This window comes from Haliotis asinina, chromosome 9 (genome assembly GCF_037392515.1).
Source record: "Haliotis asinina isolate JCU_RB_2024 chromosome 9, JCU_Hal_asi_v2, whole genome shotgun sequence".
NCBI classification, from domain to species: domain Eukaryota; kingdom Metazoa; phylum Mollusca; class Gastropoda; order Lepetellida; family Haliotidae; genus Haliotis; species Haliotis asinina.
This window is the reverse complement of record NC_090288.1, coordinates 43,845,535-43,950,977: the sequence shown is the minus strand read 5'-3', so window position 1 is coordinate 43,950,977 and position 105,443 is coordinate 43,845,535. Positions and strand designations below refer to the sequence as shown.

The 105,443-nt window shown below is 39.8% G+C and overlaps 5 protein-coding genes across 5 annotated transcripts; 4 read left to right on the top strand and 1 right to left on the bottom strand.

Annotated features, from left to right (window-relative positions):
- Window positions 1–2,504: 2,504 nt before the first annotated feature.
- Window positions 2,505–9,291, top strand: LOC137296828 (epidermal growth factor receptor-like). The gene is made up of 5 exons (XM_067828694.1): window positions 2,505–2,632; window positions 3,807–4,151; window positions 5,228–5,380; window positions 6,770–6,876; window positions 7,355–9,291. Exons 1-5 carry the CDS (start codon window positions 2,524–2,526, stop codon window positions 7,505–7,507), a joined length of 867 nt encoding a protein of 288 aa, XP_067684795.1. The 5' UTR covers window positions 2,505–2,523; the 3' UTR covers window positions 7,508–9,291.
- A 1,900-nt stretch (window positions 9,292–11,191) lies between these two features.
- LOC137296573 (epidermal growth factor receptor-like) lies at window positions 11,192–20,005 on the top strand. The gene is made up of 5 exons (XM_067828378.1): window positions 11,192–11,360; window positions 14,294–14,638; window positions 16,845–16,997; window positions 18,392–18,498; window positions 19,326–20,005. The coding sequence occupies exons 1-5, from the start codon at window positions 11,249–11,251 to the stop codon at window positions 19,440–19,442; spliced, it is 834 nt and encodes a 277-aa protein (XP_067684479.1). The 5' UTR covers window positions 11,192–11,248; the 3' UTR covers window positions 19,443–20,005.
- A 5,104-nt stretch (window positions 20,006–25,109) lies between these two features.
- Window positions 25,110–29,750, bottom strand: LOC137297032 (orexin receptor type 2-like). The gene has a single exon (XM_067828982.1). It carries the CDS (start codon window positions 29,707–29,709, stop codon window positions 28,456–28,458), a length of 1,254 nt encoding a protein of 417 aa, XP_067685083.1. The 5' UTR covers window positions 29,710–29,750; the 3' UTR covers window positions 25,110–28,455.
- Window positions 29,751–38,548: 8,798 nt separating this feature from the next.
- On the top strand, window positions 38,549–58,132 carry LOC137297033 (aminoacylase-1-like). Its single transcript, XM_067828983.1, has 16 exons — window positions 38,549–38,699; window positions 41,576–41,640; window positions 41,961–42,065; window positions 44,284–44,355; window positions 46,720–46,742; window positions 47,474–47,550; window positions 48,868–48,957; window positions 49,564–49,620; window positions 50,553–50,626; window positions 51,049–51,098; window positions 51,851–51,914; window positions 53,363–53,405; window positions 53,643–53,749; window positions 54,742–54,821; window positions 55,910–55,970; window positions 56,239–58,132. The coding sequence occupies exons 1-16, from the start codon at window positions 38,618–38,620 to the stop codon at window positions 56,404–56,406; spliced, it is 1,218 nt and encodes a 405-aa protein (XP_067685084.1). The 5' UTR covers window positions 38,549–38,617; the 3' UTR covers window positions 56,407–58,132.
- Window positions 58,133–70,774: 12,642 nt separating this feature from the next.
- Window positions 70,775–101,461, top strand: LOC137297034 (aminoacylase-1A-like). The gene is made up of 16 exons (XM_067828984.1): window positions 70,775–70,850; window positions 77,780–77,844; window positions 79,537–79,641; window positions 80,686–80,757; window positions 81,060–81,082; window positions 82,159–82,235; window positions 82,882–82,968; window positions 84,994–85,050; window positions 86,642–86,715; window positions 87,799–87,848; window positions 90,261–90,324; window positions 93,001–93,043; window positions 93,791–93,897; window positions 95,218–95,297; window positions 97,982–98,042; window positions 100,994–101,461. Exons 1-16 carry the CDS (start codon window positions 70,778–70,780, stop codon window positions 101,141–101,143), a joined length of 1,188 nt encoding a protein of 395 aa, XP_067685085.1. The 5' UTR covers window positions 70,775–70,777; the 3' UTR covers window positions 101,144–101,461.
- The last annotated feature ends 3,982 nt before the right edge of the window (window positions 101,462–105,443 follow it).

Below are 105,443 nucleotides of genomic sequence, written 5' to 3'. Positions count from 1 at the left end.
GGTTGGTTTGCAACCTGAAAACTGTAAGGATGGGTAGGATAGGGCATGTTGTATAGTGAATGTTGGTATGTTAACGAACCGTGGAGAAAACTGACCATGCAGTTTGAATGTATGACTGAGGGCAACATATCCCTTCCAATGTATTTCCATTTTTTTATTTTGGGGCCAATTTTTATTCACATCGTTTGATTTTTTTTTAAATTTAGTTTATTTATTGTATTTTATTTCTTTATTGGAACCACTTATATAGTTAGCACCTAAGCATGTACTTTCTATTTTGTTCTGCCGTACATACGTGAAGATGTGTGTTTGTGTATTTATATATGTCTGTACACGCACACATACGCGTATGTGAATATGCGTGTATCCATATGCATAGACACAAGAGTAGCACACTTGTGAGTGGGAGGTGAATACAACTTAAAGAAAAACAAGGTACCAAACAAACAAGCCCGAAACACTTTATTCGGAAGAGTGTGTTTCCGGAGTGACTGCGTCGAAATTGGCCAGGCTTCCAGTTCACTGCTTTAAATGTTCAGTTACGCATTCAGTCGAAGTTGATATGTCCTATGTTAACAGTTTGTCTCGTCCTAATTTGATATTTAAAGGCCGTCGTGATATACATCTGACAATTGTGACTGCGAAGTAAGATAACTAGCGAGCAAAAGTTAACTGTTGGCACAAACTAGAATTAGTTTATTCGTATGTGCGTGGGATTTATGTGTGAGGTTACGCCAATCATTGTGGGCGGTATATTGCTGGGCATTGTGATTTATGCAAAACAATACCCGGCCTTGACCTTCCTCAGAAACAGATTCAATCAATGAAGGGCAAAGTAGCTGTAAAACTGTAAAAGTTTCAATGGGGCACTGAAAATCAGACCATTGCGTAAATCTTTAAAGGGCTTTAAGAAGTGGAATACATATTAAGTAAAGCAAAATCTATGAATGCCAGCTTCTCTATTGTGAATAACACGACATTTCGGAGCGTATGCTTGCTCCTTCATCACCTGATTGTGTTATTCACAATGAAGAAGTTGACATCTATAAATCCATGATCAAGTGTTGTGGACGCAATCAACAATGTGGATAGACATTGTAACTGGGACACAATTAGAACTGAGCGTACAAGTGTTATTTTGATATGAAGAAAGAAGAATTGACGGATAAAGTGTCAAAACAAATTCAAAACGTAAACACTTAAAAGTCAAAACATTTCATAAACTATCGGTTAATGTTTTCAGTGCCGTGTTATAGTTCAAGGAAACATTCATGAGTGTAACGTACTAAATAAGCATTACTTGACCAACTATCGCCATTTGTTTCAACTATTAGGCAACTGGGACTGTTATATTACCATAACTGTCAGTGACCAAATCACGTACATATGCACGAGTCATGAATATGCATACTAAAGCACATGACACGCACATCCACCCCGAGATTTCATAAAACTTAAGACTCCGCATGATCTTGCATGTCCTGCCTAGACACTCTACATAAGTAGTTCTACGCTCGTCATCGTCTCACTCATCCCCAGGTGTTGGTACAGGTAGGTAGAACTGTTTCACAGTATGGAAGATGTTTTGACCCGTGAAGTTCTGGGTTAGAACAGGCCTTCAGCAAGCCGTGCTTGCCATAACAGGCGACTATGCTTGTCATAAGAGGCGACTAACGTCATCTCCAGCAGAAGCGTCATGAACATCGATTTAAGCGATTGGGTTAGAGTGTCAGAGAGTCTAATGACACGATCCCGTTAGTTGTCTTTTACGACAAGCATGGGTTGCTGAAGATCAATTCTAACTCGGATCTTCGAGGTTAAAATGGATTACGTTGTCTCAGCAAATTACATATTATACTACAAGTTTGGGATGACTCACATCTGGGATTCGAACCCATAGGAAGACACTGTGACAAAACCTTTTTCGCATCAGTTATACCAGTGAGGGAGCAACCATGTTGATACTAAGGGACTCAATAGTATTTTCAAAATGGTTAGGTTTTTCTGAAGAAAATAGTCTGTGGCCAGGTGTCAGCAACAGACTGAGGCTCAGTTTGTTTTCTGCAAAGCAGGGGCTTGATTATATCACATAAACACCCTCCCCTCTACCCCCTCCAGTTAAACATTAAATAGTTACTTTAGATAGCTCTCAACAGGTTCCGAAAGTGACCTTATTACTCCCAGTATCAAACAGCGTACACTTGGTCCGGTCTTGTGAAGTCATGTATGGCGGTCGCGCTATTTCGAACCAGAATTGGTCTTTAAAATATGCTTGTCAACGGAAATCTGGTACCGGAAGTAGGCTGGGCCCAGTCTTGCATGTCGCAAGTTGATGCGCGCATTGTCTGATTTGTATATGGCCTGATGTTGCTATTTCTGAACAGATGTTCTTTATAGGATAATTGCGAAACTAGAAACGATATTATAGTAAATAAAACGGTTGCTGTCTCCGTCGATAATACGTATATAGAGTGTGCTCATATTCTTCGTCATTACAGTGTACGTGGGGTTGACTACGTCGCGATGATGCTTCTTACATTCGTGGTGTTGGCGTTGATTACGACGACGGGTGACGCTGTGGTGGTGATATCGAACGACATCCCCGACACGGGCATTACGGAGAATGACACCGGTATGTACATCTAGTGAGTGAGTGAGTTTTGTTTTACGCCGCGTTTAGCAATGTCCCAGTGATATGGCGGTAGGGGACATCAGAAATGGACTTCACACATTGTAGTTGTACCCATGAAGGGAATCGAAGCAGGGTCTTCGGAGTGTCGAGCGAACACTGTAACTACTGGCCTACCACACCGCCATGTCTGTCCAAATGCGATAGTGCCATTAAGAGCCCACTAACACGATTGGGTGGTCGCTGTCCCTGGTGTTTGCATCTATACGTGCATGATGGGACGAGGTGGTAGTGTAAATAGAGTCCTGTTTAACAAAGGGATCTGAAGTTAGGAGAATCGGTAGCCTGTGTTGAAGCATTGAATTACCGAGTCGTTGAAACGCCAGGATCGCTTTGTGCAAGTGGTATTGCACGAGGTACAAAACCATCTGACACTTGTCCTTTGCTGTACTGTCACGGTGTGGTAGCCAAGTGGTTAAACCATTCGCACGACACCCCGAAGACCATGGTTCCATTCCCCACATGGGCACAGTGTGCGAGGCCCAGTTCTGGAGTCTCCCGCCGTGATATTGCTGCAGCATTTCTACATGAGATGTGTGGTCATGTGCATAGAGTCCTGGAATCAAATCAGTTGAAGTACCATTGGTCAGGGACAGTCATTGGGTGGGTAATCGTGTTTTGCAGCTTAACTTCGGAAAGGACTCGTGGGACGTGTTGTCTCACCCAAGACAAGTGAGTTTGATCACAAAAGTCGCTGTTCATCCAGCAGAAATGTGTAACTGGTAGTTTAGGACTTGTGATGCAGACGCAACTTGGGTCATATCTACTATGCTGCATACAGCGGGTAACAATCCCCATCACGTGTGTGCGGTATAGTTTAGCGCTGTATAACTAACCTTCTCATCATGTTTTACAGATTAGCATAACATGCAGCAGAAGGGGTTTGGGTGATCCGGGCACAATCAGGCTTGTACGGCTGCCTAGTCGAACCCACCAAGAACTTTCCGTAGAATATGTGTATTCCCCAACACTGCAGCCTTCTGCATTACCCACTTTCTCAGAAAGACTGTGCCCCTGTTGGAGAACCCGGGTACTCTCCTCATCAGGAAGTTCCATCATTACTCACTCTTTTTCTTACATAAAACACACTTACCCTTTACTATACTACTCCTTGCAGTTTGTTCTGGCAGACGATCATCCATGGGTCTGTCTTCATCCGGCTCTCCAAGCTTTTGGTACAGAGACATGATGCAGACATACACCAACTGTACCTACGTGGACGGCAACCTCATCATCACGATGCTTACAGACAACAACATCACCTACGATCTAAACTTCCTGCGTAACATACGGTACGTCCGAGGTTACGTCCTGATCGCGGTTGCGGATCCACACATTGAGGTAAACCTGCCCAGACTTGAAGTGATCAGAGGCAACTGGACATTCACGTATCTTGGCCACGACTATGGGCTGGCTGTGCTGCTCACCAACTTCACGGCAGTACGACTTCCTCGGTTGAAAGGTAAGTCGAAGCATCCTGAAGAGTTCTTGAGACAGTGATAATGTGTGACGTTCACGCTACGTTTCGCCCTATGATATGACACGTAAATATGACGCGCAGTATTCTCGACGCAGTCGCGTTGTATGGGTAATTGAGAGAATGGCTTTAACCTGTGCCGCTTTTAGCAATATTCCAACAATATCACAGCGAGGGACACCAGAAATGGGTTTTTACTTTTTAACCACAAGGCTACCCGAGGACCAAGATTCGATTCCCAACGTGTACAATGAGTGAAGCCCATTTTCGGTGTTCCTGGCGTGATACTGCTGGCATACTGCTGAAAGGGGCGTAAAATTAAACTGGGCCCTTTCATTCACTCACTTTTACGGCACGCGCGTGGAGCGTCTGAGTGTTTCATGTGCGCATGTTAGCTGTACATTAAGCGTACATTTTATAAACTCTTTTGTTCATTGTGTAACGCTCCACTTAATATTATTCTAGTTATATGAAGGCGATCGGGGAATAATCGAGTCATGACCAAACCATTACAGACCTCCAAGGTGTAAATAGAGGGGGCGGTAAGGCCTAATGGTCGTCACGCTCAAGACCCGGATGTGAAGTCTATTTCTGGTGTACGGCCCCCGTGATATTGCTTGAATATTATTGAAAGCGGAGTGATACCATACTCACTGACTGCAATGATAATGATATAATGTGCTGAGAGTGAGTGAGTTTAGTTTTACGTGTGCAAGTACATCGTTTTAGTTTTACGTGTGTTATCTCATTCCATTACATTGTTATTTGGCCCCTGAAGGTCCCGGGGTAGAGTAGGCCTTCACCAACCCATGCTTTCCATGTAAGGCGACTATGTTTGTCGTAAGCGACAACTAATGGGATCGGGTGGTCAGGCTTGCAGACTTGGTTGACACATGTCATTCGTTCCCAGTTCCCTCATTACATTGTCTTTGAGGGTTGACCACGTTCTCCAAATACCGGTAGCTGAAAGTCCTCAACCGATTTGGTTTTACTGTTACTTAACGTCGCATTCAGCAGCTTCATGATGATCACGTCTAACCTTCTAACGTCCTACTTCACAGAGATCACAAACGGAAAGGTTATCTTTCTTCAAAACCTGCCGAACATTCGGATAGAGATAACAAGAGACTGGGACCAGATTGTACGGGGCAGGGAAAGCAGGTATCCCGGGACTGTCACCATTCAGCATGAACACCCCGTCGCCCGTTATTATGGTAAGGGTTGGAATGGATTGTGACATACGGAATCTTTAATGTACGACTTTGGGTTTATAACCAATATTTTCAGGGTTACATCTTGTTTTTACTATTCTTTTTGTCGTTCGTTTATTTTCCCGAAACTTCGATTTTTTTATCTCGTTATTCGGATTTTACTTTTGGTAGTTTCAGTTATTGATTGATTTGTTATTATTGATTTGTTGTATCGCTAAGGCTCGATAATGATGGAAGTGAATTTGGATGTATGAGATGTTGCAATATAATATCTAAAGCGTACATTCACGGGATGTATGTATGACACATAACACATCATTTATGTGTATTTTGAAATCTGTCACAACATCAACCTTTGACATTTACATAATTATGCATCCCTGTACTGTCATCATGATGTTACGAGGGATCATGTACATGTACTAGTGATCTTTTGATGACATACCTACACCATTAGGGTTATAATTGTTCTTCAGCAAGCCGTGCTTGTCTTAAAACCCGAGTAACGGGATCGGTGTTCAGGCTCTCTGACTTGGTTGACACATGTCATCGTATCCAACATGCGTAGATCGATGCTCATGTCATTGATCACTTGATTGTCTGATCCAGACTCGACTATTTACAGACCGTTGACATATAGCTGGTATGATACTGAGTGCGTCATTAAACAAAATAAAATAACAAAAACAACCTTCACGATTGTGCAGTGTGTGATGATCATGATCTGTCTGTGAAGATGTCTCCTTTGTCTCCTCCTATTTTAAAACTCTTTATCTGTTTTAGTTTTCATCTTTTTACCTCAGTCTTACTGGATCTGATATATTATTCACGCAAATGCAACATCGTCCAATACATTTAGGGAAACTATCGGTATTCTGTTGTCAGCCACTTACCGTAAAACATGCAGTAAGTACCTGAGTCCTTGTGCTGCATGAATATTATGCGGGAAATGACTTAGTCTACAAAACACAAAAATGACCAAATATTGACTGAAGTTTATAAAGGTTTGCAAAATAAGCTCTGTAAATGCCACTATTTGATGTCAAGAATTATTATGCTTTTGGATTTTTTAATCAATGTTGCCTGTATTCCAGAGGATGTTTTGTAGTTACAAATATACTTGACGTGTAGGAATAGTGAATGTACAATAGTGTATATAATATTTTGCATACCCTCACCACACACGGACACACACTCACGCGCACACTCGCAAATGCACACGCCGGCATTCACATAAACACGCACGCGTACACCTGTCCTGTCGTGACCAACAAATTCATTAAGATTAAAAATTCAGGGGACGTAAATACACGGCAACGTTCAAACTCTATCCTATAGAATTGGATCTTGTAACACGATAGGTTGACGTTCACGAAATTGTCTTGTTCGTAGATGTGTGTCCCTCCCGGTGCCCTCGGAGATGTTACTGGTACGGAGCGGGATGTTGTCACCATCAGTGTGCCGGGGGGTGCTGGGGACCATCCCCCTCCCAGTGTGAGGTAAGACCCTGGGGACGTCACTAATGACAGGACCAATAAATAGAGGCATTTTCATTGTCACAGAACCAGTTGATAAAGCCATTTTCATTGTCACAGAACCAATATTTAGGGGCATTTAATTGCCACAGAACCACTATTTAGCAGCGTTTTCATTGCCACAGAACCAATGCAAAGATGCATTTTCATTAGCACAAAACCAATATATGGGGCATTTTCATAGTCACAGAACCAAGATATAGGGCATTTCATCGTCACAGAACCAGTATATAGGGGCATTGTCATTATCACAGAACCAATATGTAGAGGCATTTTCATTGTCAAGGAACCAATATATAGTGGCATTTCATTACCACAGAACCAAGATATAGATTCATTTTCAATGTCACTTAACCAACAGGCCGCCGTCACATAACTGGAATATTTCTGAGTGCGGCGTAAAATTATACTCACTCACTAGTCTTCCTCTTGTTTCTCCCAGACGTGCAAGGATTTCGAACTGAACGGCTGGTGTCTGAGTCACTGTCCTAATGACGCATACTATCCACACGGAAGAAGATGTCTGCGGAATCCCCGGTACAGGCAACCCAGACATCACAGACGTCACAGATATCACAGGCATCACAGATATTAGCATACTCAGCTACTCGTATGTCAAGCCGTTTCCACATCTACTTCTAAATTAGTGTAATCTGCATTTGTTTTAAAGATCAGCCAAACTCAGTCAAATTAGAAACTTCACATCTGACTGACGGTCGTCTGACTAAGGTGTTATTTAAATCGTGAGCACCGCGATGACGAAGTTCTTTAGATATCAGGTCAAGATCGATAGTGTGACCATTCCGACCAGAACAGTCATCCAAACGGTCCCAAAACAGGATGTCAATTATGCGTTTGGCGTGCACGTGCGTTCGCAACTCCTCTCCTCGTGGAATGACTGATGTGCCGAGACACACCATAGGGGATACAACGGTCTAACCGCACCAACATGGCAGCAAGTTCTTGTAAAGTCTGTGATGGGGTCAGTGCATGACGGAGACGTCTGTCAAACATCCCAGAGGTCTTTGATGGGATTCATTTCGGAAGATCTTGAGGGCCACTCCATGACATCGATGCCTGCGTTCCTGGGAAACTTCCCTGTCAAGTTGGCCGCATGAGGTCTAGCGTTATCGTGTTGAAAGACCAGGCATGAGCCATGAGCTCTCATGTCGGACAGAAGCTCCGGAGATAGAAGCTTGATCACGATGTCCTGCAGCATTAAGGTCTCACGGGATAGCAAGCCCCCAAAGGGACCCCAACCCATAACACTTCCGGCCCACTTCCTGTACACAACGTTCGCGCGTCTCCTCCATACTCTGATCCTGCCATCAGCGAATCGTAGAGAGAATCTGGATTTACCAGTAAACACAACCGTATTCCACAGCCTCTGAGTCCACCTCAAGTGTCGTTGTGCCCACAGCTGCCGTTGACGTCGGTATAAGGGTGTCAAAATGAGCCCAAGATATGGTCGCCGTACATGAAAGTGAGCGTCTCGCAGGAGATTACGTATGGTTTGCGCGGACACACGACCTTGGAACAATTCATATCTGGTGGATGTTGCAGTGACAAATCAATTTCGAAGGTAGCGTGACACGATGTAGCGGTCTTCTGTTTTGTGACCACCCATGGTCTACCATGTCAGCTGTGGAGCCGTGTCCTTAGATTATGGATTGTCTGGCGACTGAATGCCATCACCTTCGCAACGTCAGCTACGGACGTACCCGTGTGCAGCATGCCAACGTCACATTCACGTTGAACATTTGACAGTCGTTCCACTGACATCAGTTTCAATTCTTCTATGAACTCGTTTTCTGGTTTGTCACTCTATCGTGCATACGTGAGAACAAAAACACGTGTCTCACGTGGTCACGTGACAAGTGGCTCGTGAAAAGACAATTTATTCATGACAATTGTCAGGTAACAAATTTCAGTTCATTCTTTACAAATTTATAGGTGTTAAGTTTTTATTTTGACTGAGTATATCTTGAATTAATTAGCGATCTTCTTGTATGAATTTAAGATATCTCGAATAGAGATAATCATAGATATGTGCAGTGAAATTCATGGATGTGATGAAGAATGTTAATTAATTCCTGAAAAGAATTACTGACATCGTAAATTGCATTAATGATGTAAGGACATGATTTACAGATTATTTATATAATTAATGTACTTAACGACATCGTCTAATGACGATGCGGTTCTGTATAATTACCGTATTGACCGGTGAGGAGTTGATTTTTAAGTTCTTGTTCTAACTGTAGATACTTCTCTAAAACTATATGTGAAGCCTTGGTTTTTGAGATTTTCACGAAGCTTGTTTCTGTTATATGAAATGAGTATGATGTTACTTTTTCAAAAATAAATAAGAGATATTTTAATACATGACGTTTGACTTTATTTGATTCAGGACAATCAGACGCCAAATCATATTTTTATGATACACTCTTCAAAAGAAGAAACGCATAAGCAGTTTCTAGGAGGATTTAATGCGTTAGTTTTAAGAAGAATTATTACATGTAATTTCAATGGTAAAAAGGGTGAAGATTCACACGTCTAAAGGCAAATGGTTCGCCAACACAACAGCAGCCTCATACACATATACAACTGACCATCGCATTGTGGGTAGAGAAGGATTCCGCAAGAGCTACTTCCCTCTAGGAAACATTCATCACTGAAACAGATTTAATAAGGATTACTTGACCAGTTATTGATGTTTGTTTCTTTATTGTTTGTTTTGTTTAGCGACCGTGTATATGTGATGATTATTCAATGTATTTCTTGGTTACTAGAAAGTGCTCGTATCCCTCATGTCATCCGCGATTAGGTTGCCGTGATATAGCCGGACCATCGCCGACTGATGAATGAAATAACATGATTCAGTTGATCACTCTGGTAACCTCTGTAGCATGTGAAATTCAGATGAGTTTGGATTAACGTCATTTTGATTTGCTTTCTTAACATCTCAGCAACATTCCAGCTACACGTTGGGGTTCTATAAGTAATCGAGTCTGGGCCAGACAATCCAGTGATAAGCAGCATGGGCATCGATTTACGCAGTTGGGTTACAATGTCAGCGTCAACCAAATCAGCGAGCCTGATCACACGATCCCGCATTTTACGACAATCATAGGTTGCTTAAGACCAGTTGTAACCTGGATCTTCCAGGTTATATCGATTACCCTTTCTCGTAAAGTTCATATTATTATACAGTTTTGAAGTGAGTCCCGTCTGGGATTCGAACAAGTAGTAAGACACAGTGACAAAACCTTTTTGCTCATCCGTTCTACCAGTGAGAGAGCAACCATTCTCTTTTCGGGATGTTGATGCTAAGGGACTCAACAGTGTTTTCAAAATGGTCAGGTATTCAGTAAATACTCTCTTACTGATGAAAATATTATGTGGACAAGTGTCAGCAACAAACGGAAGCCTACCCATGTTTTCCGTGCAGCAGGGGATTGGCTATCATGAAAAGAAATATCATTTCGTCTACTCCTCCAGCTGAACACTGAATAGTTACTCTAAGTAGTTCCAAATAGAACCCGAAACTAGGTCACGGCACTTTGCGAGACCGGTGACAAACAACCTACACTTGGTTCGGTCTAGTAAAGTCATATTTGGCGTTTGGATCCAGAACTGGTTCTTGAAAATACTCTTATCACCGGAAGTTGCCTGGAGCCCAATCTTGGATCAAGTTGTAACTCGCAAAGGGAGCCGTGAACCAGCTTAATACCGGAAGTAGCGCCTCGCGAGACTTACAGGCCCCATGGGTGCATGTTTATAAGGCCCGTACGATGGGATGTAATGATTTCATGAGGTGACAGGATTAGGGAAGGTAGGGTTTTCAATGTAAGTCACGCAACACATAGTAAGCCCTCACTAGACAATGAAAATCCCCTGGTACGTATCGCTGCAGCAAGCTGCCGTTACCTCGATGACATTCAGACAACAGTATGTGTGTTTTCACTCCCAGAACATACCATTTCACTTTTTAAAACATATTTCCTTTGCCAAGAGAATATTCATAACCGAATTACATACGATCTCATTGTGATGAACTCGGTAATTCGTTCAGCGAAGAAATCCACCTAGCGTTTCACATCAAAATATTATCAGTTAACCTTTTAAAAGCATGTAAAACTATTTTCTAATGTTTGTAAGGCCGGATGTTGGTATTTCGGAGCGGATGTTCTTGTCAGTTAATTAGATAATTGCGAACTAGAAACGATAATACAGTAAATAAAAAGGTTACTGTCGCCGTCGATAATACGTATATATTATAGAGTGTGCTTGTATTCTTCGTCATTACAGTGTTCGTTGAGTTGAGTACGTCACGATGATGCTTGGTACATTTGTGGTGTTGGCGTTGGTTACGACGACGGCTGACGGTGTGGACGGTGTGATATCGAACGACATCCCCGACACGGGCATTACGGAGAATGATACCGGTATGTACATCTTGTGAGTGAGTGAGTGAGTTTTGTTTTACGCCGCTTTTAATAATATCACTGTAGGGGACTGGCTTCACCATAAGTGGACCAGGGTTATTCGCCAAAACTAGAATATCAAAGAAAGCACCATCGAATAACTAGTTTGTGTTTGATTCCGTATCGAACAAATGTATTCTCCCTTTCGCCAACGAAACTCAACAAAGACGTGTTATGCAAGAAGATGGTAGTATTACGAAATCAACTATACTCAACAGCAAAATAAACGCAGTTTTCAAAAAAAAAGAAATCGTTCATGGCTATGTCCTTTTAAAAACTTGACAAAACCTTAGTTGCGTGTCTTTTATTCAGTATATGTTTGCAAATCAACATAAAATTGAGATTAAAAAGGCGTTTCACAAATTGGCAAGGCACAATTCAGTGGCAGTAAATATTCAAATTACATATAATTTTATTAGATGTTGTGGTATCACGTTGACCTTTTCCATTCATGTAACAGCAAGCTACACAAAACTGATGGGGCAATGATGACTTAATCGTGTTTGTGTGAGTGAGTGAGTTAGTATGATTTTAGGCCGCTTTTAGCAATACTGCAGCAATGTCAAGGCGGAGAACACCAGAAACAGGCTCCACACATTATATCCCCAGAGTTCTGAGTATTTTCACTTGCACAAAGTGATCGTAATGAATGACGGTAGCGTATGTTTGTATAGGCGTTTGGGACCATCGTAACTCTAATGTCGCAAGTGGACGAGTTCTGATCGACCACGGAGTTGTCGCAAATACAAGACCCCACAATAGATCAGTGATATTGCTGATTGCAGCGCGGTGGAAAACAAGCTGACACGGGTTCATTACTATACTGGGACGGTGTGTTAGCCAAGCGGTTAAAGTGTTTGCTCCACTCGACGAAGACCCGGGTTCGAGTTCCTAAATGGGTGGAATGTGTACATATATACGTCTTTATTTGCTCCAGTAATGACGATTTACAACAAAGAATGAATATCGGATTTGTACAACAAACACAAACATCCGAAGGGAACTAGACAGTTAGGGGATAGTTACATGGTGCAGAGAAGGTAACAAAATGAATTGACATATAGAAACAGACCGAGACAGATACGGGATACAAATTCAAGCATAGGGCTAGGAGATCCATACAGGAAGAGACAGAGTCCTTGGACTGATGATAGTCATGTCGTCTGCTTGCGTTGGACACCCAGCATTTATGTCGAGGAAAACAGATGCTTTCTTAGAAGAAGTTAGGTTGCTCAGTAGTTCGCTTATATAAAGAAGATATAACCTGGCTGAGAGGACACCTCCTTGGCGAACCCCAAGTTGCAAAATGAAGTAACGGTAACTCCCAGAACCAAGTTTTATACACAACATTTCAGTGTAGATAGAGTCAAGTAGTGACCACCTTTCGTTCAGAGGTACCGATATTGAATAGCTTTAGTTTTAATCCATCGTGCCACATGCAGTTAAATGTGTTTGGTGAATCTAGGGAAGCCACATGTAAAGATTCGTTATATTGTTGATAATGATGTATAGTATCATGTAGGTTGAAGGAACTGGATAGTGTCCTTTCTGACAGGCCATTTGTTGTTAGGAACGTTTGATGGAATACTCTGTAGGTATATTGGTCAGAATTGGGCTTTTTGTCCTCCTTTGTGGTACTGCATTGCCAGCTTGGTGGGATTTGTAGTGTAGACATAACCAGGTTGAACAGCTTAGAAAGGTGTTGATGTAAGAATTTTTCGCCATATTTGAGGTGTTCCTAAACAAGTCAATCGTCGCCACCTGCTTTAATTTTCCTGAGGAGCACGCATATCCGCCACACTTCCTCGCGGACTGTCAGTCGCACATCACAGGCTTTCATGGTTTTGTCGCTGCTTGGAGAGACACATGTCGTCTCACCCTGGCCAAGTAAGTTTGATCAAAATTGCCTCTATTTTACCCAGCAGAAAATGATTACCCGGTGGGATAGGTAACTATCATGGGCAGCTTGGGCTACATCCACTGGGTCCATTAGGTTGTATGCGACTGGGAATGATATTCATCATATTGTATGTGGAGTTAGATCTTTCCGGAGAATATGTCTCCAACACTGCAGTCTTCTGCATTACATTCTGACATTCCAGAGTGTCAGAAGGACTGTGCTCCCATTGGAGAACTCGGGCACTCTACTGATCTGCGCCAAGAGATCAGGACATTGCATCATTATTATTATCATACGAATTGGAATATCTTATGAATCGTTGACCAGGCTTTTTCTCATATTTGCTACCTACGTTCACCACAGCATGAGAAAGGCTGCAGGACCTTAACCTTCATTTCAAGGTTACAAACTGACTTTTAACATTTTACCCTTTTCAGTGAGATATCTCAAGAAACCTCTACTGGATTTCCTTTATATTTGACACCAAGCTTCGCCTATCTCAGTGAGATATCTCAAGAAGCGTTCTTTTGATTTTCTTTATATTCAACACCAAGCTTCATCTTGGGAAGTCGAGTTTTGTGACGTAATTTTCAAGGTCTCAGCGACACTTTGAAGATTTTGACTTGTCAGCGAGGTACCTCAAAAACCATTCCCTAGTTTTTTTTTCATATTTGACACCAAGCTTCATCTGTTGAAGGCGCAAGATCCAGTTGAGTTTGATAACCTATATGTTCACCCAATCAGCGAGACATAACATAAACGAGTCGCTGTATTGCCTTCTGACTACGGTATTGTCTATCTGATACAGAGTATCATCTTGGGAAGGGGCAGGTTAACTTGTGATGCTTTTGTTGACATTTAGCTTCATCTTAAACCACAAACTTCACTTTCATTACTTTTTAATACTGAACTGATAATTTACGCGATTAGTGACAATGTTTGCTACTATTACTAAAGCACAGTCACTCACTCATTACTGAATTACTCCTTGCAGTGTGTTCTGGTGGACGATCCTCCATGCAGCTGTCCACATCCGGCTCTCCGAGCTGGTGGTACAGAGATATGATACAGACATACACCAACTGTACCTACGTGGACGGCAACCTCATCATCACGTGGCTTACCGACGACAACATCAACTACGATCTAAACTTCCTGCGTAACATACGGTACGTCCGAGGCTATGTCCTGATCGCGGTTGTAGATGGATACTTTGAGCTGAACCTGCCCAGTCTTGAAGTGATCAGGGGCAACTCGACATTCACGTTTCGTGACGACCACTACGGGCTGGCTGTGCTGCTCACCAACTTTACGGCAGTACGACTTCCCCGGTTGAAAGGTAAATCGAAGGATTCTACGTTTAGCTATGACACTTGGGAGATATACATCATGTGTTGGCTCATTTCCGGATGTTATTGAGTATTTATATGGAATTTATATGGAACCGAAGGCGTTATATTCCCATGCTTTAAAAGGCCCATATGGTTTTACTGTCTACACTCATTTACATCGAGTACAGCTGCAGCAACGAAGTGTCATCGGCTGACCGTTTCAGCTGGTTCCCATGGGAGCATCTGGAACTGCTCGTCTGTGACGTCACTGCGACTTTATGTCATGGTATGATTTGAATGACATCCAAACTGCTGACGAGGCAGCAATACAATTGTGTGCAATATGTGTACGTGTCAATATGCAGCGAGCTGCCTTGCACTTTCGTGGAATCGAATGCAATTCGATCAACCTGGCAGATGAAAGAGCACGGTTACAAGCGAGTGACATATTACTTTATCTTACCTCACACATAAATGTGGCTTTCTGACTGGTTAGAGGTACATTGGTAGTACTTCTTCATCTTGAATAACATTGAATTACATACCGAAACATGAGTTTTATTAATCTATTCAGACAAGGACGTACTTTCCAGCCGATCCGAATTATGTCGTGTGAAAGTGAAAAGAGACACCACAAACAACTCTGGTTACACTGAATTCCAATTCCTTGTTTCATGAGAAAATGGTATCTACACACTTTAATAACACTATATTTCTATATTTAATGTCGAGGTTTAGGCAGCATACCTTAACTAAGAAATCAGAGACTGCGCCGTTTGATGAGGTCGTAAAATGATTCACAATGCATCTAGCTCACTGGTTACACGTGCTACATGCTTTTTGCGCTCAGAACGCCAAAGCTTTCCAGCGGCAGAGCCTGGTATTGAGATTTCCACGATTATCAGGTTTCCGTTCGTCAGAGCTCGCTGTACGGCGTGTTTTGCTAGGATTAGAAGGAGAGTAGTGTTGCAATATACAAGTGCTTAGACGTATCAGATCATACTGATTAATATTTATGTACCCATTTATATGTGTTAGTCTCAAATTCTGGACTGGTTATCGCACTCAGTTGCGCAGTAGGACGGAACCCAGTAAACAGGAAACGAGACTGTTCTGTACTCAATGTTTTGACATGGCATGATGCACGTAAATTACCGATGTTTTGAGAATGCAAATGGATGGAAGTGAAATAAGAAAAGATTTGCCTCGCATTCCAATGAATACATTTTGACAAAACTTTCAGTTTAGTCCCTATAAATATTTAGAAGTGTAACTGCGGCGTCTTTAAGACAATACCTGAACGAAAAAGGTGCAAGATTCGAATCGTTTGATTCAAGCATGTTGGCTGAAGTGTGCGATCCAATATCCATGCTTCAAACAGTTCAAAATTAACATTGAGGTGTTCGGTAAGATAAATACCTTGTTCACTGGTCCCTCGGGGCACATGGGTTGATGTACAGCCCGAAGGGCTCAGGGAACATAAACAAACATCGAGTTTACATGAACCCATGTCCCCCTCGTGACCAAAGAACAACTTATAATGTTACCCCTGGAGATGCCAAAGTGTGGGAATTCCTTTGGTACTTCGTGCTAGTAGTGTTTGGGCTGCTGCCTGACTCCGGTACTCCTTTTTATGATCCAGTAGCCGTGCTTCAAACAGTTTCTAAATTCTGTTACCTGGACCTAAGAACCCATGGGTTGATATACCTGTATCTTTATTTATGTTCCCCTTGCCCTTCGGGAACATATGCAAACATAGATGGTACATCAACCTATGTCCCCGTCACGACCAGTGAACATCTTATAATGACGCGCACTATTCGCGACGTAGTTCGCCCTGTTCAATGAATGAGTGAGATAAGCTTTAGCAGTGTTCCAACAATATGCCAGCGGGGGACACCAGATATGAGTACACCTGTGAACTTGAATATTGGAGGCGGTGGGATGGCCACATGGCACGTCAAAGACCCGTGAAGCCCATTTGTGGTGTCCGTTGATATTGCCACTAAGCGATGTAAAACCATACTCATCCAAGACACTAATTGATCAACAACTGATCACACGCTGGAAAATGGTAATCACCATTGTTACCCTTCCTGGCATTGCGTCAAAGAAAAACGACTCCCTACATGGGTACAATGTGTGAAAACCATACTCACTCACTCGCTGTAATGGTAATGACTGACTGTGCTGAAATTACACCTTACTTTTCAGAGATCACAAATGGAAAGGTTATCGTTCTTCAAAATCTTCCGGACATTTGGATAGAGATAACAAGAGACTGGGACCAGATTGTACGAGGCAGGGAAAGCAGGTATCCCGGGACTGTCACCATTCAGCATGATCACCCCGTCGCCCGTTATTATGGTAAGGACAGAACAGATTGTGACGGAAGTCTTATGATGCCACTTCGGTAAATCGAAATTTCTCGTTTTTTTGGTTTTTTTATCATTATTTTTTGGTTGAAAAATGAATTTAGTAGGGGGTTGAACCAAAACTTCTAGTTACTTATGTTTTTGGGGGGGTTGTTTGTTTTTGTTTCGTTTTTTTTGTTTTGTTTTTTTGTTGTTGTTTTTTGTTTTTGTTTTTGTTTGTTTGTTTGTTTTTTTTGTTTTGTTTTGTTTTTGTTTTTTTTGGGGGGGTGGGGTGTGTGCGTGGTCGGTTTTTTTGTTGGGTTATTTTGTTGTTGCTTTTTTGGGGTTTTTTCTTTAGTTTAAATGTTTTTCGAAACGAGCATGCACGTGGTGAGGTTTTCAAACTGAAATTCATCTCTTTTTTACTATTTATTCTTTCTTTTCGAGTATTTATTAGCCGTGATTGGAAATATTCTGCATGGTAGTCCTTTGCCAAACCGATATTATAGGTTTGTTATATCGTTCGATGATGATTAAATGAAATCGGATCTATGAGATTCGTGCAATGTTGTATCTAACACATACCACCCGTCCTTGCGGGATTCAAATCTGGCACATCACACGGCAATACCATATACGTATAATGCTCCATCCAATTTCGCAATTGCCTTCTGGTGCGTAGTTAGTTTGTGGTATGACAATAGCACCTAATTTATTGCCATTGCTCTGTTTTGTCATATCTGTCACAACTTCAGCCTTTGACATTCACACACGTATCGCTGTACTGTTATTATTCGTGTGTTACCACGGATGGGGAACATGTAATGTCATCACCGTCAGATAGAGGGTTTCATTGGGCAGTGTAACGATCGGGATCTGTGTGTGAGCATCACTCATTCACGGGGTCTTCCGTCTTATTTCAATTTATATGATCTGTTTTTATTAATTCTGTTTCTTTCTCCTTTGTATACCGCTCTACATGCCATTGTACTAAGAAACCTTAACGCCAATAATGTCGTAAGAATTGCGATTACCTTATAATTAGTGCACACACGTACGCGCGCACTCACACGCACACATTCATAGAAACACATTCATGTTCCTTTGTATAGCGCAGATATCCTGTTTAAAGCTCTGAGGCGCTTTGTTTTCCTTCAATCACTGGATGCCCATCACAACAGCACATCTTATTTTCAGTTTCAATTCCCTTGGGAACATACACAACTGTCGTCTAGTCAAGAACAAATAACGTGCATTTATTGAAATGTAACAATTCAGTGGACATACAACGCTCAAAACACAATGCTACAGATTTCTCGCAGAATTTTTCATAGAATTCAACTAAATGTTGCACGGAGAATCACAGTATCTGACAGTTTGACGTTCACGAAACTGTCGTGTTCGTAGATGTGTGTCCCTCCCACTGCCCTCGGAGATGCTACTGGTACGGAGTTGGATGCTGTCACCATCAGTGTGCCGGGGGGTGCTGGGGACCATCCCCCTACCAGTGTGAGGTAAGACCGTGGGGATGTCACTAGTAAGTGTTGCTCGTCGGAACCCGGGGTGTAGGTACTCTCACCTCCAGTATGTCATGGGATGCAGAGGAGCAAAGCATGCAGTGTTTATTGCCCACGATGTGTTTCACGAATCGGTCAAAAAATCATTGAAAAACAATGTTTGATGTGAATTGGTCTCAGAACGAATATAAAGAGACATAGTCAATGAACTAAGACAAAAATGCGTTTGATGAAAATGGCCACTGCGCCAATGTGAATTTGAAGATGAATTTCTCCACTAACCTTGGGAACCAACTACAAACCTTACGCAGATAAACTGCACGCGAATTATGCATCAAACTGTTGGAAAAACATGTGCAAGTATCGAACATGCTTGCGTTTTGGTGTAACGTTTTGTCAATAATTCACCATTTTTACTGAGTTTCATCATTTATCGAACTCATTACACTAATCTTTACAAGATCCCGGTTAGAACTTGTCTTCAGCAACTCGGGATCGGGAGGTCAGGCTTGCTCACTTGGTGGGCACAACTGTATCCCAACTGCGTACTTCGATGCTCATAATGTTGATCACTGGATTGTCTGATCTATCATTTACGCCGCCATATAGCTGGAATATTGCCGAGTAGGGTGTAAGACAACCAACCACCTGAAACTGTAAGAGATTCAATGTAATTTTGGTTCTTGATGGAGCCACAAAACCGTTATAAAACAATTTGATTCTGGAGTCACTGAACCACTGAATTAGAATTTTAAAAAATGAAGGTTTATTGTCCATTGAAACTGATTTACATCCATGTTTCGTCTTCCTCCTGTTTCTCCCAGACGTGCAAGGATTTCGAACTGGACGGCGAGTGTTTGAGTCATTGTCCTAATGACACGTACTATCGGCACGGCAGAAGATGTCTACGGAACCCTTGGTACAGAGGAAGATATCACTGACTTTAGTGCATTCAGCTACCCGTATGGCAAGCCTTTTCCACATTTAGTTCAAAATTACTGATATTTTTAAATGTTTTAACGATATCTGGAATTAAATTAGAGATATCCCGAATTGGAGATATCTTGTATAAATTTCAGATATCTCTAGCAGAGATAATCACAGATATCTGCAATGATATTCACGGATTTGAGGAAGCATATTAATGATATTTTCAAATGCATTGCTGATATCGTAAAACAGGTTGAAGGTGTAACAATATGATTTACAGATATAAATCTCCATGTTCTTAATGGCATCTTGTAATCTTATACAGATATCATGAATAAATACTGATATCTTGAAGGGAGATAACTCCCCCGTCAAAAAGATTTCCAGCTTTCGGTGAGGTTCCCAAGTTCATTGTTCGATGCAAATCGGTATAATTACCGTATTTACCGGTGAGTAGTTGAATTGTTTAGTGGATACTGACCAAAACTATGTGGGCAGGTGAATCTTGAGATTTTCAGGAAAGTGAAATTGATATGGGTTTTGTAAAAAAATAAACAAAGATTTTAATAAATGACGTTTGACTTTTGAATTTGATTGATTCAGGACAGTCAGAAAAACAAATATATTTTCATGATGTATTAAATATGGCTGTAAGCCTAATTACAGAGCGACGATGACCTGATTTCATACATGACTTAATATAGGACGAAAGGTCCTCTTTCATTCTTTTAAAAAAGAAACACACAGGCTCTGGAAAAGATTGCTGAGTTAAAAAATGCATATTTTATGTAATTTTATAAACACAAGGATGACACCTAAGTTGTGAACTAACACATATTATGGACACAAAATGAGGTTCTTGACGAAGGGGCAAGAAATAGCCCAGAAACGTTGTGTAAACAATATAGAGGAAGTTCATATCCATAACATTTTGTCTTATATGGACACAAAATGTTCTGTAGTCTCAGTGCCAGTAATACATCAATGACGCAGATGAAAGACCTTGTGAAAGGACTCTTGGTGTTTCAATTCTCGAGGTAAAACAACTATGCGAAGTGTGTATATCACATTGGCAAATTCGCCCAGAACGTCGTCACACCCATTCCTGAAGATATAAGCAACAGCGGTCTACAAATCTGAATATTTGGAACGGTTTCAGATAGCAGAACTGTCCATTCTTTCAAACAACGATCACAAGGGAGCTTCATCCTGTGAAGATCCTGGTTAGAATTGAACTTAGCAACCAATGTTAAAGGCGACTAACGTGGTCTTGCTCCCAGACTTGATTGACACATGTCATCGGTTCCCAGTTCTGTAGATCGATGCTCATGTTGTTAATCTGTTGTTTTTCTTTCAGTTTTTCAATTATTGAGGTTTCCTCAATCAATACTCCTGGTGGAGGTACTGGAATCTGATTTTCGGAGTGCTTAGTTCACTCTGAGAAAATCTTGGCCAGATCGTGTCATAATGAGTGAGCGGGTAAGTGAATGTTGTTTTGTGCCACTCTGGGGCATAATCCTGCACATAGGTTGCATTCAACATCAGACTTTAACCCACTACCCCTTATTATGTTAGGGGTACGTGTTAGGCGAGAACAATAACTCTTATTCCCCCGCGTCAGTAAGATGTCTTTAGGGGATAACGCACTGCTCATCTAATCATGCTGTAAACAATTCGAGTGATTGAGCTGAAGACCAAGGATGTTCACTGGTAATATTGCTTAGTGAAGCACATGACAAAGTATGATATCACAGATCGTTTAGGTAAGAGATATTAAGGAAAATTAGCATTACATGGTTATCAGCTCGTGTAAAGTGTAAAGATGGAGCTGTATCAGGCTAACTACTGTCCGTTTCATTTCATTTGAGACAGATGACTTGCTCAATAACACAAAATCTGATGATTGCACAAAACCAGATTGTGCACAGCTACCTGATATCGACAGACCAGTTGTAATGATTTGTCTCACAACTGTTGATACCCGACTAAAATTTTTAATTTATTAGAGGGGGTAACTTTCTATTAGAACAGCCATGTAAACGACGAGCATGTCTAGTGAATTTTCAGTTCCCATATTGCTGTTCCCATAAAATGGATATTGACAATACTAACCAAAATGTTTCCATGACAAGGCGTGCAAAATTATACAAACAGGTATTTATGAAACTTGTAATAACTTCTGAAATACTTTGTATATACAAATAAAACCAAATCCAAATTAAAGGGCATTCATTGATCTTTAATTGAACATAGACATAGTTTTAAAGTATATTAATTAAATGTACACCACGCACCAATATATCGATTCGAGTGTTTTCAAAACCGGACAAAAGTATGACTTGAAAAAAACAAGAATAAATTTATGTTTGCTAATATGTAATATAACTGCATACGTAAGACATGTTGAAGATAAGGGCTCGCCCTAGTGTAGCCCTCTACAGCACGGTCATTGGGTGGAGAAAGTTACGTGTGGTTACACAACTTATCGTAACTGGTAACTGAAAAGCCTCGACGCTGATTGGCAGATCAGTGTGATTCACCGCTTGTTGTCATAACGCGAGGATGTGTCGTAACGTTGTAACAGACCTGGTTTTATTAATGAGAATCTGATTCATCTTTCAAGTAAATGCAGCGTTCTAACTTCCGGATCGCGGGCACTTACCTCTAGATCTCTTGTCAAGAAACGAGTACAATCCAAGATGTATACAGGGTTTACACTGTTGTTCCACGCCGCATCAGAGCTTTCCATCGACTTTGATAAGTTGTGACTCGCAGTAAATGTTTTTGCAAGGCATTTTCAAAATTTGTGAGGCATGAACATGTTATATCAATGTACAATTTCTATTATTAATTCTAAAATTAACCCAAAGTTTGTAAAAGCATAATTTGTGACTTTGTGCCATGATGTAGTGCATGATTATTGTATATATATTTTTTGGAGTTATTTAGATTTCCAAAACCAATTGCGACAGCTGTGACTAATATTTTGGGAATATTTTACAAATTGTTGAGTCAAATAGGCAGGAATTGTGCGTCAAGTGAAACCTTGTCGCAGTGTGACATGAACACCCACGGTAGACTGACACCGAGTCGATGTCCTCTCACGTGTGATCAGTTGTTGATCAGTTTAAGTCGTGAGTGAGTGTGGGTTTACGTCGCTTAGCGGCAATATCAACGGACATCACAAATGGGCTTTACGGGTTTTTGGCGTGCCACGTGGCCATCCCACCGCCTCCGATATGGTGGGGTAGCCTAGTGGTTAAAGCGTTCGCTCGTCACGCTGAACACCCGGGTTCAAGTCCCCACAGGTATACAATATGTGAAGCCCATTTCTTGTCTGCCCCTTGATATCGCTGGAATATTGCTAAAAGCTGTGTAAAAGTAAACTCACTTACTCACAAGCGTATCGATGGGTGCAACATTAGGTGGCATGACTGATCGTTCTCATTTGTTATTATATATCAGATTCATAGTCATTTAACCCGCGATTTTTATCATTCGAACTGATGTAACTGTTTTGTAATAAATCCTGAGAAACGTGTATCCGGCTCGCGATGTGCCATGGAAGCCAAATGTGTTAGGCCCGTAGTTGTCATCAAATGTCTAATGAAGTGGATGGCGGGGCTCCATGACTGGACTTTTGTCTGCTTTGCTCTTGATGGTTTGCTCGATGGCCATGATGTCAGCTACTGGCTTAATTGGTCCACATTAGTTTTACGGGTGTCCGTGATATAAATGTGAATACAAACTGCGGCTATAAACAGCATTCCTAAGATTCCTTCATTACAAATAATGATTACTCCATCAATAATGCACAGGTGCATTGTATGAAATTATGTTGTTCGAATGACGCTACGCCCTCTTTGGGTTTTTTTCTCTAACGAATAGTACTATAACAAAGATACCTCCCTCCCTCTTGCGCGGACGTTATGAACTGAAAACTCAGCTGTAACACTTTCAAGCTTCAGCTGTAACACTTTCAGCTGTCGCAGGTAGTCTTATCGCACTGACTTACCCCTGCGGAGGTAACTGTTCAAAAGCAGGAACGTATCCCACCATTCCTGTCAAATCATATTACGTGAATATAAGCATGAGTTTTAACATGTTTTTTTTTAATTTTTATCAGAACATACATATCCACCGTCTGAAAGTCCCACTCAAATAATCTTTTCTCGAGGGAGGTACGGGCGGAAGTCACACTCAAAAAGATGCAGAAACCGAGACAGCAAAACAATCTCCACCTTTACCTGAATTCCATAGTTTCACGTCCAAAACCTGTGCATGTTTCATTTTGAACCGATAGATAATCTCGTTTTTTCTACTGCAGTACAAGCATTTAATATGCCTCTCGCTGAAATAAGGTCACTGCATACTCACTTCTGGGTTAATGACGTTATTTCCGGTTTAAGTGGTGTTCCAGTAGTTTTACAGCGAGTTAATAGGCTTCACACATTTACCGCGAAAGTCACCGCCCCTTACGTTTTAAGGAAAATATAGTAAGTCCAGTTAATCTAGATTTATGAATCAGAACGTTACGCACACAGTTGGTTGTCATCACTTCCGGTTACGGAAATGCATGTCATATGGGAGGAGTTGGTTGTGCTATTCATTGGAAAACACTGTTGAAACTGTATTAACTGTTTCTGTTTAGATTCAGTTGTAGCGGTGATGTGCTGATTGTAATTTTATGACTGGGAATCATGATTGGTTTGTAAGTAGTAGGCTTAGTCTATCAACCCGTAACCTAGTACACTGCATATAGAGGATCAGTGCATTCCTTTTACATCTCATATAACATCACCAACAGCAGTTGCGTGGCGATTATTTTACACCATGAATATGGGGCCGGTAAGTCTCTACTTCTGGTAGTATGGTGGTTTTTGGTTCCATTTGCGCGCCAACTTGTCATATACGAGACGGAGCCCAGCTTACTTCCCGTACCAGATTTCCAGTGACAGGTATATATTCAAGAACCAAGTCTGGTTCCAAATTCAGCGACTGCGAAATATGCCCTTACTAGATCGGAGTAAGTTATCACCGGGAGTACTAAGTACTGTGACCTACTTACGTTGCTGCTAGATGAATACTATCATCACGTTCTTAAATGCTATAATCACAGATTTCATATTCAGCTGCACTGGCATTTGTCTGCTTTTATTCCATTTGAAGTTATATTCAATTGCCAGCGGTATTTCCACTGAAAATGCTTTGCAGCAGTTTTATACATGCTTGTTAATACACAACTTATATTTGTTGTTTTCAAGCCGATGTGGTAACGGGGTATTGGACTTTAACCGAAATTAAAACGGAAAGCTACCTACATCTAACAACTTTGATCAGATATAAACTTGACAGCATATGCACATACTCGGTCTGACGACATCACTTCCAGTTTGGAAACAATTGAACTATTGAAACAGAAAGTGTCATTTCGATACTAAACCTTTTTCAGTGGCGTCAGCAAATGTTCTGGCACCCAGTTACTTTGCGGGAGATTATCATATGACTTATCGTCGTGTCAATAACAGTTCTCCATGGATACGAAGTGGATGTGTAAGATGTGAACTGTCTTGGATATCCAAGTAACACGTGGTCTGATAAACAGTGAGGCATAATTTGAGGCACGTCAAATTCACGTTGAACATTACATGGGGCTGATTCATGATCAATAAACAGGATTGCAACGAAAAAAGTTTATTTATTTCAAAACTTCACAAGACAACGAGATGATGAAAACAATGGCGTTTCTTATTTGATACAGAATCTGAAACTATACATACTAGGGTCACCATTTAAATGAAATCATTCTCAACACTGTTGAAAACAAGACACGCTGTATATGCAATGATATTTCCCGTTATTTTCTGATGAAATCGCACTGGTTTAGAGGTACATCATACAGTAGACGGAAACCCAGTTTCTGTTGAAACAAAATGAGCAGCCAAACTTCAATGGCCGGTGGTAATGGCGATGAAGAAATGAAAAGTCTATAAACACAATACAATACAATACTCTTCCAATGCAAGGTATTAATGGACATCAACAATAGCGCACATATCTACATTGTCCAAAACACGACATAATATTTAACAATACTGATAAACAGTAAACGTAGAACACATGCAAATTCACGATATATTGGTCAGGCTTTCTAAATGTTTCGTCTACTATCTTCGGCTAGTTCCGTACAGGCGAGTGGTAGCAAATACCCTACCGAATACCGAAATTCATATATCTTAACAAAACAGCACTCATATATACATATAAACTTCCACCTTACTGACAAATCCAACTTACGCACAAAATCTATTGCTTCAAAGACTCTTGCTGCTATTTCTTAAAAATAATATGTTTTTATTTTTAAAAAAACACACAAAAAACATGAGAGATGACGGGGAAGAACGTCATAATGAACATTATTTTCAATTCTTTTCAAACATCTAGACTTAAAAAATAGAATTATACCAAAAGCTTTTTGCTTTCAGCGGTTTTCATCAAAGTTTTAATTTTCTTCTGGTTCTCACAGGCACTGTTGGCGTAATATTGAGAGAGTGAATGAATTGAGTTTAACGCCGCTTTAGGAAGTGTTGAAGATGATCGAAGGAAAATGATCAGAAAAACAGGCACATTGATCTAATACCAAACAGATATTGGATTCAGACTGGGTTACACAAAAATACATCTACAGCAGTTGTTACGCTGATACCTCTCGAAAATATCAACTATCGAAACACAATACAAACTGGCAATATACACACTGACAGTACCAGGATGTTGCGGAACCGGAAGAACAAACCATTTCTACAAAGGGAGATAAGTCATTTTAAACAGCGAGTAGGCGCTTCCAAGGTTACTGAGCTGAGGTTAGTGTCCTCACATTAACATACATAACGCACGTGAGATCCGTCGCTAGTTTGGCCCGCAAACAACAATAAACAAGCAACATGGAAACACACAATGCTAGAAATAACACAGATCCAGAAAGCATCAAATATATGGCGACACAAACCATAAAGCACTCTCATAATGTTAGTATGTACACAACACATAAATAACAAGTGAAATCGTATTACACGGACAGATATTTACACTGATAAAACATTAACAAGTGAAATCTTGTTAACGTCATGAAATCTGACAAACGTAACATTTACATCGATATTTCTTCACATCAGACAGAGCTAACTACAGCTGATTAAAAAATACTACAAATGACCACAGCTGATAGATACCAATAGGTACCAATACGTAAGTAGATACTAATTTCTTACGACAGTGACGCATATATTATGTTCAGAATAATCAAAATGTTTAAAATCTGTGTTTGTTTCTTTACTTATTTGTAAAGCTACCATCTCTTTTATTAATTATTAAGTCATTATCAAATATTTTGACACAGATGAACAGTGATTTATTTGTTTTCTCGGAAAGACCATCATTTACTCAACAAAATTAATACAGTTGTTGCCATAAGTCACAAAGTAACTAAATACCAGCAGACTTATTCGGTCACCCTGACTGATGCCTATCCGTGGCTATTAACTTAACTCAACGTGTCCCCCTGATCGTCAAAATCATCCTTCTTCGATCCTGTCAGTAATACTACTACATTTTTTAACTTGTCAAATTACGCATATTTATTCTTTGGTGTACGTCGACGGGATGAGAAAAATATCCATTTCTTTATCTTACATCAAACATTTTTTTTCTGAAATGTAATAGGAATGTTAGAAATGTTTAATGTCACTCGCAGCGTCAGTAAAAAATGAAAGTTATAATACTGATCCGTCGTTAAGATGGTTCTAGTTTTGGATCAATTTGTACTGAATCTGGGTTAAGGATTGCGAAAGGACGAACTGATTACTCCTCCCGAACTCGAAATTACGGCCCATATCCTGATTGATATTAGTTTACTAACACATAGGAGACGGAGTCGAGCTTACACCGACGTCACGACAAGTTCCGACCAGCGGACACATGTGACTAATACTACGTCTAAACTCCATCCACTGTATTGAAGACACTGACGCTTCGCAATGTTTGTCTCCCGGGAAATAAATATATGCAGGATGAGTTTCGTGACTATTTACCTTTATGTTTGAAAATGATTCTTATGAACGGTCCCATTTTTTTCATCTTTCAAACTTATAAGGAAGAAACCCTAAACAATCAGGATCGAAAATGATTATTTTAATGTCTACAACGTGATATAAGAACATGCACATATTTTCAGTGTGGTGTTTCGTATATACTCTACCATAAAGACCACCATCGATACCTCAATCCATGTTAAAATGGGGGCTGGGAGAGAATCCGAAAAAGCGTGAAAATACAGGAGACAGAATTCATGTGAAAAATATCTCTATTAAATCTACGTAATTTTCAGCTGTTTGAATTGACAGATAAACAGTTTCAACGTAGGGTATATGAGTTGGTGGTTGAGTTGGAATCGTATTTCATGTTGTACACCTGGTGAGGGAGTGGACTTGAAGTGATGACTTCACTTTGATGTAACGTCTAGTATGGTGGGTGACAAAACAATAGATCAGGGGTTCGAACCTAGTGTCATGTGTTTCTGGCACAACTAACAGTCCCACCAAGCGAATAGCCTTAAAGGAAAGGGCCATCCGCAGCACAGTATATGGGACGAAAATATTCTTAACAAAAGATGGATGTTTCCTTTGTGGCATACGATATTTTGACACATATCACACAATCGTTAATTTTCATAAAAATACACCCACAAGGTATTCTAAGCAGATACAAGCATATGTACTATAGGAATGAGAGCAGATGGGCCAGCCACCTCCGTCGTGGGTTGTATACAGCGAACCCTCGTTAATAGCAAAACCCCCTTAATCAGAACTACATTGCCCTCCCATGAAATCGTCCGTCTTAGTAGGTGTCCGTTAAAGTCCTCTTATACGTAGAGACATGACCAACAACGATCGCCCAGAAAGTGAGGGGGCCGGTCTAGCGGGGTATGCTATAGTCGGGTTTGATACACTAAAAGCTACATGACAGTCAACAGTCAATAGGGATCATTTCTTTCTTCGTGCTTCTGTCAGAGTCACATTTCTGGGGATATCTCCTTCTCCTTCTTTCACAACACAGAAGCTTCTTGATCGCTATCTTCGCCTGGCGTCTGAAGTTAATGTTCAAGAAACTGTAGATGATTGGATTGATGGCGTTATTGATGAGAAAGAACTTGGAGAAGAGCTTGCTTGTAACGGCGGCAGTGGTGCTCTGAGTCTCTTCAATACTTTTGTCCACAGATCTTATAATCATTATGACAATAGCGGGCAAATAGCTTATAAGGAAGGCTACAGTGACGGCGAAAAGTACGATTGTCGTACGGCTTACGTGGAGTTTGGAGGCGTACGTGGACAAGCTTGCGAAACGGGATCGTACTGTTTGTGTGGCGGAGACGGTGTGGCCGTTGCTGTTGGAGCAAGAGTCCTCGTCACTGACACTTGGAAGATATTTGACCCGCATCTTCTTGCGTTCATGTACTTCTTCCGTCGGTTTGGAGATCTGGTCTCCGATAACCATCTTCTGTCGGCTCCGTATCTCCATCCAGATCCGGATGTAGAGGACCGTCAGGATGAGGAGAAACGCCACGAAGATCAGCATGAGAACTCCATAGTACACGATCTGGAACACCTTGTTCTTGTAGTCCTTGTCGATGGAGCAGTCGTAGCCCAGGATGTTTGTGTTGGGGATAATGGGATGGCTGATGCCGAAGATGACTGCTGCGGGCGCCGAAAGAACAAGTGCCATAACTGCTGCTAGAATACACAACATCTTGATCTTAAACAAGCTGATCACCATTAACGGACGACAGATTTTAAAGTAACGGTCAAAGGCTATTTCAAGCAGGACACACGCCGACCCGTATATTGAAAACGTCTCGGCAAACCGGAAGATCTTGCATCCTGACGAACTGTAGAAAGCATATGGATAACGAAGATCGTAGATCTCGGTCGGCATTCCCACCAGGCAGGCGACAAGGTCAAAAATGGCCATCGTTAGGATGAAGTAATTGGAAGATGTCTTCTTGAAGCGACGTCGATAGACGTAGACAACAAGGCCGTTACCAAAGACGCCGGTGACCATAAGCATGGCAACGTAGATCATTACCGGAATGTACTGAAGTGCATGTCTGTCGTTTTCTTGCATCAGTAGCTCATGGTCCACTTCGGTCATGGACGAATTACATACGGGTTCTGAACAGTTGACTAGAAGAGGTGATGGGGACATCATACTGGCGTTCATCATCTGCAAAATAAGAATAATAATAATATTATTGAGAGTGAGTAAGGGTACCTCAGCTGATGCTAAGTCTTACCAGCCTGACTGTGCCAGGACCACCGACCTTTCTCTGATGAATACATTTTTTAATCTGTAAAACCTGATAACAGTTACAGCTGAATGGGTGCTGTTTTGCGCTGCATTCAGCTATATCCCAGGTATTGAAGACACGTCATATAAAACTAAATCTGTGTTAGGCAAAACGGTGTCTGATGTCATAGGTATTGCGACAAAATCGATCAGGTCACTCACTGCAGTAGCCTAGGCCCCGGGGTCCCGATCCGCAAGGCGTTCGTAACGTTACGATCTGTCGTAACTCTGCACTTAATCATAGGTCTACGAATGTCGTAGGGCTAGGAACGGTATGCGCATCGAGACCGTGCAGTGTTCTGCAGAACTGGCGACATACTCGAATAATGCGGCCGAAAGCGAATCCATATTTATTTTGCATTTCTTTGATTATATCTTACGACCAATGTGAAACAGATGAAAATAAGTTCCTCATCGGGTTACTCATGGATATGATGCATGACACTCGCCTGTGATACCGGTATCAAATTCATCACCATAGAGCATTAAGCCATGCATTATTTTGCCAGAAAGCATAATTCACGGAACGCCGCACCTGCCTTTTATAGCATATTAGTCTCAGTTAAAACCGTTGAACCTAACATATTTCTTTGTCGCCGTTGCTGTATTACTTTCCCTTTCGCTCAGCCCTTTGATGTTACTGGGTGTACGTGAGTATGGTCGTACGCCTCCTTTAGCAATATTCCAGCAACATGACGGGGAGGGACACCAGAAATCTCCCATGTGGAGAATCGAACCTGGGTCTTCAGCGTGACGAACAAACACTTCAGTCACTAATCTACCCAATATCCCCGTAATGTTATAGCAACTTTATCAACTATACATTTTCTACAGGCCCAGTCTCTGAATCTCAAAGGGGCTCCATTTTAATTTAAAGGGAGTGAATTCCAATGGCAATATTACATTCTGAAAGACTACGCATTAACCTACGTTTCTCTATATGTTCAGCGTTCTTCCAATGCATGTGTACCTCAAATAGCTGACAAGTGTCACAAGCATGAATCCTGCTCTAAGCGACAACCTACATATCCCACAAACCAACAACGTATTTCCTTCACTGTGACAAACCGAAGTATGGAATGTAGAGTGCTTTCAAGTCCCTATACCTCCGGTATGCTTTCGAACACAGTACACCGTTTATCTCACAGTCGCCGAACCGCAGTATTTCCCGGTCGATTAGTACTTTTCTCAATGCTGACGCCCTAATTAAAGCACGTCTACTTTTCCTCAGGTTCTGAAATTCCAAATACACTGAGGTTTCTTTAAAACTGAAAACGATTTATTTCTGTTTCCATGAATATTAAACAGGTAAACACTCTTGCTTAGTGATGTTTAATTGCAAATCTAACGTCTTCACTGTCTACAGTGTATGTCGCTTACTCTTCTTTCGCGGCACGACGTAGGGGTTTTTTTATTTTTATTATTTTTTTCTTATTTTTTATTTTATTTATTTATTTTTGTACCACAAGAAAAATAAAGTATAAAGAGAGTGAAACCTGTAGCCGATACCCGTGTACAACCTGCCCTTCCTCGGTCCTCAAAATTCGTATACATATTTTGTCACATACATATATACAAAAGTCGAGCATCATGAACTTTCAATTTGGATAGGAAGTGTAAATGTTAACAAACGTTTCAAGAAGAGACATCTTATGAACGCATCACCAATTCCCTTTATTACCACCCTTAAACACATCACATAATACCTATGTGCACAACGTACATCGGGTCCCATTCTTGAATTTGACGTTTTTTCAAGAAGATCGAGAGATCACTTAGAACATTAATTTTGACACTCATCTTGCATCACACATTTGTTAGTGTTTGTTTCTAGTCGTTTGTTTTAAAATGAAAATCGTATACATGCAAATTATATGCCATACGCCAATAATCTTTCAAAAGCGACTACATTCCAAATAACCACGGTTGTAAGGAAGTGCAAATGGTGATGTACTCTCAAACATTCAATAATATCATATCAACACTGATTGACTCCAACAAATCTCCTAAATATCTTTAATCGTAAATTATAAAAAACGAAAATCCTCTACTTTTTAAGACATATTCAGCGACAAAGACAAAACGTCAGTGTAAGTATACCGTTGTAACCATGCAAATATGACAGCTGTCTACATACCGGTTATAACTAGCTGAGTGCGCGTTCGTCTGTTCCCAGAGCATCTGTCCGAAGGTACGTACTTACTTAGACACGAGAACACATACCCACGACACGAGCTTCCTTACCGTCAACCAGTCGTGGACAAAGTGTCGTGTTTGCCAATCCATTTCGATGAAATATTTACATGACTCATTGTTAACCGAGGGATGTGATTCGTCAGAATTAACTCCGTTGTTATTCGCAGCAGTTTTTAACTTCCCGGTGCTTGGGTGGGAATTGTTTCTCTGCTATCGTTTGTGTCATGAAATTGTTGAAGTTTAATGATTTTACTACAGTGAGTGAGTGAGTGATTTTAGCTTTTCGCCGCACTATTCCAGGTATATGGCGGCGGTCTGTAGATAATCGAGTCTGGACCAGACCATCCAGCGATCAACAACATGAGCATCGATCTGCGTAATTGGGAACCGATGACATGTGTCAACCAAGTCAGCGAGCCTGACCACCCGACCCCGTTAGTCGCCTCTTACGACAAGCTGAGTCGCCTTTTACAGCAAACATGGGTTGCTGAAGACTTATTCTACCCCGGAATCTTCACGGGTCGATTTTACTACAACCGCAATTGATAATTATAAGTTGGTTTGTTGTTTTGAGCAGAACTCACCTCTCTTCTGGCTAAAAGACGTCGGTCGTCATAATCGAGACTCAACCAAACAATCCAGTGATTGACATTATAACCCGACTGTGTCCGATAACAAGAGCATTTGGGGGTCAGTTCTGATGTAGAATCTAGGGAAGGGGGAAGGGAACAATTCAAGATGTCACGTAACAGAAACACGTTCAACAACAAAATTACAGAGGATCCCATGAATTAAACATTCAAATAAATACCATTCTTTACCAAAAAATAACATAAGCGACCTTTTCAAAAATGAGTAAACTGACCAGAACATAATACCTCCCTAAATAACCCATAAACAAGACCGTTCGGCCATCACGAAGTCACAAACTGTATATTTGCGAAAGGCTCGGTTCCCGTCGAATTCACAAACAAGGTTCAAAATAGATAGATTTATTGATATTTGTCACATCTACTCCATAAAGTAGCACCTCTACTATGAATTCTGCATCAAAGTTGACACGTAGATCTGGAGTTCTACTTCTTACGTTTTCCCGTTTACGTTTTACGTTTTAAATTCGATAGTTTAATATGGATCATGACTGCCCTATTTTGACCATGAACGTGATCTGTTCTCAGAGTTCGATAATCCGACATCCCTAATCCGACAATTTGCTGTGCAACTGAGGATGTCTGATTAACGACAGCTGCCTGTATAAATCTATCTCTTGGTGTATCTTACAAACAGGATTTCCCCGTCGTTGCAAGACGGGGTTACTGTCAAACATATGAGTGGAACGACAGACGCTTGAATATCTGACTAATGGTGATGATTCACTCTATAGTTTTATGATGCACATTGCCGGCGATGACTGGTCCCACAATCCCTGAACCATGGCAGTTCCCCTTCCAGCCAATACTGTTTGTAATACAACATCTCTCAATGAACAAAGTCTTCTTTAAGCTTAATCTCCAATCTCATGGGGCTCCTTCACGAATGTAATAGTTACATGAACATTATATATTTTCAGAGACTAGTCTAACGATTTAACAACGGGGTTTTGTCAGCGTATCAACTCATGATCAGTCTGTAGTCATTACGTCTACACTGTATACCGGTATACCGGTATATCGCAATAACCGCAATACACTTTTCAAATTATATGACGTGAAATGTTTTTTTTCTCAGAACTGGTATACTGGGTGTTCATAATATATGACGTTTTGTGGTTTAAGCTAAATTCTACGCCGTCATTCACACGGGCGTTTCCCGTTGTAATAAAATGACAAAACAACGTAATTTTTATGTTATACAACTCCTCGAAATCAATCAAGCATTCGAGATTTCTGTTTTTACGTCAAACATAACATTTATTTTTAGGGCTATGGTATGTGGAAAATAGGCTCTCCATGTGCAATCAGTGTCACTCACTGTGACACAGTGTAGCTCTCAATATATCGCAAAACATATCGGAATACGGGTACCAGAATAACAATATATTGCCATACGACATTTTGCCAACACACAGACCTAGTTATTATGTTGCCAACATGCACGTGCACATCAGTCTGTATATAGACAGAATATTTTATTTATATTTTTTCTTTAACCAATATTCAAATGACGGAGGTTGACCAACAATAGTTCCATGTAGTCTACCCACATACAGTCTAACCGAACCTTCCGTGTTAATATAACAAAAACGTTTAAATACCAGTTTTGTTCATTAAACTTATCTTTATTGATAATTCGACCATTAGAAGGAATCGGGAAACACTCACTTCAAATATTTGATGACCAAATATGAATTCACTGTATGTGACAGACAGTTTCTCCATTTCATTATCCACGTGTTTGTTTATTAAATAATACAGTAAAGCTCAGATATGACCAGTAGCATTTCGGACATTTGTGAAATTAAACATTTCTGACGAAAACCGTTTTAGTAAGACAGCTTTAAGGTGATCTTGTAGCGGATACGTTTTGCTAAACTGATCAAAGACTTAATTCAACAGGTATGTTTGGTAGGGAAAAGTATGCTTAATAATTAATTAAATAAATAAATGAATGAATAAATGAATGAATGAATGAATGAATGAATAAATAAATAAATAAATAAATAAATAAATAAATAAATAAATAAATAAATAAGTAAATAAATAAATAAATAAATAAATAAATATTTTAAACACGTGAAACAGCATACTTACCTTACTGACCTAACGTTAACATTATCCCCACCCACCCCTCTCCCCTAACCCCTACCTCCTATGTTAATAGTAACATATATACATGCATGCCATCTCATGGAAGTCAATACAAACACCAAGCCAATGATAATCCCTAAATTCATTATAGTGAAATCATACTTAAATTCCTGTGCATATATAAAATAAATTAGATTATAGTATTAGGAGAGTTAATGATACTTCCAACAACACAAGAAGAATCCCTGAGAGTTAATACAAGAATATGAACTCTTGATCAAATAAACATAGTAACATCCATAAACATACCTGAGTTGGTCTCTCACACCATGTAAGCTGGCACTACTACTGAGAATACTGTGATCAACGTAGTAAAATGGCCTTTTACCATACACAACAGGAAAATCGTCAACCGCAAAGGGGGGTGGGGAGGTACGGGGGGTCTGACAGCGTCTGTTTCTCACCCTGGCAGGAAAGCCCATCTCTTGTCTGACAAGTAGTGAAATCAGGAGGACGCGCACCTCTTCCTAAACAGCTCGTCTTCCACGCTTAATACGCATTGAATGATTAATAATTCACATGGGTTATTAGGTCAAGGGCGAGCTTCTGGGTGTATTTGTAAAGAAAGAAATATTTTGTTGGTTACGAGTGAAAATTATGCATATTAATGTAAACCATGCCTCTGTGAGGTAGCTGAACAGGTATCGTGTTAGCTGGGCACGACCAGCCTTCGGTTCTATTAGACGTGGTTTCATTGTGTGTAGACTATTTCACGTCTTGGAAGGTGGTAGCTAAGGAGGGCAAAACCGTTATGATTAATTCGGTACTCCGTTATGATCAAAGCAATATGTGTATTAATGTATTCATCACAAAAAGGTTACGCATCAACACTTCTTTAATCTATTTACTTGTTTGTTTGTTTGTTTATCTATCTATCTTTAAATCTCTTCATGCGACACCGATATGAAGACCGATATCACTACTAATATTACTTCGATATTACCGTAATTCGTTACAAGCATTTTGACTAGAGTATATACGATACCGTCGGGACTGATTTGAAAGGTATTTTGGAAGTTGGAAAGTACAATATATACACACTTTATGGATAAGAACTTCTATATTTCACGAGTGCGATGTTTCGGTACAGATTCTGTACCATTGCCATTCCTGCTTCAGAACGGCACAGGAATCTGTATCCGAAAAGTCGCACTAAATAAAGAATTTGTAATGTTTGTCTACATAAAACAAAATAATATACTAAACAGCAAAAGAAACGCAAGTTTCGAAAAAAATGAAACCTCATAAAAGAAAGCGTTCATGTTTATGTCTTCTATTTAAGAACTTGACCATAAAAAACAGTTGAGTTTCTTTTGCTGTTCAGTATAGTATTAATATTCGTCAACTTATTATTAGTTTGGTCGTTACAACTTTGCCTACTGTATGTCCAAGGTTTTACGGATACTTCTTGCTCAGTTGGTGCTACATTAAGAGTGTCCATCCATACTTGGTCGCAGGTACTGGATTACACAACACAAAGTTGATGCCATAATGGAAAGAACAGTCATAACGATTATAACATATATCTCTGCATATATATCGTCATCAAATTAAAATAAGATAAGGATTAACATAGTTCAACACGTAATTTTATGGAAACATAAAGCGTAACGTGGCTTGACATGTTTGCAAGTGACAACATTAATTTTTTCAAAGGAACGGAATCATGTGATAAAATTCTCGTATTGATAGAGATTTCTTATAGTGTTCCTTAAACTGTCTGCATGCCCTGTTATCTCTAATGTCTTGATATATCGAAGTTACATCACAACTCAACCAGGTTCGAGATAACGGGGTTCGACGATTTAATTACAGAACGATTGTATAATTACAAAACAAATAGCGATAGTATAATTATATACAAACACATAGAAACAAATAAGGGAAAGACAAGTGAAGCACTCAATGGCGATGTTTGTGTTTTTAATCCAGAAATGCATTAATCCAGACGAATTGACCGTAATGATTAGGTCCGGATTTAATGGATTCGATGAACAAGACATGACCTACTAAATGATACAAGACTTTACTCCATCACAAAAGAAATCCAGAAATCCATTTCTACAAATCTAAGCACTGCACCAATTTTTGGTTTATGTTTATCATGAGTTAAGAAGACCTTAGCAAGAAGACCTTACGGAGACCTTACGATCTGTCGTTAGAGGTGCCTAAATGGATCGTGATCGGGTGGTCAGGCTCGCTGATTTGGCTCATGCACATGTCATCATGTGCCAATTGCGTAGATCGATGCTCATGCTGTTGATCACTGGGTTGTTTGGGTCCGACTCGATTATTTACAGACTGCCGCCATATAGTTGGTACAATGCGAGTGCGGCGTTAAACAACAAACAAACGCACTACGATAATTTTCTGTAATGGGGGTCCAGACGATTTGACGGAAATGCTAGAGTCCGGATATACGAGGTTTCGGTATGTTGAAGTCGATCTACTTTATGCTGTATGTGCATGAATGACCATGTGTAGTGACGGCGTGAGAATGGCAGGCTAGAGGTATGTATTTCCTCTGTCCAACACGACATGAGCTCTGGCACACTAGGACCATTGACATTGGCGCGGATACCATATCCGCTGACTCAGCAATTAAGGCTTAGATGTGTATACCAGGGCTTATAACCCACGTGGGGACACAGAATTATAAAACGTCCCGAGCTCAAGCCTCGTGACTACGTAATTTGCGTGTTGTCGTGACCCGAAGGCGTGTAGCCTTGCTCACAATGTCAATCACAGGATTTTCTGATCCAGCTATCATGTAATTGGGATATTACTGGGTGTTGCGTCCAGCAATAAACGCATACTTTAATCCTCTCAATGCTACTGTCGAACCCATTCGACATGAAGAGCAGGATAATATGACATCTCCAAATAAAACTTGCAATAGTTATTTAACAAGTCGGATTTACGTGTCATTTGAATAATGTAGAGAATGAATATGCACTAATTCTAAGCTTTCTAAATATATATTCTTAAGGGAGTCTATATACCTTAAAACGAAACGCGTGCGAACGATATGTGATTGCCAGATTTCTTCAACGTGAAAGCAGTAAACTTCGGTTTTAACGAATTCAGGGAAGGTGGGGTAGCCCGGCAGTTAAAGAGTTGGCTCGTCACTACACGTAGAAGACCAGGGTTCGATTTCCCTCATGGTTACAATGTGTAAAGCCCATTTCTGGTGTCCCCTGTCGTGATATCGCTGGCTTAAAGCGGCGTAAAACTAAACTCACTAAAAATCTATAATGGTAACTTAAGGTGAAATGAGTGGAAATTAAATAGACCGGAACAAAAAGCTGGGGTAACATTTAAGGCCAATGAGTGAGTACAGTTTTACGCCGCACTCAGCAATATTCCAGCTATATGGTGGGCGTCTTTAAATAATCGAATCTGGACCAGACAATCCAGTGATCCACAGTATGACGATCGATCTGCGTGATTCATGGGAACCGATGACATGTGTCAACCAAGTCAGCGAGCGTGACCACCCGATCCTGTTAATCGCCTCTTACGACAAGTATAGTCGCCTTTTATGGCAAGCATGGGTTGCTGAAGGCCTATTCTACACCGGACCTTCACGAGTCACATTTATGACGAGCAGCACATAGATACGAACATAGAGCTGGAGAAACTGGTCTTTCTCCAGTTCTATATGATACGAAACAAGTGAAGTTTGGAAAAGATTCAACTCAGGCATTAGAGTTATCTCCCTTTGATGGTCCGACGCAACTGATCATCTTTCCGTCTGCAGGGATTAGCTCGCCGACTGAACAATGTCTGAGAAGGAAGACCCTGCCGTGTCAGTCTTCAGAGAATACCTGAGGATACCAACAGTGCACCCGGATCCAGATTATAGTAATTATGATGTTTACAACTTGACTGGTATTGATGCATGATCATGGTGAAATTATCGCAATGCTAATTTCAACAGCTCTACCGGGAGCCCAATCCGCAATGATGGGACTTTCAATAATGTAGTTATGTACTTCACAAACAGCTCAAAACGACTGTAAGTAAGTAAAATTTAATGTAAGTTCAAAACATTTAAGATAAATATGGTAACTGACAGTGGCTTCGAGATTTGTATTGGTTATTTATTTATGTGTGTGGCAGGTTGTATGTATGTGTATTATTCACTGATTGTGTTGCAACTTAATCAATGCACTGTGTTATGATAGACAGCTCGAATATATCTTTATGCTGTTGGTGATGGATTATATTTTTATTTCTCCATATTCTTTGTCAGAGATTTTTGTATCATGGGACAGTGGCCCCGATTCAATTCATGCTCACTAATATTGACTAATTGATCTATTCATTGTAGAACTGTTGAATTTAGCTGGAAGTGTTCTGTAATGACCTGGTCATTTTGGTATTTTGATTGTCAACCATCAAGCATATCATATTTAGCTACCAGGTCGTCAAGTAACAGCTAGAGAAAATGTTCACGGCAAGACTAGGGGTGGTGGGGTTGACTAGTGGTTAAAACTTTCTCTCATGAAGCTGTAGACCCGGGTTTTATTCCCTACATGTGTACAATGTGTGAAGCCCATTTCTTATGTTCCCCACTGTAAATTGCTGGAATATTGCTAAAGCAGTGGAAAACTGTAGGAGCACCTTTAGACCACAGCACCATAACTTCTCGTGAGGACATTAGGGTTAGTAAGATATGAGTAAAAGGATTGGGTGGTCAGTCTCGCTGACCTGATTCATACATTTCATTGTATCTCAGTTGCATTGATCGATGCTCATGATATTAATCACTAGATTGGGTAGTCCAGGATTGATCTTTTACAGACCCCCACCATATAGCTGGAATATTGCTGAGTGTGTCATTAAACAACCAATCAACCAACAACCAATGATTAAAGAATTTAAAAGTAAAACAGTGTTTGCCCCGGGTATTATAATTTAGGAGCCATCATGACTCCCTTGTGTCATGAGGGAGAGTCATTGACATGTTTTGGGGAGTCAACATCAGCATGGAACTTTCATCAAAACAATAAATGTGATTGTTTGATAACGGTGAAAGACAAGGTGAAGGAGGTCAGGTATTTAATCAGCACTGAGCAGATATCTGGCAAACAATAAACCATGTAGTTTTAAATAACAGCAAATTACAAGCTAGGGTCCAGTAGCATTGCATCAACAGTGACACAAACTTATAAATTCACTGCGTATCTGAGATAATATGTGCGTGAAATACACAGCTTTTGTGTGTCAGGGCAAACACTGGTAAAGAGGGGAATTTAGGGCATCAACATATTCCCAACGCAGCTTAATTTAAATTGGAGGTGATTTATCTGATGTTGAATATTCATCACTGTTCATGGACTGTTTCATTGAGTAAGGAACTCGAGTTCGTCCCTGATGCCATTTCGACCACTGAGATTATATATGATTCTTTCAGGCATGATGATAAATCAAACTTATTGTATACCATGATACAAGGACTCTGATACAATACGTACACAGGGATACAATACAGGGATTGGTGGGGTAGCCTAGTGGTTACAACGTTCATTCGTCGTGCTGAAGACCCAGGTTTGATTAACCCCATAGGTACAATGTGTGAAGCCCAATTCTGGTGTCACCTGCTGTGATATTGCTGGAATATTGCTTAAAGCAGTGTAAAACTAAACTCTACAGAAAACAATCCTGGGTACATATATATGAATTGTGAAACATGACAACAGCAAATAGATGTATTTACTTTCAGAACTTTTTTCAGCACGTCATATACACATACAGCATTTTTTTTAAAAGCCTCTTCCTACAGGGCATTTGACTTTGACAAAATAACTTTAAACCGGATTTTATGACGTAATCATGATAATGTAATTGTGAATGAATAAATCAACATGGGACTTGATGTTAATGTTCAGTGGACTGTTTATTGAAAAGTGATAAATAACAAAGGAAGATACCCCAACTTTATTATCATTGTGAAACTGAATAGCTACATTTTGAGTAGATATGAAATGAAATCCAAGTTTGTTTGTAGTTTGAAATTTGAAATTATCCAGTAGTCCACAGATAAGTAAGATGTCATTTTTATATAATATTGCCATAATATTGCTTGAGCCATACTCACTCACTTGTTTGGCTTGCCAGTTGCTATTATCATCTGCTAAAAATAGTAAACCAGAATGAACAGTCATCATTTTTACACTCATAGGAAATTCATGAGTCTTTCAGTTGATGGCCTTTTGTTATTATCATTACATCAAGATTGATATGAATCGTGACTACTACTAGTCATAGGTAGATTGGCCAGGTAGTATGGGATGGTATGGCCCATGTCTATGTGTGAGGTTGCAGAAAGTTCATCCACAAAACGTACATAGCACCACAATATTTGTCCAGTCTAGGGTATATACCTGGGATGTGTTTCTATGGCATTTCTGCATCAAAATACAAACTGCTGCTAACAGAAATTTGGGTTGCAAATATTTGTAAAGGCTACATCTAAAAAATGCAATAAATGTCTTTATCGTGTTCTGCAATCTCACAGGGGACTATTAATGCAATATTGCATTAATTCATTCAAACGTTTTAATTTCACATTGTAATCTTAGTGCATAATTCTTATTTTAAGTAAATTACATGGTAGATTTGCTGGGGGCTGATAGTAGTAATTGGAGATATGTAATATCGATTCTTAGAGATATGGCATAATAGTGTGCCTATGAGAATGATATTTCATAGAGACTTGATTTTATTTTCTGCAGGTAAAGCTATAGATTTCCTCTCCAGACTTGCTGATGATGTTGGGCTTGAGTTCAAAGCTATTGAGGTGGGTTTGTCAGTTCATTTATCTCTTAACTGTATCTTTATCACAAGTCTGTATGTTGGTAAAGTTGTGTTGTTATAATAATAATGGACTCATATAGTGTCTGTATCTATACATGCTCAAAATACTAAGACATTATTTCCCAAACTAAACCAAGCTGCCTGTGAGGCGCCAGAAGGTTTACAATCATGTGACTTATCCCACTGGGTACCTATCCACTGCAGGGAGAACAGAGTAAATGCTTAACAAATCACTTTCCTTTGGTGAGACCACATGTGGCATATCTTTTTAATGTGTCGGTTTCTTTTTTTGCTGTTCTTCAGACTGCCCCAAAAAATATTTTTGCTGTCATGTCATGGGTTGGAACAAACCCCTCCCTTCCATCCCTGGGTCTCTACTCTCACATAGATGTGGTACCTGTTTTTCCAGTAAGTACAAACCTGGCCTAGTGCAAGGTGCAAAGTAACAAAGAGCTGTAACAATGCATTGCAGTATCAGTGGATGCAGTTGTTGGACAGCAATTAACTGATGGCAGAACCAAAGAAATATTGACACTATATGTGACTATCGATAGTTTTGTAAGTGACTTCCATTGATAAATGTGCAATGCAAAGTGCGGGTACTACTAGAAGACAGCATCCATTGTTGAGTGATGCCATTGCAATAAAAACTGAAATCATGAAAGTTATACAGCTATCTTCGTGAGTTTAGTTTTAGGCATATTTTAGCAATATTCTAGCAATATCATGGCAGGGAAACGCCTGAAATGGACTTCACAGATTATATCCATGGAGGGAATCAAACCCAGGCCTTTGGCTTAACAAGCAAACACTTTAACCACTCAACTACCACACCACCTTAACTGGATAATACTGGTTGCTTTGCGGGCTGTTTTCATGACTGCAGTTGCATTGCAATAGTAGTTCTCATTTTTACAATAGTGCTTTTCACCTTTGACATAGTTTCCTTGACCTTTACAGTTGTATCCCACACAATTGCATTAGCATCTCTCACTATTGCATTAGCATCCCACTTCTGCGTTAGCACACTACCGCACACTATTGCATTAGCATCCCTCACTATGGCATTAGCATCCCACTATTGCATTAGCATCTCTCACTTTTGCATTAGCATCCCACTATTGCATTAGCACACTACCCCACACTATTCCATTAGCATCCCTCACTATTGCATTAGCATCCCACACTATTGCATTAGCATCCCACACTATTACGTTAGCATCTCTCACTACTGCATCAGCGCACTATAAACACACTATTCCACACTATCACATTAGCATCCCTTACTCTTGCAATAGTGTATTACACTTCTGCAAGTGTAGTTCACTCTGTTGCAACAGCGTCCTTCACTATTGCAACAGCACACCACATTGTTGACAAAAGTATTGAGAAAGGAAGTATTGCCAATTTGAAAACCGACTTTCGGGCTTAAAGAAAGTGGCCATGCTCATCACAGCTGCTGCTCGAACCAAAAGGATGTTATTCTGACATGAGTGAGATTTTCTTGTTTAGTACATTTTCTATTGCCAGTTTATTAACTAATTACAACCAATAAAACCATGGATTATTTTGCTGTCAACAGTACTACTGGCATTCCTTAACTGGTACTGATATAGGACTATAACTGGGAAACAATTCCGATCATAGTTCCAGGTATACTTCTGTATATGTTACACTCCAAACAGAATGATACAGGATGATGTAAAATAAAAAAAAACAAACTTTTATTCTTTATAGTGTCAATTTGCATTATGATTTCACGTATACATTTAAATTGATTTGAAGTATGGACATAACAACATCTGGTTCACGCTGCAAATGAAATTTTCAATTAACTACTTAAAACACTCCCAACAGCCTGTGAATACATTATATTCGTCAGCAAATATTGTATTATAATTGTTTTCAGTTCTCACTAATGTGGATACAAATTGCATGGACGTTTGATAACTGTTATGACTAGTTTTTGCTTCTATCTGTAAAACAGTCAGACTATGACTATATATTGGCAAAGAGCTTGAAGCAGATATTGAATATGCTTCTGTCTGTATGTGTGTCCCTGTTGGGAAGAGATATATTTTTATTTCTCAGAGGAGTTTAAGCTTTTTTGATTAGACGGTAGACATAATTTATTTTCAATTTGGAGCTGGGCTGGTAATAAAGGTGGTAAATCTAAATGAATTTTGAACCAGTCCAGATCAATCATTTTAGTACCAGTTGCTTATTGTTATTTGAAATAACTGACTGAGATATCGGAATTGTTTTTTTCCAAAATGTCATCTGTTTTGATCAGAAAAGTGTATTTGTGATTTAAAAAGTCTGATTTAACAAACTGCTATCTGTTTTAATCAGGGGTATTCATTTGTGATTTGAAAATTCTGTCAGAGAAATCAGAATTGATTATTTTCCAGATTACTTGCATTTTTTTCATATTGAATTATTCCCCATAGCAGCTCATATGAACTGGGAGTAGTGAGGTAGCCTGCTCGTCATGGCATGCCCATGGCATGCCCACATGGCATTCCCATTGCTGGAATATATTGCTAAAAGCGGCATAAAGCTCACTTGCTCGCTCACTCACTCCCTCAATCACTCACTCACTCATCTGATGTCACTGATATTTCAGGAACACTGGAAGGTACCACCGTTCAGTGCAGAGAAGATGGAGAATGGGGATATTTATGCCAGAGGAAGTCAGGTGATTGCTTCTTCTAATTTATCTGTAACAAAGGGTATAATAAATATCCTGATGTAAAATAAAAAAAAAATGAAACAGATTTTAATGCATTTATAACACCTCAGTCGTGACAGCTTGATTTCATGGTTGTGAACAAATCATCAGTTTATCATGAGCTTCAAATGAAGTGCTAAGGTTTTAAATTTAACATTATCATCTCATTCAAAATTAGGATCTCTTTAAAGTTAATAGTTCCCAGGTTATTGAAAACTGAATAGTGAAATTGCAGTCATTTTACTAATGTTAATATAGATATAAGGGAGTTTTCCTCTATTATGGCCTGTCACTGAAGTCACCCCTTCAAAGGATTTGTAACACCACTTTCTGCAGGCTTTTGGCCTGAGGTCAAGTCTAGATAAATCCCTGTGGTAACAATAAAATTGTACTGCTAAAAATAATAATAAGTTTGATAGAGATGAGTTTTATTCAAACTAGGATTTTGAAAGGGGATGAATAATTGTAAATAGCCAGAGGAATGGAAATACGTCCATTCCCTGTTGTCTGTTCTCTCCTCCTCCTCCTCCTCCTCCTCCTCCTCAAGCCCATCCTATCCCTGCCATAAACTGAACACTCTTCAATGTTTTTCTGCAAAACTTTGCATAAAACTCTAAATGTATAACAGAGCTCCAGATACACTGCATATTTGCATGTAATATGCCATAGAAAAGATTAAATATAAGAGGAAATATTTATGTCAGCAAACCAAAACAAGACACAAAATATTTATGTTTACAGTAGGTCAAAGTAAGAAAGCATTTTTACTCAAGCCAGTGGAACTTACATTTTTCCATCTCTAAATATTCACAATTAAACAATTCTGAAGGCACTTAAAAGGCATTTATTAAATTTTCTTACAGCACAAGTGGATAAAGCTGTATTGGCTGTGGAGGATTTTGTCTTATTTTATGTTTGAATAAAAATTGTCTCACCTCTTAAATTTCTTTGAAACAAATTTCAAGATTTTGAAAAGATGGTGGGTATCTGAAAGTAGTTTCAAATGTATGGGTATTATACCCACATAGCCAAAAGCTTATCTGGAGCTCTGATGAACATTTGCTAAAAACTTTCATGTTCTGATGTTGTTGGGGTTTTTTTAAAATTTTTCTGTTTCTGTGAAAATTTTGTAGAATCTATCTAGAGAGCATACCTTTCATTATGTGTAAATTTACATGGAAAATACAAAGCATCATGACTGTCATCTAAACTGCTGTTACAAGGAATGGTGTCTTAATTGCCATGAACAGTCGATATTGCATCAGATGTGATTATGTCGGTCACACTAGTACTTATCAGTATGGCAGTGTTTCATATTTGCACACATGGTAATGTTGCCTGAACTGTTTTACAGCAGAACGAGATTAAGAGTTAAAAATAGGCATTGTGGGGACATGTGTCATTGTGTCAGTTTAAAAAATCATGAATATCATATGTAACAGCTTGGCAAGCTGGTGATATAGAGCATGGTGTTTTTAATAAGTATTTAGATGAGATAGCTATATTGAATACTGCACAGTCTTGGTTAGGCATTATTTGTGCTCAGGGCATGACTTAGCTATAAAAACATGCACAAGTGTGACCTGGTTTTGAAGTTTGGAACCTAAAACTGGAATCAGGCAAAAGGCAGTGACAAGGCATTCCAAGTTCGTGTCACTTGCCCGCACAATGCTGATATCTGAACACATCTTTCAGTCTTGTTTTGCCTACAACATCCTCTCTCTCAGTGACCTGTGAAGGTGCGGATTAGAATATTGGCCTTCAGTAACCTATGCTTGTCGTAAGAGGCGACTAGCGGGATCTGGTGGTGAGACTTGCTGACTTGGTTGACATGTCATCGTATCCAAATTGCACAGATCGATGCCCATGCTGTTGATCACTGGATTGTCTGGTTCAGACTCAGTTATTTACAGATCACCACCATATAACTGTAGTAGTCCTGAGTGCAGTGTAAAATTGAACTCACTCACTCACCGTATCTCTGTGCTATACATGTGTAGTTTGTCATACTTTCTTGGGTTTGATGTCATCAAAGTTTGGGTATTTCATGATTACGACCACCTGATGTTGCTGCAGTAACCCAACACTGACAACAAAGTTGCTCATTTTTTAATATTGATATATGGGACAGGGTGCAACCTGTTTCTGTCAGGTGCAACTTTGTGTCGAGTTGCAATTTGTGCAAGTTTAATTAAGGTTCTTAAATCGAGCATAGTCAGCTGAATTCCTGGTGAAATTTACACTTTGAAAGATAGTAATATTTTGATTGCACTAGTGAAAACTCTGTTTGTAGGATGAACCATAATTATTACATATTTTCATATCTTTCAGGATATGAAGTGTGTTGGTATACAGTAAGTAGCTTTTCTGGAAATGTTGAGGACAGTTTGATAATCTCAGTGTTCATTAAAGATCAAAATATTTTTGTACTATATACTAATGTACAGAAATTGTCCTGACATCCATAAATTAACTTTTAAGAGAAATTCTGCATCAGTGAAATTAGTTTTGCATTGTCACTTAACTTGCTTTGTCATATATAAATATAACATTTTCAACAACTTGTGAAAACATGTAGCATGCCTTTTTGTTAGGGATGAGTTACCTGCCCTTGACATAAACCTTATCAGTCTCAACAGGAAATGTGTCATAGCACTTGTGTGTGAGTTGAGTTACCTGCCCTTGGGGTAAAACTTACTCTGTGGAACCCATTTAACAGGCGATTAGCTTCGGTTCACCCTAAACATACTGGGACTGTGATGGTGATTTCCATGTATTTGGACCCATGAAGGTCTGGGTTAGAAAAGGCCTTCAGCAACCTATGCATGCCATAAAAGGCAACTATGCTTGTCGAAAGAGGTAACTAATCTAGAGTAATGACACATGTCATTGGTTCCCAAATTTGCAGATCGATGCTCATGTTGTTGATCACTGGATTGTCTGGACCAGACTCAATTATTTACAGACCACCACCATATAGCAGGAATGTTACTGAGTGAGGCGTGAAACAAAACTCACTCATTCCATGTTTATGCCACAGCGTGTATGGCTTAAATCTGAAGTTAGTGTTGGGCTTATTTTCCAGATATGTTGAAGCAATTAGAAGATTGAAAAAGGAGGGAAAGAGACTCTTACGTACCATTCACGTGATGTTCGGACCAGGTGAAAATTTTCAGTTGATTTTCTTTTGTCTCAGTTTGCTTTCATTTCATTGCATTACATCTGGGAATATATATCTGATTTCTTACTTTTATGTTGGAATAGCCAGGACACTGCCACTTTGCAAGAAGTTTCTATATCAGATAAAAAATATGTAAGAGTATAAATATGTTCTCTAATATACCTCTCAGTATAGAGAGTGGTTTTGAAACTGGGTTCCATTCGTCCCAGGGTTACAGTACGTAATGCCCTTCTGCAGTGTCCTACAGGTTTGCTGGAATATTGCTCACTCTCTCTCTCACTCACTCACTCACTCACTCACTCTCACTCACTCATGGACTTCCAGGTCTCTCACTGACTCACTCAACACTCCTTCCCCCCACCTTCACAAAAAATCATTCCCACCCAACCAATCATTCACTCACACGCTTCCTTCTTTCCTTGCTGACTCGCTCACTCACTCAATGCCTTCCAGTCACTCACCACAGACCTGCTTCACTTTCACCTGTCTTTCAAGCTCACATAGTCAATGGCATAGTCAAGCAGCTAAAGTGTTTGCTCACCAAGCCAAAGACCTGGGTTTGATTTCCCTCATGGGTACAATGTGTCAAGCCCATTTCTGGTGTCCCCGGCTGTGTTGCTAGAATCCTGCTAAAAGTGGTCAAAGATAAACTCGTACACATCACATACACTGCTTATACTGTTGGGTAACAGTGTGTAACTGCCATACTCTTCCAAGCAGAATTAACCAAAACTCAGTCACCAATAGAAAAAACAGCTGATATGTATAGGAGAAAACACGCCTAAAACCGATGGTTTTACATTGTCTACCAAAATTGAAGAGAAGTGTTTTCTCTAACATATATACCATCAATGATGGGTAATTACAGTGTACATGATCATATAATGAGGCTACATAACAATAACTGAAATGTGCATAAAATCAATTTAATGACAGTAACTATAAGTAGATAATTTAACCTCACCACCTTCGCCAACCCAGTGGTCGTGCGGTAGAGTATCTGCCTATGTATTTGTGATTTATGGTTTCAATATCTCTTGGGAAAACATTTGTGTTGTGAGTTAAAACTGAATGATATTTTTCAGTTGATTTCAAACACTCATGTATCATTTGTATGTTGATGTTCATATGAAGTTAGGAAAAGTAAAAGCTGGGAAGCAGTCTTTCTAGTGAAAAGTAAAACCTGTCCTTCCAAAACAAAAAGCTCAAATGCGGTTATTCAGGGAAAACAAAAGATGACCTAATATATAGTGAGAAGCACACTTTAGGTTTATATTATTAGATCTACTTAATTTCAGATGAAGAAACTGGTGGAGTACATGGCATGAAAGTGTTTATGGACCTCCCTGAATCTAAAAGACTGAACCTGGGATTTTGTCTTGATGAAGGTACGATTAAGTATGCCAATTAAGAAATGTTGTCTTCAAATGTTATCTGAAGTTTCCGTTTCAGAAACTTTTCATTCAGGGTAGCCTTCAATCTCTCTGTAAATGGTGACACAGTACTAAAATAAAAAGGTTGGATTGTTGTGGGTATCATAACTAGGACTGTAACGATGTATCCAAATATCGATGGATTGCGATTGTTGAGTCTCATTGATAGCATATGTGACTATCATAGTTTAGTCATTTACTTCTGTTGATAAATATCCAGTGCAGGATACAGGATGTGTGGGTGCAGATTTTTAGTTTCATTGAGCTTATGTTTTAACTGTTTACTTACTTGTCAGTTATTACAAATTGTTCATTCATTTGGGAAATGACTTCAAATGAGACAATTCAGGAGAAAAAAGCAATTGTAATTGTGTGGCAATAGTTAATCACAAAAGCCTATCACTATCACAAAGGTTGTTTCATCAACAATAGACACCCCACTGAAAGCTTATGATTTGATGTGTAAATTTATATAAAAAATTCAGTTTTACATGTTCATGGAATCAGTCGTGATTTGTCTGGTGATGATACAGAATTCTTATTGTAGCTTCATTATTGCAGGTATTGCCAGTCCTGGACCAGAGTTTAAGGTCTTTTATGCAGAACGGTCATGTTGGTGTAAGTAGGACATCATCCTCACCACACAGGGTTATGTTCCAACTATTAACCCTGGTACCCTTCTTTGGACACAAAACAGTGGAAGCTGTCAAAACCAGCAACTGTCCAGTCTGGAAAGCTGTCAACACTGGCACGAAATCTCAGTCCTGTACATGGCTTTTACATTGATCATATTTGAAGGCTCTGCAGGGCTGATATGTCAATTCCAGATATCAGCATTAACTAGGCCACTTGAAAATGTGTCTGGTTAGTAATTTAGCACTGTCGATGATTCTGACAGGTGTATACTGTTGCTAAATGATCCTGCATTGCAAGTACATGGTTGCCAACAGAGTTAATTTCATCTGAAGTTCAGCACGGGTTTACTTGTACCATTAACAAGTGAGTTTGCATGTTTTATTGTGATATAACAATGTATGTGAGGGTGACAAAACTGGTTAAGTTCTAATCGCAGATAGCCATGTATGCTCTACAATCCAGCACACTGTCAAGGTTCCGGGATTGAGCCCACCTGTGACTGGGTGTATAAACCTTGGAGTCAACTTTATGTGCAGAGTCTTTCAGTATTGTTATCAGCCCCAAGTGTACATCACACAACCCTGTGCATTTAGAAGAACTCATAATAGTGGCTACATGAATATGTGCAAACACCTAGTTGTGGGTTCAGCAACATGCAGTAAACTGCACAAAGTACTGTGACTATGTGTCCCAGTCCAGCCAACTGTGAATAGGTACCTCAAAGAATGGTGCACCTAGTGGCTGCAACTGTTGTATGTGGGCGTTGAGATTGACAATACAATGTGCTGCTGGAACTGACATCCAGTGATCAGGGGGGGAAATTCCAGCGCCTTCAGAAAGTACTAGTGCGCTATATAAATGTCGTATAACAATAATTCTGGTCCAGATTGTGATGGTCAGGAATTGTGTTTCAGGGGTCAAGTTCAGATGTGCAGGAAATCCTGGTCATGGCTCATCTTTTATACAGGATTCAGCCGCAGAGAAACTTGTAAGTTTTTCTGTGTCCTCAGTGTTCCACCAGCCTAACAGGCAAGTGAAGTGAAAAAAAAGTAATTATGTTGTGAAATTAAAACACTGACTTTTTGTAACCCATCTGGCAGATCTTTGTATTAGCTCATGATTTTAGCTGACATTTTCTATTGTCTGTTTTATGTAATTTTTCGAAATCTAAAATGCAGTTTAATTTATTTTTATGTATGACCTAAAATGTGAAAATCTACAAAGTACTCCAGTACTTTGAATTTACATGTCCTTTGATTCAAAGATCAAGTGAGCTAATTTTGTGGCACATTATTAGATGTCTGTCTTAGGTTTGTCTGTCAATTACATCTACCACTTCTGCCCCGCTCGCTCACTCACTCACTCACTTCCTGTCACCCACTTATTCAGTTACACGCTCACTATTTTCAGACAAGGATACTGAACATAGCGATGGACTTCCGGAACAAACAAGAACAAAGGTTGGTGTCTCGCTTTGATCTGAACAATCATGTTATGTTTTACATGACTTTGGCTCAAAATAGTTCAGAAATCAGAATCATAGTAGATTTTTTAACTCTTTGCACATACAATACTGTTCCCATACACCTAAAGATGAAGGTTATCACTATATGTATTCTCATTTTTCTATATATTTAAATACACCATACACAACGCCCAACGCCAGTGCTTCGTTTAAGTTGCATCTGCTGACATCAGATGTTCTCAGGTACCTTTGACAGTTTATCTTGAAACATAAATAGTGTTCCGTAAATTTAAATGCAGTAAACCCTGACAACTGATATTTTATGGGCCTGTATTTTCCTTCACAATTTTCCTGGTTTAGGATAAATACAATGATGTGGGATGAGGTGACTGTAGGCTTTCAGACTCCTACAGTTCATTTGCTTGTCACAGACCAGTGTACCTGTGAACATCTCAGTTAGAACTGGTCTTCAGCAACCCATGCTTGATTTAAAAGGTCGGGAGGTCAGGGTTGCTGACTTGGTTGACACATGTCATTGTATCCAAGAAGCATAGATAGATGCTCATGCTATTGATCACTGGTGTGTCTGGTCCAGACTTGATCCCGAATATTTACGAACCGCTGCCATATAGCTGAAATATTGCTGAGTGTGGTATTAAACAAACAAACAGATAAAATGAAGAAGCTCAAGACAAGGAAAAGAAGCTCCAACAGTGGAAGATATCATGACAGTGTCAACTGTTTCAGATTGACCTCCAACCCAAGTTTGACAATTGGAGATGTGACCACTCTGAATCTCACCATCATTACGGTGGGTACCCTTTATATAATTTAGTCAATGTTGTACCCAGTAGGTAAAGTCTTGCCTACAGTATCACCTGAATGGTATCTAAACATCATAAAATGACATTTGCTGGAATGGTATTCAGGTTCTCTTAGTAGAACAGCACCAACAAGAATGGTACCTAGGTATCTAGATGGAATGACATCTACCAAAATGGTATCTTGGTGTCCTGGTAGAACAACACCAACAAGAATGGTGTCTAGGCATCTAGATAGAATGACATCTATTGAAGTGGTATCATGGTGTCTTGGTAGAACAGCACCCACAAGATTTGTAATTGGGTATCTAGATGGAATGGCATCTACCAGAATGGTGTCTTGGTAAAACAGCACCAACAAGAATGGTGTCTAGGTATCTAGATAGAATGACATCTACTGGAATGGTATCTTGGTGCCTTGGTACCTTGATATCTAGATGGAATGACATCTACTGGAATGGTATCTTGGTGCCTTGGTAGAACAGAACCAACAAGAATGGTACCTTGGTATCTAGATGGAATGACATCTACTGGAATGGTATCTTGGTGTCTTGGTAGAACAGCACCAACAAGAATGGTGTCTAGGTATCTAGATAGAATGACATCTATTGGAATGGTATCATGGTGTCTTGGTAGAACAGCACCAACAAGATTTGTATCTGGGTATCTAGATAGAATGACATCTACCAGAATGGTATCTTGGTGTCTTGGTAGAACAGCACCAACAAGAATGGTGTCTTGGTATCTAGATGGAATGGCATCTACTGGAATGGTATCTTGATGTCTTGGTATCTTGGTGTCTTGGTAGAACAGCGCAACAAGATTGGTATCTAGGTATCTAGATAGAATCGCATTTGCTTAAATGGTATTTTGTTGTCTCGGTAGAACAGCACCAACAAGATCGGTATCTAGGTATCTAGATGGAATGACCTCTACCAGAATAGTATCTTGGTTGAACAACACCAACCAGAACGGTATCTAGGTATCTAGATTGAATGACCTCTACCAGAATAGTATCTTGGTTGAACAACACCAACCAGAACGGTATCTAGGTATCTAGATTGAATGACCTCTACCAGAAAAGTATCTTGGTTGAACAACACCAACCAGAACGGTATCTAGGTATCTAGATTGAATGACCTCTACCAGAATAGTATCTTGGTTGAACAACACCAACCAGAACGGTATCTAGGTATCTAACTGAAATGACATTCACCAGAATGATATCCATATTAAAGAGAAATGTTATCTTGGCGTATCTGTAGAATGGCATTAACCAGAATTGTTCATAAGTCATCTGAGTGGAATGACATCAACCAGAATTGCGTCCCTGTGGAATAGCGTCTAAAATGAAGGTTGTCCAAAAGGATAGTATTTAGGAGTTATACAAGAAGAATGACAATTTTATATTCATGTGTTTGTGTTGTACTGTGTTCAGGGAGGCGTACAGTACAACGTTGTTCCTGCAGAGCTGTTTGCATGTAAGTCACAAGTTTGAATGTGTGATGGAAAAGTGGGAAGATGTTTACATTGACAACAAAAACTGACTTGATTGAACTCCAGTCTCCCTCTACATATGGACCTTTGAGACCGTATGAAACTAGACACATGTAAACAATAAACTGATGGGGCATGTTACAATGGCTAATTGTTGATTCAGCGATTGACATGTCTGAACTTATGAACATCATACTTCATTTGTATGAGTTCTGTTTCAGGTTTTGACATCCGTACACCTCCTCACGTGGATCTGACAGAGTTTGAGAAGGAGTTGTGGCGATGGTGTCGGGAGGCAGGAGATGGCGTAACTCTGGAGTTTGACCAGGTTAGTGGGTCAACACCCTGTAGAAGAGCTTACAAGTCAGTGTGTACAAGCAGGAACTCCTACTCCTTACACTGACAGAATTCATAAGGTGACGTAAAAACAGACCGTGTCTAAGGAGTTTTTGTTGGATTGTATCAAACAGGCTGCTAAGACTAAAGATATTTTTTCAACAATAGTCATTCTACTCACATGCAACTTGTCATAAAGAAAAACTTCAGTATTGACTAGAGTTGTTCATGTACATTGTCTGTTGAATACAAAGCATTGCTCCATCACCTGAGATTGCGTCCAGTGTGGCATCATCCGAATTCAAGGGAGTTAACTGACTATGAATGCCAAGTTTCCACCCTTGCCAAACTGGGATGGAATTGTGGAGTTATGTTTGGTTGGATTAATATGCAATCGTCCAGTCAAAATCTCGTTAGAAAACCGACATCCACATCATCAAGAGCATGTCCACTGCCGTTGAGTTATGGGTAACAAGGGTATCATCAACTTTTCATAAACAGATAGTTTTGATATATTTTCATGTTTCTATTTACAAATTATATCCAGTGAACAGACTGATGAATGTCAGATACCCTCCAATAGACCGCTGAATGCTGTGAATAGCAAATGGGGGGTCTTATACCTCATATTACCAGCAAGTTGATCCATGGCTCAATGCAGAAACAGATGGAAGACAAAAGACAGATTGAATTAGATCACTCAGATGCTAATATAACTTTCACAGTCTGCAACAAGCTTGTATCCATCAATCACACATATGGCTTCGCTGTCAGAGTTTACACAAATTTCAGCCATGTAGTTATTTTCATGATTTATCCACAACTTCATTTCATGATCTGGCACAAAGTAGGCACAACTACTTTATCCAGGTAAGTAGCCCTATGTATTCATGGGAGATAAAGGATGATATTGAAAGCAACCTTTGAAACATTTGGGAAGGGTTTTGAAAGGGTCACTTTTCAATTGCTGACACTTGTTTTCAGAAAAGTGACTCTCCACACAAAGTCCCCATCGATTCCAGCAACCCCTGGTGGACCGCCTTCATGTCAGCCTGCAAGTCTCTGTGAGTTGCAATTAAATGTGGGGTAGCCTAGTTAAAACTTTAGCACTCACATTCAATATTAGGATTCCTTATGCCCATACATTCACATTTCCTGGAGAAGTGTAGGCAGTCATGTGAAAATGAAGAAGCAGGAGTGATGAAGTAGAGAGTACATAGGTGTTACTGGTGACACAAAGTAATACTATTCACCTTTGCCTAGCTGTCTTAGCACTTGGAACTTACGACTATCTTAGCACTAAGAGAGCTTAAAAAGTCTAGGCCCTTGACCTGTTGTGTAAATACAAACTGTTACCTAATGTTGCCTGAATCTCTGAGGAGAAGGATAGAATTGGCAGGTTTGCTGGCTTGTTTAATGCTGCTGTCAGCAATCCTCCAGCTATGTGGCTGCAGTCAGTAAGTAATCCAGTCTGCAGCAGACAGTCCAGTGGTCAACACCAGGAGCAGCATTAAACATAATAGACATGTGTTAAACAAGGCAGAGAGCCTGACCACACGATCCCACTAGCCGCCTCTTACTATGTGCATGGGTTATTGAAGACCCATTCAAATCCAGATCTTCACAGGTTGGGGATGATAAGCCTTCTGATAGGAGGATGAACTTCATCCAGTATTTAACAGTCTGAGGCATTGTACCCGGAAGGAAATAATCTAGTCCTTCATTGATTTGTAACATGATTTTTATGGCTCCAGGGCCTAGATTTCTTAAGCTCTCTTAGCGCTAAGATAGTGATAATTTAATATATTGCATGACCATCTTAGCGCTAAGAGAGCTTAAAAAAATAGGCCATGTATTCTGAGAAAATCATGTACTCATAGCTATGCTTTTAGTTTCCAGATAGTTTCAAACAACAATGATTACTGCATTCTGTGTTAAATGATGTCACTGGGGGATGCCATTATGTCACTTCTGGCTGTTCTGACATCAAAGAGGTTCTTCATGGTTTAACAGATTATACTACTTCTTTAAGAGGCATTTTATATGTATTTACTTCTGGCTATTCTGACATCAAAGAGGTTCTTCATTGTTTAACAGATTATACTACTTCTTTAAGAGGCATTTTATATGTATTTACTTGTGTATGTTCTAGATCAGCAGAGATAAAGACTGAGATTTTCCCTGGTGGCACGGACAGTCGTTTCTTGAGGAAGGTTAGTGAGAATTGGTTTCAATACCATAGCTGGGTATCATGGTACAAAGTGATCTTAACACTAAGGTGATCTTAGATCCCATACCATAATATAGAAATCTGACAGTCTTATCACCAAGGTTGTTTAGAACAATGGCACAAACAGGTGTTAGAAAATCTTAACTTCATGTCATTCAAAAGCAAATTTATAAATATAGTCCACATCAGCAAGTGTTGAAATATTTCATATCAGGGGTACTTTAAGAGCTTGACAACTTGTCTCTCTCCAGAGTGGCATCCCGTCAATAGGATTCTCCCCCATAAACCACACACCTGTCCTGCTGCACGACCACAATGAGTTCCTCAACGAGAAAATCTTCCTGCGCGGAATTGATATCTACTATGAGATCATTCCTGCCCTTGCCAATGTCTCAGACTCATTCCAGGTGACAATGTAACAGATGTCACTAGAACTACCACTTGCATGTACAAGAAAAGTTTTGAATCACACATCCACAGGGCAGCATGCTCATATTTCATGAATTATATTTACAGTAAAAATAATTTCCCCAGATTTTAATGAAAACACTCATGTTTAATACAATATGAACAATATTGTTTTGAATATATTTACTGTTTTATATCTCATACCATGTTATTTTTTTTTTTTTTTACAGTTACCTCCCTTACATGCTATGATAAATGATGTCTTTCCACAGCAAATGGACACTGTAGCCTATTAGGTATGATACTTAGTTAAGCAATATTCAGCTTAAAATGAGCTGGCATATAGGCATTGTCTTGCTGTTAGTATTGCTTGTAACGTTCCAAGACAGGTCATACATTTCAACTGAAAACTGAAATGGCCCAAGGGAATGTAAAGGGAGACTTCACAAAAAAGTGAAAGGTGAAGGTCATTAGTTACATGTATCTGTTAAAAATTGTTTTATCCTTAAAACTAGTCCATACCTTTGCCTTTGTTATGATGCCATGAAATATGTTTGGTCAGAGGTCAAGGTCCATATTCAAGTTTTTCCATACATAGCTCTGTCATTGTTAGTATTTGAGGCAGGTCTGTCAAAGGTCGAGGTCATCTTTGAGGACATTGAGGAACATGGTTGTGTCATTCATTACCTAAATATTTTGGAGATAAAGATACTGTGTTGGAAAATTAGAGGTATATAATGTGATTATATGCCTCAGAATGGCTTTGATTAACCAATCACAGTCCAGTATTTACTGAAGTCATGGTAGAACTACCTTTATGCATTCAATACCATATTTGTACAGTCCTGAGATTTCTTAATTATTAGCTCTATAGGTGAAGCTCAGTGAGTAATGTTGCATGTCATGTTCAGTTTGATCATAGAAAGATTCCATAGAAAGATCAGGAAATGTCAGGAGCTGCCTTTTGATTGAATCTACTTGCAGAGAGTTCTCATTTTTAGGATATATTTGTTTTTACAACCAGAAAATAGTGCAATATCTTTCTGACATGAACAAAGTCCATTTTCATGTATATTTTACTAATCAGAGCTAGATATAGGGTGGCAGTAGATATGTTCTCCTTGACAATGATTCACCCAGTCAGGAGTTGATGATTCAGCCATATTGATGCAATGATTAACTGTTGATTCCACTAATCAAGAGTCAATTATTTACGCCTTGTTGCAATTGTTAATGGTTGATTCAACAATAACGAGTCAATGATTCACTCATTGATGCACTGATTAAGTGTTCATAAGATTCATACAGCGTCAGGGGATATTGATGGTTATGTGTTCTTGATGAAGATTCACCCAATCGGAGTTGATGATTCACTCATTGAAGCCAAGATTAAACCTTGATTAATATAATCAAGAGTCAATTATGCAATGATTAATCACTAATTCAACCACTCAGGAGTCCTAGAGTGGCAGGGGATATTGATGTTGGGTGTTCTCCTTGTCTATATTGTGAAAGATGATTACTGATGTAACACTGATTTTTACCTAAAGGCAAGCCTTGGAAGAGTTATTTGTGACACAGGCTTTCCTTATGTGTGATGACTGAGCCATCTAAAATACTCACAGCTTTGTTATATTAGATGGAACATTGTATTAATCAGCTCAGTATGCAATGGATTTGATGTTACTGTAAGAGAAATTGTTCATTTCTTTACTGTAATAAATCTTGTGTAACTCATGTTTGTCTGATTCTCTTTATTGTGCTTAAATTGGACCCGCATGTCTCTGAGGCAAGTCTGGGCCAGGCAGTCCAGTAATCAGCAGCATGAGCAATGATCATAACTAGGATATGATGACACATGTCAACCAAGGCAGCAATCCTGACCACCCAATCCCATTAGCCACCTCTTATGATAAGTATGGGTTGCTGAAGATCTTCAACCGAATCTTCATGGGACGACATCATGTGGATTGGTGGAGGAGTAGCATAGCTATAAGACAAGGGTCTATAAGTCACTCTAGCAGTCAAGTGGGCAGATGATCTTCCTGGAGGTACCAGGCTGCACCACACAAATTAGGAATGATTATACAATAAAGCTGAAAACTTAAATGAAGATTATGTGTTGCCTCGCACTCCGTAATAAAGGTGAAATAAGGAATGATCAGTTCATTGTAAATGTTAAACTGTGGTTTGGTGGTGCAGTTTGACACTCTTGCAAAGAATGAAAAATGACCCTGAAATATCCAGATAATTGAATAGTCAGTGAGTCACTCAACCAGGAGTCACTGATTCACTCAATGATGCAATAATCATTCAATGATTTATTCATTGATGCAATGATTCATCTAATCAGGAGATAATAATTCTGCCAGTGGTGCAATGATGAGTCAATAATTCATTGAATGATGCTAAAATCAGTCAATGATATATTCGTTGATTGATCTATTCAGAAGACAATAATTTGGCCAGTGATGCAATGATAAGTCAAAAATTCACTGAATGATGCAATGATGCAAGGAACAAGATGGGTTGCTGGACTCTTGTTGCTTTATGGCAGATATAGAGGATACTAAACGACCTTCCGTGTAATACCATTTTTATTAAACGAATTAATGATTTGGTATCAAACGAGCGAAAGCGAGTTTGATACTAAATCTTTAACCAGTTTAATGAAAATGGTATTACACGGAAGCGAGTTTAGTATTCTGTTTATTACTCGCCAACATAAATTGACAGAAACTGCGGCGAAATTGCTTACAGTGTGAGGACACTCAGCTTTCAAGTCAAGCAAGGTCTCGTAAAATCGCGACATCAACATTAGCATTGTGACGTCACAACTTTGAACCATTTTGACGTCATAGGTCAAGCGGTATTACACTAGTGTAATATTGAAGTGAAAATATTACACTGCAGTATCTTCAACGAGCGAGTAATAAGTCTTGATATGTTGCTATCACCATGCAGTGTCCGTACTTAAGACCAAGACTTGAACTGTGGATCATGTTCAGAGGTCAGTGGGTATCTAGCACAAGACAACATGAGAAGATCAAGTGATTCACACAGGTGGAACAATGTTTCTGTTCATGGCAATAGATCCTCCATGTTATGCTTGGCTTCAGTGTTTCAATAGGTGGGTGAAATGTATACTAGTCAGTACAATATACCTTCTCCTACCTGAGTTGTACAGAATTGTACAGATTGTCACGAAGTGTTGGGAATTATATTGTACTTCATCCATGTCGTCAAGTCACTACTAGGGTCATCTAAATTAATTTATAGCACAGTTGCCCAGAGCATGAGGAGGTGTTTCCCCTCGACATTCCAGAACCCAGTGATCATGGGTTTGAATCTGGTTCACAGGTTTGTTTCTGGGTTTGTCAGCACCATACTATTATGGGTTTCACTACCCATATAAGCACCTCAGATATGTATCACTTCTGGTTTTCCTTCTACATTAGGGGTAGCCAAGTGATTAAAGCCTTCACTCGTCACACCTAACATCCTGGTTCAATTCCTGTGTGAAGCCCATTTCTGGTGTCCCCCATTGTTATATTGCTGGAATATTGCTGAAATCAGCATAAAACAAAAAACCTCGCTCGCTCACTCACTCACCTATAATATTAATCTGGCTCACTGTGTTCAACATATGCAACATACATAGGCAACTTGTTAAAATGTTATCCACCTTGTTGAAAAAGGTTTCATCGCATTGCAGAATACAGACATTGACAATATTCTAAATTCCTGATCAGTACTTAGTAATAATATACATATGCTGATCCATTGGGTCATGTTTATGTATATTGAAGAATGGAAATAAATATAAAAACTTCAGAGTTGAATGAGATGATTTCTGAAGGTGTCCTCAAAGAGATTGGAGGTCAACTGCAGACATTGCTTAGCACTGTTCTTTATGTTCAGGGGCTGTGGGTATAGCCTAGTGGTAAAAGTGTTCATCACATAGAAGACCCAGGTTTGATTCCCCACATGGGTACAATCTTTCAAGAGAAATGGGCTTTACACATTGTACCCATGTGGGGAATCGAATCTGGGTCTTTGGCGTGATGAGCGAAAGCTTAACCACTCAGCCATCTTACCGCCCGCTTACATGATAAAAATATTTCATATTCACTTGTTATGTAATATGTTCACTTGATGGAGACGTTTTCTGGCATTTAAGAAAAATAGAAAAATAAACAATCGGATAATCAGGAACTCGACAAACCATCTCTACGGATTCGAACCCAAGCCGTTTGAGGTGTAACTCGTACCCGAATGTTGGACAAGGCGTGCCCATTCGTATCTTAACAACTGAATTGATTGATTGATTGTTTAACGCGGCACTCTGCAATATCCCAGCTGTATGGCAGCAGTCAGTAAATAATCAAGTCTGGACCAGACAATCCAGTGATCAACAACATGAGCATCGCTCTACGCAACTGGGATACGATGACGTGTCAACCAAGTCAGCGAGCCTGAGAACCCGATCACATTACTCTGAACAGCTCGATGCTTCTCACCAAGAAAACCGAATCCTAAACATAATCAAATAATATGTAATTTCCGGAGAGGATGTTTCAGACTGAGGATGTTGTGTCAGGTCCTTTGATGAATTCAGAATTTAAACCAGGAAGGAAATATTAAGTATTTATGGCTTGCATACGGATGCACCATACCCTAGTACCCTAACATTGAAGACGGAAAGTACAAAAATTATATTTATTTTTTTGAAGAAATATATGATTAATCTACTTATTTACAGCCACGATTACATCAAAGAAAGTTAATCCGATCTTGGTCAAAATATCACAGGAGTGAGTTCAAAGCTTACAAATTATTGAAACAGTGCCCCCAGATGACCAGGGCCTCCTTTCACAAAGCGCTAAGGTGATCGTAAGTCACCAAGGTAACCTCAGTGCAATGTTGAAGAATGGGAGTTAGGTTAACCTTAGTAAAGGTTCCCCAGACCTCCTGACGACTTAACATCCAAATATTGACCAGTCGATACCACAGTAATGAATGACTTCTAAGAGTACTGAGTTTGCCTCTACGCCGCCTTAAGCTATATATCGCAACATCACGACACGGAAGAGACAAGAGAAATAAGCTTCACGCATTGTAATCATGTGGGGAATTGCAGCCGAGTCTTCAGGGTGACGAGAGGGCGCATTAACCATCGCCCCATATAATAAATAAATGTTTGAAATGGTAGTATGTTTGAATTGGGTTCGAGTCTTCCAAAACTGGGTACGAGTCAACCAGATGTGTGTAAAGCCCACCAAATATGGTACGAGCGCTCATAAGAGGTACAAATATGTCAAATTTTGGTACGAGCTTTCTTGTCACCAGATAGCTATTTTCACGTTTATTGAGACTCTTTTCTGTCGTATTTGAATTCCCTTTTCACATGACAGTGATATTTTAGGGTTGAAATGTATTTATATTTCTTATTTTTGTTTTTAAATCAAGGCCGAAGGGAATTTCTTACATGAATTCTGCAATGGGCCAAGAGGCGCCTTTCACGCAGCAGCCTTTACTAAGGTTAACTTCAACTCCCATTCTTTAATATTGCATGAAGGTTACCTTACTGCTAGACGCATATTAAATAATCCTGCGCGCTAAACGCATGTGTGACAAGAGAGGCGGTACAACGAATTGGGCGAGTACACTTGGCTGCTACAGGTAGCTTGACGATTATGCACGTGCAATACATGCTAATCGTGACATGAAATCAACACCGCTCCTGATTAACACCTGTCTCGCTACTGTTTTACACCTGCCTCAATACTGTTAAACAGATTTCAGTTGTAGTACAAAATGTCCAAGTTAGTAAAACATGGGCAAATAGTTCATTCTCAGGCAAGGGAGATAGGATACAATGTTATCATGTATATGGACAAAAATTGTGCAACCAAAGCAGATTCTGTTTTACAAACTAGCCTTGCTACTAGACTCTCAACGGCAACTTTAAAGCGCATTAAGACAGAAGGTGGTAGGAGTGCGAGTGGACCTACATTTATCAGTCCCACAAAGGTGCGAAAACCCAAAACTTGCAGTTACAAACTTGATGATTTCGACCGGTGTGCAGTCCGTCAATTTGTACAAAGTTTATATGGTGTAAAAAAAACAACAACCCACTCTGAATACGATGTATGATATGTCAATTCGTTGGGATTGTACCTGTTCCCAAATCGAGTGTGCTATAACAATTCATGCGTGAAACGCACGGGGAAAATGAACTTCTCGATATTTATCAGACAACCTGTCTCCCTCTTGTTTCAAGTGGATCGTTCTGTGGAGCGTTCCCAAGTATGCAAATTGGGGTCATTTGTCAGGTCGTGGATCATCTTATATGTGTTTACCAGTAGTGACTAACAATAACTTTAGTGCTTTGTGACAGGAGGCCCAGGCCTTTTTAAAAGCATTAATGGATGCTAGATTGAAGAAGATAAACTGATCTGAGTTATCTGACTCGTGTAAATGAGCTCTAATGATTTTGAAATAGTACCGCTAAAACAGTGCAGGATGGCCGTTACGCTCAGATCCTTGACACACTGTTTAAGTGCGGCTTAAGTAAGGGAGATACGGCAGCCGAGTCGGTCAAGTGTTGGATCATCTCCCTGTAGAACTGGGTTCAATGCCCTGTACGGAAATAACGTGTGAAGCTCATTCTTAGAGTATGTGGCATATGGCTAAAGCTAAAATCAAAGTCTGTGACATTGTTTTTACAGTGCTAAAATAATCGATTCTATGTGCGCTTTGGTGATTTTGAAGTATACCTCTAAAACAGCAACTTCTAAGTGTGCCAGTGTGGGTGTTTTTTTAAAAAAATGCCGCTGAAAAAGCTAGTTGTAGTTGTGCCCCTATTTTGAAATAATGCCACTAAAACAGCTAATTGTAAGGGTGCTCATATGATGTTGGAATAATACAAGAGCAACTAGTTGTCAATGTGCCCTTATAAGTTTAAAATAATTCCTCTGAAACAGTTCCAAATGAGCGCCAATGATTTTGGAATAGTACCGATAAAATAGCTGCTTCATGTGTGCCCTTATGAGGTTAAAATAATACCGCTAAAACAGATGACACTTAGTACGCCCTTCGTATATTTCAGTACGTCACCTGATGATACTGCAGTAGTACAGCTAAAACGGGCATAAAAATCATTCTCAGTGGGATACCGGCCTTCCCAATCACACAGCTGCAAGGAGGTCCCTATTCACCAAGTATAAATAGATGATTTTATAGATTGGTAGGTCCCACGTATCAGTGTCTCAGAGTTAAAGGTAAGGGGTGTACCACTGACTGAATCAGCTGTCAATCACCCGTATGGGTTAAGAGGAAATCAACACGTTCGGCATTGATCAACTGGTTAAACGGTATCTGAGCGTTTGGTTCCAGCCCCTTGCACGATTGGTGTGTAATGACATTGGGGTGACATGTGTTGAGATTAATGATCGCAATATTGACTTAACCTTTACCAGCTGACAAAAGAAATGCGTGTGTAATGTTAACTGGAAGTAATATTTGACAACGATAGTTAACATCAAATAGACCCTGTGTGTCTTATTTCATAGTCAGTAGTCCGACCTGTTGTGCAGTCTCTGAGTAAATCCAATATACTAAATGTCTGAAACAACGATTTACGGAACGACAGCCTGCTCTCTAGCCTCACTACAAGGCTGTGCTGAATCCTAAGCCAGAGGATGCATAGTAATTTTGTCCTTTGAAGAGGCACAGTACAGTATTGCACTCGGAAATATTCCAGCAATATGGCAGCAGTCTGTAAATAATGGAGGCTGAATCAGACAATCAAGTGATCAGCATGAGCATCGATCTGCGCAACTGGGATACGATGACATGCGTCAACCAAGTCAGCGAGCCTGACCACCCGATCCTATCACCCTTCTCTTACGACACGCATGTGTTGCTGAGGGCCATTATTACAACCCGGATCTTCACGGGTGTCGCCTGTCGCCTATCGCCTCTAACAAGCATGGGTTTCTTATGATACCTATACACTGTACCAGCAATAGATACAACAGTTCTCCTCGATAACTATATTCAGTCCAAGTGTACCTTGTTAAAACTCTTTGTGTGAACGCGGTGGTCTGAACGAACACCATGTGTGAAAATCAATACTATTGCATGTCAGAATCTACTGATCGAAATCGAGAAATATATATGTAAACATATTTACCTACGTAGCACTCCAGGCGTTACTACCTCGGAATGAAGATACTCAAAACACAATATACTTATTGGCAAAGCGGGCTTTCGGTTTTCTGTTTTTGTTCTCTTAACTTTTTGCTGGTTTTTGTTTGTTTGTTTGTTTTGTTTTGTTTTGTGTGTTGTTTTCTGTTGGGGGGGTGGGGGTATTTTTTTTGTTTTGGTTTATTTGTTTTCTTTTGTTTTGGGGTTTTTTTTGTATTTTTGGGTTGTCTTGATATGGTTTTTCTTCTTTTTTTCTCTTATTTTGATTCTCTTCGTATATTTTTAGCTGTTTTTTTTTGTTTGTTTGTTTTTTTGGGGGGTGAGGTGAGGGGGATGGGTTAGTGCTGGGGGTTATCAATATTAATTTGGTTTTTTGTTTGTTTTGTTTTGGTTTGGTTTTGGTTTTTTGCTTTTTTGTTGCTGTTTTTTTTTTTGTTTTGTTTTTTTTTTTTGGGGGGTGTTTGTTTTTTGTTTTGTTTTTGTTTTTGTTTTTTGTTGTTTGTTTTGGGGGTTTTTTTGGTTTGTTTGGGTTTTTTGTTATTGTTGTTTTGTTATGTGACGAACTTCGACTATCACGAAATAACGTTAATGTTTCCTGCAAATTTGTTAGAACTTTACTTTACTTAACATCAACATCCAAACATATTCAGGTTAAGATGATCTCATTTGGAAATACAAGGTCGGACTCACGACGCCACAACGTGACTTGACTTAAATAAATACAGATCCGACAGTGTGCGTGGAGCCATTGTACTCGTACAATAGTCATGCTTTGTCCCGACCCCTGACAACATCAGGCAGAGCTACCCCACGATCGTATATCAATAATTACCCAGGCACTTCCAATAACTGAAGACTGGACTGAGGTTACAATGGACAGGATACGCCATCACGTGACAAGGCGTGACATGGGTCACAGTATTCACACTTCGACCTGGCACATTGAAGTCACGTAATTGTTCATGGGCCTGACAATATCCTCTAGCCATCTTTACAAAATGCATTGAGAGTCAAACTCATTCATTCTTTACAGGGCTGTACAGCAGGCCTAACGGTTCTCACTAGGAGCATGGTTTAACACTCTAGAGCAGTATTCCAGATATTCCAGGTCGTGTCGGCTTAATGGTAGGGGAAAGCCGGAAAAATACAGGTTTTAGAAATTTAACGCTCTTGTGAAACCCAAGGCTAAAGGCCAAAAAGCTAAAAATACAATCAGGACCAATCGAGGATTCGAACCCATGACGAATAGTTTCCGGGAGCCAAGCGAAGCAACTCAAGCGAATTCGGGAACCGCCCGTGCTCCAATACAACCCTTAGTGTGCTTTAATATATCATTCTCGGTGTTTCATGTGAATTCCTCCGTCATACTTACTAACAACCATTGATAAAAAAATACAGCAGGTGTTGATATGCACTATCAGTATTTAACTGATTTACATATACATATACTATATACATTCCTCCGACAAAACGATGTGCAGTAGCAATGTTCGTAGAGTGTCCATGTTAATATTTCCAGTCTCGCAGATATTTGCCTTGGGTTCAAATAGCATGCTGTCAGGTAGACATTCACGCAGTTTCAATTGACAGGTCTTGTAGAATATGTAACAATGCTGAAGAGAAACATAAATATGGGAAACAACTGTTCATGCAATGTGTCTTGTATAGTTATTTATCGGCAGGTTCATGTGACATGTTCCAGATGTTCTGTAAAATGATTCCTGCATGTTATAAACTGGTAGTAGAACAGAACATGTCATGCAACATGTCAGTGGATGAGTTAGTTTAGTTTTTTGCCGCATTATGGAAATATCACAACAACAGCCTGGGTAACAAATGGGCTTCACACACAGTTCCCTTGTGAAGTGGAATCCGGACGAGTTGGTGCTGTAGCCACAGTGCTGTGTACACCCCACCGCAGGAGTAGGCAACGCATTGTAGTGATTTAGATTTTACAAATCTGTAAATTTTACTCGTTCTCGTCATATGCCATCGGTGATTATTGCTTTCTTACACATCGAAATGAAAGTTATACTAAGCACTGGAGAAAAAAAAATAAGAATTTTAATAATTTAATTTACGCAACTACGGAAATGTTATTTAGTCAATTTTTTTTCAAATAAACTGTGACAAAATATTGCTTCCTCGTCTTTGCTTGTGCAATGGAAATATGCTTACCTGAAAATTCCGTTAAAGCTCTCCTTCCTTTTAAAGTCTTGCTTTGGAAGCACACACTTGTCACATTAAACGAAGTTTTGCACTCTGTGTTCTTTTAAGCACTAGCTTCTTGGACCATTCTTCACACATAATTACTGTTATTCAAACACTCTTTACTGTATCACATTTCCTACACAAACAAAGGTTCGCGTGATTAACGAGACGAAATTCTTCAATTTTCATACCACGAAGTAGCGGCCATTCTTGGCGAAGCCTGTCAAAGTCGGTGACTTTCAGGAAGGAAATAGCTTGTAACAATGCCTTTGATTGTTGCCACTGTAAGCATCATGGACTGAAATGATATGGAGCACTGCTGTCTAGTCTAGCGTTAGATCGTGATTCGGTCTCAGATTACAAAAGCCGTTTAACTGTTTCCCTTCATTGCTGACTTGACGCGGTGTCCGAGAATATATATAGTCACTGAAGGTTTTGTATGGGTTTGTCGAACGTTATTTCATTTAAAAATATAAAAAGATATAATTCTCAAAACAAATCTAAATGCAGCCCAGAATAATCATGAATTTCCAGGAGGTAAGAAAATCCAGAATTAAACAAACAGTCTAGACTTGAATGGGACTCCTATTTAGTTAATTCCTCATGGCCTGTCAAACAGAGTAGTGTGTGTGGCTTTCCGCACGAATTGTATTATTATAGCTGTGAGACAGTTAACAAGTAAATATCTAGACGGCTTAAGTCATAAGAAACTAAACACGTTTCACAGTAGAGCACCCGTGTTGAGAATCGAACCCGGGTCTTAGGGGTTCTTGCGAATGTTTTAACCACTAGGCTATCACGCCAGGGCATTGATAAACACAGATCTGCAATGCACTGGTTTGAAACAAACTTTTGTGCGTAAATGGTTTGAAACAAATCTTACATATAACGTTGACAAGGACTGTCTTCCTGACCCGTGAAGGTCCCATAGTAGAATAGGCCTTCAGCAACCCATGCTTGCCACAGAAGGGATCGGGCGGTCAGGCTCGCTGACTTGACTGACACATGTCATCGGTTCCCATTTGTGCAGATCAATGCTCGTGTGGTTCATCACTGGATTGTCTGGTCCAGACTCGATTATTTACAGACAGCTGCCATATAGTTGGAATATTGCTGAGTGCGGCGTAAAACTAAATTCTCTCACTAACTCACTGTCTTCCTTCTTTATCTTAACACAATTGCGTACATCGATGTTCATGCTGTTGATCACTGGATTGCCTGTCCGGACTCGATTATGTACAGACCGCCGCCATATACTGGCGAATATATTGATGAGTCAACCAACTTAATCCCGACAGATGCCAGTCTAAGTAAACTTAGTCTTAGTGTTATTCGTTATACTCCTACACTGAGTCTAAGGGAAGGCTTGTAACGAATAAAACTGAGGCTAAGTTTACTTAGACTCAACAGATGCATACTTGGTCTAATCGCTGAACGGTTTAAACAATGACGATGAAACTCGACTAACAGGTTGCCTCCCCTCTCTATATCGCTTACTTTAGTTAGTGTTATATCACGGACACAATCCGGACGACTCGCAATCCGGACGAATTTGCTGAGAACGTAACCGTCCGGATTAACGCGGCTTCACTGTAGATGACGTATATATTTACTCAAAGCTCGACTCCTTTGTACTCTCACATATCAGTTCGATGCTCATGATATCAAGCACTAGATTGCCATGTTGTTTTACAACAAAGGAACCCCACATCAGACCGACACCTATCGAACCAAAACACTGTTTTAAAGTAGCGTTATCGTTAAATCCAATTACCTTAGTCACTTATAATCAGATTCGGGTTAGAACTGATCTTCAATAACCCATGCTTGTTAAAGGCGACTGATGGGATCGGGTGGTCGCTGATTTGGTTGTTACATATCTTCGGTTCCCAGCTGCTGAGATCGCTCATGCTGTCGATCACTGGATTGCCTGGTCCAGACTCAATTATTTACAAATATAATAGCTGGAACATTGCTGAGTGCGGCGTAAAACTCAACTCACTCACTCAAGTTTCTGTCCTGGCGGAAGTATGAAAATCAGCGTGCAGTTTCATATAAATGTCTTTTATTCTATATCTACGTTGCAAGATGTTTTGAAGAACCTTAACGACTACACAGCATCAAATCTAAAGGGCCCTTAATTAAAATATCCATCTCCACGGAAGTTAAAATTCAAGTCTTCAAGTTCGCGACAAACATTTAAAACACACATTATCATTTACAACCCAAACACTTCACATAACTTCTCCCACGTTAGGAAACTGCGCTCCTCCACTAAATGTTGACTGACTGGTTACATTCTTTTCTTAAGGGCTATTTTACATGCTCTGGTTGACTTTTGAGTGTCTTAAGTCAAGGCAGTATAAAGTATAGTAAGCTATATGTATAATGTAGCACTAGCAATAACTCTGATTGTGATACTAAAGTTTGGTGGTAGTTACCCAACAGTCCTGGGCTTCACACTTTGTATCCATGTGGGGACTCGAACCCGGGTCTACGGCTTGACGAGCGAACGATTTAACCACTAGGTTACCCCATCGTTCCTACCAACCCTTACGCGACACTGGACAAAACAGCACAAACATGAATATTTACATATACGGGGATGTGATTTAGTAAACCACCCTCTTGAACGACACGAGGAAATTTGTATTTGGCCCCGGTTCTGGTCGTATGTCATTCAATACAAGCGATATTACGACAGGGGAGACCAGAAATGGGCTTCACACATTGTACTCAAGTGGGGAATCGAATCCGGGTCTTCGAGCGAAAGCTATACCAGGCTAACCCGCCGTACTTAGTGCATCAAGAAGATGGATATATTAAAAATAATTAAAACATCATCCGTGGACTAGATCTATTGGGGCGTCTGGCAGGAAAACGAAAGGTACGAACACAGATCGCTCCATACTAACCATACTAAGAGACGTTAAAATTACTATGTTTTTACGCCGATTTCAGAAATACCCCAGCAATATTATGAGGGATGACACATTGTGTCAGTGTGTGAAATCTAACCCGATTCTGTGGCATGGTGAGGGAAAGCTTTAACCACATCGCCCAAAGAGATGTTAAAATATGATACTTATTGTTACCTTGCCTTGCGTTCGGCGCTAGGGAATAAAACAAGGACGTGTTCGACTGAGTCAGTATTGTGTGTCTCTTTAGGAATATTCATATCAATCAAAGGATAGCAATATGATGCAACTGGCATTAGTCTGTCCAAGCACAAGCACACCTCACCTGTACAGGTGCAGCAAAGTTTAAGAGTAGGAATGGCGCATTAAAGAAAGCTTACTATAATTTAGCAGTCGTGCCTATAAGTGTGAGTGAATATTGCTTTATGACGTATAGCAGCATTGCTTCCATTGGACGCGAGAAATCGAAGAAATTACGCACTGTTTAAACTTAATGTATTAATCATGTGCGTGCCAACAAAATATTAATAGGATAATAGCTGCTTATACCCTTAGAAATCTTAATTATAAAGCCGACTTAGATATAAGGAATAATTTTAAATTTCAAGAAAAATATTTGAAACATCCTCTATCACAACACTTCTTTGTTATTTTAATGCCTTCAACGAAGAAATGATTTATGCTTATTTTTATATATTGTTAGGAAAATAGAAAACGTCCGATGTGTTTCTGTAAAACTCATTCAAAATAATAGTATATGAATGTATTTTGGACCAGTGTCACTATACTTAATAAGGCAAATATTAAGAAAGGTATGAAATCATAATATATGTCCATATAAAAATATGTAATTTTCATGCTGAGTATGTTAACAACATTTGTAAATTATACCTCTAGAGCTGTCGCTGATGATGCATTACCCACACAAAATCAAAAACAAGAGTTAGCTCCCTTACTAGCATTACAGGGGAGGTAAGTCAATACTGATCGTTAAAAAGTTAGCAGTACTCGTCCTAGATTAACAGACAGAAAACTACCAGAGATGGAGAATCCAGCAGTGACAGTTTTCAGAAATTACCTGAGGATAAAGTCTGTGCAGCCAGATGTTGATTACTGTAAGTATCCGTCTCTCTTCCCTTGCACTCCACGTGTTTACGTTTAAAGAAAATGTGCAAGCGAGCACATGTCCCAGTGTAAGCCACGCCCACTTTATTGAAAGTCATAGAGTGCCCCTACAAGTCATTCATCTATGCAGGTACATGTCTTTGAGCCGAGTCCTACTTTTCTGTACCTTAACCTTGACCTAGAATCAAGTACAGACATGGCTTGCTCCTGTCTTGTCTATGTAAATAGTAATTCGTTTGATCATGAAATCTTCTGATGAGGTTGAACAGAGACAATATGTTATATTGTCTCAGTTCAGCCAGATCAGAAGATTATTACATGACCTCTGGGCTGAAGAACAGGGATTCATGGATCATAAAATACAAATTTTAAGATGTATTTATTTGTGTGCTTGTGCGAATCAATGCAGTTAATGTCAAAACATCTAATCCACTGGACCAAATTATGAAACAACTCGTACTGAATTCCCAAAGAAATAAATTGACATAACATTTACTTTAAGACTAATTTATGACTTTTTTGGTTTTGATTTGTCATGTTATCAGAACAACATAGCCAAAACATCATCTACTGAATTCTGAAAATAAATTTTAATATCTAAGCTGTCCTTATTATGTTCAGTCCCATATAGCTGTTATAGATAATATATACACATTGTACCTAAGTAGCGAATTGAACCCAGGTCTTCGGCATGGCGAGTGAACACTTAAACCACTTTGATGCCCCACATGTATCTTGTGAATGTATCTCAGGCATGTTGTTCTTGAAAATGAGCAATTTTCTATGTGGTTGCTTAAGAAATCAAGTCTGAATCAGGCAATCGTGTGATTAATATCATGAGCATCATTCTTAGAGCCTGACCACCAGAAAATCAAGTGGTTGACATCATGAGCACCCACATGCACAAATGGGTAGTGCATGATTTGTAGTTAGGTCCATTTGAAATTCTTCTATTGAAAACAAAAGTGATGAGGGAGGAATATTTTATGTAGTATTACTAAGGCTGTTACAATTCACTTCACTGAATCAAACTGTATACCTTTATGAATTCAAATTATTATTTGTTACCACTAGAATCAATATATTATTTTTATCGAGAAGTCTGTCTCATGAAGTTTGGTGTTATTCATCAACTGAGATATGCAGAATGGAACACATTTCAGACAGGCAGGACAATAGTCAACACTGACTATATACAGTGTATGAAACTCCTACAAAAAGACAGGAAGCCCACAGGGCTGATAACTAAAAAATGTTGTCGGCCCTGTTAACATGTAACCAGCCTGTATTAAATATAGGAAATTGGCACAAGGTGTTTAAAGAAAGTAATTAATGAATTACTTGTAGTGAGGTACATGTGCAAAAGCAAATTTAATAAAACCAGGACTTGGTGGTCACTGTTAATTCATTTAGTGTCACGGCCATCAGAAAAGAACAACATTATTCATTGGCAGAAAGAATTCCCTAGACCAGTCACATTTAGTGTTAGATAAATGGGCAGGCTGATCTGTGGAAGTTTGATTGATCATGAACTATACAGACATCATCTAGTTACCACAACTGTAAATTATTTTTAAAATTTTTCCTGTAGTCAATGACATGGTCAAGTATATAGCCTTGGAAAATGTATTGGCGCATAGGGCTGGCTATAAAATAAAGTTGTAAGCCCACCATGTACCTAGCAAGCAGCGGGCCGCCAGACAGACACTGTTTCATACATTGCTATTCAGGGTATTTTCTTTTTGCCACCACATATTGTTTGTGGATTAGAATTACTGGACCATACTAATCCTACTAACAAAGGGGATTAAAGCTATAGTCTGTAGCAGAAATACAAGCATGCTAGCGCTAAGTATCACAAGTATGCCAGCACATTTGTATGCTGGCACATATACGCATATGAGTAAATATAATTTGAAATCATGGTGACATTTTTAATTTTACAAATTTAACATCAGCAAATACATAAATAAGCATTAGAAACAGATATTGTTCAAATATACAAATATACAATAATTAATTATCTGACATATGTCATGAAATTGTAAATCAGCAAATATATAAACAAGCGTTAGAAATGGCACACTAGAAATAGATATTTATGTGCATTGTACATTATACATAAATACATTGACAATGCCACTAGATGGGAAACAAAATCACCACAAACAAGTGGTGAGATGCTACCAGTTCAGAGTCTTTGTTTGTCAAGGCCATTTCTTTTTTCAAGGTGCCAATGTTTCCTTCATTTTGGTCTCATGGAACCACCAGTCTCCAGCTGAAGAATCGTCACTTCACTACAGCTTCTGCCTTGATGATGTGTATCAATTTAAACATGTTTGGGTGGCTTGCAGCAATGTTTTCGAGTTTTGAATGCCACCCTTCCACATGATTGGTGGTTCCAAATAAGTCTCTCTCCTCACTCAGTCCAAAATTCTGTGACATAATCGGCAAAATCTGAAACAACGGGTTTGTCCATGTCCACATTTTCTAGAGCATCCAGCCAAAAGTCATCCATGTCACATATTCACATGATTGGAAGAGCTGCAGCAGGCCGCACAAACTGCTTGACATCGGGGTTGTTGTGGAAGGCTGTCTGGAGTCCCTAACATTGAGCACTCTTCCAGATAGCTTGCCTAAAATGGAACATACATCCAACTGGTACTGAAAGGTTGTTCGTGCAGCATTTTGAGCAGCTGCCTCAAAGACCATGAATATTGTTCCTGGTTGGAGTCAGATGTTGAGCAGCTGGGCTTTCTCCATGATCACCTGGAACAATCTGATGCCTGTTGTCAAGGAGAAGAGTGTACATGAGTGGAAACATTTTGCCATGAACACAAGCATGTATCATATAAATCTGATAGAACGGATTTGAACACATGTTGAATGTACCAAAAGTACATTTCTGCTGCAGTACAGAAGATCTTCAACCTGTTGTTGTCCTCAGAGTGCGGGAGTAAACTGTCTCTGGTTGTTGTCCTCAGAGTGGGGGAGGAAACTGTCTCTGGTTGTTGTCCTCAGAGTGCGGGAGGAAACTGTCTCTGGTTGTTGTCCTCAGAGTGCGGGAGGAAACTGTCCCTGGTTGTCCTCAGATTGGGGGAGGAAACTGTCTCTGGTTGTTGTCCTCAGAGTGCAGGAGGAAACTGTCTCTGGTTGTTGTCCTCAGAGTGGGGGAGGAAACTGTCTCTGGTTGTTGCCCTCAGAGCGCAGGAGGAAACTGTCTCTGGTTGTTGTCCTCAGAGCGCAGAAGGAAACTGTCTCTGGTTGTTGCCCTCAGAGTGCGGGAGGAAACTGTCACTGGTTGTTGTCCTCAGAGTGCGGGAGGAAACTGTCACTGGTTGTTGTCCTCAGAGTGCGGGAGGAAACTGTCACTGGTTGTTGTCCTCAGAGTGCGGGAGGAAACTGTCTCTGGTTGTTGACCTCAGAGCGCAGGAGGAAACTGTCACTGGTTGTTGTCCTCAGAGTGCAGGAGGAAACTGTCTTTGGTTGTTGTCCTCAGAGTGCAGGAGGAAACTGTCTGTGGTTGTTGTCCTCAGAGTGCGGGAGGAAACTGTCTCTGGTTGTTGTCCTCAGAGTGCGGGAGGAAACTGTCACTGGTTGTTGTCCTCAGAGTGCGGGAGGAAACTGTCACTGGTTGTTGTCCTCAGAGTGCGGGAGGAAACTGTCTCTGGTTGTTGACCTCAGAGTGCAGGAGGAAACTGTCTCTGGTTGTTGTCCTCAGAGTGCGGGAGGAAACTGTCTCTGGTTGTTGTCCTCAGAGTGCGGGAGGAAACTGTCTCTGGTTGTTGTCCTCAGAGTGCAGGAGGAAACTGTCACTGGTTGTTGTCCTCAGAGAGCAGGAGGAAACTGTCTTTGGTTGTTGTCCTCAGAGTGCAGGAGGAAACTGTCTTTGGTTGTTGTCCTCAGAGTGCGGGAGGAAACTGTCTCTGGTTGTTGCCCTCAGAGTGCGGGAGGAAACTGTCTCTGGTTGTTGCCCTCAGAGTGCGGGAGTAAACTGTCTCTGGTTGTTGTCCTCAGAGTGCAGGAGGAAACTGTCTGTGGTTGTTGTCCTCAGAGTGCAGGAGGAAACTGTCTCTGGTTGTTGTCCCCAGAGTGCAGGAGGAAACTGTCTCTGGTTGTTGCCCTCAGAGTGGGGGAGGAAACTGTCTCTGGTTGTTGTCCTCAGAGTGCGGGAGTAAACTGTCTTTGGTTGTTGTCCTCAGAGTGGGGGAGGAAACTGTCTCTGGTTGTTGTCCTCAGAGTGGGGGAGGAAACTGTCTCTGGTTGTTGCCCTCAGAGTGGGGGAGGAAACTGTCTCTGGTTGTTGTCCTCAGAGTGCGGGAGGAAACTGTCTCTGGTTGTTGTCCTCAGAGTGCGGGAGGAAACTGTCCCTGGTTGTCCTCAGATTGGGGGAGGAAACTGTCTCTGGTTGTTGTCCTCAGAGTGCAGGAGGAAACTGTCTCTGGTTGTTGTCCTCAGAGTGGGGGAGGAAACTGTCTCTGGTTGTTGCCCTCAGAGCGCAGGAGGAAACTGTCTCTGGTTGTTGTCCTCAGAGCGCAGAAGGAAACTGTCTCTGGTTGTTGCCCTCAGAGTGCGGGAGGAAACTGTCACTGGTTGTTGTCCTCAGAGTGCGGGAGGAAACTGTCACTGGTTGTTGTCCTCAGAGTGCGGGAGGAAACTGTCACTGGTTGTTGTCCTCAGAGTGCGGGAGGAAACTGTCTCTGGTTGTTGACCTCAGAGCGCAGGAGGAAACTGTCACTGGTTGTTGTCCTCAGAGTGCAGGAGGAAACTGTCTTTGGTTGTTGTCCTCAGAGTGCAGGAGGAAACTGTCTGTGGTTGTTGTCCTCAGAGTGCGGGAGGAAACTGTCTCTGGTTGTTGTCCTCAGAGTGCGGGAGGAAACTGTCACTGGTTGTTGTCCTCAGAGTGCGGGAGGAAACTGTCACTGGTTGTTGTCCTCAGAGTGCGGGAGGAAACTGTCTCTGGTTGTTGACCTCAGAGTGCAGGAGGAAACTGTCTCTGGTTGTTGTCCTCAGAGTGCGGGAGGAAACTGTCTCTGGTTGTTGTCCTCAGAGTGCGGGAGGAAACTGTCTCTGGTTGTTGTCCTCAGAGTGCAGGAGGAAACTGTCACTGGTTGTTGTCCTCAGAGAGCAGGAGGAAACTGTCTTTGGTTGTTGTCCTCAGAGTGCAGGAGGAAACTGTCTTTGGTTGTTGTCCTCAGAGTGCGGGAGGAAACTGTCTCTGGTTGTTGCCCTCAGAGTGCGGGAGGAAACTGTCTCTGGTTGTTGCCCTCAGAGTGCGGGAGTAAACTGTCTCTGGTTGTTGTCCTCAGAGTGCAGGAGGAAACTGTCTGTGGTTGTTGTCCTCAGAGTGCAGGAGGAAACTGTCTCTGGTTGTTGTCCCCAGAGTGCAGGAGGAAACTGTCTCTGGTTGTTGCCCTCAGAGTGGGGGAGGAAACTGTCTCTGGTTGTTGTCCTCAGAGTGCGGGAGTAAACTGTCTTTGGTTGTTGTCCTCAGAGTGGGGGAGGAAACTGTCTCTGGTTGTTGTCCTCAGAGTGGGGGAGGAAACTGTCTCTGGTTGTTGCCCTCAGAGTGGGGGAGGAAACTGTCTCTGGTTGTTGTCCTCAGAGTGGGGGAGTAAACTGTCTTTGGTTGTTGTCCTCAGAGTGGGGGAGGAAACTGTCTCTGGTTGTTGCTCTCAGAGTGGGGGAGGAAACTGTCTCTGGTTGTTGTCGTCAGAGTGGGGGAGGAAACTGTCTCTGGTTGTTGCTCTCAGAGTGGGGGAGGAAACTGTCTCTGGTTGTTGTCCTCAGAGTGGGGGAGGAAACTGTCTCTGGTTGTTGTCTTCTTACAGTTGATGTCAGGCTGATGTCTGATCCTGGAGTTGGTAGAAGTGGTAGCACCTATTAAGGAACAAGTCCACCTTGACTTTGGCATCATCTGCTACATGGTTGTGAAGGTTTCTGTACGTTTTAACAATGTACATAATATGTCAACATGGCTTTGCTACTGTTTCATTGTAAATACTGAAAATTGTATCTGCTGCAGACTTGATATGGTGATCGTTATTCAATATTCATGATGTATTGATTATATTCGGCTCACACCATAATTATGGTATTTTTTTCCCACCATAAGCTACTAGTAGATACGTAGACACACACTGAACTCAGCCTGTAATATAAGGTGAATTGTCAGTGAGATTCATCACTGTCTCTTGTCTCCTAGTTTGTATAAGAGGCAAAATAACAGTGAGCATGCCTGTCAGTCAATGCGTCTGTGTGATGGGTTTCTGTGTTACTCTTGGAGATCGGGAAGAAAGTTGTGGGAGAAAAGTGAGGGTGATCAGTCACAATTTTGACCAGGAAAATAGTCAAAGGATATAAGTCACGATAAATGTTCATTATCTGTTTAATATGTTGAATTATGATCATATGTCACTGGATTCTTATCCTATTCTGGTGCAGATCCTGATATACAGATCTGTCAACTAGTGAACAAGTGACTTTATAGGATTTTAGACTTTTTACATTTTTCATGTTTTCATTGCACAAGTTTGAGTGCACTAATAATGTGCTGAGGGGTCAGTTTACAAGTAAGTTGTTATGTTCTTATTACACTTGTTTTACCAGAACTATCCATTTCTGAGCATATGTTTTGTGTGAATGCCTGAGAATTCTCCTTTGTTTTGCTCAGCATCAATAATTTCCACTAACAGAAACATTCTGTGTCTATTGGGGGCAGTGGGGGTTACCTAGTGGTCAAAGTGTTTGCTTTTCACACCAAAAACCTGGGTTCAATTACTCATTTTGGTACATTGTGTGAAGCCCATTTCTGTGATATTCCTGGAATATTGCTAAAAACGATGTTAAACCAAACTCACTCACTCACTCACTCACTCACTCACTCACTCACTATCTTTTTGTCTAATGACTCTTACAGGTGAGACTACAGCTTTTCTGACAGATCTGGCAAAGGATATTGGTCTAGAATGCAAAGTTGTAGAGGTAAGTTTTAATCATCCATGAAACCTGAACATTTACATGTATGTTTGTAGGTTTCAAGGTCAGAAGGGATGCTGTTCAGTTAACAGCTTCATCTGTTTATATCAACCAATGTTTTTTCTTGTCCAGATCCCATAAGAAAGTATTTTTTTTCCTTGCTGCAAATACCTGCAGAATTGCTGAAGTAGCATAAAGCAACATTACCCACTCACTGACTCTTGTCCAGAGTTGACCATTGTGTAGTGTGGAGTATAATTGTATATCAATACAGCAGTACTGTCCTGTATCACGATACGAGGATTATGATACACTACAATTTACGGGGACAATTTAAGCATTGCATTGCATTGCATTGCATTGCATTGCATTGCATTGCATTGCATTGCATTGCATTGCATTGCATTCAACCAGCTTATTGAAGATTCTCAAGGTACTCTTATGGCACCTTTGTTAGGCACCTATAAATGCAGAATCTGCATAGTGTCCACCAGCATATATGTGTCTCTATTTACTGGCTGCTATCATTTAGCTGGAACATTGCTGAGGGTCACTAAATGACAAACAAAGCAGGGCACTCCACCCAATGAACCAGCCTCTTCCTCTTCTTCTTCTGATTTATCATTAGCCTTGATCTTAGTTTATTTAATGCTTATTAAAGTGTTGCTTTGTGGGAAAAGGCATTCAACAAATTGACATGCTGGGTTCTCTGCAAATATTTCTGAAGGACGTTATTTGTAATTTGGCCATTGATTGTTGTAGAATTCACCATGGCTCTGAAGAATCATAGAGATCAGTAAGATTATTGATAACAGAAGTGAACTGGACAAACAAGTAGATCATGTCCAATAACCAGTACTTACCCTTAATTGTAACAAGTGAACAGACTCTAGTAACAAGTAGTCAGACAATCTAATATCAAGTAATCAGACAATATAGTAGCACGTAATTAGGTAATATAGACCCTTGATTGTTGCAAGTAATCTGACAATCTAATAACAAGTAAACAGACAATCTAGTAACAAGTAATCAGACAATCTAGCAGCAAGTAATAAGACAATCTAATATCAAGTAATCAGACAATATAGTAGCAAGTAATTAGGTAATTGAAACTCTTGATAGTAGTAAGTTATCAGACAATCTAGTAGCAAGTAATCAGACAATATAGTAGCAAGTAATTAGGTAATTGAAACTCTTGATGGTAGTAAGTTATCAGACAATCTAATATCAAGTAATCAGACAATATAGTAGCAAGTAATTAGGTAATTGAAACTCTTGATGGTAGTAAGTTCAGACAATCTAGTAACAAGTAATCAGGCAGTCTAGTAGCAAGTAATCAGAGAATTTATACCCTTGCTGGTAATATAGAACTTAGAAGATAGTGACTGACTAAACAGTCAAGATCCTTGATAGTGGTGTATAAAATGACAGTCTACACCTTAGAAGATAACAAGTAATCAAATAATCACCCAAGGTTGGAAGACAGTCGTCAGACTATGAATAACCTGGGTGGTAGCAAGCTATTAATATTTTGCTTCAGGTAAAATTGGATATTTACATGTTCTTGTTGGATGTAATGGATATCCTGCAGGTGATGTGACAATGAAAATGATACATGATAAACTATGGTGAGGCAGGAGGGATGTGTGAGTTGACTGATGTATGTTTGTCCTGTAACAATATTACTTCATTGTGCAGGTCCAGCCAGACAAGCCGTTTGTGGTGATGACATGGAGGGGGACAGACCCTAGTCTGAAGGCTCTGATGCTACATTCTCACGTTGATGTAGTGCCAGTCTTTCCTGTGAGTCAGGGGGAAATTATTCACACTGGGTATAGTGGGGAGTTCAAAATATCAAATTATGAAAATATCTTTGGAAAAATGGTTCAAACTTTATACATTATATACTGTTAAATGTCATCTTCAAAAGTTTGAAAACTGCTAAAGTTGTATTGATATCTTTGAGTGATTATGCAAGACAGTTGATGAAGGGGGGAGTAAAATGACACAAAGAGCCTTATCTCTGTTTATCAGGGTAATTTGTCTTTGGGAACAGACAAAAAGAAATGTAAACACTTTGTTATACAACATGGAATAATGGTGCAACATACACTGAGAAAAACAAATAAAAGAACTCAGAAAATTCAAGTTTTCCTCAAATATTGCCCAGCTTTAATTAGCAGTGTGGATGGAAATCTGAGAATAAATAAATGAATATTGCCATGAATTGGGTTATCGGTAAAAATTCCCAAAAAGGATTAAATGATTTCCATATCATGTGAATATATGTTCCAAATCTGATGGTTTGGTTAATGAGCTGTATTTCTCTGATAACAAGACCATACAAGAAGAGGCCTAATTATACATTATTGTATTTCATGCAGTGTTATCTGTTAATAACATGCTATGCTGAGATACTATACGTTGTTCACTGGTCACAAGGTGGACATGGGTTAATGGGCTAAGGGTTAAGGGCTAAGGGAACACAAACAAACATATAGATGGTACATTAACCCATGGACCACAAGGGACTAGTGAACAGAGTATTTACCTTACTGAACTCCTCAGTTTTAATATGAACTGTTTGAAGCAATTATACCATAATATAGATTACTGGAGTTAACCAAGAACCCAAACACTACTAACACCAAGTTCCAAATAATTCCCCCCAGTTCGTCATTTTTAGTGGGTAACATAGAAAATGCTACCCGCTTGTAAGCAGGGTACATTGGATGAAGCAATTTCAAGCAGTTCAAAGCAATGTTAAAACAATCTTACATAGTTTAACAGATGCAAAACTAAGAAAAGATTTTGATTAAATGTAATTAAACTTTCACTTACTTACAGGAGCACTGGAAGGTTGATCCGTTCAGCGCTGAAAAGACAGAAAATGGTGATATAATAGCAAGGGGGTCACAGGTATGTAATTCGACACGCACGAACACTTCCTTCATTGTTAATGATTCACCACAGAAGGAAGCAATATCATTTGAATCCTTGTTTGAAAATCATTGATCAGTCACAGATGGCACAAGGATGTTTAATGATTTCATGGGGAAACAGGACCTGTAAATAGATTTTTCAATGGTTCTATGTTGTTATTTAGTTTGTGATAATGACATGTTTATGTTTTTGTGTCACATTGACATTGAGTTGTTAACCAATAAATTCAAATATAATTCAGGGGGAAGACTTTGTACAATGTGTCTTTTTTGTTTCAGGATATGAAATGTGTTTCCATTCAGTAAGTATCACATGGATGGTTTTGTACCAACAATATTTATTTTCTCTGGAAGTTGTTTTCTTTCTTTCAAACAAGAAAATGGGAAAATTACAACCAAGACATTTGTTCATAAAATTGCGTGTTCAACACCCGGGTTTTGTGTGGTTTGATAAAAGTACCTGTGTCCCCAAACCTGACTTGAGTTCCTGACTCCAACAGTAGGTAGTATACCACACAGATGACATTTTGTTATCTGCCTTTCTCCCTCCCTTTCCACCCTACCCCCTTCCCCACCCTCCACCCCTCCCTCAAGCATGTAAAGCAGGGGATATAGCCAATGCCTCATCCATCCATCCATCCATCCATCCATCCATCCATCCATCTGTAAACCCACCCGTAATCATTTTGTTTCCAGAGCATAACTTATAAACTGCTCCATTTCTATCAACAAAACTTGGCAGATGTATCAAACAGATCCTGAAGTGGTACCTTTCGCTGCTTTCTTTCTTTGCTGATTTCCAAGGAAACAATTTTGACTTGGTGGATTTAAAAAAATTACGAGAAACTACAGTTCTCTCCCCTTACCTGGAAAATCGCATCCTTTACTTTGGACTCAGTACTCATCACATCTCTTTACAGCATAAAGAGTTTGTTTTTCAATCACAATAGTAAGTTATACAGTTGTTATTGACCATATCACATTATGGTGAATTTCAGAAACATATAATATATGTTTGATATAAAGTTAACTTTGAGTCAAGTCAGCATGCTGCAAATCCTTTTCTTCACACACACAACTTAAGTCTCTAAGCATTGTTTGTCAACATTTCATAATTTTTGTGTTTCTAAATAATTAGTTTATTTAAAGGAAAATTATCGGAATTGAACAAATGATTGACATGTACAGTAGTAGCTTACCAGTCATGTGACCTTATGTCATAGCACTGTCATCTGCATGACAACCTGTCACAAACGTTTGAAATTTACATCCTTAAGTGGGAGATTTTTATATATTGTCTTGCTTCAGGATTTATTAACTTCTTTGCATAAAACAATTTATGTAAGCAGCCTAACCACTATCATGTGTGTTGATGCAGGTACTTGGAGGCTATCCGACGTCTGAAGGCTGAGGGGAAACAGTGTCTAAGAGACATTCATCTCACATTCTCTTCAGGTCAGTAGTGTGGAAACAGTGTCGGAGAGACATTCATCTCTAAGTTTCTTGCTGTCAGTATTTGGGAAACAGTATATTTGTTGCTGACTAATTATGATGTATGAGACATAGTGTTTGACTGTAGAGTAAGTAAAGAAATGATGAACATGATTTAAAACATTACCTGTTTCTTCAGACTGTAAGGCCAGACAAAATTTATTTCTTGTTTTACGGATCAACCTGCCCTATTGTTTCAAGAATAAGAAAAAAAATGTAAATTGTTTTTCCCCACTCAAACAGTACAATCCAAATGTTTTCATTGGCTGGAAATGTAAACTCACAAAAAAATACATTTTAGGTTGGTTTTTTTTACCCATATTCTCTTCATAAATTGCCAAAAGTAAAATACTTTGAGTAGTTAGAAGGAATATTACTTTGACTAGAATTTTTTTTTTTTTTTTCCCGCCTGCCTTTAGGTTTTCAGAGGACAAAAATCCATAAAACAAGAAATAAAACTGGTCTGGCCTAATGAAACATTTACCTTAAATAACAAATCAGGTAGGCCCAATGGCATATATCTGTAACACTACAATTTAATTGCCTGAACTGTTTAAAATGGTAAATAGTTTTAATGGAATTGTCAAAGATCTTCCTGTTTTAATTTCAGATGAAGAAATAGGAAGTAAACCAATGTCTGCTTTTGTGAAACATGAAGAATTCAAAAAGCTGAATGTTGGTTATGCTTTGGATGAAGGTGAGCTTGAGGAAATTCTTCGGTGGGTCAGGATTTTACAATAGTTGAGATGACAGGACCATTTCTCGGGGTTAGTAGGGATGTAACGATGCATCAATCTGTCAGTGGCTTGCAATTGTTGATTCTTCAATAGGAATTAATCGATGATAGAAATGAAAAACTATCAGTGCATGAATAGTATGTGTGACTATAGATGGTTTAGTGATTGACTTTTGTTGATAAATTGGCAGCGCACATTTTTTTAAATTAAATATAGAGGTTGATTTATGGATTTATTTAATATTTTGGGTGCAGATTTACAGCTTCATTGAGTTTATGTTTTTGACTGTTTATGTGATCTGAGTTTCAAGTTTGTTGTCAGTTTTTGAAAGTAACTGAAATTACTCAAGCTTGCTTTTATTTCATATAAATGATACATTAGTACCTTCATCTGGGAAAGGAGATAACTCCAGTAGGGCAAAACTCTTTCAATAATATTGCAGTAGTGCATCGCAATAGACAATCGATATCTCAGTAGTATGTTGCGGTAGACTATTGCTATTGTTGTTTTCCCCACAATAGTCACCCCTAGTGATGACTTTCCAGGAAATACAAAGGTCCAATAAATAGATGGAAGTGTGTGTTTTTGTACTGTATTGTAAGATTTCATTGTTATGTTTGTGACAGGGACAAATTGTATTTCCAAGATTATTGTTCATGATTATTATTGTATGTCCACCAGCTTGGAATATGTATTTCGTCTGTGTCCATTCAGTCAGTTGTGCATTTTCAATGAACACTTCTACAAACAAAGCCAGTTCAATGTAAATTCTGAAATATCTAAGCCGGTAGTCATGCAGACCCTAAGGAAAACTCTTGAAGAAATTCCAGTTCAAACAAGATGCACTGTAATCACTTGACCAGTCATGTGACCTCTATCGACAGACGCCGCTAAAGTATCAGTCATGTTCAGTACATTCCTGTGACCAGACACCAAGTGTCAGATGAGAGTAAAACACCGAGTTTAACCAGTGATTCACTAATTGTTGATCTGTCCTCTAAGATCGATCATGTTTTGAGACACCAGAAAAATAAAAGATGATCAGTGTGGTCTCATAGTGGTGAAGTGAAACAACCTGACAAGGTTTGATTTCACCAAACGTGAAGATCTGTGTTAGAATTGATCTTCACTATCCCATTCTTGTCATAAGAGTCAACCAACCCCGACATCGCTGGCCCAACATTGGCAAACATCGCCAACTATGAATGCTATCTGGTCAGACTTGCTGACTTGGTTGACACATGTTATCATATCTCGATTGCATAGATCACAGTTGATGCAGTTGATTACTAAACTGTCTGGTCCAGACATGATTATTTACAAACCACCCCCATATAGCTGGAATATTGCTGAGTGCAGCGTTAAACAACAACGTAACAAAATCACGCTCAGCCACACTCTGCAATATTCTAGCTATACGGGAGGTCTGTATCAGACAATCCAGTTATCAACAGCATGAGCATCAGCCTACACAACTAGGATACAATGACATGCCCCAAGTCATCTACCCTGAGATCAAAGTTCATGTTGTTGATCACTGGATTGTCTGATTGACACTTGATTATATACAGACCACCGTCATATAGCTGGAATATTGCTGTGTGCGGCTTTAAATGGCATCCAACCAACCAACAGAGGAAAGGGTTACATGCCTTAGCAGAGGGAAAGGACCTACCTGCAATATCCCAGATGATGCAGAAGCCGTCAAGGCAATGAACAGTCATGAGTTGAGACACCCATCATATTTAAATGGGATATGTAAGTTCTTCCAGGTGCAGACCACTTGAGATGATCAGTTTGTGGGAGGACACTTAATTGGGATACACTCTAAACACTCCCATATGCGTACTTTCACTCAAGAATAGGTCAAACGATGAGGTCGTGTCTCAAGTGAGTTAATCACTTCCCATCCTTGTCTTAAGTTTGTAATAAGTCATCATCGTGTATTTACATGCAACATCTCAATGATACAAATATTTTTTCAGGGCTTGCCAATCCTGGCAGTGAATTCCGTGTGTTCTATGGCGAGCGTTCTATGTGGTGTAAGTGATGGGTCTGGGAATCAGTGAGATCATCAGAACAGTTTTATTGCTTGTTGTGCAGAGTTTTGAAGGGATGAGGTGAAGCTGCTGTAATCACATTCATTTGTATGGCATTGCCTTCTGTGAGGTAGCCTAGTGGTAAAGGGTTTGCTTGTCATGCCAAAGACCCGGGTTTGATTCTCTACATGGAAGCAATTTCTCATCTTATCTGAAGTGACATTGCTGAAATATTGCTAAAAGTGTTTCAGAGCTAAACTCACTCACTCACTGTCTTGAGTAATGTCTGTCTTACTAATTCTGGATGTTATCTCCAGAACACCTATTCACTTCTAGTTTTGTTTCAATGTGTGATTGCAGCTTCAGTGCTATAAGATTAAGTTATGATTGACAGATCACTAAGATCATTTTGTGTAAAGAGGATTAGAAAATGTGTTTAAAAAGACAAAAATATGTTGACATTTGGGAGAATTAACAGAAATGGAACCCGAAACTAACCCAAACATTACGTGTGCTATAGTGATTAAACATTCAGTATAGATTAGGAAATTATCCAAGTGCGTTTACATATGACTGGGTTCTAAATATACAGAGTTGTTATCCATTGGTGCTACTAATATAGTAGGTGGTTCATTATTCTTCCCAGTACTGACCAAATACCTTGTGTCAATACTGTTTCTATATCTCATGCAGCACTGGTATAGTCACAATCATGAAATTGACTCAATATTTATGTCCCACTAATTCAGTGATTTGTTTGTGCGAGGTTTGATGAGTTCAATCCTTTGATAAGCAGACCCTGGGGGCTGTTTGATGGTAAAGATAATTGATTGACAAACACTTGCCCGTCTAACACTGACAGTGATTGCAAGGGTTGCACTAGGTAGCAATCCTGTGCACTTATGGCCACATTCACTGGGGCACAATTGCAGAATTTTCAATACTTCAATATGTTTGATGGATGATTGCGTTGCCAAAGCGACAGTTTGTCTGACTGGTGCCAAGACAAATGCTGTAAAAGGTGATTTAGAAAATGAATTTGCAGAATGACTCTTTATGCTTTCAAGTTGTGACATTTTATGCTTGTTTCAAATCATATCACTGATATTTTACAAATGGAGTTCTCATGCTTATTCATATTTGTGAAATACATAGCCTAGTGTCTACAGATATGCTATATATACATATAATTAAATGGTAAATTCAAAACTAATGTCTTAGACCTTGATACACAGATATTTCCAGACTCATATTGTGTTCCATGAAAGGAAAAACCATATATAATTTTACACATTTTAAAGGTTTGAAGATCAAAGATTTACGATTGAGTCTGAAGTCATCATAAATGCTAAATTATTCCCCACATTCAGTGTTGATGGGGTGGTGGGGTAGCCAAGTGGTTAAAGTGTTTGCTTGTCATGCCAAAGACCTGTGTTCAATTCTTTACATTGGTACAATGTGTGAAGCGCATTTCTCTTGTCTCCGCCATCATGATGTTGCTGGAATATTGCAGAATATTTGGCGTGAAATAATTCTCACTTGCTTATTCAATGTGTGATTAAATCACTTGACCTTGACCTGTATCTGTCCTTAGGGGTCCAGGTGACCTGCAAGGGGGCCCCAGGTCACGGGTCAGGGTTCATACAAAACACTGCTGCTGCCAAAGTGGTAAGTATTTTTGTAGTAGCTAGTAAGTGACGTTTAGTTATCGGAATTTGTTGGACTTTCAAAATTGATGATAGGTTTATTACCAGCGAACAATCATCGAAAAAATTGGTTAGCATCATTTTGCAGATTTTCCTGTTAAGGTTGTTATTGCACATAAATATGCAGAAAAAAACTTGCATTTTTCCTGTTGTTTATTTAGAAACTGCGCAAATATCACATCCACTGTAAAATGATGCACCTTGCTCCTTAAGAGTAATGACTGACTTATCATGAACATAAACCTCCCAGAGTCCTCAGAAAATATGCAGTCATGACTTTTCAGTAAGTGAAGTGAGTTTTCTGAGAAATAAATACATTTCCAGGCCCTGACGACTTCTAAGATATGTTTCATTGTCAAGTATTTCAAACACTAAAATAGTAGTTCCTAAATCATTTTTTGTTGTGAAAGTGTTTGAGTATCTCAGTATTATAGTCCGGGGGCCTGAGTGTGTTAGATCTCTGATTTTCTGTGTTGATAAATTTGGTGTCTGTGAGAGTGTGGGTTTTAATCCCAGAAGGTTCTCAACCCCATACAATACTTGAAACAGTTCTTTACTGACAAAACATGAGTTATATTTGACCACTTTCTAACATATGCATGTAAGATTATGTAGATTTTAAATTTTGCTTCATAGAAATCACAGAAGATCTGTAGATATTGGCCAATGGATAAATGGGTTTGGCAGGATTCTCCTTGGTTTTCATTAAGAAAATTAAGAAATTTTGGAATGTGAGAGTCCGCAACCCACCCCCTACCCCTTCCTATAAGGACTGTGCGGTATTCCAGCGGTTTAGGCATTGTCTTGACAGCCCGGAGACCCAGGTTCGATTCCCTACATGAGTGCAGTGTGTGAAGGCCATTTCTGGTGTCCCCTGCTGTGATATTGCTGGAATATTGCTAAATATGGCTTTAATCCACACTCACTCACTCCCCTTCCAGTTGACATTGTAGGGTCAGTAATCAAAGTTATTTTAGCAATACTGCATCTAATGAACCCATCTCTATCAACAGTTGACTAATCAGTTACATTTTTCTATTTACAGCGTAAAGTTATGAACAGCTTTCTCCAGTTTCGTGACGATGAAGAAAACAGGTATATACACCACAAATAGATACATCCAGATATGATCGACCATTACAGATGACACATGTAAACACGCTGGCTGTAGTTGTAATGAGCACGAATATCGTGAAATCTGAAGCTCCCTATCCCTCCAGCGCATCAAGTCAGATCTTCTCATGTTGCATTTATGCCCTGCACCAAACAGATAATGGTTCGTGAAAAGTTGGCTTGATGAATGTTGAAGTGTTTATGTGTAGAGCTTTGTAAATGTGATTTATCACACAAGTTAATTCAACACCAAGATAAAGGCACCAATAAATCAACTGTCAGATTTTCAAACTTCTCAAATATGTGAAGTGTTAGACATTTCAATTATGTTTTAATTAACAAAAACTATTTAGTGTATCAATGTGCATAAACTGTTGAAGGATGTGACTCACATGGAGCATGAATAGTTGGTAGGGAAATGAATTTGGTGTACTAAATTAAGTTCAGAAACCAGTCAAAATATGTAGACATGGGCTTATGTTTGGACTCTGAAACTGTAATTTTGATAGAAACAAGCAGCTACATGTATACTGAATGTATCCATAATGAGAGGCTGTGGAGAATCAAGCGTTGCTTCGTTATTCAGGGTTTAGCATGGCTGTGAGTTGGTGGAATTCAAGGGGAGGCAGAAGGACACCACAATTGTACCCACTGGGGGAATCAAACCCAGGATTTTGGTTTGAAAGCTAGTTATATTTAACATTTGGCATAATACAAGCAATACCACAGGAGGTTCAACAAAAATGGGCTTCGCATGTGGTAATCCCATGTGTGGAAGCAAACCCAGGATTTCTAATGGATGATCACTATAACCTCTGGGCTACCACTGCATTATGGGCTTGGTGAAAGGGAGAATGGAATAGGGACGGTGGAAGAGTGTTGATATAGAGAAGGTCACATGCAACCAAAAAACAAACATACCTAGAACACAGTTTTCACTTGTTCATGATATGTACTATACATTGCTGATTGGGAAAAAAACAAATAAGCGTACAATCATGAATCAAGAGTACAGTATTCTGTACTTGGGTTTACTTTCCTCAAAACGAAGAACCTGGGAGACCGACCCCAGTCAGAGCAAGTGGGTGTGCACTCAAGTGTAACAAAGTCATTCATTGGCTGGTTCATTTGCCAATATTCTGAGGGCTCATTGCATGTATATAGATATGATCTTTTTGATAGGCATATTAGAAGTATGGTGAGTCATACGAAAGTAAGATTGTTTATGGATAAGAACTTCTTTTATTGTCTGCAATGTTTTGGTATGTATTATCATACCATTGTCACTCTAGCATGACAATGATATATGAACCCACAAGAAGTTGCTATCCACAATGAATGTATATAGAGATTTTGGGTTTGGTAAATACATGCTCCCTGCGTTCAGTCCAATCAGCAAATATTGAGATGGTCAAACTCGATCGTCAAAATACAAAGCAGAATTTGAAACTGACAATGTGAGTTCTAATGCTACACCTTTTTGAAAACTTGGTTTTGCAAATGCACAACCAACAATAGGACCAGTGTATTTTTATGATTGCAGACCCAGTATGTTTGTCATCACAAGTACCTCTTTTGTTCTCAAACTTTGACCACAGTGACACACATCACTGGTGGTGTTTTTATGAGTCGCCTTCTCGGTTGAAGAAGCATGAAGCTAATCACTGTGCATGCGCTCTGGGCGCTGTGCTGCACAGCTCTTAAAACCACTTCATTAGTGAATCATTTGAACTCCAATTTCGCAGGGTTCTTCTATTCATCGCGTTACTTTTCAACTTTATAAGTCTAATTTGCATTTTTGATAATTTGTTTCTGTAAGTCTATATCAAAAGCTATCAGAATCTGCAAAGTTGTATTTTGCATTGCATTACGCTGCTTTTAGCCATATTCCAGCAATATTGTGGAGAGAAATCAGAAATGGGTTTCACACATTGTACCGATGTGGGGAATGGAACCAGAGTGGCTTTAAGCAAAGTCTTATGTACTCCATCGACCCTGATTTAGACGACATGTTTATTTATCTGTAAGTGTTTGAAACAATATGTGATGTGAGGCAGGGAGTGAGTGAGTTTAGTTTTACACTGCACTCAGCTATATGGCAGTGGTCTGTAAGTAGTCGAGTCTGGACCAGACAATCCATTGATCAACAGCATGAGCATCAATCTGGGCAATCAGGAACCGATGACATGTGTCAGCCAGGCTCAACGAGCCTGACCACATGTTCCTGTTACTAGCCTCTTACGACAAGCATATGTTGCTGAAGGCCTATTCTAGCCGGACCCTCATGGGTTGATGTGAGGCAGGGTGTTCTGTACTAAAGCAGACAGTATTGATTTCAAATCATGTTATCATAATACACTGTACAATAGTCCTGTATATCTTTTTCCTTTGCAGATTAAAATCCAACCCCAACCTGAGTCCTGGGGATGTGACTACAGTTAATATGACAATACTGAAGGTAATCACTGGATATTGTGTCACCACCTGTTCATGTTGTAAAAAGACATCATTTGTATCGAAGCCAAATTTCCAAATGAATCATTTTAGTTTTATCAGAAAGTATCATGTATACTACTGGTGTTGTAATATAGGCTGTGTCACCATTTAACACCCAGAGTTATATGGAGTTTAATGGGGGTAATAAGCAATGTATGAAGCTAGGAAACTTGTGTTATAAATATTCAGCATTATGATATTTTACAGATTAAAATGAAAATGCAGCAGAGAGGGTTCAGGTGATCCTGGCACAGTCAGGCTGGTGAGGCTTATCATCAGCTAAGGGCCGTCGCCCCTTCTACACACAGCCCAGATAGTGAATGGGACTTCTCCCATGAAACACTGTCTAGTTGAACCCACTTTCCGGAGAATATGAAGGTTCCCCAACACTGCAGTCTTCTGTATTACACAGAGAGTCAGAAGGGCTGTGCTCCCAGTAGAGGACCCTGGTACTCTCCTGATCTGTGCCAAGAGATCAGGAGGTACCAAACCAATGGCACTGAGAACAATGACGACAGTGTACGTGGGATGCAAACGAGACATTTCTAAGGCAAGGTCTGCAGATTTAGCATGCTTTTTCTGAATCTTGCCAATCATGTTAGCTGTCAAAAGGGACAGAAAATTCAATGCAATAAATATTTATCATTAGTAGGATTATTTTTTCAATAGATGATTCCAAGGCACATGTTTCAATAATGTTTTTTCATTCTTCTATCGTGAAATAATTCATATGCATGCATATGTACTACTTTTAACTTAACCCTCCAAAACATAGCTGAATATCCGCAATATCTAACATGATGTCAAAAGGTTCTAGTTGGTGTGAATGTGCACGGATGAGTGTGAGGTCGGGTTTGTTTTCTTCTTCTTTCTTTTTTTCATTCATTTATTAAATACCAATCTGCAAATGTACTCCATTCGGGAATGGAAAAAAGAAATAATGATTCATATGAAAATTCATTGTTAATTATTTCCACCACAAGTGATATATTAGGCTTCAGATATAAGAAAAATATAAATATATATATTAGTTTCATCTTGATCAGTAATTGCTAAGAGAAAGACTCAGTTAAAAAGTAATAAAACTCATCTCACAGACATCCTATTGAAGAAGGCATAAGTTACAACTACACAGGTTCACAGATGTTCTAGATAAATCCTAGCCTAAGGGATTAAGGACTCAACTGTAAGACACACCTTTCAGACAAACGCTATGCCTACACTGTTGAATAATTTCTTTGATAAGGTAAACATGTTATCACCTATAAATCCCCATATGCAGACCAGCACACCAGGTAGAAAGGAAATTTCACTGGATCCCTCACAAGACCCATATCATAATACTGCAGTCAAGTCTTTTTAATCTGACCTCTGTTTATCTGACAACTGACTTTATCCGACACTTTTGTTGGTATCAAATTAAATAAACGTAATTTAGTCTCATTTATTTAGTCCAACATCCTCATTAATCCGACACTTTTCTGTGCAATGGATGGTGTCAGATTATTGAGACTGGATAATAGCTGAGCATTGTTGGTTATCTCATGGTTAAGATGATGTCAGAATTGTGCTGTTCATCCATCTGTTAAAACTACCTATCTGTTGTCTTCAATAGTCTGAGGCTAAACTTTGCAATGCCAGGGCATGACTTGATACTTCTGGACCAAACTGTGCATACATGAGATATCCTGACTAACCATGAACTTTATGGAAATTAGAGAGAAAGAATTTCTGAATCTGAAGAGAACAAATTCCTCTCGGTGATCATTTCCAGAACTTGTGAACCATTTTTACTTCCTGGTTTTGTGTTTCACAGCTGGTTTCATATTTGTAGATTTTTTTCTCTTTTTTAGCTGTGATTCCATGGAAATCCACCTGACAAATTGCAGTGCTGTCAATGATTCAAACATGACAGCCTGGAAAATGAACTTTTTAATTTCAGTCGTCTTTATCACCGTCTCAGAAACCTATGGAATATGTAAAAATGAAACTTGTTACGATTTTTCCATTGAAGATGACACCTCAGTCAGTTCAAGAGGTTGGATTGCAATTTTCAATATGGCCACCAAGGCAGCCATATTGAAAATGCTGTGTATGATCTTTACTTGACAAGTGTTGTTTTAATGCATGATTTTATGTATATTCTCCCGAAATATTTGTTATTAACTTTATACACTTGTCCCATGTATCTGCAGAATAATTGACAGTTTCGTCACTTTGTCTTCAAGTGATAATGTCACATATTTAGTTGACAATATATATATGTTGAGGTGGTGTGATAGCCTTTTGGTCAAAACATTGACTTGTCATACTGAAGACCCAGGTTTGATTCCCACATTGGCACAATGTGTGATGTCCATTTGTAGTGTCCCCCACTGTGATATTGCTGGAATATTGCTGAAAGCAACATAAAACCCTAAGCTCACTTACTCAGCATAAATGCTTAAAATATTTTAATATAAATATTGATAGTTTTGAAAAGTAGCCATGTTTATGAATAGTTCAAACTTTTGAAATATCCTGGTGATCTCAATGCTATGTAAGTAGAAACTTTAAAATTTTCTCAGCACAGAGAATCCTTTATTGAACAGGTCTATGCATTGTTACTCTTTTCAGCTGGTGTTTTTTTTCTTTGCAGGGAGGAATCCAGTTTAATGTTGTGCCAACAGAATTTGGTTTATGTAAGAAACAGTATTATCCTTTTTCAGTACAACAAAGTTATACAACATCACTCCCCCACCCGGTATGACACGTGACCAGCATACGTCCTGAGCATCTTGTCATAAGAAGCTATAGTCACTAGTGTTTAGACTCGCTGACTTTTTGACACATGTCATCATATCCCAACTGCGTAAATCTTTGCTTGTGTCGATCACTGGATTGTCTGGTCCAACTTAATTATTTACATACTGCTGCCATAAAGCTGGAATATTGCTGAGTGCCGTGTTAAACAAAAACTGAAGCAGAGCATGAACCTCACGCCATTAATCCATCGCATTACCCAGTGTTTTGGGACTGAGAATTTCAGTGGCTGTATAGTGTACTCTATATCTCCAGAGTCTGTGTTTTGGTAAACCCACGCTAATCCAAACTGCATTCCCATAGTCGTTGCAATTGCAAATTATCTATGGAGAAGTATGTAGCAATCGCAAATTGTCTATGGAGAAGTATGTAGCAATCGCAAATTATCTATGGAGAAGTATGTAGCAATCGCAAATTATCTATGGAGAAGTATGTAGCAATCGGAAATTGTCTATGGAGAAGTATGTAGCAATCGCAAATTGTCTATGGAGAAGTATGTAGCAATCGCAAATTGTCTATGGAGAAGTATGTAGCAATCGCAAATTATCTATGGCGAAGTATGTAGCAATCGCAAATGGTCTATGGCGAAGTACGTAGCCTTTCCAAACATGCTATTTTCTCCACAGCATTCGACATACGTATTCCTCCAGCTGTGGATGTGGTCAAGTTTGAGAATCAGATAAAGACGTGGTGTGATGAGGCAGGGGAAGACGTCACGTACAAGTTTGTTGTTGTAAGTTCAGTTCTTTCTATTTGGGTATGGCTGATGTGTTTTTTCTATCATGAACATCAGGGCAGCTAGTTTTACACTTTGCATTCATTATCTAAAACAACTTGAAGGAATGGATCTTATAATTTCAAACACAACCATAGCATAAGTACATGGGTGCATGCGTGATTCAGTATGTCCGTCTGTATGTCGGTCATTCCGTTTGTCTGTCTCTTCATCCATCTGCCCGTCATTCCATCTGTCAGTCAGTCACATAACATGTTAAATGAGAACATCACCATGTCAATGATAACTGCTTGTAGAAAATTTATTCCTTTTCAGTTACATACTTTTTCAATTTTAGAACATTCTAATTAAGTCAAAGATACAGCTATGCCTTGGAAGTAAGTGTCCAGAAAACTTTCATCAATACCAATGAGACAGCATTTATATGAATGTGTGCTGATTCTTAAAGTGTTGTTTTGAATCCTAGACCCCAGATGGGATTCAGCCATGAAAAGTACCAGAATCTGTACAGAGAAACTACGATCCCAAATGTGACATTTGTAACTTCCTTTTAAGGCCCTCATGTTCCCAAGCACTCCTATGAGTGTACACACCTGTGTTGGAGAGCAGTTATTGACATTCAATAATGATTAACTTTGTTGAAACTGAACTAACACGGATGTATCTCACTGCATATTTCATTGTCACAACAGGCCGTACAATTATAGATGCAGATTTTGATGAAGAGAATACTGCAGTCTGTGTCAGCAGTCCTCTCGAACCTCAAGGGGAAATGAGGTAGTCTAGTGGTTAAGGAGTTCACTCCTAATGCTAAAGATCAGGGTTTGATTCCCCACATATGTGAAGACCATTTCTGGGGTCCCCTGCTGGGATATTGCCGGAAAATTGCTAAAAGTGTAAAAAATAATAAACTCAATCTCTCTATGACCTCAAACCATTAATCTTATTTATGACTGACAACAGCATCATTCTACGCTAGGCCCTGTGTCAGATCCTCACAACAGTGCATCATATGTTTTGTGTACTGAGTCAGGGGTAGGCTGCTGACCGTGTCCTCTAACACAATGTAATTTTATGTGAAGAGTTGTGTCCCATAGATGTGCTAGGATCCTACAATCATGGGCTTGAATCACTGGTTTGTTTTGATTATGATTCATGTCCACACCACATATTTCTTTATAAGAGTTTAACTCCAAGATTGATGTCACTGTTATGGACAGTCACTGCTCCAAGGCGTTATTTTAGATTGTCATATCTCCCATTCCCCTGTATATCAGCCAACCATGTACTTATTAGAAGTGTCTCCCTTTATTACAGAAAGACACAAGTTCCGCGACAGTACCCATCACAAAGGACGATCCCTGGTGGAACGCTTTCAGCTCCACTCTGGAGACACTGTAAGTTGGTACAGAAATTGTTCACTGGCCCCTCTAGGACCATGGGATGAGGTACCCTTGATGTTTGTTTATGGTCCCTGAGCCTGAAGGGCAAGGTACCCTTGATGTTTATTTATGATCCCTGAGCCTGAAGGGTGAGGTACCCTTGATGTTTGTTTATGTTCCCTGAGCCTGGAGGGCAAGGTACCCTTGATGTTTATTTATGTTCCCTGAGCCTGAAGGGTGAGGTACCCTTGATGTTTGTTTATGTTCCCTGAGCCTGAAGGGTGAGGTACCCTTGATGTTTCTTCATGTTCCCTGAGCCTGAAGGGTGATGGACCCTTGATGTTTGTTTATGTTCCCTGAGCCTGAAGGGTGAGGTACCCTTGATGTTTCTTTATGTTCCCTGAGCCTGAAGGGTGAGGTACCCTTGATGTTTCTTTATGTTCCCTGAGCCTGAAGGGTGAGGTACCCTTGATGTTTCTTTATGTTCCCTGAGCCTGAAGGGTGAGGTACCCTTGATGTTTCTTTATGTTCCCTGAGCCTGAAGGGTGAGGTACCCTTGATGTTTCTTTATGTTCCCTGAGCCTGAAGGGTGAGGTACCCTTGATGTTTGTTTATGTTCCCTGAGCCTGAAGGGCGAAGTACCCTTGATGTTTGTTTATGTTCCCTGAGCCTGAAGGGTGAGGTACCCTTGATGTTTCTTCATGTTCCCTGAGCCTGAAGGGTGAGGTACCCTTGATGTTTCTTTATGTTCCCTGAGCCTGAAGGGTGAGGTACTCTTGATGTTTCTTTATGTTCCCTGAGTCTGAAGGGCGAGGGGAACATAAACAAACATCAAGGGTACCTCAACTCATGGTCCCTGAGGGACCAGTGAACAACATATTTATCTTACCGAACACCTCAATGTTAATTTCGAACTGTTTGAAGCATTAGTATGGGATCATACACTTCAGCCAACCTGTGTGCATCACACAATTCAAATCTTGCATCTTGCTGTTTTTTCCCATAGGTATTGTCTTAGTAAGGTCGCCGCAATGTTATGCCCCTTTTTAATATTCACAGGGACTACATTTCAATGTTTTGTCAAAATATATTTATTGGAATGCAAGACAAATATTTTCGTAGTCATCGCTAGATATGGAGGCCAACACAAGAAAAACAGATTTAGAGTTATCTCTCTTCCATCGATTTGCATTCATAAAACATCCGTAATTTGTGTGCATCATGCGTAATTCAATGTTATTTGACAAACTCACGTGTACACGGGGTGCACTGAAAATAAAAGAAGAGCGCTCAGCCAATCAGACAGCAACATTTATGTGTGAGGTAAGATAACTGAATATGTCACTTACATGTCATGACAACAGTTTATATCAGAATCCAATAATATTGAAACCTTATCATGTTGGAAGTCAGTGCCATATAAATAGATTATAATATAATATATAATGTAGCTGTTGCCTTCCATCTGATTTGTACACTTCTCGTGACAACTGACTTCAAACAGTCTGAATCAAACACTTCTCATGACAACTGACTTCAAACAGTCTGAATCAAACACTTGATGACAACTGATGTCAAACAATCTGAATCAAGCACTTCATGGCAACAGAATTCAAACAGTCTGAATCAAACACTTTTCATCACAACTGACTTCAAACAGTCTGAATCAAACACTTCTCATGACAACAGTCTTCAAGCAGTCTGACAACTGTTTAACAATTGTAACTCAACAATCATGATATCTGCCTTACATCTAACTGAAACACTCAATATGACAACTACCTTACATCTGAATCAAACACTTTTCTTGATGATTAATAAAATGCCCCTTTCATGACAAAAGTTCTCCATCTCACAATGACGTAAAGCCTTGCATCTGATAAAAAACTTCTCATTAAAAAGTCACCAATCTTAATCAACAGACAAAAGCATAAACCCTAAATCAGCCACTCAAACAACAAAGCCTCAGGCCTCCATCAAATATTTCTCGAAACAAAACTCTTCAGGAATTTAAAAAGAAATAAAAATTCTGAATCCAGCATTGCATAATTTTATGGTATTTATCAATATTTGACCGTGTTTTGTCAAGTCAGGTTGTACCAGCTGCCAATGAAATCAGTCTGTAATCAGTTTCAGTTCAAGAGCTATATACAAGGATCAATAGCTATTGTTGAGCCACTCTGTTGAAGTATTTGCCCATGACGTAACACCCTGACATGTCGCCCGGACTAACATGGAGCTGTGTTTCCCTCTTTAATTACTAGATTGGATCCCTGACAATATATTGACAAATTCCACACAACAGTTCTCCGATCGGCAATGATTTATTAATACTTCATGCCAGAACAATGCAGCTACAAAGTGCAGTCCATTTGTTTGAGCAATCAATCCGAGTTATTCTCGTAAGGGTTCCCATTCAGTGCAATGTATTAAATGATAATAATTGCTGCTTGAAGTGACGGATGTCCCAACCAATGCAAGGGCGTTTACTTCAAGAACTTTGTTCAGCATGTCAGAACTGAACATGCTCAGTGATACTCAGGGTCAAAAGTAAAGCAAAGTTTCTAAGGCCTCAGTCCTGCTCTACATTGAAAAACATGTAACACTTGTAATCTCAAGACCGGCAATGTGTTGAGTATGAATCATCATCATCATCATCATCATCATCATCATCATCATCATCATGTTTATTATTACAGGGGAGTGGAGTACAAGACCGAGATCTTCCCAGCAGGTACAGACAGCCGATTTACAAGAGAGGTGAGCCCATGCTATGCTGCTGCCATATTGGGTGGAGGGGCGGGGCAGGTGTGAGGATAGGGTGTTTTATGAAGTACAAACAGTAATAGATGCCACAAGCACTTATGTGTGGTCATCATAATCCATGTTATCACATATCATTGTTATAACAACTATGTCACAATATGAAGGCATCCCATTGTGGTGGTAACAATCATTTCACTAAATGAAGTGAGTGAGGTAGTCAATATGGTTTTCAGCTGCTTGCAGCAAATTTCCACAAGCATCATGGCAGGGAGTACCAGAATTGGGCTTGACACATTATACTCATGTTGGGAATTGAAGCTGGACCTTCAGTGTGACAAGTGAACACTTTGACCATTAGACTACCCCATTGACCTACTATATCAAGTCATCTCATTGTATAACATATATTTCATTATATAAATGCATCCCATTTTTATGATCAAACTAAAAGTGCTTTATGGTTCAACTTCTTTATTATACAAGGTCACAACATTTCGAGACAGATTCTAGTGTCTTCTTCAGATGAAGTTTGGGTAAAACTAAAGGGTTGTAGTATATATACACATAACAGTGGACCGATATCAATGGGTAACAAGATATACAGGTTTCTATTAACTGATGTACAGGCTTCGATTGATTGATGTACAGGCTTCAACTTATGTACAGCCTTCAACTGATTGGTGTGCAGGCTTGTGTTGATTAGGTTAATGAGTTACAGGTAAAGATGTTTGGATAAAGATTAGTCACTGAGGATAAGGTGGTTCCATGTATTGGGTAAGTAAACACCTCCGTCGCTGTTGATTGTGGGCTTGTTCCGCTTGATCGCAATGGCTTCTAGGAGCTTCCGTTTTTTCAAGTCATTGGCATTCCTAACTAATGTCCTGGTGTTGTCCCAAACAATCTTGTGATTGGGGTTGTGCATGATGTGTTCACATACAGCAGACCTCTGATCCAAATTTTGAACTGATGTTTTGTGTTCTTTTAGCCTGATAGCCAGTGGTCAACCAGTTTCACCAATATATGTCTCTTTACAACTGCATTGGATCTGGTAGATGCATCCTGCTGGATTGTTGCATTTAGGTGTTGTGGGCCCGCGTCCATTAGCTGATAGTAGTGTTTTCAGGTTGGTGTCGCTACGGAAGGTGACGTTTATTCCTGTTGTTTACTTGATGAGACGGCTGATGCGATGACTTATCTGGCCATGGTATGGTATGTTAATTCTGATGGGGGAAGGTGCTGGTTTAGTTGACTTGGGGGTTTCTTTCAGGGTCTTGGTGATGGTGTTGCTGACTAGATGGGGTGGGTACTCGTTGAGGTCTTGGAAGGTTGATTTCAGGTGTTTTAATTCACTGTGGAGGCTGTCAGGACTGCAGACCACTTTTGCTCTTCGTGCCAGGGTAGCTACTATGCCTTTCTTGATCTGGGGATGATGGTTGGACTGGTGATGAATATACTGATCCGTATGTGTTGGTTTACGGTAAACGCTGGTGGCTATGGATTGTTGGCGTCGGTGGAGAAGAATGTCCAGGAGGGGAAGCTGTTGGTGTGTCTCTTCTTCCATTGTAAACTGAATTCTTGGGTGTTGGGAATTCTAGTGTTGCAGCAGGGTCTCTGGATCTTGGTTGTCGTCCAGGAGGGCTAGGACATCATCTACTTTGCGGAACCAATGCTTTGGGGTGAATGGTGCAGTTTTCAGGGCAGTTTCTTCCAAGGCAATCATGTATATTTCTGTCAGTAGTGGTGATAGAGGGGATCCCATTGGCAATCCATGGATCTGTTTGTAGAGTTGGCCATTCCAGTTGAAATATGAAGTCTCGAAGCATTTACTTACGAGATCGACGATGCTTTGGGCTGTGAGTTTGGTGTCTAGGTCTGGTAGAGATGTTTCCAGTCTAGTAGATAGGTTGAAACGTTGTGACCTTGTATAATAAAGAAGTTGAACAGTAAAGCACTTTTAGTTTGATTCCTCCAACTTCTAAATGCCTTTGAAACAACTCATTTTTATGATAATAATCCTTTCTCTTTATGAAGGCATGCCATTCTTATAACAATTATTTCACTATATCTAGACATCCCATTGTTGTGATGATACAAGAAGACATCCCACTGTTTTGAAAACAATCATTACACTTCATGAAGACATCCCATTGTTTTGAAAACAATCATTACACTTCATTAAGACATCCCATTGTTTTGAAAACAATCATTACACTTCATGAAGACATCCCATTGTTTTGAAAACAATCATTTCACTACATGAAGACATCCCATTGTTTTGAAAACAATCATTACACTACATGAAGACATCCTGTTGTTTGAAAACAATCATTACACTTCATGAAGACATCCCATTGTTTTGAAAACAATCATTACACTACATGAAAACATCGAATTGTTTTGAAAACAATCATTACACTACATGAAAACATCCCATTGTTTTTAAAACAATCATTACACTTCATTAAGACACCCCATTGTTTTGAAAACAACAATTACACTACATGAAGACATCCTGTTGTTTTGAAAACAATCATTACACTTCATGAAGACATCCCATTGTTTTGAAAACAATCATTACACTACATGAAAACATCCCATTGTTTTGAAAACAATCATTACACTACATGAAGACATCCCATTGTTTTGAAAACAATCATTACACTTCATGAAGACATCCTATTGTTTTGAAAACAATCATTACACTACATGAAGACATCCCATTCTCACAACAGTCCTTTTACTACATGTAGGTCTCCCATTGTTAGGATGCAGTCATCTTACTTTATGAAGGCATCCCATTGTTGTGATAATAATCAGTTCATTTGATGAATTCATCCCATTCTTATTGTAATAGTCATTTTGCTTTATGAAGTCATCCCTTTGTTACATGACTATGGCTGGGGTCACCCTTTAAATAACTTTGACATCATGTATCCTGTTTACAGTGTGGCATTCCAGCCCTAGGGTTCTCACCGATGAACCACACCCCCATCCTACTGCACGACCACAATGAGTACCTCAACGAGAAGGTCTTCCTGCGTGGCATTGATATCTACTATGAGATCATTCCCGCACTTGCCAATGTCGTAGCCTAAAAGGGGTACTCTCTGCAGGATTGTGACCACGCGATGCTGTCTGACCATTCCATCATCACCAGTAGCATGTATTTTTGACAAGGAAGAGATACAAGTCATTATGTGGTACATCTTATGTGAACAATATACTTAAATAGTATGAAATAGTCAGGTAATAATCAGACATATTTAGGTAACTATTCGTTTTGTTCATAGTCACTTTGAGTGGAAGAGGTGGAAGGAAAACAATTATACTTGTTGTGATTGAATAACAAGATTATTGTTTGGCTGCTAGCTATTCAGATAAGACTGTCAAATTATTTGATATAGGCTCATGTATAGTTAGGTTTCAGCTGGTTAAAATTTATTTCTTATGAAGAAATTATGTTAAATTAAGTGGTACTTTCTCTCTTTTTTGATTTGAAAATGTTTGTGTTTGGTGACTTGATTCTTGATGTCTGAAGAAAATATTGTTATATACTGAGGGAAACAAATACAGGAACACCTTGTCATGGCAATATTCCATAATCTAATTTTTAAACTTATCCTATCTCATGATTTGCACTTCTCCCTCTTGCTTCGATGCTGAGTACCGGACCCGTGTCCCACAGACTGCTCTCCTTATAGGACAGGTCCCTAGTCCCATGCTAAAAACACAGCACGCTCCCGTCTACCCATGTGACTACCTCAGAGCGATCATTCTTCTTCTTGTCACACAACTGAGTAGACATGCTAGTTCTTGTGTAGAGTCTGAGTTGATTTTGTATTATTGGGAAATCAGATCGTCCAAACAAAAAGGGTAAGTTTTGCGCTCAGTGTAAAAGTGTTTTTTCGACTTGGGACCCACACACATCGTGTGTTGATTGTGTGTGTCAATGTTCCTGTGGGAAACATTGTGAGAAGTGCACAGGGACCTCGCTTGGATCACTGTACCCTCACAGCTCGTCATTTGAAATCCCTGCCCTCAGAGGCAGAGGATTTTTTAGACGCCTTTTCAGATTCTTACCTGTCGGAATATGTACGAAAGTTATTTGGGACACTTTCTTCACCTGGTTCAGCGTCTCAAGCCAGTTCGAGGGTAGTTGTGATTGATAAACCTCTAGTGTTGACAGAGTCCCCTGATTTGCGATCTACACTCATGGTTTCTAGAGCCTCTGGTGTGTCTCAAACTGTGAACACAGTCGCTTTGGTTCGCCGATCTGCATCGCCTGCATTAACCAACAAGTCCATTTCTCCAAGTCATACTAGACGATCTTGTTTGATTCATTGATCTACCTCGTCCGAACGTTCGAGTTCTGCTAGTTGTTTGAGATCACCTCACGGGTTTGTCTCAAATCTATCTCGTAGATTGATTGAGCGGTCATGTTCACCTCGACAGAATGGTGTTACTCATCAATCAGTGTCTACTCATCGTAACAAATCACATGTTGATTCGCATGGTGGGTTTGGTACTCCCTCTCATCTGGTTTCATGTCACCGAATTGTTTCACCAGACCGAATCAGTTCACCACACCAATTCAATTCACCAGGCCATATCAACACACTTTGTAGAGAGATACGTAAACAGCTAGGTTCACATTTTTGTGATGGCTGATGTCACCGTACTCTTTCAGTTTCACCTAGTCATTCCAAGGTGGTTTCTCGTACTACGTCTTCTGGGAGAATCGATTCACAGGATTGAATCAGTTTATCTAACTGAACCATTTCGCCCTATAACTTTGGTTCAACTGCTCATCCTGATTCATGCCACTTAACTGATCGATCAGGTCTAAGTGGTGCACATCTTTGTTCTGGGAGTGCTACCCGGACTGGATCACTTTGGCATTCAGATTCAAGGTCATCAAATTGGGGTGGTATGTCAGATTCTTCTAATCGACCTAGATGTTCAGATTGAATTAGGTCATCCCATCCTGCTGTCTCCCTGAACCTATGGTTTGTGTGGTTTCACAACCTTGCTCCCCACCCAGGCACCAGTATAGTTCAAGGGACCATCGTTCTCCATCACGTCACATTGATTCTTCAGGTCATATGAGTGGGACAACAATTTTACCTGAATCATGGAACCCTAATCCTCTCAAGGACCAGATTTGAAAACTATGCTGCATGCTATTATATACAGCGTCATGGAATCAATGTCAATCTTCATCTACATCAAATGCGGCTCCCATTGTATCGACTGGTACGCAGTCTTCCTCTGGTGTGTCTCATCAGCCTTCATATATTTGATATTTCTACCCCGAAGGGTAGTTTCGATTTGGTAGAACCTTCGCATGTACTTGCCTAGAAAAGCTTCAACTGCCAGTGAGCAAATCTGTGGATGGCCTTAATGTTTCCTATGCGCTGAAGAACAGAGACCTATCAACCAGTACCTTGCCACCACGACTGTGCATTCTTCAGTTACAAAGTTCCTTTGAAACACATCAAGGATGGCTTGTCTTCACTCATGTTTATGCCATCTCTTGCTCACGGCTACGGGTTTTCTGTGCTGGCTTTGTTTCCTTCAGCTGATGAGGATATTTCTATCCTGTGTGGCAAGTGTGCTGCTTCACCTTTGTTTGTGGAAGACAGGGAATTGGCACATATGGATATGACTATTCGTTATGCTCTCCCCTTTATCAATTGTGCTCTTTAGGCAGTGGAAACAGTCGCTGTTGCTGTTGACCATGACTGACGAAGATGCTTACATTAGAGGATGCATGGCATTGGTATTAGACCAGTTTCAGGTCATTCTAGATCAACTATCTCTTTTTTTTTGGTACGCACTTGCAGTGCGTAGGAGAAGTCCCCTCAACATTTCATCTTGGGATGAACGCTTCAAAGGTGAATTGTTTTGGGCAGCCTTGGTCCTCAGACAGGCTTTTTGGTGGCAGTACTGGAGAGGTTTCAACCAAGGTGCATCAGGACACTCATTTCCCGGTTTCTGTTGAATTACTAAAAATGCAGAAATCTCAGCTGCAGAGTTCTTTGAAACAACGCAGAACGCTGCGCTTTTCTCCAACCAACCCGGATTAGAAGTATTGTTTTGTGACAAACCATTCACCCAATCACGGAACAGAAGTAGGAAACCCAATGGTAGCGCCACCCGTCAGACCCCAAGTCCAGAGGCCAGAAGTGACTCCTCCAAGCAGTGACTCACCGAGATCGCTGTCCAACTTGGTCCTACCCCCGCTGATCGTCCCGATCTTCGACTCACCAGTGGGTAGGAGGTTAGGAAAGTTTGAACCCAAATGAGACATTCTCAGAGATCCGTACATTTTGGCCAGTCTCACTCACAGATATGAGAGGCCTCTTATCATGAATCTCCCTGTAACAGTCACTCCTCTCCTACGTACTTATCCTCTGGATCAAATCTTGGTTCCTTCAGGCCACTATGGAGACACTTCTGGACAAGCAGGCTGTACAACAGCTTGACCCTGTCCATGTTACTCCGGGGTTCTACTCCCCATCTTTCTGGTGCAGAAAAAAAATTCAAACAAACTTTGTTTGATATTCAAGTTGAAACAGTTCAGTGCCCGGTTTCTGTCACCGCTTCCCCACTTTCAAATGGTTTCAATCAATCTTCTATGCACCATATTGAAGAAAGGGAATATCTGATTTCTCATGAACTGCAAGACGCGTGCGTATCTTCATATACCAATTCATCCAGACCATCATTACCAGTGGATGGTACTACCGTTTGGAATATATATTCCCCCATGGCTTTTTACTGGGATAATCAAGTCGATAACAAGCTATCTGCATTGTCAGGTAATCACTTTTGAGAGCTACATCAACAACTGCGTTCAAGCTCATTAGGAGCCAGTTGTCCTTCATCTCCACAGGCAGTTCACCATCAAGTTGCTAAGGCAATTAGGGTGGCTCCTGAACTAGGGGAAGTCGGAGTTAATACCGACTCAGAGATTACAATTCATAGGGCCGGTGTTCGACACACAACAGGGCATGTTGTTTGTACCTCAGGACAGATGGGACAAAATTTATCACATTCTACCTCTGGCATTGGATTCACCCAGAACCTTTCACCAGTGGCAAGAGTTACTAGGGTTGTTGACGTCGACTCAAGCACTGATTTACAAGGGCCAACTACAACTTCGTCCCCTTCATATGTTTCTGTGCCCATACATCCGAAACGACAACCGCAAGGAGTTGATTCGTCTTCCAGTGCAACTACGACCAGTTCTTCGGTTGTGGCTTGAGGATCAGAATGTCTGCGCCAGAGTCTGTATGCTACCCTTCACACCGACTCTTCACCTGTTTGTTGACACATCCCTCGAGGGTTGGGGCGCCAACTTTCTTCATCATCAAGTGGCCGGGCAGTGGTTGT

What these genes read in the sequence shown, in the direction of transcription:
- LOC137296828 (XM_067828694.1), top strand. Translation starts at nt 2,524, where the DNA reads ATGATGCTTCTTACATTCGTGGTGTTGGCGTTGATTACGACGACGGGT. An exon ending in ACGACTTCCTCGGTTGAAAG is followed by an intron (nt 4,152 to 5,227) that starts GTAAGTCGAAGC and finishes CCTACTTCACAG; the next exon opens with AGATCACAAACGGAAAGGTT. An exon ending in CATCCCCCTCCCAGTGTGAG is followed by an intron (nt 6,877 to 7,354) that starts GTAAGACCCTGG and finishes TGTTTCTCCCAG; the next exon opens with ACGTGCAAGGATTTCGAACT.
- LOC137296573 (XM_067828378.1), top strand. Translation starts at nt 11,249, where the DNA reads ATGATGCTTGGTACATTTGTGGTGTTGGCGTTGGTTACGACGACGGCT. An exon ending in ACGACTTCCCCGGTTGAAAG is followed by an intron (nt 14,639 to 16,844) that starts GTAAATCGAAGG and finishes CTTACTTTTCAG; the next exon opens with AGATCACAAATGGAAAGGTT. An exon ending in CATCCCCCTACCAGTGTGAG is followed by an intron (nt 18,499 to 19,325) that starts GTAAGACCGTGG and finishes TGTTTCTCCCAG; the next exon opens with ACGTGCAAGGATTTCGAACT.
- LOC137297032 (XM_067828982.1), bottom strand. Translation starts at nt 29,709, where the DNA reads ATGATGAACGCCAGTATGATGTCCCCATCACCTCTTCTAGTCAACTGT.
- LOC137297033 (XM_067828983.1), top strand. Translation starts at nt 38,618, where the DNA reads ATGTCTGAGAAGGAAGACCCTGCCGTGTCAGTCTTCAGAGAATACCTG. An exon ending in ATGAAGTGTGTTGGTATACA is followed by an intron (nt 46,743 to 47,473) that starts GTAAGTAGCTTT and finishes CTTATTTTCCAG; the next exon opens with ATATGTTGAAGCAATTAGAA. An exon ending in TCACGTGATGTTCGGACCAG is followed by an intron (nt 47,551 to 48,867) that starts GTGAAAATTTTC and finishes ACTTAATTTCAG; the next exon opens with ATGAAGAAACTGGTGGAGTA.
- LOC137297034 (XM_067828984.1), top strand. Translation starts at nt 70,778, where the DNA reads ATGGAGAATCCAGCAGTGACAGTTTTCAGAAATTACCTGAGGATAAAG. An exon ending in GCCAACAGAATTTGGTTTAT is followed by an intron (nt 93,044 to 93,790) that starts GTAAGAAACAGT and finishes TTTTCTCCACAG; the next exon opens with CATTCGACATACGTATTCCT. An exon ending in AGCTCCACTCTGGAGACACT is followed by an intron (nt 95,298 to 97,981) that starts GTAAGTTGGTAC and finishes TTATTATTACAG; the next exon opens with GGGAGTGGAGTACAAGACCG.